Source organism: Poecilia latipinna, unplaced genomic scaffold (assembly GCF_001443285.1).
Source record: "Poecilia latipinna isolate Pla-1442-1.1 unplaced genomic scaffold, P_latipinna-1.0 Scaffold2123, whole genome shotgun sequence".
NCBI classification, from domain to species: domain Eukaryota; kingdom Metazoa; phylum Chordata; class Actinopteri; order Cyprinodontiformes; family Poeciliidae; genus Poecilia; species Poecilia latipinna.
The window spans coordinates 1-109,799 of NW_015114739.1; the positions used below are offsets into that span (position 1 = coordinate 1).

A 109,799-nucleotide genomic window follows, 5' to 3' on the forward strand; every position below is an offset into this window, starting at 1 on the left:
ACCAAGTCACGGGTCTAACATCTAAAGCAGCAACCACCGACAGCTGTAAGAAAGCAGCATATTCCGAGGTAAAGATGGAGCAGAAAGTGATAAGGTGAAGACACAAGTTGTAGAGTCTTTAAATGACAAAAACTTTAAACATATGTCAGAAATAACAAAAAATGTTCACCAGAAAGCTGAAAAAGATTGCAGTACGGTCTAGCTCTCTGGAAGCTAATTTTAAACACGACATATAGCTAACACTGCATCGCATCACTGTGAGATTTGGTTGAAAAATATCCTGAAGCAGCTGGAAAACGGGTTTTGAGAAAATAAATGTAAAGACATCAAAGTAAGACTGAAATAAAGCTCAAACTTTACAAAAATATGCAGCAACTAAAAGTTTCCTACGTTAAAGTAGCTACTTTAGCTAAACGAGTAGCTAGCGTAGAATGTTTTCATTCCACTTTAGCTACTCTCAACATTTTCATTATGAAATCCATGCTTTTCCAGACTCGCCAGTTCTGGGTATTTTTCAGCATTTTTTTTTTTTTTTTTTTCATCGCGCGGTTGCGCTAAACGTATCAACACTAAACCTGTTTGAGTAGTTCTCTCGTCTTATCTGTAGTTTACAGAAAGGAATACATATTTTTAGTCTGTGCTGTAGATTTACTCTTCTGTAACAGCTGCACCAAATTAGATCACCTGTATTTATAAACCTTTTAACTCTGGGATATTTTAAATAAGTATGGAGATAGGTCAAAGAAAAGTTTGTGAATATTTGAACCTTTATTTTGTTTGTAATATTAAATCATAGGAAATTCAACTATGGCTGGACAATGGTCCGTTTGGTGTTGCCTTGTCACAAGAAAGTTGTGGATTTGAATTCATATGAGCAGGTATAAAAAATGGACGGCCATAGTTACTTCACTGCTTTATTTGGCAGTTTAGACTTAATTCAAGAATCACAGATCCCTTCAAAGTTGTCAAGAGAATAAACAGGAAGCAAAATGGCAAAGTTGTTTTTCATTTACTGGTCTGCATTTAGTCAGTAAGTTAAAAGAAAGACAAAAACAAAATAGTGATAGTGAAAATCTTAAAATCAATGTGTGTCAAATTAATCAAAATTAACGTGAAAACAGACTTTTGCGCTTTAGAAAATAGAAGGAGGAAGAGATACTGGAAGAACAAAAAATAAATACATTTCCATCCCATTTTTATTTATCCCGCCGACAAAAAGCAACTTGAAAACTTTTTCTGACTGCCTCGGAAACCTATAACACACACAATGTCCAAAACTCTGATTTGAAAACGGAAAAGCAGTGTGAAGCCCAACTTCCACATGGTGGCGCTCGCGTCGCATGTTTTGGTTTGTGGGAACTACCACTAAGAGAAGACACGTTCTGAAGGCAGCTGAGGTCATCTCACTGCTCTGCAGCTCGAGTGACAAGATTTTGTTGTGATTAGGAAGAGAAGAAAAAAAACTAACACGCATCTCAGAGAGCCACGATGGGAGGGACCTCGTGATGGAGGGACCTTTTGATTTTCCACGCTTACTTTTAAAACTAGACCACTCGCAAAAAAAGAGAAAGAAATTAAGATGAATGGAGACTTGTCATCATTAAATATCAAGCTACCCCAACCAGGGAGGATTTCTTTCCACTGAGGTAGACTTAATGGCCGTCTCTCAACAGGGTTAGATCTCCACTTTTTTACGGGTGTGAAAAGCGACTGTTATGCACAATAGTCGGCTTTTTAAGAAGTAAAACTTACTCATAATATCATTTCCTCCGAAAGCCTTTAGAATCAGGTCCCAGCCTGTAATCTAAGACGTGCTATTGATTTACAGAGACTGTGCAGCTTTATGGGTTATGTAAGTGTTATGTAAGAGGTGTGCTGAGGAGTTGTCAGGGCGGCTGGCTGCAACACGTTGAAGCCAAACAGGCGGTCAAACACAGACTCCACAGAAGGACCAAAAGCTTTATTATTACTTTAATATATATATTTATATCAATAATACTTTATATACAAAATATGTACAGCCTTTTGTTACAATGTCAAAATAAAACAAATTAAAGTACCTCTTTCTATACAAAACTAGATGTTTTTGGGAACTTTACATTCAAGCTCTCTTGCTAAAGACAAACATCGAATTTGTTTGCAACTCCAGTCATCATGGTGTTTGGGTTAAATGAGCGAAGAAGGCGGGAACAGGAGCTTCAGATGCACGTCTACAAACTTGCTGCCTCATCCTTCCTGCGGCAGCTACACACACACACGCACACACACAGAAAAAACACTCTGCGGGTCTTGTATCAAAAATAGAGATGTACAAAGAGAAAAGCAAAACCAAAACGTTACTTCACAGGAGCTCCATCTCGATGCGATTTTTAAAAAAAACGTAATCAAATAAAAATAGCCGTGAGTCACAGATTAGGTTTTAGAAGCCCGCTTCGACAGATTAGGTGACGCACCTGGTACGGACTACGGCGGGCCAACACCCTGAATTCTCTGAACTTCATGAATTCCTGCATTTGTTTTCAGTGGCGGCACAAACAGACATGAAAGAAGTTAGGCCTGGGAGGTCAGGACCCAGACATACTGGTTCTTTTTCTTTTTTTGGTTAAAATGGCTTGTTGCTGTCCCCGGGGGTGGCAAACACTGGGGTAGGTCCTGACATTTGCTGATCTACAGCAGCATTCACAGGAGATTTTATTGTTAATATTTTCTTCTTTATACATCTTTACATTCATTACAGGGGTGGTGAACAACAACACAGGTCCAAATTGATTTGGGACAAGAAATAAAAGGAGGAATATGGGGTACATTCTGGGGTTTCCTCTGACATTCATCATTTCTGGAGTCCAAAAAACGTATAAACTTTGAAATCTCTTGTGCGCTCTTTAAGATGGCCGTCTTCACAGTGTTGAAGGGGTTGTACAGAGTCTTTAATATGAGCCTCAAAAATAGTCAGAGGGTCAATGTCTGACAGTGTTGACCTTAAAGGGTTCTGCTCTGAGGGGACAAGTTACCAAGGAGGGTCAACACTGTACCCTCTGGTTCAACATTCAGTGGGGCAAAGCTGATGGGTGAACCGTCTGCTCAGTCTTTGGTTTCCAAGTTCAAAGGAGAGACCTGCCTTAAAGCTTTGTGGAGAGTGGGGGAATCCATTGGGATGCGGTAGGCCACCGGAGACCCCGCCCTTGGAGACATCAACAGAGACGAGGGCAACGGCTCCGAGGGCAGGCCTGGGTACATGATGGGCATGCCGCCAGGGTACCAACATTTTTCCAGCATCGGGAGATATGCCGCGGCTGCCGCTGTTGATGGGGGGATGAGGTAGAAAGGGAGGCAAAAAGGGGGCTGGTTGGGGGAGACGTTTACATAACTGCCAGGAGCTCCCGCTGGGTGAAAGGAGAGCATCTCATCCTCCGAGTCCACTCTTAACCTCTTTGCCCGGGGCTGGTCGCCTTCCTGCTTGACGACACCGACAATCCGCTCCGACGCGGGAGGCTTTGCCTCACCCTCCCTCTCATTGTTTTCCGACCACTGGGCTTTAGACTTGTCGTGTTCTCCCCCGTAGCCGCTGTCAGTGTCCGTATCACTGCCACTCTGCTCCCCCGTCCCATGGTGGCAAGTCCGTTGGATGACCGGGACGCAGTTCCTAGCCGGGGCCTCGGGCAACGCCGACGGCTGCCTGACTGGCCTCTTTGCCTCGTCAGACTCTCGGGCGGAGGACCTGTTGGGTTGAGGGCTGCTTTCATTGTGGAGAACTTCAGCCGCCACCTTCTGGATGTGACTGATGACGTGTGAGGGGGTCAGATCCCTGCTGGTCTCTTGACTCGCCAGATAATGGAGGACTTCTCTGGCACAGAGGTGAAAGCCAGAGCGGAACATTTCCTCACTGGTCTCAGCACCATCTCCCACGTTATCACCTGAATGAACACAATCAAAATGAAACTCAATTTCTTTAAGACCTTAGCTTTTAAAAAAACACACTTGTCCTTCAGATTCTCAAAGAGAAGCTACTTGTTAATGATCCCAACTGAAGGCATGGCCACTAGAAATCCAACTTACCGATCTGCAGGTCTTTCTGGAGCGCCACTATTTTCTGCTGTTGCTGCTCCAGGACGGCGCTCAGAGTTTTCACATGCTTCAGCGTGAGTTCCAGCACCACGGCTTTCTCCAGATGACCCAGCGTCTAAAACAGGAAGACCTTCGATAAGCATGTTGATCTTCCTTATGTAACACATTCTGCAGCTGAACAGAGGGCTAGCGGCCAACACTGGGGGGAAACTACGCAAACTATGCACACAAGGATGATTCTTTACAAGATTAAATATTAAACTCTACAAAATGCTAATCAGGAATTGAAACTGTAGTTAAAATTTTAAAACATAATTTTTAAATGTAGCTCATTCTACAGCTTTTGAAAAAAGACAAAAAAAAAAATTTAACCAACATTTGACGCAACCAATTGTATTTCAGTCTCTCAGACTAAAAAAAATACATTACTCACTGTAAGCTTAAGATGTTCTGGCAACAGGTCCTTCAACTGGGCAATGCATTCATTTATTCTGTCCCGTCTTTTCTTTTCGATCAGTCTGTGTGGCAACTTGTAAGTCTCCTGGACAAAGTTAAAATGTTGTCAGTAACATTTAAGATCCAGAAATCAAACTGAATAAATGCATAAATTATTATAATTTTTTTCCATTTTGAAATGAAATTTACCTTGCATTCATCCCTGCCCTTCATACCCCTCCTGCTTTTGCACATATAAATAGGATATTCTAGTCTGTAAAAGGAAAGAAATTAAAATTATATTTGAGATTTAAGGGTTTCATAGAGCACAACAGAAGGTTTAGGTTTTTAAAACGCATCGTATATTTACCGGCGCATGTCAGGTATATCCATTGATGCGTGTTTCGGAACATAAGGAGGTGGTTGCGCACTTGTAATCCGCTCCATGTCGCTTTATTGACGGGCGAAAAAAATAACCTGAAAAGCGCTCGCTCCTTAACAAAAAAAAAAAAAGAAAAAAGAAAGAAATAGAAAGAGAGGGCGAAAAAAGTCAAGAATAACAAAAAACGAAAAAGAAGTAGCACGCCTCCTCCGGTGTGATCCTGCTGTAGGCTGAAGCTGGTCGCAGTTTAGAGTGCTGTCACTCTAAGGTCGGGGCTCGTTAGTATGCCGAGGAAAGCTCCACGCCCCGCGCGATGTGTGAGAGCTGGGTGGGTTGGTGACTACGTGTTAAATAAACCCTGTGACTGCAGGCACGTCTCTCTCTCTCCCTGAGAGAGAAACTGCCTCTCCTCCGTCACATGAGCCTCACGTGTTGGACGGCGATTTCAACTCCTCACCCTCCCAGCAACCCCCACCCCCTCCCCGCTTCGTGCCGCCAGGAGGGGCCGGGGATGGCAAGCCATTTTTATATTTAATCAACAGACGCACCCATTTGTAGTTGGTAATAATGTTCAGTTAGATACAATGTACCGAGTTCACGAGCAGCAGATGAGATTTTAAATATTTATATTTTTTGTCTTTTCACGAATAAAATGGTCCACAAACTGTCTTAAATAATCTCTAATCAGTGCTGAATGCTAAAGTCGAGATCTAACAAGTTTGTATTGTGTGTTGTTTTTTTTCTTAAGAGAATGAGAATACTTCCTGTTTTAGCATAATCAATATTCGCTTTAAATTATCTATGTTCAGAGTAGAGTTATGTTCAGGTCTGACCCTTTGGATTTTAAACAAGAGTTGCACAAATGTCGTCTCTGTTTCCTTATCATCAATAATGGTTCAATGGTTGACAGTTAGCTAGTCTAGATACTGCAATGCTTACAAATTATGTCACTGCTCATTGTTTTTTTTTTTTTTTTTTTTTTTATCAAGAAAAAAATATTTTTAACTTTTATATCCAGAGTTAGAAATATTATTTTTTGACAAAACAATAATGAGAGAATGCTCATGCAGATTTTACAATGGCCATTCACTATTTGCAATTTTAGATAAGATATCTCCAAGTCAAAATTAAAATGCATGCCATACAATATTGCATCATTTCTGGTACAAAATACAATTTTATCATATTAGTTAAGATATATTAAAATCCTCAAGTTGAGGTGTAGAAATTTTAAAGCCAGACATTGTTTACCAGTAATTTAACAAAATATTTGAAAAATACATTACAAAAATAAAATGCAACTCTTCCGCCTTCATTAAATGTAAAACGGATTGCTATAGCCCCACCTCTTTCAGTAGTACTCCGGGCTGAGTCCCGTGGAGCACCATGCTCCTCCGGCTGAGCTGCGCGGCTGAGCTTTTTCTTTCTCTGTTTTTTTTTTTCTATCTCTCTCTCTCAGAGCCTCGGCGTGTTTACATCAACAGAAAGTAGACCAACAGTTCCCCCGCCGACATGAGGTGAAACATTACCCCCAAAATTGCGGATATGCCGCTGTTTATGTTACACGTTCAGACATGGGGTTAGGACATAAAGCCAATGCAGCCTCACCAGATGCACAGCTAACTAAAGAACAGCGGGTTATTATAAATATAGCACCATTATCAGCGTGGTGATGGGCTCGTGAGCTTATTGTGCTGTGTACAACAGAAACAGACAAAGTAAGCAAAGTACAACGTTAATCGTTTTATTGTTGCGAAAAAACGCAGTCTAAGTTAAATATAATAAGCACAAAATAACTTAACTATTTTTCATAAAATAGGGATTTATGTAAAAATAATAATATAAAATAAACATTTTAGTGGCAGAAAGTGCTATGAGACTGGAACGCTTTTTAATGATATGGTGGCTACCACAGAAATCACTTTGGTTTTTCTGGAGACAACCAAAGTGTCACGCGTGTAATTTCATACCGTACCCGATTGTTGCTTGGCACGTGCACCTGCGGCAGGATGACACGGTGGCTGCAGTTTGTTGTTGCTGCGTTTTTTCCTTTTTTTTTTTTCAGAGCCGCCGCTGTGTTGATTAAATCAGCCCGTCACGTTGAGCTCCTCATGGACTAGGCACACAGGATCCCTTGCCGCTGACGTCAGGCTCGCAGAAAACCGAGAGTGGCCGACTGGTCAGTCGGTTCCACTCGCCGACATCCCGAAGCAGACTGGCTATATTTAGAAAGGGCTTCAAAACATTGGAGTCAGCCGAGTTGCAAGCGGGGGAGCGGGAAATGGGCAACAAATTCAGCAGCTTTTTCTGATAATCGTCAGAGGAGGGCAGGAAATGTTTCAGACGGATATATTCAAGCTTTTGTTAATATTACCAGGGCAACGCAGGCTCACATTTTACCTCACTAAATAGTGAATTTTACTACTCATTCACTAAGAACACTATATATACTTAAAAAATGTAAGCATTTTTTTGCTCCTACGACGACATATAATAAACATCTATACATGCTACATCTATAATAAAGTAGCATTTAATGCTAATCTGATTTTTAGACTTAAAATGTGGAATAAATACCTACTTAATTTAGAAGGTTTTTTTAAGTGCTTCTAGCTCATAATATAGCTATGATTGATATATAACATATTAAAGCATATGCTCAAAATAACTGAATATTTACCCTGTAGTCTGTGTGTTTAGTTCATGATGTGAGACAAAAATACCCCCCCCCCCCCTCCAGAAATTATTGTTTATATCTGTATACTTACAATGACATATTTACAATATGAGTCCCAACTAGATGCAAATTGACAACTGGTGGTCATTCATATATTTTGTATAACCATATTCTATATATTACCTTTAAAGTATGGTGATATGCACACTTTAAATTTTTTAAATGTCTACTAAGGTGACCAGTAACAAAAATTTATCAATACGTCACCTCCCAACCCCCCAAAGAAAAAATATCACAAATTGTTGCATTCAACAATCTGTACATGAGACGAAAAAAAGACAGCACAATTAAAGGATAATTACAATTTTAATAAATAATTCTACCTCTATGTACAAATTGACAATGTTTTGCTTTGTTTACCCTTAACATTTTGTGACAGTGATATTTTTTTGTCCACCTTAATTTTCTATACAAAAGCAAAGTTAAAGCAACAAACTTTATATACACAAAGTCGTCCCTCGTCGAAAACAAAAGGTACATTCCTAACATGGAAAGAACTAAAAACTTCAATCTAAAAGATCAGTTCCCGCAGAAGCAGCAGCCACATGTCAGAGTACACCAGTGGTAATTATTACTGTAGAAACTACATGACTCCTGAGCAGCCCTCTAACAGCATACACACGTTTTAGATGGCTGTTTGTAACCCAGTTAAATCATAAAGCTACTCCCCCATAAAATAACAACACAAATATTTGACCACATAATGGAAGTAATCTATTTGTTTATATTGCTCTCACACAATATCCTATCTACCGAGTGTAGAAGCCACTCAAAACTGTATGCACATTTTGACAAACTAAAAGAAAAGTAATATTATGAAGCCCAACTTATTATTATTATTATTATTATATCTGAGTTAATGTGTAAATACAGATGAATAACAGCTTATTTATCTAGAGACAAAGAACAGGCTAAACCATTCCCAGGTGGATTTAAATTAAGTTTTAAAACTTAAATCTACACACCATTTGGTTGCATATTTAAGTTAATATATTGCACAACGTACAAAAGAATAACAATAAATACTGCTCAGTGTGTTAGGAGTATAAATACAAAATTTTTTTTAAATAAATAAAAAAACCCAACAACAATTCTATCATGTTTCCAATTAAACCTTTAAGGGCCGTTTGTTGAGAAATCCAAATTCTTTCTTCAGAAAAAAAGAAAAAAAAAGAAAAAAAAAACATTTGGCACAGATTGAACAGAACAGAATGAGGTGGGTGTGTGTTACTGTCTGGAGTAACACTTTGCGTGGGGTAGAGCTACAAATCGCCTTATAGCTATCTATGTTACAACGTTTCCCTACCGTTTGTAAGGTACTTTCACACTCACTGCTGCATACATTATCGTGAAACCTTGGTTCCAGGACCCGACGGCTTCCTTTCCAGACACCGAGCGGCTCCCCGGACTCCGTCGGCAGTCGGACCCTACGCAGGCTGCTGGGGGTTGACGTTCAAGTGCTGAGGGTGTCCCAGCAGGCCAATCCGCTGCTTCTGCTTCCTCTGCTCTGTCATCTGAAGATCAGAGAGATGAGGGGGGTTTTTTTGTTTTGTTTTTTTTGCTAGGTCACTTTTGCTAGTATGATCATCATCTTCAGCTCGAGCTTCCCTGAACTACCGTCGTTGACGATACGGTTTTCCGTACCACTTTGCAGAAACTAACATCTGCGGCACACAAATGCAATGCGCAGTGCAACTGAAACTGATTCTTCTGAAATCTTGCCAGCTTCGTCATCCACCCTGCCGGCTTGTCTGACGACAGCAGCACAATACGAGCGACTGATACTGAAACCGAGTTGATTAGAATTTCAGAGATCAAGCAAAGCCTGACTCATAACACCAGTGGTAACCTTTGCAGCAGCTGGAATCAGAAGGACCTTTGTGCTCAGAAATAACTTTAATTAACATAACGTTGTGAAATACGGCACAGCACTGAAACACAATGGTATAATAGTGAAAAGACAAAGTGGTCCTGCAATGAGTGTTTCAAAGGATATGGCTCTGCTTAGGAAAGGAATGGCTTGAGGTCCTCAAGGCTCATAAAGTGGATAGTTTAGCTCAGCTAACAGAGGAGAAGCCTTAATATTATGCTTAAGTCAATTTTCCTTGGCATTACTCAATAAAGTTGAAGTTTTTTTTTTTTAAATGCCAAGTTTTGTATATGTCAGAAGTTAAAGTTAAATGTCAGCAAGCTACAGTTTTTAAAAATAATGGAATGAAAGTAGTACACAAATTAATGGAGAATTACTCAACAATTTCCCTCATTGTTGTGATGGTACTTCTGCAGTTCTGACATGGATATTGACTCACTTTACACTTACAAAGCTGTGAAAAAGTATTTGCACCTTTACAGACTTCTTCCGTTTTTTTTTCTCACACCTAATGTTTCAGATCTTCAGACAAACTTAATATCAAAGATTAGACTCGGAGAATACAAAAAAGCAGATTTTTAATGGTTTAATTGAAAGAGCTACATAACTTTCATAACCCGTACTGTTACAGATACTGAGTCATAGTGTCCTCTAAGCACCTGCCAACAGATCTGAAGGTTAGCCAGGAAAAAAAAAATAAAAAAAAAACGCAAATGGGGTTAATAGGCAAATGCCACCTTCTGACACAATTCCTGACGAACCACTCATTCAGGAATTTATAAAGGAAAGATGAACAAGATCTTAAGAACTAGAGAAATCATTTGCTCCACCTAAGATCAATGATGACAATTCTTCAACGAGAAAGTGACAGAGTAAGAGTGGCATTGATTGGAGGGTTCCAAGGCCAACGCTATGGACCAAAAGGTCATAGCGTCAAGTCACCGAAAAGTAACTTGATGATCCCCAAGACCTTTGGGGATATATTCTGTGCACTGATGACACAATAGTGGAACTTTTTGGAAAAGTGTGCATCTTGTTCCATCTGGAGTAAAACTAACAGCATTTCAGAAGAGGAACATCATACCAACTGTGACAGTAGTGTGATGGTTGGAGTCTACTTCATAAACTAGGGAACCTAGGGAGTGTGTTCAGCCATCAGCATATGTTAGCATATATATATATATATATATATATATATATATGCTTTTTGAATATTTATGGTTTGTTTGGGCAGCTACGACTATGCAGTATACACCCTTGAGTCCATGCCAAATTTCCCCTGGAGTACAACAAAGTACATTCTATTCTAAAAATGTGGAGTATTCAGTCAAATCTGGACTTAAATCTGATTGAGATGGTGTAACACGACCTTTGGCTGTGACTGAATTGGAACAATTCTACGAATAAAGTTGGGCCAAAATTCCTCCACAGCTATGTAAAAACTCATTGACTTTTATGGCAAACATGATGGCAACTGTTGGCGCTATGTGTGCGACAACTACAGCTAAGGCCAGGAATGTTAGCCCCCCTGAAGAAATCACACAAAACTCTTTATATTTCCAGGAAAAGACACAAAAACACTTTTTTTTTTTTTACGGGTTAAAAAAAAAAAAAAAAAAAAAAAAAGACTCCACAAACTTTGATATGTGTATTTTACTGATGTGATGAAAATAAGAAAACTGAAAAGGCCCTTTTGACATTCAATAGTCAATCGTGTGGCCTCTCTGTCTTATAAATGACTTCACCTTCTTCCTGTAGTTCTTCTTCTCTTGGCACATGACTCTTGAGGTAGACGGGGCAACTTTTCATGGCAAGTCATTGCAGCTCGTCTAGATTCCGTGGTCTTTGAGCATAAACACTGACCATCACAAATTGAGAACTGGGATCTCTGAGGGATCCTCCAGGACCCTGGTCTCCATGTCCCTCAAAAGGTTTGTGACTGACTAGAAGGTATACTTTGGGTCATTATCTTGTCTTGTTGAAAGACCCAGCGACGGCCAAAAAAGAGACTTGCGGCAAGTTTCTCCAAAATATTCTCCAGAATGTTTTCATGGTACGATCAACCCAGTGCCTGGAGCAGCAAAATGGCCCCACAACCTGATGCCACTATATTTTTCAGTGGGAACTGTGTTTTTAGGATTGGAAAACACAGAAAAATATATGTGTGTCTAAAGAACTCAAGTTTAGTCTCCTCAGACCAAACACTCCCAAAATAAGTCATAATTTTTCAGATATTCCCGGCTAAACTTTAGTCAGTCGCCGATTTATGTTTTCGCATCCACCTGAATAATATGTAGTTGCGCCCCTGCGTTGACCTCATAGTCCTCCACAATGAAAAGCTCTCCCAACCGTCTTCCTTGACACTTCAACTCCAGTAGAGGCCAGCTGAGCTACAACAATCCTCGTTGACATCTCTAATAACTTCTCTCTCCAAAGTTTTGAAAATTTTGCGCCCAGTTTTGCTTGCAACTCTTGCTGCTCTGCAATAATTCATCGTAGTGCCTTCTAGACACCGTGAAACATTTGGAAATGGCAGCATAGCCTTCACTGTGACAATAAACATCTGCTATCCTCTTTCTGAAGTTTAGACTTTTTTTTTTGGCAAAAAACTAAAAAAAAGTTAGTCACTTTACCTAAGTTTTTAGATAAAGTTTTTTTTTTTATTATTTAAAATCTCTACCTGAACATTTTAGGTGAAGACTGGCTTTAAACTTTACCTAAGTTTTAAAACCAAACCTTAGGTAACTAACCTGTACATTTAATGTGTAAATAAATGGAATTCAAGTCTTCTCTTTAGAAAATTAAGTCATTCTCAGCACAGAAATAAATCAATCCGAGGTGAAATGTGACCAATGTTTGTGTGTCCTTCGCAGCTTTTAGCAACACGATAATCATTTCCCCCTGTCTGGGTCAAAATGTCTCAGAAACATTCACTTCCTCATAGATGGTTCTCATTTCAAGGGTAAGTACAATTTTACAATTCTGTTTACTAGAAGCAGCAGATTGCAGCAATTGTGCAACCACAGTCCTGTTTATATGCAGACTCAGCAAAACGTTTTTTCTCTGTCGAAGAACAACGTGAATACAAAGTATATAGTATTGAAGATTTAAGAGTTCCTTACCATCACAAGCAGAGAGAACAGTTTGGAACAGCAACTTAGATAGAACAATAGATTCAATTTAACTCCAAAATATTCTTTAAATTGCTAAAAAAACAAAAACAAAAACAAAAAAAAAACAGCTAAGTTGTTGGGAATTAAAACAAAATGAGATTGAAAAGCTCACAAGCTGTGCTGCAAACTATGACTCACTGGCATTTACTAAGCTCTGAAAAGGGCAGCAAGTTGCAACAAACTAAGAGCAACATGAGGTGTCTGAGTTTGTCAGTAAAGATGTCTCACTTCTCATGTTTTCCCCGTGACGGAGCGACTGAGACCGCTTCGTTTTCCCCCCCCACCAACCTGCTCTTTGAGCTCGGTGAGCTGGCCCGACAGGTTGGTCACCAGCTTCATGGTGGACTCCAGCTTCTCCTGCAGGTTTCGGATCTCATTCTGCTCCCCGTCAGCGTCACTGCTCACCAGAGACATGGCCCGCATCCGAGGAAACCAGTCCAAGTTGTGCTCCTGGTTAGTACAAAAAAAAAAAAAAAAAAAAAAAAAATGAAAAACACAGCATGGTTAGTACTGCACCAGAACTAGAAAACATCATCTTTGTGGGATTTTCTGTCCCCCTTCCTGTGTGTGTTATGTTTTCTAGGAAGTAACATCTTTCATGTTATAATTCGATTCATCGAATAAGTCAAAGTAGGTTCTGCTGAACGATTTTGTTTGTCCCGTTTGATTTGGACCCGTCTTCTCAGACTCGGTTTAATTGCTTTTGACTGTGTGCAGTGATTTCAATCATGATGGGACTTTCCGTATTAGAATCACATGGGATACTTAGACATTCTTGAAATCACTCAAAACAGGCAGTTCACTGAGGGGTGATGTGTTCGTTTTTTTTTTCTTTCCTTTTACTTTTCTTCCAACACACAAAATAAAGTCTGATACGCTTACAATAGACTGTAGAGCCGGGATTTCCTCATTCATGCAGCACTGAGATTAACACAAAACACTCAAGCGTTCTTATCAGCCAGAGTGAAAACTGTCAGATAATGAGCCGCTTCGGCGTGCTTCGAAATCTAGAGCTGCAGTTTCTGGGTAGCGAGAGCCGAGCTGCAGCTGTAAAAGGTGATGGCCCTTTTTTTTTTTTTTTTTTTTTTTTTTGAAGACGTGTGAAGGCTTAGAATATGACTTTCCAAAATACAGACTGGTGTGAAGTTTACTCAGAAGAGACTACGGTGTGTCGTGAGTGAGACCTTTGACATCACTTCTGGCACACAAGTGTAAGCAAAAACCACAAAGCATGTTAGCTTTATTATTTGTTTAAGAAAATTATATTTATTTTCTAGAAAAAATATTTTACGTTTCCAAATGAAAAGGTGAAGTTTAATTTGGAGAAACCTGGCTTGTAAAGGATTTAGTTTATACAGTTGCAGTTTAAAAAATGGAATCAAGTCGATGAGTGAAAAGTTTTTGTTTTTTTTCAGTTATTAAATCCAAAAGTTAGTCATATAGTACATATACTATATGCATTACACACAGTACTAACATTACAACCATTTACATGTGTTGGCTTTAACTACTTAAACTTGCACAACTGAAAAAACACAGTTTTTCATAAAATTAGTTTGTCACATTCATTTTATTTGTTTATTTCATTCATTTACAGTTTAAAATTAACATGACATGTTGGCAAAAAAGTTTTTAATGAAAACCTTTCAAAGTACCAGTAAACAAATACTCAAAGGCTGCAGTTATCCCTACTTCCTGCGCAAGTTTTACGCCTACTTTCACTCAACTTTCCATTGATCTGTGTAGATAAAGCCCTCTGTACAGCCAGCAACTTCAGTAGTAAACATTTTTCCTTGTCTCACACTGTGTAGGGTGTCACTGACTTTCTGCAGAACAACCATTAAGTTAGAAGTGTTTCCCCACAATTGTGTGGCTCACAGCACAGCACTTCTGCTTTTTTCTTATTAGCTTTAATACTTTTTTGAGAAACCAAAATTTAAATTTCTTGAAATACATACACCACTGTCTGTGTGATAAATTCAGTTAAGCGGCACAATTATTCATACCACTGGCAGATTGTCAAAGGTCATTTGACTGGAAGTCACTTCATTGTGTTTGGAAGAAACCAGCCAGAGTTCATCCTTGAATCTGTGGACGGAGCTAAAGATTACCAAGAGGTTTCCCAGAAGAGTTGGGGCTCATTACAGACAAGCAACACAGAAACACAAAGAAAGCTCGTCAATTAGTATGAGTTGGATTGCTGATATGATAATGAAGATTTTCCCCTTGAATAAAGAGAAAGGTAGAAATAATTTAAATTATTTTTTAAAATAAAATGTACGTAAAAACCAGGGGTAAAAAAAAAAAATCAATAGTTCCTTCACATAGTCTTATTTTCTTTTTAATATATGCCAGTCTATTCATGGTAGAAAAAAAAAAAAAAAAAAAAAAAAAAAACGGTTTAAATTTAAATCTGCAAGAGTCATGAATACATTTGCACTGTAAGTGTAAAATAAATATTTTGAATTGAAGTGCAAAATTAAATTACATATTCAATGTTGCTTTAATTTATTGAAATTTCTCCTGGATTTATTTCAGAATGAATCCCAAATTAACATAAATGTAATAATTATTACTGCTAGGAAAAATTTAACACAATTTCCAGTCAGGAAGATAATTTATGAGGTGATTTCTGTACTTTTGAAGTTGCATTATTTCTAAATGAAATTATAATAAACAAAAATAAAAGAAAACACATGTGACCAACAGCCACTACTCTAATATTGTTGCACTTGTATACATTTTTTCACACTTCTATTTCCTCATGACACTTGAAACTTACTACTCTTAAAAGTAGGCAAATTGTGTGAAAACACTTATTTTTATTTCCTCATACACAAAAACACGTCTCACCTTCACAAATCCCCAGTCAGAAAAGCACGAAGGTGCGTGGACCCAGGGAGAAGACTCAGCGTACAGCTGCTGTGGTCACTGGGTTGGAACAGTGCAGAGCAAAACAAAGCGGCTGAAAAAGTCCCTAGGTTTCAGTGGTTGATTTGGAGACAGCGGGGCAAGTGAGGTGGCCGTGCTTACCACAAACCAGCCCTGGGTCAGACGGCAGGCAGAGGGGAATCACACAACACTAAGATAATGAATAGCTCGCAGTCATTCTGAAAGAACGAGAGGACGACTGCGATAATGTTCCACTTCCTGAATGCAAAGAGACAGAGGTTGTGTTTACCTACTTGGCCTGCACCCCACCCATTCAGCACGCGGAAGAGTACGGGATGGCCGAGTCCGTCGTCGCCACTTTTGATAAGTAAATTAAATAAGGAAAATAATTTAGAAGTAATTCATAAAAATTAAGTGAAACTCGTCGTGTTTTTCTGTAGTAAGAAAAAAAAACCTCTGGTTTTTAGAGAACATTTATTCTCTTTTACTCAAATAAGAAAACAGATGAAAGTTAAGCCCTAAATTATTTCACTTTATCAGTACTCATCGATAAACATTAGCAGCCTAGTAGTAATGACTTGACTCACAGTCCCACTCTAACCCACTAACCCACTCAACTAACTTCTGTCTTTAGCTCTGAACCTACAGCTGTCTGAATACGAGACCACTGAAGAATTAAAGGTGGGTGTGTTGAATAGAGCAGTGGAAACACTGGATGACTTGTTTCTCCCATTAAGCAGTCACCTTCACATGCTAAAGCCCACCAGCAACCACAGCTGACATGGTGGATAGCTAGCTGGCCCGCTACCTAGCTAGCTGAGACACCCATGTTTAACCATGTCACGTTATTGCACTGTCAACACTTTGAGGTATTTTATGTGTTTCTGTCTCATGCAGATAATAAAGCTTTTGGTTAGTTTTATCAGTTGTACTGTACCTGATTTAAAAATAAATGCCCTTTTAAAGAATTTTGCTTGAGAGGTTTGATATTTTGGAGACTACTGTGATGAAAGTAGGATTTGGTGCTTAAATTGGACAAAGCTTCAAATGATTAGCTTTTCAAACTGCTTTTTTTTGCCAAGTTTTGCCAAGAATCCTAATATGCAGTTAGAGTTGAGTAACTTTAGGTGCAGCAGTATAAAAAGAGCATCTCCTTCAAAGTACCTGACAACAAATTTGTGCCTCAAAATTTTTATTTTATATGCAGCCGCCAACTTTGTAAATGTTTTGGCAGCATCATAGGATTCAAAAGGTACAGGTGAAGCTGGAGGGATATAAAATCCCCTTAGTGAAGAGGAGAGGGCTTGTGATGTGTGCAACTATGGTTTTAGATTCCCCCCTCAACTCTTTCTAACCTTTAGTCAGTAGTTTTCCAGGGTTCCTGAAGGTCTTATTCTTATCTAATCATCAAATCAGAGAAACGGTATCTAAAAGTCCCATTTTAAGAAACAAGAAAAGAAGAAATCCAACAAAGACTTGACACAGAATCAGAGAAAGACAGGACCCTTCAGTTCTACTTTGTGACCAGATTCAGACCTAACAACTACCCTGCTGATGCCAAAATACCTGTTTTTTTTGTCACTCAGACTTGTCGTCCTCCTGATTTATCTTTAAAAAAAAAACAGGAAAAAACAAAAAAGAAACAAAGGGTGTTAGAGACATGCTGCTAGTAAAACAAGGAGGTCAAAATTTTCAATTTACATTTGGTTCTTTGCCAGGTTGTCTGTTAAACTCAACAATTCAGTAACTATTCATTACTGAATAACTAAGTAATAAATAGTTACTTAGTTATTCAGTAACTATTCATTACTGAGTAAGTAATGATAGTTACTTAGTTATTCATAAGTAACTATTCTTATTCATAAATAAGTAAATAAATAACTTACTTATGAATAGCTATTCATAAGTAATGAATAGCTATTCATAAGTAATGAATAGCTATTCATAAGTAATTAATTCATTATAAATAACTATTCATTACTTATGAATAACTATTCATTACTTATGAATAACTTAAGTAAGAGTTTAAGAGACTTCACAAACAAAGGTAACACTTTATTTGAAGGGGGTGAATAAGACTGTCATGACACTTTCATAAACATGACATAACACCTGTTATGAACATGAATAAGCCTTCATGAATATTTATGACTGTCATAAAGCATCATTTGGTAAATTATGACACTTTTAATACAAAGTTGTCATTATTCAAAATGTCTTTGTTATGACAACTTGACATTAACCAAGAAATCATTACTGTTTAAACTTTACCTTTAATAACATAAAGTTACTTAATTTTTAAAGTACAATCAGTAATACTTTTATAACAAATTTATATCAGTAATGATTTCTTAGTTAATGTCAAGTTGTCATAATAAAGACATTTTGAATAATGTCAACTTTGTATTAAAAGTGTCATAATTTACCGAATGATGCTTTATGACAACAGTCATAAATATTCATGAAGACTTATTCATGTTCATGACAGGTGTTATGTCATGTTTATGACAGTGTCATGTCAGTCTTATTCACCCCCCTTCAAATAAAGTGTTACCCAAACAAAAACCTCTAAAAGTGATCAAAGATTAGAACAAGGGTGGCAAAAGCAAATAAATCTATGAAAGATTTTCAGAAAGAAAGAAGAACTATTACCATAATCACAACTACTTTAAAATGTTACACAACAGCCTGTGAGCTTGGGAGAAAAACTGACTCTATAAAAAGATGGATGGATTCATGATTCTTTTTCACAAATAACATTTATACTTTTTTAACACTACTAAAGACTCCTTCACATTTTCCCATTTAAATCTAAATGCATGTGAAATACCTGAACCTTACCAGATCAGATTATATAACATCACATAAACCTGAGATGCTGGTTATAAGCTAGCTCCCCCAGGACAGATTATAACAATGAGATTAGTTGCCATACTTACGCAGATGATGCACAGCTTTTACATTACAATGTCACCAGGTGACCACAGACCCATTCAAGCACGGAGCAGACACGAGGAACAAATCAGTGCATGGGTGTGCCGTAAATTTCTTCTTGAATAGAAATAAAACTGGAGTTATTATCTTTGGACCTAAAGAGGAACAATCGACACGGCTAGAAACTACCAATCAGGGCAGAAATCTGGGTGTAGTGATGGACTCAAACCTGAACCTTTGGAACATTTCTATAATTAAAGGAATAGTTTCCAAACAAGATCTAGATCCATGGGTTCGTCTTTAGTTGCATTGATTACTGCAATAAGTGTTTTCACAAGTCTGCCTAAAACAAAAAGCAAAAGAACGCTGCTTCTCAAATTCTCACTAAAATCAGGGACATAGAGCACATGACCCCAGTCCTAAAGTCCTCCCACTGGCTCTCTTTAACTCAGAGAACAGACTTTAAAATACTGTTCGTTTATAATTCACTGACTTGTTTAGTATCAAAAGATTTGTTGCTGTTGTATTAACCTTCATGACTGGCTGAAGTTGTCTTTGATTAATACTTGAAAATTGACTAATTCTGGTCTGAATCACAACTTTATTACTTCTCTTTATTCTGCCACTGTAATGTAATGTCTCATTTTTATTTGCTTTGTTTGCTAATTGAATGTTTCCATCATGTAAAGCAGTTTGAACTGTCTTGTTTCTGAAATGTGCTTCTTAACTCAAATAAACTGTACCGTTTTAAACCCATTTAAAAACCTGGATGGGTTTTTATTGGACTATTTCCTAAATGTGCTTCCCTTTAGTCACAGAATGATGATGCAAAAACTTAAAAGGATAGCAGACCAGAATACAAGCCGTGTTCATTTCTCAGAGCAACTTCTCCTCTTGTGAGCTCATAGTGGTTTGTATGTGGTGGTAAACTGTCAGGAAACTGCAAACAGACAAGAGCCAAAACCTTTGGTGAGAGGAGAATGTTCTTCACTTGGCTTGCTTATGCAAAAACTTCGCATCGATTCAAATCCTCTTTTAGATTGTGACTGGGGCTTCTTTTCAAGACTGTGGAGTGTCATGAAATTCACTTTCTTGTGCTGGTGAATGCCAAAGAGGGAAGCAAACCGAGCAAATACACAGATCTTGATATGTGTAAGTTCAGTTGATGAACTGTTGTTTTTAAACAGTCATTACATGTCTAAGAGTTAATACAGTTATGTCGAAAATTTGTCATACCCTGGCAGGTTTTGGCTTAAAGTAGGGCTGTCAATCGATTAAAAAAATGTCATCAAATTAATCACCCTCTGGCACAGTGATTAATTGTGATTAATCACTGTGATTAATCGTGATTAATCACTGTGATTAATCACTGTACCCAACTTTGTAAGCTTGAAATATAAATATGCACGCAGTTGTGGTTCTTGCACAAATGCTGTCCTCCTTCTGGCGCACCCCAACAATTAAAATGCGAACAATTATTAATTATCAGATTTTTTATTGCATCAGAAAGCAGGTAATGTAGTCTCCCAGCACTTATTCCACTACACATGTATTCAAGTAGTACCCAAACTTGTTCAGGGTACAACTGACAGATAAGATACATTTTATTTTGTAGTTCTTTGGTGCCCTACCCATTTCTGATGACGCTCTGGGCCCATGTTGCCCATAATTGTCCATATCTGTTTCACAATTGAGACCTCTGTGCGAAAGACATCACCATCTATTTTCTTTTAAGTTAACTTAATTGGCAATATTTTTTTTTTATTGGGTAAAAGTTAATTTATTGAAATATGAAGGTGTGTCCACAATGGTTATAAAACATGAGATTTCTTGATATGAAAAATGGTATATTTACTTAGGCGTCAATCTCACCTGTGTCCCATCAAATTGGTGTCAATATATGACTTTGTCTAGTTAATAGGTGTAAGTTAAGTATTACTGTTTGAGACTCTTATTTTGAAGGATGAGAGGAAGTGGATCTTTTTATAGCTTACTGTGTTTAATGAAGACTGTTTGAAGCTGCATGAAGTTCCAAAAACATCTTTGAAGCTTCCAACACTTTTAAACTGATTATATGGTCGAATTTGTCTTTAACAAAAAAAAAAAAAAGAAGTTATTCAGAAACAATTCATAGACACTGTTAGATCACCACTACTGGCTAACAGTTTGCATTTCCTAAATCAAAAGTGATTTTATGAATCTGAACTGCACTTGCTCATCTCTAACCCAAAATCTAATATTATTCAAATGATCTTAATTAATAACTTAACAGCATAATAATTCAACAGTGCATTTTTGTTCTCACTAGAGAAAAACACAACATAAGGACTGGTGAAACCTACACTTATAGAGATTCTTTAAAACACGGTTTTCTGATTTGTGAAAGCTTTACTTTTTTTAAAGAAAACAGAAAAAAATGGAAATTCTTAATTTTCCCAAAAGTACTGCAAGAAATATTTTCACAAACCCAAAGTTGTTCATCGTTTTGTCTCATGAATGAACATATCACTTCAACCACTAGCCTCCATTTAAATAAGATGTGACATGGCAAAGGAGGGATATTACAGAAATATATTTTTAAATTCCCTATACCAAAAGGTTAACTTATCCACTTCAGAATCAGTTTTTGCCATTTTCCTCCCACCAGTTCTTCATAAATAATACAAAAACAGTGCATGCCTGTTGCAGTCATTTTGAGTTGCATATTTTACACGAATTATTAACTGTATATCCTTAAAACTTCCTTTCGTATTTTCACTAAAAACCATTTAGTTCAAGCTAAATGCCAAATTTTTAACCAAATTATGTGCTGCTTCGGTTTGGGACATGCACCCAAACCAAAATCTGTCAATTCAATCAATTTTTCTGATAAAAATGCATTTTTTTTTTTCATTTTTTGAAGTGTTTTTAGAGGTCTAACACAAAACTAAAACATTCTAAACTATGACAAAGGTCATTAATGCCTTCTGAAATCTGCTTGAGTTGACGCCCCTCCTTTGCTTCCCACTCAAAAAAAGAAAAAGAAAAAAAATCATCATGTTTGACGATTTTGTCACCTGCAGTTCAACTGTCTTTCCATTTCCAGTGTTTATAAATGAAAGCGCTTCCAGTAAACTGATAAGTGCAGGCACAAATTAAGACTCTACAACACGCAGGTTCAATGGAAATGACGGAAGTACATTTTTCATTATTAAAACCGCACGAGCCGTCGCTGAGAAACAGGATGCTGTGTGGTTAAAACAGCAACAGAAAACGTCACAGTCATGCCACAGAGACACCTGACGCAGCCCACTCACCCTGCACATATTCAAATATGTCCAAAACAAAACAAAACCAAAAAAAAAAACCTCATAAATTACAAGTCCGAAAAAAGGGGAAAAAAAGGAACAAGCCTGATTGTTTTCCCCTTTTTTCTTTCACCATTAAAAACAGGAAGATTTTCCACTTTATTTTTATGACCAGACATTGGGAAGCACCTCAAAAGAGCAGAGGCGTCTTTCGGTGTCAGACAAAATAAGAATTAGAGCAATGAGTGTGAACCATGCATCATCTTTTTACATCTTAGATGTGACACTTCACCCAGAGCCCTCCATCATTGACGTCAGTCCCAGTCATTGTTAGAGTAGTTTGCCTTGTACACCCCCTTCTGTTTTATCGCTTCTTCCACCTTACAGTCACATCAAAAAAAACGAAACGCGGTGGGAGAGAGGCTGTACAGATTGAAAAAGGCTGCCTTGTCTAACACATTTCTGGTGAATGTGATTATTATACCGATAGGAATGGATGTACTCTAAAATAACAAAAGCATCTTTTTTATTAATATTTCCTCGCATATTAAATGCAAATTTTTCTTTTAACCAGATTAAGGTTTTTGTTTGTCTTTTAAAATATTAAATATACTTTTTTTGTTTTTTTTGTGGGGTTAGGGGTGTGGCAGTTTATTGCATGATTTATTGTTGCGTAGGGGGACATAAAAGTCTTCTGGAAAGTTTTTGCAGAACATGCCAAATGCCTAGCTAATGTGGTTATGCATGTAGCCATTCAGGATGTGGGCTACTCCCAACACTTCCTTTGATTAAAGTTAGCCATAGTGCTAAGCGTTAATACAAAGTTGTGTTTTGATCATTTTATATCAAGCTCATTGTTTTTGCAGAAAGCACAGAAATCCTCGACAAAAACATCTACCAATTCTGAGAAGTAGGTGGAAAATGTGTTTTGGCATTAAAAAAAATTTCATTTTATATTATATATCTGTGTTCAAAGGCATAACCCATTGACAATTGTGACAAAGTGGCTTAAATGGTTAATATCCAGTAGATGTCCTGATCCCACCTCCCTAGAAAAATCTGTGGGCAGAATGAAAAGATGTGTGTGAGGTAGACAGCCACACACACCTGACTCATTTACTCCAGTTCAGCCATGAGGAACGGGCCAGACGTCCAGCAAGCCATAGTAAGACTCTTATGGAAGGATTCCCAAAACACTTCACCCAACTCATACCGTTAAACCGCAGCGCAACTAAGGACATGCGCGTAAATTCAGACTTTGGAGACAATATTAATAAAACTGGTGCAACGACTGCAGTTTTCTGGCCGATCTCCGAATACCAATCTTTAAAAAGTCTGACCTGCCGATTCAGATTTTGGCTGATATAGATTTTGTTCCTGGTAAATGTAGCAAGAAAGCTGCTGAGCTGGCAACAGTGGGGTGACTATTGTTAACTGGAAATGTGCGGAAATGACCTGGTGGGCGGGGCTAACAGTCAAACCTCTCTAACGGGAGAACAGAAGAGGACAGTGGATGATTTTCAGACCTTCGTTGAGATAAATAAGATCGGCTTCACAAGTAAATATCAGCCGATCACTGGCCTCCCAAAATTAAGGAAATTGGGGGAGATGTACTGGTGCACACCAAATTAATAATAATAGGAACAATAATAATAATTATTATTATTATAATTCAGGCAAGTTGCAAAAATCAACAAAATAAAAAATTTGCTAGTATTAGATTTATTTACCAAGTAAAACCAAAAGTAATGCTTTTAAAGACAAAAAAGACAAAACAGTGTCTTTGTATAGTGAATGTTTATCTGCTTTCTACTACAGAGCTAAAAAAAATATAACAAGAAATTAATAGGAAACCATCATCTCTAAAGCTCAAGAGTGTGATTTTAGACATTTTAATTTGAATACCAAGATGTTATTCAAACATTCAAAGCAGATTACATGTTCATGTGTGCACTCTGTGTTTCATTTTGTTTCTATCTTCAAACCACCCAGATAAACTTAGTAAAGTTGTTTTTTCTAAGGAGGTCTTGCAGCAGTAGAGCTGAAACCGTTAACTGGGTGGGTTAAACCGTTCATCTAGAGACATTTTACTTATTGATATCTGCAGTAGTTGGAAGTAGAATTTTTTTATTTTTTTCACTTATTTAACAGAAAAAAAAGAGTATTTAACTAAAATACTTCAGAATCTCTCTCAGCAGTTTCTTCAAACAAAATATGGGCTTATTAATAAAAATATAAAGCACATGTTCAATGCAGTTCTGGTTCTCATTCCTCTACACAGGAAACCTAAACCCAAATGAATGAAAATGACATCTGTGCCAACAGAATGAGCCCACTTATGATTTTAGAATAAATGAAAGATAAAAGTTGCAGGTCATTTCTTAAAAGCTGCTTTCAGACAAGATGATGAAACAGCAGCGCAGCAAACAGCTGAGTTGGACCTGAGACTGAGCGCTGAGGAAGAACGGGTCACCTGACAGATCAACGGGTCTTCTCTGCTAAGCCCCAAAGACGCTCTTCAAAACGCATGCTTGACAATCCGAGTTTGGCTCAACATGGTGCAGAGTTAATGAGAGGGAAGTGATGGTGGTGGTGGTGGTGGTGGTGGGGGTAGGGGGGGCAGGGTATCCTGAAATCAGGTGGTTCCTCACAAGACTGCAGCAGATCAAGAGAAAAAGGGGAAGAGAGTGGGCTAAATCTAATAAGAAACCGTCAGAAGCTGACAGCAGCGCGAGTGCGTCAATGAAGCAACCACTTCACAAAGTGGGGCTTTCCTTTGGCAGTTGAAATGTTTTCTAAAGGTTTACGACTCGGTTGCGACAATCAAAATGAATCTTTCTTGGTTCTTACTCTTAAGGGCAAAGTTCCACCGTCGTCTATTTTTATTGTTTGAAGATGTGAGACGCTGTGACTTTAAAGATACACGATGCAAAAAAAACAAGCATACAACGACTCGTCACAAGCACAAGGTTATTGTTGCATTTTAGCGGGATTTTGTTGGGGTGTTGTTGAGAAAGGAATACATCCAATGGAAAATAACACCTGAAAATAAAATACCAGGGATTACACATTATTGTTAGAATTATCATCATCATTATCAGTATTATTATTACTTTTATAGTTTATCAAAATGATCTGTTTATGGAACAAATCTGTGGAACAGTCAAATGAAACCAAAGAGAAAAGATCTATTTTTACTTTTAAGAAATAAATAAAATATAATATTCATTTTAGGTATAATGAATTGTATTGACTCAGAGTGCCGTATCATTACAAAGATAATGTCTTTTATATTATTATTATTATTATTATTGTCTTTATACCCACACTGCTTATTTTGTGCTTAAACGTGTATCCATACAGGTGGTTGCTCATGGTAAAGTAAATTGACTTGAGGGTTTTTAAGATTTTTTTTTTTCTCCAAGCTACTCCTTTTCATTTAAAACTTTGGTTTATGTTAACATGTGATATGTTCAATTTAATCTGTAAATGAAAGAAATGAAAAAAATTAAAAATAAATAAGGCAAACAATGATCGATAAGTTTTTTTTTTGCCAAAACTGGGAATGTATTAAAAAAAGTTTTGATTACTCCTCGAATAATAATTAAAAATAAAAGAATTCCAAGACTTTGCAAATAAATCTGAAAAATGTTTGTGACTGGAGATGAAGGTTCTCAATTAATTCTACAATTTACCTTACAAAAAAACAAAACAAAACAAAACAAAAAAAAAACAAATGAATGGTTTTTGTGTGGAAGACCTTGTTTGTGCAGGACATCATCCTTACCCGGATCATCTCAGCCACGTAGCTTTCAGGCCCTGTGAACTCCGTGGAGTCCTTCACCTTCACCAGGACGATGAAGAACAAGTAGTGCCACATGTTGTGCTCCACCTTGATGTGTTCTTCAAAAGTAACTGTCTTATTGTCGAACTTATCTCTCTCCAGACCTAAAAAGGAAAGAATGCAAGACCACCACCCACACACACACACACACACACACACACACACACACACCCAAAATAAACATTACACACGCTTCTTCTCAATTCTTGGGAAAAAAAGGTGTACAAATACGCCTTATTAGAGGATGACATAATTGTGCTTGTGACCTAAATGGGGGCGACTGAGAAAATAAGAGGAAACAGGGTGATGCGGGGAATGAACACGAAAAACGTCAGAGGTGACAAAGGCTTTTTTTTGTTTTTTATGTTTTCTGTTATAATAAATCCCAGTAATCCACTCGTGTTCTTGCAATCCTTTTACAAAACAAAAAAAGAAAAAAAAAAAAGAAGTCTTCACATTGTCGCCCAGCCCAAGGAGCAGGGATTATTCACTACAAAGTGTCAACAAGTGACTGTCTGGGCCAGTGACTGCAGCGTGTGTACAGTTGAACGTGGTCAAGCCTCATATGGCAACAGGAAGAAACACTCCTCCTCCACAGCAGCACCTTCCGTGACTAAACATTCATTCTGGGAAGAGGAGGCGTTGGGTATTTTTTTTTACAGAGAAAAAACAGCCCCCATTTTGCAAGCAGCCCTGATGTGAATCTGCTGCAGAGCAGTGGCACGCTCACACTCAGGGCAGACTCAGGGCAGACCACTTGCATGGCTTGTATTAATTTTGACTGAGAGCCATAAAGCTTACACCTGCCGCTCGACTAAAGCTTCATGCAACACGTCGGGTATCGATTGCAACTTTGACGTAACTGGAACTGAAAGACATCAGTTTGTTTTTTTTTTGTTGTTGTTTTGCAGCAATTACAACTTTTGCATGGCAATGATTGTAAAAAGAGACAAAATAAAAAGAGGCAGCAATAAAACCCTTAAACCACCAAAAGTAAAGTCTGGTCAGAGAACTGGCTGCAGAAACAAAAACAAGGGAAACCCAACATTTATTTTCCAATTAGACTGATTTTTTTTAAACTTAATTTACCCACCACAAATGAAACATGTCGTCTTTAGGATTTCCTCTTTCTTCTGCTTTTCGCTCCTCAAGTCGGCAAACGTATCGATGATGACACCAAAGATGAGGTTGAGGACAATGATGATGACCATAAAGAAGAAAAGCAGGTCGTAGATTACTCTGGCTGCAAACAAGGGTTCCTGAGGGAGACGGGGAAGAAAACAAGTGAAGCACCATGAGCTTTGAGCTGATTTCACTCTCAGTGGAAATATTCTGTCAGTTTTTACAATGAATTTCCATTAAATTTTAGAAAGTATGCAGAACAAAGGCCCAGGTGGTGGAAACTGAAAAAAGGAGAGTGTTGTGGGATTTTTAGGGAGGAGTTGAAACATGTTCTTGGTCAGGAGTTGCTTCCAGATGACTGGACAGCTACAGCTAATCTGATAAGGGAGACAGGTGGGAGGATAGCTGGTGTGTCATCTGGACGGAATAAAGTAGAGAAGGAGATGTGGTGGGGGAATGGAAAAGTCCAGAAGCTTATACATATACTAAAAGTAAACGTGGCAAAGGTCAAACAAAGGGCGTATGAAGATAGGTTGGACAATAAGAAGGGAGAGAATGAATTGTATCTATCTGCTGAGGTAGAGAGATAGAGATAGAAAGAAGTGCAGTAGGTGAGGGTGATTAAGGGTGGGAATGGAAACGTACTGACCAGTACTTTGATGACTGAGGAAAATGAGAGAAAATGTAGAGTAGAAGTAGATAAGATTAGTAAGGTTGACATGAGGAAAGTTTGAAGAGGATGAGGAGGGGAAAGGAAGTTGGTCCTAATGACACACTGGTGAGGTATGGAAGTGTCTAGGAGAGATGGAGGTAGAGTTTTTAACTTGGTTGTTCCACAAGATCTTGAAGAGTGAGAAGATGCCTGTGGAAAGGCGTATATATATATATATATATATATATATATATATATATATATATAAAAATATATTTTGTTAGAAACTGCTTCAAGTTTATTTTAAATTGAATGAACACAGATGGAAAAAGGTGAGGCAGAAAGTTAGATATGAAACAAAGGCATAAAAATAGAGGAAAGGAAGAAGAAAGATCATACAAGATAACACCGAGACAAGAAGTCTGCTTCTACAACTGTTGAAAGAGAGCGAAAAAAAACTGAGAACTGAGAAACCAGTGATAAATGTATGCATATACACTGCTTGGCCAAAAAAGAAAAAGAAAAAAAGTTGCGACAGAAAAAAAAAAGACTCACACTAATATTTTGTTGGACTGCCTTTAACTTTGATTATATAGCACATTTGCTGTGGCATTGCTTTGAAAAGCTTTGAAATATCACAAGATTCATTTTTATCTACTGTTGCATCCAACCACTGTGTCCCCACTGGAACGTGTATCCATAAACTACCTCTGGGTGGAATAGGATTAGGAATAAATCATGAATGAAATGAACACAGGAGACTGACAGAAGGCTCTATCTGCATGAGACTGCACCCTTAAAGCTTCATACTGCACCTATAAAATGTGCATATTTATTAAAACTGTCGCCATGTTGAGGCAGTTTTATATGAGACAGCTGATCCGTTTAAAAAATGCATAAGATAAAATCGAGGTCTTTTTTTTTATCATGGAAAAAAAAATATCTCATCTAAGTTTATCTAAGTTTGAGTTCACTCCCTCATTCTTTACGTTAGACTGAAGATCTAAGGCATTCTGTGATAGAGCACAAGCCTGTCTTCCTCCCTCATGAGATAATTTTATTGTCATTTTTGGAATGCAGGATGTTACAAGAGTCTTCACTGCGGCCGCTTTGACCTTTCAGCGGCGCGCTCAGACAGAGCTTCTTTATGCAGAGGGCAGTCCTTACAGCATTTCTGAGGAAATACACTAGTCAATGTGCTCTTAATGGGTCAGATTTATTACATGCTTTTTGAAGATGGGTAAAATTAACAGCTTGACGGTCTTGTTAGTTCATAAATGCAACTTTTAAGACCTCTCTCTTTTCTCCAATTACTTTAATTAAATTCAACTTAATTCAATCTGGCTGCGAGGCGGGAAAACGGGCAAGAATTCATGTCATGTGTGCTGTGTGCTGCCGTTTTCTGTTTGAAAAGAAAGCAATGTGACAAAAAAAAGAGCTAACAAAATACACATTTGTGCTTCCAAGTAAACCTTTATTTGATCACGATCTCATAAGCTTCCACATGATTTCTTTGTTGCCATGTTTGTTTACTCTGTACCTCTTTGGATGGCTTGCGCAGGACATCCCCAACACCTCCTCCACTCCGCAGGCCGTGACTCAGTACTGTGACAATGCACATGAGTAAGGAGTCACATGTTCGCTCCTTGTCCTCAATCACCACCGACGGCTGGACAGCAACAGCAGCTACGAAGAGAAAGAAAATGTTACGTTTTCAGATACCCGCCGTCTGCGGCTAAATGCCAAAGTTGCTCTGCTGGAGGAGAGACATTGTTTTTATCGATGAATCTCTAAAACACAGATAGGGTTACGGTCATTTTGAGCAGAGCTGAAGCCAAACTGGATTCATTAATCTGATATGTGAACAATTCTCTAGCTTTGACCCACGGATAACTGCAGATTTCTCTCAAAGTATAAGCCAAGCCAACCAAACATTACATAAGTGTGTGAAAAAGTTGCAACTGGTTTCACGATTTTGAAACAGACCAAAATGACTGCAAAGAGGATTTTATACAGTCTTTAGCGTCTTGAATGGGAGATTAGCTCAGATAGCATATTAAAAGAACATTCTTTGAATATATTCAGACCTCTCTGTCACTATTCAGTGCACCTGCACTGAAGAGTGTTGACCTACCAGCAGGTGAAAAAATGTAAAATTTCTGAGGTTACAACTGCTTCGTCCCATCACAGAAGATAAAGCTAAAGATCAGCTCATTCCAGTTAAGAGTTTCTGAGTAGACACTTTTACTCACGTCACTGTAATTAAGTACAATTTGTCTGTCTGTACTTTGTTCTTTTTGAAGAAGTTAAAAAACCTAAGCTTTTACTTTAGTATGTTTTGAGTAAAGTATTTTACTCAATTACATTTGAAATCATATCCATTGAGTAATTTTATTATAATTATTTAAATCAGGCCTGTATGCAATCATGGCACTGGGTTGATCATGTCCGCTGCTGCTTTAGCGGTGGTGTGTTGAAAAGCAGCACAATGACTGTAACCAGTAGGTGACTTGGCCGTTGCTTGGACTCTATTTTGCTTTGAGTTCAAAACTAAGCTAATCGGAACTGCTTCATGTCAGTCTTTTGTTTTATATTACATAAACATAAAGATAGATTATGCTATGTTCTTGAGCATAAAGTCACAACAGTCCTCCACTGGCTGTTTCCCCGCCCTTGTTTTTTTCTTTCCAGAGACGCATCCTGGCACAACACGTCAATGCTCTCGGTCGGTAATGTTTAAAAGATAGAAAGTAGAAAGAGTGAGAGAAGCACAGAGAAGTAAAAGAGGGAAATTCTGGAAACAGATGCAGCTAAATGAGCAAAAATCTTTAAATTTTTTCTCAAAAACAAGCTCGCGGTTAGTAAAGTCATACGACAACAATGACATGGGTAAGACAAACCACTGTCCAATCCTTTCAATGAGCTGTGTGGCGATGTGGCATATAACAACGTTGCCTAATTAATATATTTTTATGACTTGACGCTGCATAACTTTGTTGAAGTCAGAAATAATGGATCACTAATTCCGTACTTTTAGAGCTGGCTTGGTAAAGAAGCTGTGAGAACTTTAAGTATAGGATTTTCTCCAATTAGCGACAAAAACTATCCCATACTTGAACAGTGATGAAGGGTTTTGGAAGCTTAGGCGAGGTCAGGGGCCAAGCAATTTGGGGATTGGATATGGCTGACTGATCGGTTTTAAGCTGCTGAATGTGTTCATGATTGAATGGTGGTTTTTCCCATCAAGATTAGTCGCTTCCAAAGACTTATTGTTTGGAGTTGGAGGCTTTCTGTGCCATCACTGGATGGATCCTTCAATCCACTTGTACCTGATAGTTTTTAATCCTTGACCTTTTCACCTCAGGCCCGAGTATCGGCTCTTAGGCTCGTCGACCCCTCTCCCGCAGCAAGAGGGGTCCAAACCCCCCGACATTTCACCAGGTGGGCTCAGTCCGACTAAATCTCGTGATTTGTTCAGCTGTGCTGATCTTGGTGACTCAGGAAAACGCAGAGCCGTCTTAAAACAAACATACAAGCCAGAAGCAGAGTTGCACACCAACAGCCTGGAATCTCATGCATGCACCAACATGTGGCTTCAGACCTAACAGAAGCCTTGAACCTCAACATCCTCCCTCCAACATGTTCATACTTCCACTCTTCACTTTTGTCAACGTACCATCCATGACGGCTTCTGTCGAGCAGTTTTCTCCATTTTCCTTCTGGCACGCTCCACCCGAGAAGAACTCTCCAATCATGCTGGCTCCATGTTCTGCTCAGCAAAAGAACATGCAGCATTATGCACATGCACAAAGAGTCACACGCATATATATTTGCACAATGCATTGCAGAAGTACTGAGGTCCCTTAATTGTTTTTTTTTTTCTTTGTTTTTTTTTGTCATTTTGTCACATTCCAACCACAAACTGTGATATATTTTATTTTGGTTGAAGTGATAGACCTCAACTTCACAGTTCTACAAGTAGTTCTTAATGTGAAGTGATAGGAAAACGATACAAGGTGTTAAAGAAAAATCTGAATAGTGTAATGACAGGTTGGTACCAAAGTCAATCATTCATAGATCAACCTTCTGCTGCAGAAGACCTGCCACAGATTAAGATCAGGACTATGAGCAAAGCATTATAACATGCCAATGTGCGTCATTCTACACTAATACCTCGTTGCTTTGAGTGTGTATTTAGTCTTTTTTCTTCCAATATAACAAAGCCCTTAGGGGCTCTGTCAGCTGGACATTGTTTTATGCCCTAAACATTCATTAACATTCACTCTATATTTAACCTGTCTGCTGTGTTCCTTGGGCTTCGTGATGCTGCTTTGTTCTCTAACAAACATCTGAGGTTTTCACAGAACAGCTGAATTTATACTGAGATGAAATTATCTACAGATGTAATGGTCAGGTGACTTCTAAAGGCGATCCACTGGACCGGATTTCACCAGAATCAAAAGGGGGAAGTCCAACTTTTAGATTTCTTCTGAAAAATCTAAATAAAACCAAATATTAGGTACCTTCCTTTTCATAGTCACAAACTACTTTATATTGGTATATCACATAAAATCCCACAAACATTGAAGTTTGTGGTTGAAAAAGAAATTTTGATCGTACATCTTGTTCATACTGATATTTTTCATTTAAGGCGTTTTGATAACGATGAAAATCCATGAGTACTTGGGTCAAGAAGGGCAAGAAACACTTTTATGCCTCCGGTGGAAAGAGAGGCAGCCAATACTTTAACATACCAAGAGTTTTGTTGGGTATCCTGTCAACGGCCAAAATGAAGTCGTCCTTGAAGAAGATGTATCCCACAATCGAGAAGAGGTAGACGAGGATGAGGGCCAACACGGCCGTCAGAACTATGGAGCGCCCGTTCCGAGTGACGCTCTTTATCACGTTCAGTAAGGTTTCTTCTCGGTAAACAAGATCGAAGAGCTGAAAAAGATAAACGTTTACAGATGAGTGTATGGCATCTTTGAGAAACACACACACATATAAAGGGAGACTCTTTTTGTTTCCTTCACTTGTCTTTAGCACCATTATTATTATTGAGCTGATGTGATTTTCGTGTGCCACCAAATACCAGCAAGCTGTAGAAGAAGACGTGGACAAAGACCCCCAGCGAGCAGATAATCAGGTAGAGCAGGTGGTACAGGAACTCCACGTCCATGATCATGGCCTTGTATCCGCGCGTGAAGGTTCCTCGGTTCCCAACGAAGCTCATTAGGAAGATCACCTTGTTACACAGCTGGGAAAACCAACAAACGCCTCTTGTAACTCAAAAAAACGGATGAATCGCAACCAGGCAACATCCGCTTTCGTAAAGATGTTGATGCAGACTTACGTTAAACCCGCCCAGCAGGAGCAGCGTGGGCTCCAGGCCCACTGAGAAGATCAGGCGCAGGATGGTGGATGCAATCAGCGCCCTGATGCCATGAGGCTGAGGCAACACGATGACGATGGCCAGCGACACCAGCATGGCCATCCATAACAGAGCAGACAGGTGGGGCTCGAGGGTCCCTGAAGGAAAAAACAAAAGGATTTGATTTGGGAAAGGCAGAAAAAAATAAAGTCAGTTCACTTAAAGTCACAGCTGTTATTACAAATACTTGTTTTTTTTCCCCTCACTTAAACAGATGGTGACCATTTCTTCTCTTACAGCTAAATACATCCCACATTATTATAGATAAAATATTGCCAAAAGTTCTAACAAAGCAATGAATACAATGATAAAGATTAAATAAAACAGATGATAATAAGGGCAGAACTGAGTTCCAGCGTTTATTAAAATCTGGAAGAATTTGTCATTTCCTCCATCAGATAAATGTCCCAAACTTTTCAGAGCCGAGTGTTACGTGGAAGGCCAGGTCTGACACAATAACAAACATAAATTGCCCCAGAAATCACTGCAATATGTAATATTGTTGTTTAATATAATATTGCCCCCTTTCAAAGTTTATTTTGTAAAGAATGCTGAACACTGGGACTGCAAGGTGTTTGAAATATCCAAAATAAAAACACAACCAAGAAATGAAATAAAAATATATGTATGCAACCAAAACCATAAATAAAATGGATTATGACTTTTCTGTAAACAAAACTGCGCTTATAAAAATATTAATCATGGTTTTCTGTTTTTTATTTACTTTTAAAAATCTGTTGTGACAGCAATACGAACAAATGCCATTCATGTTCTTTTTGCAATTTATTTTAAAGGACAAAAGGACAAGAACAAAGTTAATCAGTCAACAGATGATGGAAATATTCATTCATAGACTTCAGGACTCTTGTTCTTCAAGTGCTTATCCAGTCATTCAGTATGTATTACGTATAATAATTGGCAGTTTATCTATTTGGAAAGTTATATAGGAAATAAAAAATAAAATAAAATATAGAAATACTCTTAATGGGAAAAAAAACATAGGAAGGTTTTTTAATTGATTTGCTGCTACAGTAAATTACATTAATAATGAATAACATGAACAACATCCAACTCCTACCCATACCTTTTTATTGCCCACATATTTTTTTTCTTTAAAATTCATTCTCCACATGGTGCGTGGAGCTTCATTATCGCACGAGTCCTGATCAGTATGCAGCTGACAGACTGGGTGGCTTTGTTAATGGGATTCCCATTCCTCACAAAGCACACATTACAAAAGGAGATTAGTCACATTCTTTTTTGTCTAAGGCACCAAGTGGACCTCCCTAATTGTCTCCTGCGTCTACAACGCTCGTCAGCTATGCGTTACATAACCCTCCGCTGGATAAAAATAGACGCTGTAGCAGCCAAAGTTATCAGGGACGGTTCTAGGTACGGCTTTGTTGCGTTGGAGCTCAAAACGCTCGATACAGACAGAGTAACACACCATCCAAGGCTGCTCATCTCCATTTTTGCTTTTGAAGGATCTTCAGACATGGGCTATAACTCCACACCAGCACCTTCCACAATCTCTCCAAAGCCTCTTTCATCAAACACTTTGCCGTCACCATGCGTCTTCTCAAGAAGATGGAGTCACAGCCGACTCGTGTGAGGCCAAGCTCCAGTTTGTTTGATCAGTCAGTCGCAGGATTTAGAAGCGTAAACAAGGATTAAGGAGAGTTATACAATCAAATCTGAAGCATTTGCTCGGCCAGAGGAATTGCTACACCTAGATCCTCCTCTATTCATTTTTTTTTTAAAGGGACGGTATGTGAAGACTTCCAACACTGATTTTATTGTGTAGTGATGACGTATAAGCGTCCTGTTCTCCCACACTTTTCATTTAATCACAACCCACAATGGTTACAGAAACCACAAAACACCTATGTTAATTATCAGCAGAGAGCCAAGCATGATAATAGGACAAGACTTGTGTTAGTTGAGTAGACTTGACTTGAGTAGGCACAGTGTTCCCACAATTATAGGGATTCTTTATTACTTATTAAATAAAAAAAAATCTAAATGAACAAGTGTTGAAATTAAGGATGTCAGTAAATTGTAGAACATTTAACCACCCACTTCCCTCAGTTTCCCTTTCTAGATCAGTATCTGAGTCTCCATTGGTCGTAAAATTGCACAAATTGAGAATTAAATAAATAAATGAATTGGTTAATGGAAACACGCCAATTTAAAAAAAAAAAAAAAAAAAAAAAGCTCACAATTTTTGATAAAACATTTTTGCGTTAGGATGAGGTGGTTTCTTGGCATTAGTGATTTTTTTTTTTTTAACAACCAAGCGGTGCGACACACCGTCTTGAGTCAAGACTTTATAGTACCACTTTAAACTGAAAGGTTTTTGGGATTTGTATTTCTTCATTAAAGGCCAGATCTTATCTAAGTCATTCTAACAAGCTGAATATGCTTTGATCTAAACCATTTCATTTGAACTCTTAATGTATGTTAAGAGTTAGCCCTATCGAGATTTTTAAATCTTTTCTCAAGACCTATATTTTCTTCTTTTGCGTTTGATTCAAACAGAGTGTGAGTTTCTTCTATCAAGTTTATTTATGTAGCACATTTAAACATTAATTGAATTGTACAGCACTTTGGTCGACGTATGTTTTTATGCGCTATATATTTCCCCAAGTCTTTTGCTGCCACCAACAAAAACCTTGCAGCAAACAGCAACCTAACCGTGCTTTAGCTTCTCCACAACTACGTTGTTCTCCAATAAACTTTTAACCTTTGTTATTAGTCTTCTACTTTTGTTGATCTTTCACATGAAATATCAATAAAACACTTCAAGGTTTGCAAGAAAGTTATCTTTACCTTACATATTGAAAGCAGATTATTCTCCTCTGTTCTGTCTGAGTTTAAGGTAGAAAAGGTTTAAAAATAAACTGCAGCTAAATTTGAAAAAAACTAATTGTTTTCTTCATAACTGAGAAAATGCAATTGAAGCGACAATTTTTCTCACCTAAACCATTTTAGTAGGTTTATGCTGTATTACTGATATGCAATAATAATCATGATTTTCCTAGAACAGAAACAGCTCAGACTCGTGTTTTATCACAGTGGGGTTGTTACAGGTTACTCACACTGGTTAAACTGCTGGTGCAACTGCAACAGGAAATGTTTCAGACATGGAGCTGTGTTTAGATACCCGCACAAGAAGTCTTCACCAGATCAATATAATAAAAGTTTAGCAACACTGAAACGCACTGACCTTTGCTCTAAACTTGTACTTTTTTTGGTCTCTGTACAGTGAAAAGCTTGGGGTTTTGCTATGTTTGCATCTGCACCGCCACATTTATGCAGCACTCCTTATTAATAGTTACCTTCACAACAGAACTGCGTTAAAAAAAGAGGTTTTCTATATTAAGTTTGTTTATAAAGTGTTTAGATTTGTAGCTGACAGAGTCCAAGCTTCAAACCATGTGATGATGTGTCTAAATTTATGCCATTTTAAGAAACTATTTTAATTTTGTACGAAATGTATGACCCCCATGCAAATTTTCGGTAAAGTGTAAAGTTTGTTTATCTGAGAAATCATCAAAAATAAATGCCACAACACAATTTGGGGAGATTTTTTTTGTCTTGTGTTCATTTTCAAGTCAGTCTATTAACTTTGGTTTTAATACTTGATATAACTAGCCACAAATTGAGGCCACCATCAGTTAGCAGATACAGCTTTTGTCCTAGATTGACTCGGAGCTCTCAGAAGATCCTTTAAAACTGAAAACCACATGAGGTTTCTAAAGCTAAGCAAAACAATCTTTGGCTTTTTCTTTTTCTGGTCTATTCTCTGTAACTGAGGAAGTACAAACAAAAGGGGACCTCGCCATTTGACCCCAGCCAGAACAATCGAAAGTTTATGCAAACAATGTGCGTCTTCTCTTTGCTTTCAAACAAAAGAGGCCCTAATGACTGGCGGCTTTTCACATCTCCACAAGCGCCGTCCTCGAAGAGGGCCAGAGGGGGGGGGGCGGAGAAAAAAAAAAAAAGAGGAGAGACCAGAAAAAAGGAAAACTGAAACTACGTGTAAAAACATGCTCGGATCTGTCACTTACTCCCGTTGTTTGTGAAGAATTGCCTGTCGTGCAGAACTGCCAGCACTCAGACGACTCCGTTTCACTTAAAATACTTTTGCTGAAGTAATCTGCTGGACCTCATGACCTGCGAGACAACTTAAATCTATTTTTCAAAGCAGTGAGACATAACCTAGGAGACTAGAGGTAATAATAGCGTAGGAGCAAAGTCAATTATCTAGTCTATCTCTGCGTACGTGGCGTTTGGTCTGCATTGCGTATGAGGTTTAACTTTTCAAACAGAGGAGGCTGTATTGTGTCATCTGGCCAGATAATAACACTTAACCTGAAATATCAAAATATGACTCATTATTTCAAAAGCAGTGCTTCTTTATAAAGTGCTCTGGTCGTCCATTTTCCTGAAAAACATTGAAGGAGTATGGCTTCTTTGTAAAAGTATGTATTGTATTTGGCAAAATTATGTTTTTCTGATTTCTGTTCACAGCAGAATCCTCAGACAGGCTTTGTAGAGCCGGTCAAAGATTATCTGGGGCCTTGATCTGACTTTGATTTGGGGTCCCACTTGCAGTAAGACACAAACTTTAACCCTAAAATCTCTCTTGAATTGCTTGATTTTTTAAAATGTGTTTTGTTTAAAGCCCCTTGTTTCACTATTTGTTTGAAAGCCAACACCATTTTCCGAACTTGTATAATGAACTAGTTTACATAGCCAACCAAATAGCTTTTCGCAGATTATCTGACTCATGTTAAACCGTCACGACATTGTGACAGTTTTAACAAATATGTATAAAAATATACTTTTTTAAAATAAAAGTTACATATTGCATCATTAAGCAGCAGGAACATGTATACCGCTGGAAACAGGTTAAGTGAAATATCAAGATTCTTGAAATAAGCTAGCAGTCTGACATCCATGTCTTCTGACTGGAGAACATGCTCATCACTTCATTGCCTGTGGTAAAGCTAGAGAAGTGTGAAGCTGCACCCAAACCACAAGCATTCAGGAGCATAGACGGCTCTGTAAAAGTCTAAGAATTTGATACAATGCACATGTATCACCGTCATGAGTTACACAAACATCAAATGAAATGTCAAACTTAAAAAAGTCCATCTAAGCATCACCTGCCATGGTACTGATGGTATAAACCCCATGGGAGCTGCTTGAAAAACTCACATCTTGTCAGTGTTCTGCTCCACCTCTGACCTCAGCAGTTATTGCTTGTGCCATTTCAAGTTCCTGTGTTGTAATCTAGTTGTCACACTCATTGTGTTAACCACAGGGTATTGAAGAGATGCTTGCAGATCACAAGCAGTGCTTTGAGAAACAATCTGTTGTTCTCCATAGAAGAGAAGTTGATGAGATAGAAATAAAAAGCAGCCTTGTGGTGTAAGCATCTTGATGTGTAACCTCGCTCGGCCGATGGCCGTAAATGGCCCAATCACACAAAAAGCAAAGAACACCGCTTCAAAGCTGCATTCAAATATATCATCATCAAAAGGCTACATGTTGTAGGAGCTACATCAATGAAAACATAAAAATCTGTTCAATACATTACAACAAAGAGATTTTGATGAATATCTTTTGTTCTTAAGGTTTTATTGACCATGTAATCAATTCTTTGATGACAATTCTAGTTGCACACTGAACATGCACTTCTAGAAGGCGACTGGACTTTTCTAGTTGCTTGAAGACGTTTCAACTCTCCACCAGAAGGTTCTAAACATTGGCTGGAAGTAATAAGCTTATAACCTGTAATCAGAACAATCACTTTTAGGGCCATTAAGATCTGTTGTGGGGCATGTGGGATATGCACTTCACTGGCCCCTCCCTCTACTCAGCTCAATATCTGGGTCATAATTGCCTGACAACGCAAAACATGAACCTAACGACAACTTGTTTTGGTCACATGTCCCAAGCTGTGATTTGGAGTAAAACTGCCTCATGGAACAAGTCAGGGCTGCAGAGTAGGTGTTAGCAAGATGAGATCTGAGGCCACATCCTCTGTTTTTTTGGTGGTTTTTCATATTTAACATAGTTAGCTTCTTTCACACCTCTCAAGCCACCTGCATTCTGTTTTGTGAAGATTGACAACATTTGTATGAAGGCTGCAAAGGCTTGTGTTCCTCGTCCTCGAACCACTGATTCTTGACTCGAAGAGTTTGCTCTTTGGTTTTGGGTCATCCCTTATTACTATTTATTTTCTCCAACGCAGAGGTCTGAATGTTCCTCATTGCACTAGCCTGTATATACCAGACCTCTGACTTTGTGTTTGGGTGTTTTATCACTGGGAGCAACCAGTGCTGATGATGCCTGGACAATATGCATCTAATGTTGAAATGAAGATGGTTCCAGTAATCGTAAAGTTTCATTGCCATGTTCTCATACATCTGCACCACTCCTAAGGTGTTCTTCCCAATAACACTATTAGGGTCACTCTTCCAATTCCAACTAAAATTTATAAATTACTTCCAACCATTTCCCAACTAACTGAGAATAGACACCAACAAAAGGCCATCTACTTCAACTGACATGCCAACCAAGTATACCAATGATCAGAGAAATGGCCCATGGTAACTCTGGAGGAGCTGAGGGTAACTATTGCTCGTCAACTCCATCAATCTGGCTTTAATGGGGAAAAAAGTGGCCAGAAGACAGTCATAAAAAGTCCTGTTGGTGGTTTGCCACAAACCATGTAGGGGTCGTTGCTTTTCTGCAACAAGAATTGAGAATTCAGCAAAGGGTTCACCTTCAACCGGGACATAAACCTCAATAAAACAATGAAGTTTTAAATATTCAGTAAAACAATGAAGTTTGTGAGGTATCAGCACTTCTCCATGACAGCGTCTGGTGTTAATAAAGCGAAAATTGACTGACCTCCACGGACACCTTCCAGAGGGTAAAAGAAGGCCACCAGGAGGTTCATGAGTACGGCCAGGTTGAAGGAGATGCTGCTCCAGAAGGACATGTTCCTGGAGCACCAGTAAAGGATGGGCTGAGCTGAAATAGATTTTCACAATTTTGAGTAATTTCATCAATAGAAAACACAGCAGCATGTAAACATCCTCAACAAAGTACAACTTACTTAATAAAATTGCCAATAAGATTTAATGTTTATACCCGAACAGGAGTGCTCCTCACCCTAACCTCAAGAGTCAAAATGTACAACCTGAACTGCAATTCTTCTATTTTCTAAACCTCAAATATTAACCCAAACAAAACAACCTGAACTTTAGGAAATTCAGCCTGGAACACAACCAGATGGCATGATGACATTTTGCACCAAAGTGGATTTTAGTCACAACATATACGCTGCTCTTGGTCAGGAGATCAGTATCGTGGGCCAACGTTATTTTGGGCCCAGCTTTTCTGCAGAAAAGCAGAACTGGCAGCTGAAAGCTCTATATTCATGTCAAGTGGTTTGCACCAGCGGAAAGAGCACAAACTCCTGGTGTGCTGATTCACTCGCAGAGGAAACAGAAGGTGGCTTCTCACATGTTTTCACACTGCAGACCAGCAACACTCCTACATGCCTGACCATGGGACAAGCCAGAACATGTTTCTCAATACAGAGAGCAGTGTAAACAAAGCGTCGTCTGAGAACCAAATCAGTCAGAGGTCAACAGGAACATGTCCCGACCTGAAAACGAAACCTATTTTTTTTGGTTTGTTTTCATTATGTCCTTTCTGCTCTGGTTTAGTTTTTATATGTAGCTTTACACTGAAACGTTAAATACGCTGCTTTGACTTGTCTCCAGACTCAGTGACAATTAGTGGTTCTGATCGCTCCAACTGGCAAGAACAGGAAGGAGGTCACAAGATTCCCATTAAACGGAGCACACTCAAAGGACCCAGATAAGCCAAATCCTGTCAGAAAGGCCATTTGCTTTCAGGTGACCATGAAAGAGGAGAAAACACTCAGACACTTATCTAATAGTATCAACCCTAGATACTACATGTAAAACCCAAAGCTGAGTACAGTAGTGTGTTAACTGTCCACTGCAACTTAACATTCACTAACTTGTTACGGGTTCAACGATTCTTAATACATCATGTTTAGCTTGAATTTGTTTAATATTCATTACAGTTTAATAAAAAACACAACATGTCCATATTAACTCGATAAAGGTTTACTTGGCTTTTCCTGTTGCATCCCTCCAGGATTCATGATAAAAGGAGTTCATCTCTTTTATATATGGACAAATAAAATTTGATTGATTGATTAACTATGACAAATTTCATTCAATTTTGAATTTTGTCAAAAAAAAAAAAAACAACAACAAAAACAACACCACCAACAAAAAAAAAACAGGAAGGACTGCATCACAACCTCCAATCAATAATCTCTGACTGGACATTTATTCAGTTGTGGTATTTGTGGGGAAACAAATCATTAAAAGGGAAAACATTATTGCAAATAGGACATATATTTACTTTGTTAGATATCTAAATGTTGTAATCTTATGAAAATTAGCTTAAATGTATAAAAATGTTGTGTAGTTTCATATTCATTCATTCTTAAGCAGCAGCGTCAAGATTGAGCCTGAAAGTATTGGATTGGGTCACTTTTTTATTTTTGTGAAAAGATTGAGTTTTTGTAAGTTATTTTCTCATCTTTTATATATATATATATATATATATATATATATATATATATATATATATATCCTCTGAGTGAGCGATAACAGCTAAAGAGTGCTCACTTCTTGAAGAAGTTTTAAGCACTACCTCGACTTTCATTGACATATGACCCAATATCATCAATGACTATGGAAATGTTTGTTTTCTTCACACAACCATCTTTTAATATTTTACAGGACAAAACCAATGTTCCAGACTCTTTAAGCAGTGCATAAAAGAGAAAAAAAAAATCCCTGTCCATGGCTGCTTCTCTTTAACTCAGTGGAACTGTCTGTTTCGCTATTAATCACGTTTCATTTTTGTTTCATCTAAATCTTATTTCCTTCAAATGATTTCTTACATGTTGAACTGCTTTCCAAGATGTTCAAATCATTTCTTTTTACAATGTTTTCATTGTTTTTTATTTTTTCCCTTTGAAATTCAGACCAAGCAGACTGACTGTTGTCTCAAAAGATTGTTTAAAACCTTTAAAACCATTTCTTTATTTATAAATTGCGGCTTTTTTTTGTTTGCACATTTCCCCTTATCTAACAACAAATAAACAACAAACCATCAATTCTTTGCAAGCCCTTTTAACCAAACAATGATTTGACTATTTACACTTTTGCAGTACTGTTTCAGGAAAGATTTGGAAGGTTTTCTTTCTTTCTTTTTTTATCAGAATTGATCAATTGTCCTCATGTTAGAATTTCTAAATAAAAACCACAAAATGTTTTAGATTTTTGCAATTTTTACATCTGTTTTGTTATGGCATAAACAGCTGGAAATAAATTGTTTCACAGAAATTATTTATTACAGTGTTTTTAACAAAGTACACTAAAATAACAGAAGTGATTAATATTTTCATAAGGATTTTAACTGATCAACTGTTTTTAAGTTTTTAATTTTTCCTCCCCTGATGCCAAAGTCAGTGAATTCAGAAAAAAGCTTTTAGAAATGTTTTAATTTGTTTTTTTGCACCTGTATGATTCAATATTTTATGAGTATCAGCAGATCTAGAATTTATTAGGCTATAATCACTTTTGTTTACTTTTTAGCTTGTGATTTATCTACAGTGTTTTTGTCATTTCCAAAAATAAGCTATAATTCAAGTGCCTGTGATGTGATCATCTGAGTGTCAAGGAAGAACAAAATGTTTTGGGAAATCCAGTCAGGTCACAAGTTTAAAGAAAAAAAAATCCCCAAGTATTCAAAAAATCTTGTTCATGCTTTTTTTATTTTATTTCCCATAACAGCCTGGAGAGATGCACAAGGAAGGAGTACAAACTATGCAGTAGGATATAAAAAAGGTAGAGGAGAAAAACGCACAGGGTACGGTGTTTGTGTTACCAGTGGCCTCTTGAGTACCTCGCAGCTTCTTCTGCCAGTTCATCTCATTGAAGAGATCCTCAGAACGCAGGAAAAAGTCATTGATCTTGCTGCCCTGCTCGTCCCGCTCCGTGGTGTAATACACTCGCAGTTTGGACTCTTGTGTGAGGAACTCGCAGATGTTGGGGACTGGAAACACTATCTGCTCCATGGTGCGATCCAGACGAACGATCTGAATACAACCACCACAATTAGCTTCATGCATCAATTAAGTCTAAGCTCTTTTGACTGGGTGTTCGATACAGTCTTTTGCTGCATTGGAAAAACATTGGAACTCTGCAAAGAAAAAAAACCCCACTGACAACTTAAGCACAAATCGGTGTTAACAATCTGCATTCCTTCTGCTTACGAGGCTGCACCGGGAAATGAGCGAGCATGCCAAAGGTATTTGGCATCCCGCTGTGATGAAACCTAATAACTGTGCAAAAAAATTACAACAAACACCCTTTTACGACACGCCTCGGGTGATCTCTTTACCAAAACGCGGCAGTATCTTTTCAGTCTCTTAGGAAACCTTAAAAGACTGCCAGAGATGACAGCAGCAAATATATAAAACTCCACTACAAGCAGCTCTGCCTGGCCGAGGCACGGCGGCTAAACGGCTGACCTCGATCTGAGCCGTGTGTTTGGCGTAGAACTCCAGCGCCTCGTCGCCCTCTCCGTACGTCCCCCCAGGCTTCAGCATGGCCTGCAGCTCCTTGTTGTGACGCGCCAACTGAAACAGACCAGACACAGATAATTAGCACTTCCATTATTTGTGAAGTCCTCAGAAAGGTGTAGCTGCCGTTTATTCAAAGGCGTTGCACTAAGAATGGCTGTTTGTTTGAGTTATGTTCAATGACAGTCTACGTCAAGAAGCTTTGTAAAGAATATGGGCAGGGTTCCGGCTTTATTAAGAAGATGTCGTAAACTTGATGAAGCTCGTAGTCTCAGCTTGAATATTGTCAAGTAATATGGGCAAATGTGAAAAGGAAAGACTAAGGGAGTTTTCACACCCGATAGTCCAGTAGACTATCGGGTCTATTGGGGACTAAAATTGCAACATTTGCTAGACTTTCAGCTGGTGGCGCTCGTTTTCACACTGCACTTTGTCGAAGGATCCAAACTAAGTGAAATACCTGTTCACCTTCTTGCCTGTGGTGGCGTTGCACCAAGAACTACTGAAGGAATCAACATGCGACGAAGATACTGAGCGCCACTTCTTTCTTTACAAAATGTAAACAAAAAATAAAGTAGTGTCAGAGTTTAGTGGCTGTAGGACTTCCTTTTGTCTCTGACAAAAGACCACGAGTCGTTTTATCCCTTTAGTTATGGACTCTATTATTTTGGCTCTATAGACCCAGAATGCTTTGCGCTATTGTCCGCCACCTGCTTTTGGAGCGGCCTCCGGTCCGCATCCATCTATACGTGTTTCTTAATCGGTCATAGGAAATGACACAGTGAAAAAGTCACTTAAATTTGTTGGCTGTATGTGAATTCGGAGGGGATGGGTTCTCCTTTGGAGGCTTACTTGATGTGCCAGAATGTAGATATTGTGTCCCACGTTCCGCGGAGACGCAGAATGTTCCTCCTCTCCATCTTCGCCCTCCTCGGGCTCCTCCACCTCTATTTCACCCTGCATGTAGGCTTTTTTGATAACTTCCACCTGCAAGGCCCCGCAAGGTCAGAAGAACACGAAATGAACATTAATCATCAAATTAATGTTTGATGATTTTATGTGCGGCGTATGCTCACCAGCTCTTTGGGCCTCATGTTGTACAGAATCCTCTCGGCGTTCTCGCTGTCATGCCGACTCTCCATAATTGCAAGCAGCAGCTTAGAGGCATTGTTCTGTGGAAGAAATTAGTGGATGAAAAAGTAGTAGACATCTTTACAAATTTTTCATGTGCTAGTATTGTATGGAGCCAGTTCTGCAAGAGGTATTATTGGTATGTTTTACTATTTTACAATACAGGCAACTTTTCCTGAAGACCTTACAACAAAAGCCAAGTAAGATGTTGTAAAATGTTTAACTGAAGATAAAGATGCTATCACACCTTTTCCTGTCCTGATGCATGTGTTGACGTGTTGGAAAACAGGTTTCATCATAAATACAAGATGAAATAAAGTTAAATTTTTTGAGTGCGTGTGTTGCTTGGTATGCAAAGGTGTGAAACGGACAGTGTTTTACCACATTCTGCCACGTTATTTTTCTTTTTATAACCGGTTGCTTTGTCATTTGTTTTTTATTTTTACCAGACTCTGAGTCTATGGGATTCCCCCAAGTGGTTAAATAACTATTTGGTGAATTGATCAAAAAGCAGATCAAACTAATGTCCGATGGAACCTTTTCAAGAATTCAGATTGAAGAAGTGAATTATCTTCATTAGCGCAGACAAAGGATCTTCATAGCAAAGCATGAGATTAATGTTTTTATTGCTATAGCATTTCAGTCGTGCTTGTGGTATTTATCACGTGCTAGACGTGCAAAAACAGTCTGTGGCTATCAAATTACATATTGTCGCCTTCCTAAAAGAATGGCCTAAGTAATTTTAGGCCATTCTTTTAGGAAGGCGACAATATGCTAAATTATAGACGAATAAGAGGACCATCATGATCAATAATCAATTTTAACTAGCAAATGTTTGTACAGGAGTATAAGAATCTAAGTTTAATCACTGATTTATTTAGTTATGATACTGTATGGAAATACTAATACACTTACTTTGCACACTTTCCAAAATTTTCTATACACCCTTTTGGATTCAACCCCAGTTGCTCCAAGACAAACACAGTGATGTATAACTTTTGAGCTGACATTGCACAATTTTTGTTATTAGACACATTTTCTTTATTTGTCACCTTCTCTGCTAGAGCAATACATATTTCTGTGCAACTGAACAAAAATGACTCTTATTTTCTTTTCTGGCATATGTGCTGCATGTAGAAACTAGACATGCAGCACATATGCTGCATGTCAGGAAATAAAGAAATAAACTAGCAAATCACAAATCCCCTTTGTTGAAAACCATTGAATTGACCAAAAATCACTCACTTTGAGCTCCAGAACCAGGTCCATCCTCTTCTTACCCAGTGGGTTGATGTCGTTGAGAATGAGAGCAATGATGATATCGATGCCATTGCACTCATGAGTGGCTATGCAGTTCTGGAAAGCAAAAGAAAATTAGTTTTTTTTTTTTTTTTGGTTTTACAAATTACACAGATGTTTCCAATCTAAAACCATTTAAACATTATACATCACACATGAACTTGAAGCAGGGTTGGCCTAGTGGGGGTTTTGGGTTGCACATTTCATCTAAGCAAACCACAACAGTTCTAAAAGATCACCATCTACGAAGCAGATCAAACCAGAGAGGAGCTGTCTGAAGATAATGAAGATAATGTCTGAAGATAATGTCTGAAGATAATGAACAATGCATATGACAATGACCAATGGAAGGGGCGGGGGTTCAAGTTTGGTCTGCAGTTACAGGACCAACGCAAGCTGCAGTCATTGACTCCACCATTAAGTTCTCAGAGTACTGAATTATTACAGAGCAAAATGTGAGGGTCTATATGTGCTACTACAACACAAAGTCCAGATCTCAACTCAAAGGAAATGCTGTGTCAGGAAAGCTTTGCATAACCTCAAAGTGAAGCAGGGTTCTAAACAAAAGTATTTCAAAATGTTTGCATGGTTGCACTGCAAAGAAAAAAAAACAAATTCCTCTGCTTGGAATTTTCTCAAAGTCTTGATTTTATATTCCCTAATAATTTCTATGGGCTTAAGAGTCATGAGGACAGCTGTGAAAGGGGTAACGCTGAACATCAAACCACAGTGGTGTGGTTGGGCTGTGAAGTCTCATCACCTTTTGGGAGTAAGTAGTTTGTGAGATGAGTTTTAACCCGTCTTTATTCCAGAGAGACACGATGTACCAACCACTGAACAGTACAACCTTTTGCTTCCTCTCCCAAAAAGTTTAATAAAAACACATCCACGTTGTCATTCTTTAAATATTTTCACTAAGGAAAAGAAAATAGAAAAACAAATACTATAAAAAAGATTTTTTAAAAAATCAGAAATACTGAAGATAGGTTGTTTTTAGGGTGTTGTCACACCTGACAGAGACTGTTCGATTGGTGACCACAACTGTGACATTTATCACATTTTCAGATGGCGTGGTTCTCTTTCACACTGTACCATGTCAAATGAACAAAACCCTTTGAAAAACCTGATTACTCCCCTTGACTGTGAGGATGGTGCACCAACAATCACTGAAGGAAACGACACAAAATCCCCCGAAGAAGACACTGAGAAACCAGACCAGAGTTCACTTCAACAAACCGAGACCAAGGTTTTTAGGTGGACCCGTTGCTTTTTTGGTCCGCATCAGAGGTAGATGGCATTCATGCCTTCCCAAACAAACCAGACTTTCTAAGCTAGCAGACTAGGGTTAAATTAAAGTGGACTAAACATGGCTGGTGTGAATGCAGCCTTAACTAATTTTAATGTCACTATTACAAATCAATAAGTAAGGGCATAAAAAGGATTTGCAGTAAAAATAAATTGTGGGGAACGTAGAAAACATGTGGAGGAAGATCTTCTGGCCATATGAGACTAAAGTGAACCTTTTATCGCCTATATGCCGAACACTATGCTTGAAGTACTGCACATCACACCAACGTCACAATGAAACATGACGGTGGCAGCAGCATACAAGTAAACTAGTCAGAATTGGTGGAAGATGGATGGAGGTAAATACAGAAAAATCCAGAGGAACTTTCAACTAAACAAAGGCCACAAGCAGGAAGTCAAATATGGATAACTTCTAATTGTACTCAGAAGTTACAAAGGCACATTTAGGTTTATTTCTGCATGGTTTTAATAACATTCAGGGAATATTCATTTAGCCAGAAGAATGAACAAGATATTTAAGTGTTCCCTCATGTGAGCCTAAGGACTCACATGACTTGAAGCAGGTCAATGACCAACCTGACCCCAACCACTTTTACGTCCTTTTGCTTCTTTCGAATATTCATGGTTTGTAGCAAACAAATCATTCGTTTCGGCATAGTCGCTTTCATTCAAGACTGAAATACTGCTGGTGACAGCGTTATGCAGCCAAACACAGTATCTCAGTGTTTTCCTTGTTACAGGATTTAAATGGAGAGCCGTTTTTAGTTTGGCAATCCCCTTTCCAGCAACATCTAGAGGAACTGAAATCACTTCATGCGGCCACTGGCTTTACTCAGTCACCAGGTTCACACTTGACCAGAATGTTATGACAGAGCTACTTGAAAACAACCAATCATAACTACATTTTGGCAATCGTCCCTTAAAATAATAATAAAGATACACCTAGAACTTAATACAAATGGTAAGTATTACAATGTTGACGTCAAAGCGTGATTCTTCTTGTATGAGCAGTGTTCAGAGGAGATTCATCACCTGGTTCTCATGACACGGGCCCTGGCAGTACTCCGTCAGGCTCTCCACAGTCTGGTTGATCAGTCCGACATTCTTCTCGTTGATGTAGAGTCCCAGCAGCCCCAGACCTCCGGTGGTGCTGCCACAGATGCAGTCCAGGAACTGAAGAGTCTCACACACCAGATTGTAGTTGTTTTTGTTGTTCTGATTGCGCAAGAAGTTCTGGAGAATGACAAGAAAAAGTGGGAAAATATTAATAGGTTAATTCTCTCTACAGCAGTGCATATGGAAATGACCTCAAGTAAGGTTTGTGTCCTTATGAGAGTAAATATAAAACAATATCATGAAAAATAATTTATACCTCTTTAGTTTTTAAATAAGATTTTCTCACATGACCACACATTTCAGCGCAGGATTTTATGTAAAACTAAAACATAACAAGAACATAATAACTGAGAATCATTACAATTTTTCTTTCAAAAATTGTAATGTGTATTTACGTACAGGTCCCTTAGATTATTGTTTAAAATATTTTAAGTATTTACTCATTAATCTTTGCTATTGACTACTTTCAAGTGTCCTGAAATAACAAACTTTAAGACCTGCGATGAATGTATTTAAGACTAACTTTACTGTCCACTCTTAAGACTCTTTAAGATACATTTTTATTCATTGGCTTTTAACACACAATTTGCTCTTACTTACGCTATTGCATTTAACTGTTTCTATTGTTGTCTTTTGTTCTTTCCATGTTGTGAATGTTTATTATCTGTACAGCACTTTGTCACAGCTACTTTTTTATACAAGTGCTTGGCAAACTTTACAAAAGTGAAAAATATGCATCGTTTTCCTTATACTTTTCAGCTATGCACTTATTTGTGTTGGTCTATCTCAATGTGAGATTTAAATCATAGACATTTAAATTTGGGAGTTTAAAGTGACACAAAATTCAATAGTTTAAATGGTTTACATACTTTTCTAAAACACTGTTTTACAAAAGGATGTTTTAATATCTTACACCTTTTGGGAGGAGACGGCGGGTGATACAGGGTCATCCAGACACCAGGTTTTAAAAATACCCGTCCCAGTTTAGAGAGTAAACAGAATCTGTGCGTGAAGGAAGTGTTCTGTCTGGGCTGCAGGAGCTTACAAATACGCACCATCATAGTGAAACCAGACCAAGACATTAAAGATATGGAAACAGCAGCATCAGGAAGTTCTGCAACCGGTAACTATTTTCAACACGGTTTCGTTTCTGTATAACCGAGTGCGATGATTGAGATTCAAAGCGGCAGGGTAAGGAAGGCCTGCTGTCGACTCATGAGAGGTCGGGGGAACCGTTTACGCACGCCAACGTCCCCCGCAGACTCAGAACGATAAACGCCGGCTGACCTGCAGGTCTCTGTTGTGGTTCTCGCAGAGCAGCTGCATGAGGCGTAGGATGGGCTGCATGATGGTGATGATGACACTCATCTCGCCTTCGTCTTGGCTCTTGTCGGTGGTCGGAACGGGGGCGCCGTCGGCGGCGGCCGCCTGGTGCTCCTCGGCCTCCGCCTCGCGACGGTAGGTGGCGTAGGCCTTCTTGGTGACGGCGGAGGCCTCCACCAGCTGCTCCTTCACCTCCTCGGTCACCATCGCAACCACCGGCACGTCTTTCACTAACCAAAATTATAGAAAAGTGAGTCAAATAGAGACAATAATGGAAATGAGATTCTTCATTTGACAAGCAGTACGGTATTCATAAAACAACCTAAATATTGCCACACTGTACTCCTGCTGTACTAAGATCTGCCTCATTATTGCTCCATTTTGTAGTATTAGAGCAACATTAAACATATATTTACAGATGAGGGAGTCAAATGAAATAAAGTGCAAAACTGACAATTGTTTTTGCATTAGGAATTCACATTTGAGTTTTAGAGCCAATGTTTCCTTCTATAGCCTCTTCTAGTCCTAATCTGATGATATTTCAGACTCCTTACAGTTTCCTCACCTTTCTTCCGTGTTGGCATATCTTTGTCTGGCGGTTCCTCGTCCTTCTTCTTGCTCCCCAGGTCACTGGTGTTGACCGTCACAGTGGCTTTAATCTCCTGCTGTGCCAGCTTCATGCGCTCATAAAACACCTTGAAGAATTTTTCTGATTTGTTGTCTCCAGTTAAACGATTATAAAAGGACCTCTGGGAGAACAAGAGAGGCAGAGAAAAAAGGCGTTTTAAAAAAAAAAAAGCTTAGTTAGCTTAGTTTCCCTGCACAATAATTACTACCTCTAAATAAGGACATCAGTGGGATTCAACATTACGTTAATTCTCCTTGTTTTGAGAATTACAAACAAAAAGATAGATATGATATGAACAGTTCTTCTCTAAATGAGGTCTGAAATTTGAAGAGCTATCTAGCAGCTGAAAAAGTGAAATTCTTTGAAGCTACTATTTAGCATTACAGTGCTAAATATTAGCTTTGTATATTACTTTTGAAGCTAATATTTAGCACCGCGATGCTTAAAAAGTGTGGGCTTTAAACTTCACACATATTAGACTATTTCAGCAGCATTGTGGATGACAGTGACTGATAAGATACAAAAGATTTATAGCTGTGTAATTATTATGTCTAGCTAACTGTTTGCAGCTACCAATGCTAAAGCTAATATTTGCTTTGCAGCTGCGTATTAGCTTTCAATTAAAAAGTTGTTTCACCATGGTTTTGGTTTTAGGACATCATTTGGTTATCTCTAGAAAAATCCATTTCTTTTTTGTCAAACCACAAATTGATTATACAGATATTATACAAATTGATATACAGATTTTCTAAAACACTTCTTAGATTTACTTTGTTTATTTAGTTTGTGAAACACACAGAAGGGAGGCATTTTCAGTGCTTTATTGGCACCTTGGAATTAGAAAAACCACATTTTATATGGACTAGTTAAGCCTAAAGACAATTTTTAACAAAAACTTTGCTGAGGATTTACTAAGTATTTATCTACTTCATAAACCTTCGAAGGCAGAGCCATTGTATTGCAACACAGCTTCCTGCCACAAGCTGTTAGAATGATAAACCTGTGCCAAGTTTTGGTACAATATCACTGCAATTATGCACTGATTCACCTGATTTGTGCTTTTATCCTTTTGTATGTTATGTGTTTGCTTTACAATGAATTGACAATAGGTGGATTTGATTTCAATTCATCTATAAACACTGGCCTAATTGACTACAATGAAACATAATACTACTTATCCTTTACATCATTAATGACTTATTCTTTATATACAAAATACAACAACTTAATGCCAACTATTACACCCAGCAGTGTGTTATGCAGGACTTGAAATAATCCTGTTTATTAAAACAATATTTCTGTTTGACATCCTTTAAAGTGACAATATCCAGTTCTACTTAATTTTAAAGAGTTCCAATGAGGCTCTTTAGTCAGATTAAAAGTATATTTAAAAATTACCATTTTTGACATAAAACATGCTTTTCATTTGTCCAACATTTCTGTATTAAAAATGAATGTTATTAGTAAGTCCGTCGCTATAAGCAATTAATTCCAAGATAAATTAAAATGAGTTTGATCATTTCCATTCTGATGATTTATTTATGATACATTTTATTTATGACTTGGTTGTGTGCGTGTGTGTTTTTTTTTTTAATTCCTATTTCTGTATAGTTTTTGGTTGTTGTCTTTTATTTTGGATATTTGAAATATTTTCCAGTTCCAGTCATAAAAGTTCTTTACAAAATTAAAGCTTATTGTCAACTGAGAGGGTGATGTTGCATTATAATACCATCATAAATACACAGTGTTACTTGAAAATGGTCTCAAAACAACTATACTGTTATTAATCGCAACTATTACCAGGGCAATTTATTGTCAAGCAAATTGCGTTAACATGGCAGGCCTAGTTATTGGTCTGATGTAATACTTTCATCATTAATGTTGTGTTTTCATTAGCTATAAACAGAAAATCATCATAATTAACAGAAGTAAAGGTTTGAACACACTGGTCTCCAACCAATCCACACAGTGTGCTTCACTTAATGAGTTGAGTTACTGGATAATATTCCACTTCACTGAATACAACTTCCCTTGTTATTTCTTGCAGATGACTGTTTTTATTGTCTTATTGCTTCTGTGGCAAAGCTGTGAGTCAGTTGTTTGGTTAGACACAGTTACATAAGAGTCATTTCACAGGAAAACAAGCTTAGCACTCCTCCTCGCTCACCTGACCTGACATTACCCTGTGCGCCCTTTGAACCCTTGGCCAGCGACGTATTTGTGGCATGTTGCGGACAATGCTGGGTGTCAACGTCTCTGAGTCGCTCTCCCCATCGATAGCGGAACCCAAGACGAGATCTGGGATTAGCCTGCAACCAACTACTAACGGCTTCTCAGGCGTGCAACCACTCCCACAACTCGTCCACGTGCTGCCCATGCACATACCTCAAAAGCGAGCACGCTTTGAACACGAGGCTAGCAGCTTCAAACACAAACTGGGCTAGACCCTAATGGACGTTTCGCAGATGTAATTACTTGGGTAAGTGGGGAAAGTTGGCCGGAGAAATGAGAGGGAATCAAATGTTCTACACTTAGTGTGAGTACACACACTGTAATCTTGTGCGACAGCGTTGTACGTTTTATTTTTTTCTGCAACCCACTCGTCTGTTCTGCCCCATTTTCCTTGCAACAATCCCACCCCCATCCTCTTCCCCCTTTACGTAAGACATGTAATCAGCTGAGTGGTTACAGTGAGGGCACACAGCACCTCAGCTCTAAACACTGTTACATCAGCCCACAGAGGGCGAGCTGAGGAGGGCCAGATGCAGGGGAGAGAGAGACAGAGAGAGAGGAAAACCCTGCCCTACTTTCATTGCCAGAATGGCACGAAGGGAACGTGTGGTGTGAGAGGAAAAGAGTCCGAAAGTAGGAAGGGAGTTGGGGCCCGGGGTTCATGTAAGCAGGACTTATCACGTAGAGATACTGGGGCAGTTTGGAAAGCCTGTTGCATAAGACTCTTTCCAGGTCCAGCCTAACTAAATTACTTGTCTGAGATAGGGGAAATGTCTAAACAATGAAAACCACAGCTGAAGTATCATATCTGCGCAGGGAATCTCTGATAACAGCAAACAGGGCCGGCCATTGAGCGCAGACATGCGGCGTGGGCATGGCAAGTCCCAAGGAAAACGAATCCCCTTCATATGTTAAAATGTTTTTCTCCTCTTCCTTTATGCAACCATTTTCTCTTCTTGCTTGTTCCTGGAACATTTAGTGATAGCGATCTAATTAACAAGCAGGCTTTTTTTTTTTTTTCTTATGGAGGGAAAACTCAGAAGAACAGAAAAATAACAGCTCCAGGACTCGGCGTATTAAAAACAGAACTCATGACCGTGTCCATAAAAACTCAATTTCTTCGCCAATGTGAAGGCATTCATTCTGCCAACACTTGGCAGTCGTATTCTGCCCCCTGGGCAAAAGGAATGGCGTACGGATTTTGTATCGGGGCCCTGTTTGCTCCGATTCCGGGTGGATATCAAACCTCATTTGTTTTTAACCAAAGTGAATCTGCTGATGACGATCACCGCCTGGTAAGACCAGCAGAAGCTTGCTCAGACTGGTCTAATTTGCTTATGAAGTTGCAGTTCAAGGACGGATTTACAAATTGATTTTACCGTTGGCATGAATTTATACACAAGAAAGGACTGCCTTGCTTATATCCGTAAAACAACCACGTTGTTGAAAAAATTAATTTATTTAAATGCAAGTTCAGTTTCACAGTTTTTTTCTGTCCAATGGTTAAAGAGCCGAGCAAAAGTATTCATACTGCATTAACTTTTATGTGACAAACACAAACCTCAAAGTCTTTTTTGAGGGGATTTTATATCGGAAGACCAAAACAAATTTACAGACGGATTCAATTCAAATTTAAAAATCCTTGAATGCACATCTACATTTCATATTGGATGCAATAATATAAAAATTTGGGCCAATATCAAAATCAGATATTGGTGTCATATTAGATGACTGATATTTATCGACATTGTATATATTAGATATATTTCACCAACTGTGACACCTGGGGAAAAAATACACCACAGCTACATCATCACCACAGCTACTTAATCTACCCACAATCCTGTGCTGCATCGCTATCACATGACCAAACAAAAACCACATGACCAACGTTCTCCTCTATCCCCATGAAACAAAACCGCAACAAGATGCAAATAAATATCGGTTGTTAATATTAATATCCCGTTTTTATTTATCGGGCCGATACTGATATGTTAAAAAAAATTACTAGCATTGGCCACTACAGATATCAGTGCCGATATATTACGGAGTCCTACAAATTAGTAGGGGCGGAAGTAAAACAGTCACTGTATATGAACAATAAAAATGTAAACATTTTGTACAACTGAAAAAAGGAGCATGTGCTTTTATTTAGCCACCTTTGCAGCTCCTCCAGAGTTATCCGCATCAGCAGAGATCCACCAGTTTGTCTATGGGAAGAGTGTTAGTCCCGCACTCTAGAAAACTATGAGTCACTTCAGAGTGGCAAGAAGAAACACAGGGCAATTGCGCCATACACCCTGTAAAAAGACTTAACAAGACACGGGTTCACCTTGAAGCAGCACAACAACCCTGATCATACACTCAGAGCTACAACAATAATTTAGATCCACCTTCACAGCACCGAATTATCAAATATGTTGAAAACCTGCACAGAGTAAAGTTACCAATTCCTTTCCTGTATAGCACATCAAGACATCATGTGACAGAAAATGAACAAATTCAAAAGAAAAGGCCCCCGCTTCCAATGTGATTAACTTCTCTAGACAATGTGTTCAGCACGTGCGTCTCCCTAGTGCCTGTTGAGTCATTCTTAAAATAAGCTGTCAGTCAGCCAATTAGCCTGAGCTTTCTCCACAGGGAAGATTAACCCTCTTTGTGTATCACTACAGAGCCATTAAGGCCGCTGGGAGCTGTGCAGCTCCTGCTGTTGCCGGTCATGTAAGCTCAGACCGACTCGCCACTCTCTCTCCTAATCTACGGGATCAACATGGGAGGCACAGCGGGGACCTTCTCTCTGATTATTTAGTGCGTCTACTTTCCTCTCCGCTTCCTGTCAGATGCCACTCTGGCTCCTGGCCTCAACACGAGCCAGTTATGTAAGGCCTGTTTATACCATCAGCTATCTGGTTTTATCCGCCTCGGCAGCCCGACACCTCAGTGAGTGACAAAGCCATCTCTGTTCCTATTGGGTAGCAAAGCTTGGATACTCTGCCACCGCCCAGCTGCCCATCCACTGAGATCTACTCCTTGAAGCGGTCACAAGACAGTCACATATTACCCATCGTTTAACGCGTCTTCTCAGAAATATGTACAGGCAACTAGCCAATCAAACTCAGGGAAGTATCAAGTAACAAGTATAAAGTGAACACAACCAGTTGCCCAGAAATAAGCAAACTTCCTTAAAGTGTGACATCTGAAAAAGAGCGATCTTAGGATGTGTTGTGGCAAAAGGAGAGCTGGGATGTTGACGGTATTGATGCCTGGAAACTCACTTAGCAAAATCTTTTTAAAGCTTTCCAAGAGGTGGCCGAGCCGTGAACTTGAACCGATCAGAGGGGGAGGGGGATCAGTCTGGGAAGGGGTAGCTGCGTGCCACAACAAGCCTCTCGAGTAACATTGGCGACACCTGTTTGCTCCTATGAGTTTCAGGGATCTCAAGCAGTGAGAAAGTGTTGAAAAGATGTTCTTAATGCAACGAGGAGCGGAGATGATATACTTCATTAGTCTAATAACAGAAACAGGCTCTCATGAAATAAGCTCATACCTACACAGTGTAGGTACATGCTTGTATGGATCTTTAGGAATGGTAATGGAATTTGATAAGGAGCGTTTAATAATAGAGTGTGTACCGTGTTTTGTTTTTTTGTCGTTATAATTGAGACTTTACCTTTATAATGTGATCTGATTATTTGGAAAGTCTTAATCAGTAATTCAGATTTTATCTCAGTCGTTCTTCAAATAGGGAAGACAAGAGAACAGGCGTTTCCTGTAAAGTGTCTTCCATGCTTTACCTGGAGCTGACACACGGACACGTGGCTGCAGGATGTTCATATACACAAACACACCTTTCACACTCCCCACAGACCACCTGGCTTCAGTATGCGGAAAGCCCTAAAGAATACAAGAGTGCCACACCTTTCTGCAGACGGCCTTCTCCATGGACAATGGCTTTACAATTTCTAAGAGCTTTTAGCCATTTAGCGATCTTTGTAGGAATTTTGTGAAGAATCTTACAAGTGTACGTAATTTCTCACCGTGTCTGATAAACGATTGCCCCTAAAAAGCATTTATGTCACCTGCAGATACAAAAAAAATGGTTAGTTGGAAGAGAAACGATTTTCACTAAGTGCCGACGTCAACGGCAGCCAGTTTCAACCCTTTGAATGAAGTACGGAAGACCCGTCAGGCAGACAAAAGTCAGGAACGGAAACCCTGTAGCTCAGAGAAGAGACGTTAATGTAGTTTGGCTCTAAGCCAATCAGTGATTTATAAACCAGCAGAAGTATTTGAAAGAGCCGTTGTTGCATCAACTTTGCAGATGCCACAGGTCTTCTGGTTCTGGTCTGCTGTGCATCCCCAAACCAGAACCAAAGAATGCAGATGCATGGTTCAGTTTCTATGTTCTACTAATCTGAAAACTGCAAAACTGCTGAAACACTGAGTTGCTTTAAATCAAGCCCAAAAAGCAACCTGTTTAGAGCTGCCTTTGAGTAGCAATGAGTGGAAAAGTAATCATTATATTTGATCTGTATCTGCTGAATCAGTTTGATGATGGCATTTGACAAAATATAACATTCATGGCTTGTTTCATCATTGATTTCCCTCGGAAGCGCCGGTCAAAGCAGCTGGGGCGGGAGAGGGAAGTCTGGGCCTCTGCCCAGGCTGCTGCCTCTACGATCCGACCACAGGTAAGTGGAAGGTAACGGACGGATGGAGGTAGAGTTGCATATCATCAAGAAAATTGCAATATTATTGCTGAAATATCACAATGCTGACATCTGTTCAAATGATTCCACATTTTCCTTTCTTCTTCATTTTTTTGTCCCCACAATTAAGGTAAAGGGTTTGTTCAAGGTAAATGAAATATAGCAGCTTTGATGGTTATGTCATTGCTTTATGAAGTTTATTTTGTTTTGTGCTTCTTCATCGACCATTTGAAACATTTTTGCAGCATGTTCTAACCACAGGAACAAAGATGAAGAAACCATAGCAACCAGTTGTAATAAACAGCGTTTTGTACGAATATTAAATGTGGATACTTTTGAAATTGTGATACATTTCAATTATGAAATACAGAAAAAACAAGTGACAGATTGTCAGGCGAATAAAATCAAAGAAGAATGAATAAATCAAGAGCCGAGTTGCTTGTTTTCTTCTTGAGGAGTGGTTTTAATCAACAGCTAATGATGTCATTTGTTGCTAAATACTTGGCGGATGCATTTCAGATGCTCGTTATCCTCATTTTAACAGTTTAGTCTCAAGTTATAGATGTTAGTCGCTGCCATTTCCTTCCAGCGATAAAAGCTAATTACACGTACCCTACAAATCACAACATTATGAGGAGCAGCGCTCGCTAACGGCCCATCTTTCATGTTGATTCTCAGCAGCTTTCACAAATTCCTTTGAAGAATGGCCCCCGAGACGCTTTCTTCCTGTCTCAGCGTGATTTTTTTGTTTTTCGGTGAGAACTGCAGCGGCGACGCGCTTGGCTGAAATCAATCCGTCACCCCTCCGAAGCAAACAACCGGAGCAGAGTTGGCAAGTGGGTGTGAAGTGGGCGGAGCATCACGAGCGGCGCTCCATTATTGCCAAACATGCTGCTGAAACTCTCCGGTTCTGTGATTCTAACACATTTTGTTACAGGATGTGGTGGCGTGAGCGGTTGACTTCTTAAAGGCTGAAGGGTGGTGGGGCGGGGGAGGGGTCTTCGTCTTTGGCATCAAACTGTTTAATGAAACTGTCTTCTTTTTTTTTTTTTTCTTCCTGCCTCGCCTTCAATTTCTCACTGTCTGAACGCTGGCCTTGTTCACATGAGTTGGTTTTTAAGTGCGCCACAATCTCTGCACACCTGTGAAGTAAATAATTTGGCTGCTTCCCTGTAACTCATCTGGGTTGGACGCACAAAATCCAGTTAGTCAGGTTCCAGTGACATGCCTTCAACCTTTACCGGTTAAATCCCAGCTGGTCACATTTCACAAGCTCAATTCTGGCTCGTTTCAACCTGAACTCAAGCTCTCACTTAAGCTTTTTTTTTTTTTTTTTACATGTACTCTGTCGGTGTGTAACAGAGATAGATTACATCATTGTTTTATTAGTGTTTATTGTGTTTTCTGCTTCTTAATAAAATCGACCATTTGAAGCATCTGTGCAGCATGTTCTACACACAGGAACAAAGACGAGGAAGAAACCGTAGCAATCAGTTGTCATAAATAGAGTTTTGTTTTGTTTTTTCCATTCAGGCAACAATGGGCCCCTCTGTCCTGAAAGCGGGGCATGCAACCAGTTGTTGTGCAAGACAGGAAAATGTGATGGATCTGCTGATACATGGAGTTTTTATTTTACTCTGGATTACAGATAATATTTATACAAAGCTCGATTGTAGCACGATGTTGTTCAAGAAAATATCAGTTAATTTCATGCACACACAACTTTGGTACATTTTTTTCAGTTAAACAAAACGCTGAACTTTTCTGCAAGACATCCTGTAATATACATGCAAATCATTTGTGGGTAATTATTTTTGATAGTCAAATCATTGATTCAAATAAAACCTTCCTTGATAATGTACTGTGCACATTTAGAAAATTTTCATATTGTTGAAGACCAATAAAGAAACTTTTTTTATTTTACATCAGAAATGTACTAAAATAGCATGCCATGTGCTGCACAGAAAATTAGGTCTTTTGCATCAAATTCTGATTTGTGGCCAGGCTGGTTTTGCTGAGCTCAGCATTCAGCTAATCTCCTCTCTCGCTTCTTCTCCTCACAATACCTCATAGATTCCTCGTCTATGAGGTCAGATCAGAGTTTGTTGAGAAGTCTAATAGTGATTTAATGGTCAATAAAGGAGGAATTTGTGCTTTAGGAAAATGTGGTCAGGTCCCACATCATGCTGCAAAATGACTTCAGGATCATAAAGCTCATCAGCAGTGAGCCGTTAAGCTGGGCAATGTGGCTTAAAAATAAAAATCTCCAATTTTAAATTGATTCCTCCCTCCCCCCTTGTTTTCTTTTCTAATGAAAGATATTACAGAACATTTTAAATATCTTATTGTCCCTCTGAGGGTTCTGTTCAATCACTCCTTCTAGGACTTGCATGACAGACTAATAGGATGAGGCTATATGAATTTTATGACTACATGACTACGTTATATAGTCAAAATGATCAGAAATAAAGTGCAATTCTACCAATAGAACATTTTAAGAGAAAAAAATGGTTTTAACAAGAAAAAAGGCTTCTATAGAGTTACCAAGATCTGACATAACCAGCTCAGTCTGAGTGGTTTTCTTTGAAACAGACTCAGTCGTTTGCTTAATCGATCCAAAGTCGTGCTACCGATAATAATTTGATGCTGATGTGTCAAAAAATTAAATACTTCCCTTTTTGTAAAACTGATGCCAAAGAACGACACTCGACATTCCTCAATAACTTTTTTGTTACTTTTCGTGTGGAAGCATCTGTAAAATTGCAACTTTATTTTTATAATATTACAACTATATTCTCATAACATTATGACTTTATTTTTGTAATTAACAATTAAATAAATTGTAGCCTGGTGTTAATATTCTGCAATAGATAAAAGAAGCTGTAAATGGAAGAAGTGGTAAAGCATGCTTGTCAAACAAGATGGCGGCTCTGTGCGTGCTGACATCACTCTGGCCTGTTAAAACACAAGAAGTGCATTGATGGGGGCGGAAAAGAGGAAAAAAAAAAAAAATCAGCATTTTCCAAAAATGAAAACTTCAAAAACCAAAATTTCAGCAAATTTCTGGATTAAAAACCCTTTTTGATCATCCATCATTTTGGAAAAAATCTAACTTTTTGTAGAAACAATAATAGACTTTAAATAGCTGCTATAAACAAAATGAGAAATAGAAATAAAGAGTTTTAATTTGAGATTTAAATGAGTAAAGTACTTTTTTGATGATATTATAATTTCTTGAGCTGCATGTGGCAACACCAAATTCTAATATACAACTTCGCTCCAAAATACAGTAAAGAGCTGCTGCTGTTGTATTGAGGTTCCAGATCACTCAGGTCTTCTGGTTCTGGTTCTGCTGTGCATCAGGAGAACCAAACATGGAGAAGCAGCATTCAGCTTCCTATACTCTACTACTCAGGAACAAACTTCCAGAAAACTGCAAAACTGCTGAAACACTGAGCTCCTTTAAATCAGGGCTAAAAGCCCACCTGCTTAGATTAGCAGTAACTAGAATATTGATCAACATATTTAATCATATTGATGATTTTGATGATGGCACTGAACAAAATCATGTTTATTGTCATAATTGGTAAATTTTTTATGATGTAAAGCAAATTTGAACTGACTTGTTGCTGAAAAAAAAAGATAAAATGACAGTCAAGTCCTAAAGTTTCACAGAAGCAAGTCAAAGATCAGGCTGCAAGAAGTGATGTTTTCTCAAGTCGCACCACAGAACCTACTGAAACCAAGTCTGTGGGTTGGATCTTTCACTGCCCTCTTCCCATCAGCAAAGCATGACCCAGTTAAGATTCTGGCAGGAATGCCAGGCGGCCCGAGGCGCTGGGCATCACTCTTCCAGGCAGCGCTGCAGCTTATGTAACTGGGAGTCAAGCCAGCGTACACCTAAGAAAGTCAGGCCCCGTCAGGTAACAGCAACATGCAAATGGAGAGCGTATTATGCAAGATAGCCGGCAACATCACACACACTGCACAAAACCACAAACCAAAATGCCTTGATAGATGGTTTTACGAGCAGCACACAAACACGCACATGAAGCATGCACAGACACACCGGTGCAGGCCAGCAGTACACCCTGCGACGCTGAAATAATTTTATTGCAAACAGTGGCTCTCTTGTCCTGAAAACTTCCGTCTGCCTAACTCCCAGAGAGTTAGGGTTGCCTTGGTAACCCCTGGTGAGCCGCGGGGAAGCAATGATGCGTTTGTCTGCACAGCTTGGAACTTTCCCAGAAATCTCGTGTTCATGCTTTTGACTTCTTTTTTTTCCTCCACCACAAAACAAAATATGAATAAAAAAACAAAACAAAACAAGTCAAGGTACTTTCCTACACCTGGCTGTAGATTGACCACAATATTTCCTGAACCTGAAAGGTGTGCGCAGCAACATATCTGAGTTCAGATTCTAATCATGCCTTACCAACTGGAATGCTTCGAGGAGTCATGTAATCAAAACACACGAACACACACACACACACACACACAAATGCTTAACCCCGACTGAAATGTCACACCCACAGAGAGTACGCATGAACTCAGTAACCTGCGCTCACCTGGATGACTGTGTTTCCACCCTCCAGCAGTGCGATGGCCAGCAGGATGCTCTCCTGGAAGATGCGGTCACTGGTGGCGTTCATGATGAGGTCGATCACCAGGTCGGAGGCTCCTTCTTTGTCAAGGTGGCACTGGACCTCGGCCAGACTCAGCTCCCCTCGACCCCCGATGCCGGCGCTCACCACTGGAGGCGAAGAAGTCAAACTTATCAGAATCCACATCTCAACATCGCTCTATTAACCCTTCAACAAAGTTTTTACCAAAAATGCACTGAAAAGTAGCTCATATAATGAGCTCAGCAGTGTTTGCCAATTGCAGCTGGCTAGTCTGAAGGAGCCGAGTGGTGGTGCTAGGTTTTGGATGCCTGGTTGGTTGCCAATGGAGATAAAATGGTTTTTCAAACATGCATTAAAAACATTTTGTCGAACATTTTTTGAAAACGTACATACAGTGGCAGTTTTTTTATATGGGCAGTTGCCCAGGGTGGCATCAGAAATGGATGGGGCACCCAAGAAGGAAAAAAATAAATACATTAGATGTCCACTAAAAGAGTTTGCAACTAGTGGAATGCATGTGTAGTGGAGTAAGTTTCACTTATTTGCTTTTGAGTACTGGTCAGCATTGCCCGTTTCTGCTATAACAAAAACAAAAAACAAACAATTGCTTGCATTGGTGGGGGTGCAGAAGAATTAAGGTCTTGCCAAGGGCAGCATTCCTCCAAGAACCACAACTGAGTACATATTTATATTTTACACTGACACAGTCAGACATACTGATCAATCTTGATTAATTACTAGAGTGTCATTAATCTGATGACATTTTTTAATTGATTGACTTGTTTACACATAATCTTAAGGGAGTGGCACATATTGACATTCATTAGCTCTGAGTCAATTCTTATTTTGGACTATGTTTCAATAAGCTCTGCACATGTAGAGACTGAATTTTTATGTAATTTGTCTCCCATTTATCTTTGAAAAATTGGGTAAAGTCCCATCAAATGTGATGAACAGCATCTCTGACTAGATGGACTGCCCTGTATTTCATCTTTAGCCATCATCCCATCAGCGCTGACCACCCTCCTTATCCCATCTTTGCTGAAGTGAAGCTTTTCCACAGCATGATTCTGCCACCACCGGAATTCACAGCGAGAAAATAAACTTGCCCCTCGGTCTTCATGATGCCGTTTCTTCACTTATGTTCGCCAACAAACCTCTGAGACGTTCCCAAAATGTCTGCATATTATATATGAAGAGTTGTTAAATTGAAAAGAGGAGGCTAAGAAATGGATCTTTGGATTTCCATTTTTAAACTCCTTTTTTTTAACCATTCATCATCTTTCTCAATCTTATCATGCACTAGTTTATGTTGGCAAAATCCAAATAAAATAGGTTTATTTGGATTTTATATGTTAGCCAAAAATCTGGTCAATAATACTTTACGTTCTAGTAAGATTAGATCAACTTGGAAAAACCACCAACCCTCACTAAGTCGACTTTAGCGTGTGATCAATTTGCAACTGTTGACTTATATGTATTGTAGTACGGTTAGTCCATATGAATGTTTGTATTTTTTTTCTCTTTCATTATAGTCTTCTGTTTTATGCTGTGTGACATTCTGTTGTGTGTGTGTGTTTTCTTTTTTTTTAAGTTTCCTAAACAGGAAACTTAAAAAAAGTTTTGAAAATGACAATATGTTCTCAATCAACTTATCTGGTTAAATAAAATGGAAACATTTACACCAGTGGTTGTAATGTGACAAAACGGGGAAAAAGTTCATGAAGTGTGAATATTCTCGCAAGGCACTAAAAGTAAGAAACGAAACAAAAGTTAAAAGAACGGAATAACCAGATAAATGCACGATCAAAACAAATAAGGCAACATGTGGTCCCTTTATTAGAGGAGGTTGCAATTAAATGATCTATTTGGAGTGGAGGTTTACAGACTGACTCATGCGCTCAGACGCCACACACAAACCACAAAACTACAAGTGCCTTTAATCCACGGAGGTATTTTAATTCCCGCTGCTGCCGCCATCCGACGCACGCAGCGGAGGGAGGAACCGGTGACATAACGGCACCCATCAGAGCCATCTCTGGCTGGGTAGGCGGGCTGAATCAACAACGCGTCCCGTTCTGCACAGCGCTTGGAACGCCGGTCTCCTGGCAACGACACGGCCAGCGTCGGGCCAAGGAGAGAGCCTTGGGAAGGCTTAAAAGGAGCGCAAGGTCACTGGTGTGAATTAGGTCCTCTGTTTTCTCTGTGTGTTACAGACGAAATGATGCAATATGAGCCATTTTATTCGAGGTAAGCCTAACCACAGAAGGATGACTGGACGGCAGTTTCCCCCTGCGTTTGTGTTCTGTTTATTCATCTGAGAATCTGATTTGTGAAGAAAATGTGTGATGTTGATCGGCAGACTCGACCCACAGTCTGTTCCCTGCTACCCACTGGAAAGAGTCAGCATTATCTGTATCTTTTCTGTGTAATCTGTGTAACCGACAGTCGTTTCCGACATGAAACGACTCAAAACAACTCTTTGATGTCAAATTTACAATTAATTTCCTTCTCAAATTTACTCAGGGAAAGCCAGTTTTGAAGCACAAACACTCAACTGCAACAACTGTCATAGTGCAAAAAAATAAAATAAAATAAAATAGGTAGCTTATAAGAAACTCAATTGATATATCTTTAAAATATCACTTCCATACTCATATCAATGCATTACAAAGACCAAGACTTGCATTGCACTTTTAAATGATAAAGGAATTGGAACATCTTGACTAAACTTCCCCTTCTAGTGAGCTCTTTGAGATTTTGCACGTTTCACTTTTGCTAATCAAATCGCGCATTGGACTGCCTAAAAAAAAAAAAAATCTCTTTATACAACATCCATATTATGGCTTCAGATCTGGAAGACAAAAGAAAACTCATCTGTTCTAGAAATATCTACGTATTGATTGAAAACTTCCTTAGTTGCAGTACATGCTGTCGCATCACACAGTTTATCAGTTTCCCCCCACCCCCATAATGTTTAACTCACATGTGGGTGATTTTCCTTGAGCTCCGGGTGTGAGTGGGCCGTTGCTGTAGGATGTGAGGCTCTCTCTCCTCTGACCGGGTTTAATGTTGCCATAGTACCGGTTGACCAAAATTAGACGCAAAGCCTCACCCTGTTGGAGAAACTCGGCATTAGGGTGAAAAAAAAGAAAGAAAGAAAAAAAACATTCTGTTGAAGCAATTTAACTCCAGTCCAACTTATTGCAACAATGTGGCAACAAATTTAACTAAAAATCCCACAAGACAAAACTATTAAAAACAAATGGCTACACAGAAAACAACTTTTTTTTTTGGATTGCATGAGCAATATGTAGATTTTTGTCATTACTGATCAACACTACTCTTCAGATGATCAATGTGAAGAAGGATCTGAGTCAACTGACTCCATTTTTATATGGTTCCTTTTAGATTTTGTAGCTGTAAAACATTTTTATATCCATCTGTTAAGTAAACATGCTCAAATCTTCCATATGATCCAATTTAATTGTACATTATCTTATGAAAACTTTCTATTATACTGTCTATTTTTGAAAACATCACAATTTGGGCTGGTTGACTCCTACAAAGTTAGGAAAATAAGCAAAAAAAATGGAAGTATGTCATCTTGTCTTGAAAAGCTAGCCAAGAGTTAGCCTCAGATATCATAGCATGCATCCTCAAGTTTTTTTTTTAATTTGTATTTGCTGGCGTCACAGCTAACTTGAGTGATTTTCCATTTTCTTCCCACTGCCACCTGAATAGCCTTTATTTGACTGAATAAAGCTATAAACTTAGCCTTCACCTTGACCTTGCAGTTAGCTGGAAGCTAACCTCAAGCTAGAAGCTAACATCGAGGCGAATGTGGAACTGGGGGTTGAGAAATTGTTAAGTGTCGGTAAGTCAATAAGACTTAATTAGATGATAACTTGTAGGCTTGAGAGAAAGTAAAATAGTCGTTTTAGTAAACATCTACACCGTATATGGCTATTTTGGAGAAGAGATAACCACCTTCTTAGCACATGAAGAAATTACAATATTTTAAACGACAAACTTGTAGAGATGAGACCACAATGAGGCCTCTTTCCCCCCCCACAGCTCTTTCCTGGATCGGTGGAGAACACAGTAGCACGGTGGCAGCATTGAAGGATTCTTTGTAAAACCACCGCGTTTATCGGTAAAAAAGATTGAGAACCGCAGGTGATGTCCTCTCCCGCTGATCTGCCTCACATGTTGCATTCAACAGAAGTGTCAGCGGAGTGAATGGGCGCCATGCTGTGGAAGCAGCGTGACCGTGAGCGCTTCGCAACAGTTAGTCAGCTGCTGTCGCATGGCAAAAACAGGGATGGGAGTCTTGGACCAGACCACGGCAAAACACTTTACCTACCCTCCTCTGGTCCTCCACTTGCTTCAGTGGCTGGTTGGGATCAAGCTCCTTAAAGGTGTTGTGAGTAAGCAGAAAGCATTGAAATAAGAAAAAAGTAAATAAAAGAAAAGTTTGGAAAACTGGAGGGATTGGGGGGCAAATAATTAAGAGAACAAAACAGGTGGGTTAATCCTGTGCAAATTAGTTACTTTACAAGCATGCAGGAAACGGGGTGCAGATTCGATCATGCAGTTAAGAGGGAAGTGGTTGTGTCAGGGAAGATGTGAGGTTGAGTCAAACTCATGCGAGGTTTCATGCAAGGGAGGACAGCTATTCAGTCTAAAAGCAAGCAGCACCTGCAATATTTTTAACGGGGGCAGTTTGTGGTTCATCCTGTGACACACAAACATTAAAAATATCACACCGTCCAATCTCAAAATTTTTACTCATGAAAAGCTCAGCACAATCTCATGCCCACAGCACGACGTGGGGCAATTTGTCGCACTTCCATCGCCCTCCCCCCCAAACATTAGAAACTGATACAGTAGCAAGATAAAAGTATTTACATGACAGAATGCCAAGCTGCCCTGAGGGGAGTAAACATAAAACAAGATAAAATGTGCAGGTGATCCGAGTTACTCACACGCACGGTTGCAACAGTTTGGCATGAAAAATACCTCATTCATGCTTCCAAACCCCAGCTGTACTGGCATGAAACTGGAGTTTGGCCAAACACCAAAGACCCGGGGTGACTCGGGCGGAGTCGTAGAGGTGGATGGGGGCAATTCAAAGACAAAACGCACGAGAATGGGCAGGGATTCTTATCTGCCTAGATGAAGAGATGTGAAACACCAAGCACGAATGTGGCGGGATGGAACCGGTATATCACGAATGACCCGAATCGTCAGGCAACATCATCTTTAAAAACACACCTCTGCAGGGACTTCGGGTTCAGGCGGAGGTGCCAGCTGATTGGAGATAAAAGGATGATGTTAGTTAAGGCGGGAAGGGGTTAATTTTCTTGTGTTGTTCTTGCCTTCAACGTGCATCGCCCTCTTTAAAAAAACAAAACAAACCCTCATCATAATATATCTATACAGGTCTACCGGATTTCTATAATCCACTAACATGCACGACTGGACTTAATGTGCATGGCTTGGAGCAAAGGGTGGAAGAGAACATTGCATCGTTTTCACGGCTTTACTGATGAGAAAACAGATGAGAAGCAGCATTGACCTGTTGCGGCAAGAAAGCAGAAGCTCTGTGAATTGAGGGTGGGGGGGAATGCTTTGTCTTCTCTTTTGCATCGACTTTGGTTACGGTGCAACACGGTAGTGTGCGTTTAGTGACCCGGTTCCCTTTTAACCTCCTGCCCATCCCAAACAATGACACTGCAAAGTATTAGCAAAACACACGATATGCATGCAATCTGCACCAATTTATGCACTGATGTGTTGCTCTTGTACAGATACAGCAAAAACGTAAGAAGGAACAATTTGCAAAGTGGTGGCAAAAGAAGGTGAGATGAAACTAGAGCTTTGATGATAGCAAAAATATAAAAAAAAATTTAAAAAAACCCCAGAGAAAATAACCACAGATAACCTCGCCTATCATGTTCAGAACGTGCAAAACCGAGTTACACAAGTCGTCTAATTTTAAACATCTCCAGATATATTCAGCAAAAAAAAAAAAAAACAAACAAAAAAAAAAAAAACAAACCACAGGAAAAGGGAAGAATTAAAAACATCAACTTATAATTTTGGGCTTTGCTTTCAACTGAATGCAAACAAAAAAAAAGAGAAGAAAGATCATAACATTATTGCATTCAGGGGTGGACGATATGGACTTGAAGTTTTATCACGATATTTTGTGGTATCATCACGATAACGATAAAAGTTACGATAACTATTCATTACTTCTTTTTAGATGACTGTATTGCTGCAATAGTGTGTCGCAGCAATCATCGACACACAGACACAAATGCTGCTCTTGGAAAACATTCCCATTTTTAATGCGCGTCTTGAGGACATGAAGTGTGATTTGTATCACTGAACTGCACACACCAATTGCATTTAATTGTATTTTCGAACTTATTTATATTTTTTTATGCTCACGTTGATCAGAGAAAATAAATAGTGAAACTAGCAATCCTGACAATATGGACAGTTCTGGAAGCTTTTTAACATCTGTTGGACTTTATCACGATAATAATAAATCAAAATTTTTATCATAAGAAATGTATCATGATACATGATAACTGTTACAATAAATGCTCACCCCTAATTGGATTACATTATTATTATTAATTAAAATCTGGAAATAAAGAAAGCCGCTGGGAAAAGTAATAATAAAAAAAAACTTTAAAGCCCCTTAATAGTTATTTAAACTGAAATTAATTTAGCACCTAACAGATACAGTTGCACAAACGACACTCTTCGGTGTGGAATTTGTTACCGACAGAAGAACAAAGCAAATTTCAGAAAAAGTTCAAAAGGTGTAAGAATCTTTTAGAGAGGAAATCATTTTCAAGAGACACGTCCGGCTGTTGTTTCAGGTGCCGTCAACAGGAAGTGGGACTTTACGCTAAATTGAAGTTTAGCGTATTAGAGGTAGGTTGCTCCTCTTCATGTGTTCATATTTCATCACATTTTGCAAGATTGCAAAAATGTTCCACTTATGCTACAAGTGATGCATACAGAGACTGAGTTTTTAGTTACGCAAACTGTGCTAACTGTGCTAACTGTGCTGAGCGCAAAGCTAATAAACAGCTTAAAATGTCAACCCGAGTCATTTTGTCTTTGCTTTGAAACATGTTTTACTGTGGAGCTGTGCAACGATGATTGCTCGCTCTCACACAATCTGTTCTGTCCTGCCTCTGGTTCAAATGTAAATAACAATGGATAAGAGAAAGGAGTCTGTGCATTTTCAATAAATTAATAAGATATTAAGAAAATCTAACCCCCGAAAAAGTAAAGCTACTTTGAATGAATGTATAGAATGTTACATAGCACATAACTAGATTCTGAAGTGTGCAAAAAGGGAAAAAAAGAAGTGTTTTATTTTATTTTTTTAAGAGTAAAGGAAATGTATTTTCATTCTTTCAAGTGGATTTTGTTTCTACGGAGAAATCATTCCCATTACCTTGACTGCAATTGTACATTTTCAGTGATGCAAAGAGAGCACTCTAACTTTTGTTTTTTTTTTTTTATTAAATCATCTTTTTAAACATATATTTATTTATTCAAGAGAAAAAGGAACCTGCTATAATCAAAGTCAGAAATTTACAAAATTAATGAAGGGTGCAACTCTAATTTAAAGAAACACACTGACTGACACTGGCTCTTTTTCTAGTTACATGAGGGGGACATTTCAATCACAAATAAGATCAGAATTAGTTTACATACACACATGCACACACACAAACTTGGGGGCTGGGTATGTGGAAAAGTAAACATTGAGAACCCAGTTGTGCCACTTAATGGTGATTAATTGTGCAACTGGACAGGAATTTCCCTGCATGAAGTCTTCTTTAGCGTCAACAATCATTTCCACAGAAACAATTTCATGCATCGTGCAAGTGACTGAAGGCACATTCAGACTCTGTCAGCGTGATCGAGTTTAATGCCTTCTCCAATTTTGTCGTGCGGATGTTCATCGTTTGAGTAATCCGGCCCCTTTTACTCGGCCAAAATTGCATCTGCGACACTTTTAGCTATAAAAACAAAAAAGATGCTTCATCATTTTGACTTGACCTCCTTAGATTCTTAGCATCATATCCACTCATGTTTCCTGCTGACTCTAAATTGTCTCAAAAGTAGTGGTGGGGAAAAAAAAAGTGATGCAAAGAATCACAGCGGCAAAAACAGCTGACAAAAAAAGATGTTTGAATCTCTTGAAGGGGCCAAAAATAGCAATTTTTCTCCTTTTTGAAACATGAAAGCCTTCAGCAATAAAATGTTAAAGTAAGGAAAAAAATAATTCTGCAATCTTCAAGCATCAAGTATCTACTGATCAAGTGTAGTAAATCCTCGCCTCTGTAGTAGTAGTTTAAATCAAGGTTCAACATCCTACATCTGCAGCCCTTTTAATACTTTTCATGACACAGAATCCCACATTACTGATAAGTTTAAATTCCAGAGATAAAAACGGGGGAAACCTAGATTAAAATATTGTTGCCACTTGTGCAACTTCTGCTTGAGAGCTGGATTGAGGCTAAGATGTGAGCAGCCTCAGGTTAAGGAAACTACGACCAGGGCTTCACGTTGTAGTGAAACATCTAGAGCTCCCCCCATTGACTGAAAGGAAAAACTGCTGCCCAAAACTTAAGAATTGCCTGCAAGCAGAAAAGTTAAAAACTCAGTACATTAGGAAAAAGGTAGAACTTTTGAACATAAATTTAAAGACTGAAGAACCTGTAGCTGAATTAAAGAGATGAGAACACTTTAAAAGTGAAAAAAAAAAAAAAAAAATTAAATTCACATTGAAAAATCTGAGTCTAAATTGTGCTAAGAAAAATAAATGGGAATGTAAAAACAAGGAACACACACAAGCATAATCAACTTTACAACCTTGGCGTGAAGCCCAAACATGTTCATTAAAAGAACAGAAAAATAAATCAGGATGGTTTTACGTGGTTTCTCCCTGGCTAAGATGTCATCATGTTATTGCAGGAAAAATTAAATGCAACCTGAGGGGGAAAAAAAAATCATAATTACTCTGCCTCATCCAATTCATCCAGCATTCTGGCTGAATATGCAAAATCTGGTGCATGGACTGGGCAAGAGGCTACAAGAAGCGTGAGGCAGACAGTCAGACAGTAGTGAAACTAACAGCTGCACTCATTCCTGGGGTTCTTGGCTTGATGTTTGGGTTTGGGAGGGGCCTAAGCTCGTGTGTGTGTCTGTGTTTGTGTGCGTGTGTATATGTGTGTGGTGTGGTCGGTCAGAGAGCAGCATCGGGTTAAACACTTGTGTTACGCAACAGGTACAGGGATGGTGTAACTTGTAGTTAGCGCAGGATGAGAGCAAGAAAGCATGAGTAAACTCTTGAGTTACCGCTAATGGGCAGAGAGTTGCCAAAACAAAGCGCTGCTCTGGGAGATAAACCTTTTTTTTTTTTTTTGGAAAGTGGGGATTTCCAACACTTCTGCACCAAACAGCCAGTAACAGGGAGGAAAAGGAAGCAGGGAGAGCAAAACAGCAGCAACATGGTAGAGAAACTGAGAGCATGCCGCTTCCTGCAACTCTGGAAAGACCCTTTCCAATAAATACGCTCCATTTCCACGTCTTCGACGAGTCCCTCGTACTCAGCACTCTCTTGTATTGTTTTTTTTTTTCACTTCTCAATGTTTTGAGGTGGTTTTAACAGGTTCTGCACGGAGTTACACAAATTCTACCGCTCTGACGGAGTGTTCTTTCAGTTTTGATGCATTTAACGAATTCGGGAGAAACCAGTTGGTGGCTTGAGATTATGCAGCCTTTGCCGTCAGCAGCATGAGCAGAGCATCCACTTCGATCCAATTTCTAGAGCTGCCGTTTGTGCCAACGTCTAGGAGGCAGACACACTTTGAATTAATGATACATTACGTTTTCTATATTTTTCTGTATATTTGTGCAGAAAAACATGTGGGCGTAAACGCGAGGAAACAAAGCACATTTTGTGAAACGAGCTGTGAAGAGTGTCTGTCACTCTTGATGTGCACCTGGTTCGCTTAGTGTGTGTTCAGTGTGAAGATGGATGTAGATGAATTACTGCTTCAGCACAGGGTACGTTACTTTTAGGTGCTCCCTTTTCATTTTTTTCATAATATTTCATCATGTACGACTGTCCATAGAGGTCAAATAATTAGAAAAGATTATGAAGTTGAGAAATTTGTGCCTGGAAGATAACTAAGAAAAAAATATATATATGTATGAGTACTAAAAAAAAAAAGACTGACATGGGGTTAAATGTGCTCAATGGAAGATTAATTTGAATCCTACAAGGAAATATTACAACTGGCTGATGAGTAAAGAAATGTTTTTGATTTTAATGTCTGTTAAACTACAGCAACTGCTTAAATGGACCAATGGGAAAACTTTCAATATTCTCCAAAAAGTATTGAGCATATTTCACAAGCATAAAAAACACTAATCACTGTTGATCATATCGCACATTCAAATATGCCAAGTAGCTACACATGTGCAAGCAGGACAGACAAACATATTGGATCGTTTGAACTAGAAAATGTCGATAATATACTATATATAATATATATATATATATATATATATATATATATATATATATTGTATAATACTAATATACAAGCAACTCTTAATAATGTAAGCAAACACGGAACAAGGAGGGATGAACTAATGAACTAAGCGGCTGACACTGTCGCAGATGGGATTGCGAAGCTCAAAAAGCCTAAAGGGCGATAATGTCTATTTTGTTAGTGGGAGACAGATCAATGAACGTCACAATAGTAAGTAAAATGATCAACCTCAGCCACATCCATTTCATCATCAAAGGCAATCAGCTGCAAGAGAGAAAGTATAGGAGGCAGACAGTTAGTAGAGCTTGTTAGTGAGTTGAAGCTCCCGTCACAAATGTGCACATGGAAAGCTTTTTAACAACAAAAACATACGGAGACTTCCGCATTTATAGGCACCTGTGGCGAAAATGTGTAAAAACAAAAAAATCCTTAAAATGTATATTTTTAAAAAAATAACTTTAGTTTGAACCAATTTATCCAATAAACCTGATTTTAATGAAAGAATAAACATTCTCTATTAAACGTACTTTTCTTGTGAGTTTGATCTTATGCTTCTACAATAAAACACAAATATTTAAAGGCTTTTCACACATCGTAACCACGGCCACCAATAAGTGCAGAAGGCACTTAAACATGTCATGTTAGTAGATGATATTAGCTCATCTACGACTAATTAACTTAGAAAAAGACTGAGGAAATAATTGTTCTAGCAGAGTTTTTACAAATATTTTGGGCACGCTGAAAAACACAGCATCTTACCTAGTAGTTTTGGTCAAGTTTCTAGTGCAAATATATAACACTTGAAATAAGACAAAAATAACTTACTGAAAAGTTCAGCAAGAAACAGGAGCTTGTTTTAAGTCAATAAATCCTCAATATTGATGGAAAAGTACTTGTTCCATTGGGAAACATGAGGAAAATGTCTTGTTATAAGTCAAATAATCTATAATAATCATAATGTTAATGGAACAAGATCTTGTTCATCAATATTAAGGAATTAGTGACTTAAAAACAAGTTTAAGTCTTATTGTACTTAAACTTGTGAATTAGTTTTGTCTTATATGAAGTGTACCAAAATATTTGGACAAGAAAGCAGATGGAAATTACTTAGTAAGATTTTGTGTTTTTGCAGCTTGAGATTTTCTTCAGGGGTCTGAAATAAGTGATAATATATTATGATAATAATCTAAAATAAAATTTTATTCTTCATTTAAGCCAAATGGCTAAATAAATCCCAAACCAGGAGATCAGATTCATGTTTCTGCATTAAAAGTCACAATATAAAGTGACTGTGTTTTTTCAAGACTGTGTTGATCATAGCTGACAAACTGGTTGCATCGTCAGTTTTGTCACCTCATAAATCTACCTGACATAATTAGCTTGCATCATCTGTGCAATGAGAACAACCTGATTCCCTGCAGTCGGTCCACAAATATGGAGAAACTGGAGACTTTGTGCAAAATAAAGTGATCAAAATGAGAACATCAAAATGTCTATTACGTAATTAAACTTTTAGTGTCTATCCTACACAAAATAGAAAACCTAATAAAAGTGATTATTAAAAAGTTGCCAAATGAACCTACAAAGTAAATTCAGAACCAGTGACGGATCTCTAAATCCTATTTTTATGTACTTAATATAAGAACATAGTATGTACTTAGTATTTTTATGTACTTAGTATCATAACTTAGTATAAAATTAGTTTGAGTTAGAACAGAAATCTTCAGCAGCAAATGAATGATATATGAACCAAGCATGTTGTTAATAATGTTAATAATGCGAATGCTTTCTGTCCAGCACAAGTTATTTTTGTAGGATGTAAACCATTTTTAGTGCAAATTTATCCCATCAACTGCCATAAAAAATATTCAAACTACAAAGTTAGAATAATATCCAAACAGCAGCAGAGACTTTTCTGTACAAGTTAATAAAATAATTTCTGTGCAGTAGTCAAGCTCTTGGTGGAACAAAAATGGAAAGAAGTCATATCCGTTAGTCTTATTTTAACGTTTTAGTTAACCGACAGAACAGAAACGACACTCGGCGTACCTTCACCCCGTAGCCCCGATCTTTCGTCATCATTTCCCTGAGCGTCTGCAGGACTTTGATGCACAGACGCTCCTCATTCTCTTCCAGGAGCTGCTTGGTGTGTTTGATCAGCCTGGTTACAGAGCGGGTGAAACAATCAGAAACATTTTGACATTGTGTGACCTGGAGTGTCCAGCTATAAACCAACGACAAGCAAATGAAGCAACATTCATTGGAAACAAAGTAAGAGACCAAATCAATGGTTTAAAACATTATTTGAAAAAGGAAATTTGTATATGATGATGTCAACATCAGCAAGAGGAGAACACGTAGCAATGGAAGAGTAGTTTTATACCGCTGAGCAAATCACAAATAAAAATAATTATGTTTTTAAAGGCTTAAGCACATGTGTCAAACTCGAGGCCCACTGTAGCTTTTATATGGCCCTCTACTTTAGTGGGACTTGTTAAAAGAACCTTTAAAAACCAGCTGTGTGCTTAAATATTATTTTATCAATTGCTGTGTTTCTGTTACAGATGTGCACAAAACAATATTCCACATTTCCATTAAATAAGAAACACTGTTAAAATCTATTCATTCACACGATAAGTCATTAAAACATATGCCACGCTATCATACTCCTACCACTTTCTGTCACCTTTTTCATGCTCCAGTGTCAACATCCGGTTGTTGATCACGTGACTCACGTGTGACGCAAAAACAAAAGTGTTTCCATTTCAGTTTTGCAAAATAAATCAATTCCAACACGGCCTAAAAAACCCCCCACCTCATTCTGGAAGCAAAACTTTCAATCATTAAACAAAAATTGCAGCGTTTCCATTAAGCAAATTTATTTTTGAAATGTCAAATTGCAGTTATATGGTCATTGGAAACGCAGCTAGTTAAATCAAAGCCGTTTTTATCAGCTGTCAAATTATATGAATGTGAGATGAGGTTCAATATTATTTGATTTGAAGAAATACTAAGCAAATGCGTTTGTCAATTAAAGCCAGGGAGTTGGCTTTGCTTTACTTTAAATGTCTTTTTTATTTAAAGACTTTCCTCTTCATTAACATACTAAAATGGCTTCTCTAGTAATTGATGCACTTTCATAACATGACTAACATCAAGTGTCTTCTGTTCCAGTTGATGAAAACTGGGCCAAACATTAAATGCCATACAGGCTGAGCCACAACAGTACCGTTTATGCTAATTAGCTAAACAGTTCTTGGAAAATCCTTCGTTTGGTCCAAAATGTCAGGCTGAGTCCCGACTGGTACCGCTGAAAGAAAATCCATTTTTTTCTCCCTGTGAAGTTCAGACTCTAATTCTAAATCCTTCTAATCGCATGCAAAGCTCTTAATGGCCAAGCTTAGACTCGCATGAAGCCGTTTATTGTTCTCCATACAAGAATCCTTCACTCCGACAATCCCGCCCAATGATTTCATCCTGGAGTTTCTAGCAGTGGAATCAGAGGAGCAGCTTTTGGCTTCAGGATCCTCTCCCACCAAACTGGCAACCTGTTTTGGTTTGATGGCAAATACATCCTCGAAAGAAAGTTTTATTTCAACAAATTTCCTGTTCAGATTTTTATAAAAATTTCAAAATGTCAGGTAATATTTGTGGCTCTAATGCTGTTTTATTTCACAGCAGGGGACAAAAAAGGCTCTTTGGATTAGATGGTTAAAGTTAATTAACATCTTAATTTCCTAACATCCTGAGAAAGGACGTTAGGAAATTAAACTGAATAAATACAATTTGCATAGTTGGATTTCTTAACATTTCTTTAAGAGAAAAATCAGCAACTTTTTGAGTTGGTCACTTAGAAAAAATAAGGACAACCTACAATCATCCAGTTATTGTGGGATGTTGTGCAACAAGCTGGTGCAGTTGGACAAATGACAAAAATACAAACATTACATAATCTAAGCTGAATTACTCTTCAGTTTATTGTTGTATACAGCTATGACTCAGTCTTAGCAAGCTGCATTGCTTCCCCATGAAAACCATTTCATTGATAAAATAAAATCAGAACTACTGTAGATAAAACCGTTCAACGCAGCAAAACAAAAACATTCAAAATGTGCTGAACGGACAACTTCCATCAGAACTCGAGGCTCACTTTGATATGAATCCTCCGCTTTCACACTTCTTGCGAGCGTCCGTGTTCTCGGGGAAGAGCAGCTCGGGGCGATGGAGGACGTCCACCAGGACGGAGAGCTCGGCTTGGACCAGCGGCCTGAGTCGGTCCTCCAGAGCAGAAACGATGTCCTGCAGAGCGTGGCCGTAATGCCACAAGAGGAAAGTTATCGAAAAGGAACCTACAGTAAATTAAACAAAAATATCTAAAGATTTAGCGTCATGGCGACTTTTTTTTATTTTTTAGCTAAATTCTAATTGTTAAGGTTTTACATTTAAGGAAAACTCTTCTTACATGTAACGTATGGCAAGTTACTAAATCTGGTTTTTGACACTATATGTAAAGTTTAAAATGCACACCTTTCAATGTTTTCTCCAAAGCACTCCTGGTGTTTCCATAGTTTATTGTGATGTCAGCACGCAAAAGGGCGGCCATCTTGCTTAACAAGCCTGTTTTACAGCTCCTATTTATTTGGACTTTGAATTCAGGTCAATTCTGTGATGGAATATCAAGGCCGGGCTAACACTGTTATATTATGTGAGTAAAGTTATAATAGAAGAATGAAGTAATTCTATGATTACGCCAACACAAAAAACTAAATTTAATTGAAGAGTGTTGAGCATGTTGTGATGTTATACTTTGGTATCTGATTTACAGATAACACTTCGTAGAAATAATTCACCTTTTAACACATCAGTGCCAAATTATTAAATATTATCAGCAGCTGGACTTTGAAACGAAGGAGTGTTTGGAGAAAGAATCAGTTGGACTGAGCTGGTCCTGTCAGACCTGCAATTCTGAGGCAGCTTTTTTTCCTCATTAAAAACAACTTTTTCGTAATTTTACGACATTCTTTTCAGGTTCAATTGCATCTATTCTTTTAGTTTAGACGCAGAATTCTCGCAAATTCTCATTTACGAGAATTTACTATATTCTCGTAAATGAACAAAAGCCCTAATACGCCGTCGTACAAGTGACAGACGGAATGATTGAAATAAAAAACTTTTTAAAATATTTCCTCATTCGTAATTTTTTATTTTTTTTATTTTTTTTTAAGAAAAGGCAATGAGAAAAACAAAGAACGATTAAAAATGGAAATCGGATCTGGTATAGAAAAACTAAAACTTACATCAGATTTTATTTCCAAGCCAGATGGCCCAGGTTAATAACTAGGGTCTTTTTTTATTTACGACAGATTATGTGCAGTTAAATAAAATAATACAATCTATCCTATTTATTTTTTAAAAATCTATAAATTGATGAAAGACAGATAAATTGATTAAAAAAATACAAATACAATTTAGTTGACCTTTTGAACCAAATGCTTCAAAGAATTAAATAAATACATTTCATATGTATACAAATGACTTTGGTAACAACTAAACTGCAAGATAACATTTTAATTTACATGGAGCCTACAAAAGCAAAAACTTTAATGTTTTATCATTCTAACTGCAGGTTTAGGTCATTATTAAACAAACCATCTGATTAGGATGTAAGAAAACCCAAAAAACTAAATGTGCAGCTGGGAAATGACAGAAGGGAGAAGCATTAAGTGAGGACAATTAAAACCAGAGGAAATGTACTGCCTGGGAGGAGGTCGGTGACTAACCAGAGTCTGCTTTGAGCACCGTAACAGAACCGTTCAGAGCTCCTGTCACGATAGGGTCTGTTTGCTTTATCAGGAAAAGAATGAATGCCTCAGCCAAACAGTTTCCTGTGTCAGTCCCGGATAACAGCTGATCTCATTCAGGGAGGTCACTGACTGTGTTGTGTTTGTTTTTTTTGCACATTTCCAGTGAATTTTTGAGTCATGCTTTGCAAGTAATTGGGTGTAACAACTTTTCCCATCACTGAAAGACCTATTTTTATGGCTGACTTGCAAGGCTACTTCTACAGAACCGTCTAGGAGACGGAGTTACAAAACGCATGACGCCACTCCTGGGAAGTACCAAGCGTCAACGATCTCACTGAAGTCTTAATTATTTGCAGGTGGCCCAGACAGACTACTCAACAGGAACCATGTCTGTTGGCTGAGATTTTTTTCTACTATGTTTGAGCTCCAGACTCAAGCAGAGGCGGAAACACATTGCTGTTTTTCCCCTAAATGGACTAGATTAGGCTAAATAGCAAAGATAAAATAGTCAAGAAAAATATGACTTTGGTTCTCAAAAGTATCCACATGATAAGGCCATATTTTGTGAATTAAAATGTTGAGACCACATTAAATTATATCCAAAATTTTATATCTGTAAAACAAACAAAAAAAACTTTTTAAAAAGTACATTAAGCTGATGGAAAAATACTTTCTCAAAACATATTTTCATTTAATTTTAGTTTTCATTCTTCTTTAAAATCATCATCCCACATTTTGACTGGGTATTAAATCCCAACTTTGACAAATAATAATAGTAATAATAATAACTAATAACAATAATGATACTAATAATAATAATAATAATAATAATAATAATAATAAAACATCCGGTAACACTTTATTTGAAGGGGGGTGAATAAGACTGTCATGACACTTTCATAAACATGACATAACACCTGTCATGAACATGAATAAGCCTTCATGAATATTAATGACTGTTGTAGTAAAAAGTCATTCGGTAAATTATGACACTTTTAATACAAAGTTGACATTATTCAAAAAGTCTTTGTTATGACAACTTGACATTAACCAAGAAATCATTACTGTTTAAACTTTACCTTTAATAACATAAAGTTACCTAATTTTTAAAGTGAAATCATTAATACTTTTATAACAAATTTGTATCAGTAATGATTTCTTGGTTAATGTCAAGTTGTTAACATGTATGGAGACAATTTGTAGAACCACCATATGATCAGTACCAGAGGGGGAAAGGCAGAATGTGCATGTAAATGAATCACATTGGTTTTAGTTTTGTTTTGATTTCACCACTGCCACTAGGCATGTGCATATTTAACTAATGAATTAATGGCTTGATCTTTGGTTGTTGTTTTTTTTTAGGTTTTATTGGCTCTAGTGGCCTTTATTTGAGGGTGGTTGGACGGGAAATTGGGTCATCAGAGAGGGGGAAGGCATGCGACAAAGGTCAAGTCATCAGGTGGGGAATTGAACCTGTGATGTCGAGGACTAATGCCTCCTTACGTGGGTTGTGCTTTACCCTTTACACCACACCAGCCCGGATGGCTTGAAAATAAAACTAATTTAAATTAAAAAAATGTAGACTAAAAAAAGAAAAAAAAAGTCCACAAGATTCAAAATATTGCATTTCCCCACCCTCACATTTAGTGCCACTGTTGTTTTCAAGTTGCCTTTATGTTATTAATTTATTTATTCTTTTTGGTTTCCATTGTGTCATTTTCTCTGAGCTGTCAGATCATTTCTGACAGCTCAGACATGAGCATTTGCATTTTGGACATTTCAGGTCCAAAATGCAAACTCTGCTACCAACCTGGAGCTTTTCAATGATGTTCCTGTAGTCTTTAGAGGCGCACAGGCTGGACTCTCGCCTGGACGTGTTCTTAGCCGACTGCTTCCAGTTGAGGAGCGTCTTCTGCACGACGTTGTTTGGCTTGACGAACAAGTTGTTCACCTGACTGTCGAGGTCCACCGGGATGGCAATCGCTCTGCTCTTGGCTGGGAAAGGCAGATCGACGCGGCGACTTTAACGAGGCTCACCCAGAGGGGGGCGTGAACCTCGTCGAGTTTAGCTACTCACCCACGTCTGAAAGCACCTTGATGCACCCTTCCACCGAGTGCTTCTGGGCAGGGTTCAGCCAGTTGCAGTGGTAGACCCTGAACACTCCCTGCAGCAGCTGGACAAACACTGGCTGACGAGTCTGAAAGGCAAGGATGAAATCGAATCATGTAGGAAATCAACGCAAGGACAGAATGTGAACAGGACACTCATGGATCCAAGCAGGAAGAATAAAAGTATCATCTACTACAAGTTTTCGTACCGCTGGAACTTTACATCACTACCACAAGATGTCGTTTGGTTTTACTGACATTTTACACAATGGATCAATACAAGGTAATAAATAGTTGTGAAGTGGAAGGAAAATAACAGTTTTATATACATACATAAAAGTCTAAAAAAAGTGTGGTATGTATTTGCCAACCCCCTTTATGCTGAACACCCTAAATAAAATTCAGTGTATTCAGAAGTCACCTGTTTAGTTCAGCTGTGTCTAATTTATGCTTTGGACCTTCCACAATAACTCTTAGTTAACTGTGGCTACAAAATGAGAAGAAATAGCTAATGTCTTAAATACAGATATAACAAATGCAGGTTTTTAACAGTTGCCCCCCCCCTTACAATATTTGTATAAAATTTCTACAAAAGAATGACACTTTCAGATTTGTTTTTCTTGTCATTAGGTGAGAATATGAGCTTGTTTTATTTTACATCTTTTTCTATTTGAAAATGTTAAGTTTATCTTTATTTGAGATCCAAAAATAGAGATAAAATTTGGGTTCTTTAAAAATGACAGTAGATGTTCTAAAGTTGATATTTATCTAAATTTCTAAGATATCTTTATTCAAAAAGTCATGTGGCATTTGTGGCCTATTTCTTTTTTTTTTTTTTTTAAGTTGGCTCTGGTCTAGATGAAACTATGTGTTAAATTGATCTAGTCAAAGCCCACGTCTAAATCCAAATCTGTTCCAAGACTTAAAATGTCACAACAAGTTTTATCTTTAGATTTGAAGACTTGTAGGACAAATTTCATTGAAAGTTGGTTCCAAAAAGTAAACATCACTGCACTTTCCATATTGTTATTTGTAAAAAAAAAAAAAAAAAAAAGGAATTGTATAAACCATGTACTTCCTTCCGCTTCACGGTTATGGCCTACTTTATGTTGGTGTAAAACCACAATAAAATGTTGCGGTTGTAATGAAACAATGTGAAAAGGTTTTAGGGACCATGAGTAGTTTTTTGTTAAAGATGCACCGATCCACATTTTTCACTTCTGATACCGATATCTGAGGTCTCGCATTGGCTGATACCGATCCGATACAGAAAAGCAGCACTGAATTGACTAAAAACATTTGTTTCTTATTTTTAAATGCAGATGTTAATATGCTTGATTGACATTTTATTTGATAACTCTGCACTTTTATATCACACTTAAACACAGCAACAGCTTCACAAGTTTAGTCAAACATGTAAAAACAACAGCTTTAATTTTTTCAGTCAGTGTAATTAGGAGTAGAGCAGCTAATGTGAAATAAATAAAGTGAAACTGACAAAAACAATAGATTAAATACGTCAGTCAAACATGTAAAAATAAAGTGCAACAAACCTTCTTTCAAATGGTTCAGAAAGTGCAATTAGGATTTTTAAATATAATGTAAAATTCATAATAAAGTATGATGTCACTCGGAGCACAAAGCATAGAATTAGACTGAATAGATTGGTTATCGGTGACAATGTGCCCAATCTACTTTTTTTTTTTTAAATATCAGGACTGATGCAGATATTAATACTGGATTGGTGCATCTCATTTTTTTATCCACAGCCCACGAGAGGTCCTGTTTGGATGAACTCAAAACATTTCAGGTCCACCAGGCCAGCTGTTGATAATCACACGCTTACCTAACACAACACGTACAACAGACGCCTACCGACAGCACAAACGGTATCTATCTGCCAGCTGCCCAACAGCACAATAAATACCTCCGTTATCTTTCCAAGAATGGCTGCCTGTCAGGAGAAAAAGGTTGCTGCTGTGTCAACGTGCATCACTAAACCTCTGCTCTGAGTTTTATAAGGGTACACTTCCAGACTCATAGATTAAACATCAGGATATCCCATAGGGACAAAAGCATTTCACACACATACACACACCCACACACAGTTTCAGGGGATTTTTAAGTCTATGATTCTCAGGAAAACTCAGGAGGGCTCCAGACATGTATTACCATGAGGTCACCACACAGCAGCAACATTTCATATACAGTACACACCACATCCCACAACAACCTCGAGTTACACATTCAGATCTGGGAAGACGTCTATGTGCTGACAAAGCAGTGAAAAGTTGAAACTACAGCGGATGACTCGCAGCATTCAGAGCCAGTGACTCAGCAACACACCCAGAAAGTTGGGAGTGGAGGAGGGGGATGGAGACGATGGTGGGAAGTTATCACTACTTACATACATGTGGCGAGCCATCTGTGTAAAGGGAAAAAAGTCAGCTTGAATGAAATAGAGCACACGTGATGTGGGTCAATTTTAAAGCTGCAGATTGCAACTTTTATTAAAAAAATATATATCTTTTTACATATTTGTTGAAACTGTCACTATATTGTAACAGTGTGGTAGGAGACAGATAAAATGTGGAAAAATATGCCTTCACCCAGCGCTAACAAGAAACAACCAATCACAACGAGGAGGAGGAGGGTCTTAGCCCTGTCAATCACTCTCCATGTAGTGCTGCTCACTCCCTTTTGCGACCTCCCCATGCTCTCTGCTACAGTAGCAATCAGAGCTTGCCGTGAATGGTAAGGCTTGTTAGCATAGCCACCGATGATGGCGGATAAACGGTTTCCTGTAACAATAAGTTGTTTCTCTGCCATTAGCAAGTACACAAAATTGATTGACAGCACTAAGAACCCCCCCCTGGCTTTGATTGGTTGTACTTCTTCAGATGGCAACAGTAGCTCAAGGAGGATCTTTTCACATTTTATCTGTCTCATAACATACTGTCACAACCTGGTGATGGTTTTAATAAACATGTAAAAAAAAACAATATAAAAGTCACATAAAGCAGCTTTAAGGAGATTTTCTTTGACTGTATGCAACAACCTAAGAAACACACCTGTAAGCCTGCTCGTGTTATGTAAATCAAAAATCAGTGGTGTTGGCTTTCACTACCTGCAGGCTGGTGCTCTGGTCAGAGAAAGGAGAGCTGAAGAAACACGTGACGATGCTCATGACGGTCTCGGTTACGTAACGCTCCAGGATTGTATCCGCATGCTTCCTGTCACTGGTGTTGTTGCAAACCTAAGAAAGCACAGAGGAGAGAGATTAGCGTGAGGCAAGGCAACGGGACCCAACTTCCTGGATGTAGGAGACGGTTAACAAACGTGCACCGATTGCTTCGCGGACTTAAAAAAAATCTCCTGGAAGTTCATTCTCACTGTTCCAACAATGTCACATAGGTTCTGGCTCACCCTGCAAATGTCCACCAAGAAGTTCTCAAACAGCTTCCACATGTGGTTGGATGTGTAAATCTCTTTCATCTCCACCTCGGTGTCCACGTAGCAGTGGTTTAAGAAGTTGATATAAGCAATCTTCACCTTTCAAGATAAATCAAAGACTTTTATAAAGAAAATGAAGAAAAAGATATCTATAAAGCAAGAGATTGCTGAAAGCAATACCATACAGATATATAATTACTTTTCATCACATGTTCAGATATGACTCATCCCTAAAAGCACATTATTTAGCGGCCTAATTATTAAATGCTTGATGGAAAAAAAAACTGCATATTTAGAGGGGAATAAAATACGCCTACAGCTCTTCATTTATACAAATAAAATTAAAAAAAAGTTTTTGGGGTATGTTACTGCGCAAGAAAGAAACTTTAGGGGAATTTGATAAACTTAATCTTTTTATGTAAGTGAATTGGCGGGCAAAGTCATCAGAACGTGTGGTTATAGTGTACGTCAAGTGCGGTTGTAAAAAAAAAAAAAAAACAACACATTAGTGGTCGCTAACAGGAAAGAAAACCAGTCACAACGGCCCTGCGAAGAAGCAAGACGTAGAGGAGCCTTCAGAAAGTTGTTTCAGTTGCCTGTGTTGTGGTTTTACTTTCGCAGCAGTGAGAATTAGCCTTTTTAATTCTCAAGAAGATGAAAAAGAAGCTCAGTTTCATCGTTCAAAATGTTCTGAATGTCAACTGAATCATGTGTTTCTCCTCCTTCTAATGCACTTGAACTCTTCCGAAACAATTATCATAAACTGTAGTAAAAAAAAAAAAAAAAAAAAAAAAAAAAAATAGGAAAAAAGAATTTTGTAAAAATATTTCTACAAAAAGCAAGTGACTCCAGACACAACCTACATGTAAGAGGGTCAGACATTAAAGTGCAGGGATTTTGGCAGCATTTGAGCCTTGAAGATTCTCTTATTATAGCCGGGAAGATGTAGAGTAAAGTTCATAGGTTAAGAAACAAACAGGCATTATGCACAAGAGAAAAAGCATGAGAGTTGCACTGAAAATCTGGCAATTTTCAGGTTAACCCACCAATGGGGGACTCAAGAATCTGTTCTTTTTCCATTCCATAAAAGCACCATGCATAATCACTCACAACAACACTCTTCAGTGCTGAAGGAAAGAAACTCAGTGAGCTGTTTTCACTATTACTAAAGTGTTCAACGTTAAATAAGAGAACCCGCCAAGCTGTTGTTAAAGGAAACTGCATTTTCTATGCTACGTCTAAGCATCATTCAGGCTACTAATAAAATGGAGTGAACCTTCCAGTGATTCCATTTGAAAATATTCAGAAAACTTTCACAAAAAGAAACAGTTTTTGGCAGATTTGACGCAAAAAACAGCAGAAATTGCACTTCCTTTTCGCACCGAACAGTATGCCGCTCACAGACAACCTCTTCTAATCATACCTCACTGCTACAAACACAGCAGGTACTAATGTCACAGTGAACAGTGAGCCTCTAAACTGAAAATGAATCGTGAATCCTCTCAAGTTCCCCATACAGTTAAGAACCAAACCAGACGTTGTAAACTAAAGTCAGTAAATAATGCAGGTTGTCTGTTTTGGGTCGTTTTATCATCAGGTCTTTAAGCTAATTTCCGGCTGACACCACTGAAAACTTCAGCTTATAGCAGGAAGATTGAATCAGTTGTTTCATCTTGTTCAGCTTTCAATCTCAATCTGATGAGCAACATTCTGGGATTTGGAAACATAGGCAGGCTTCTATTAATCTCTCAGTAAAAGGTAAAAACCTACGTTCTTGAGGAAACACACAGAGACCGTTTACTGTAATGCTAACCACAAAAAACTGTAATTATCGATTTCAGATGTTCTACAAACTTAACCACTTTCACATACCATGTGACGTTGCCCCTGTTCTCAAAGTAAATTAGTAATAATGGCTCACAAAAACATATTTTCAACGCTGTTAAACGTAGGGCTTAAAGAGAAACTGGAACTCTTTATCAGTAGGTCAAACTTTTACAAAATCTGGAAACCACAATTAGACTTTGCATTTCTAATTGGAATACGGCCAGATTAACTAAACTGATTACAAATCTTTTCCCTCACACCTCTGGGATGCAGTCTTCGTGGGTGACAACCCGCACTATGTCATCCAAGGGCAACAAGGAGTTGCACTTTATCTCGGTGTAGACGTTCTTTCCCTCAGTGCAGACGGCCAGCAGCTCCACCAGGTGGATGTGATACATCAGAGGGCTGTTCTCGTCCAGCCGCTCCCGCTCCGACCGCATCATCTGGACGAGGGTCTGGAAGGACGCACGGTCGTTGTAGAAGACCAGGACGTCTTCGCCAGAGTTCACCAGCTGGGTAGAAGAACGGAATGATGGTTGAGATTCCACATCAAATCACCACCTGGGTAGCATTGCTTTTGTTGCTGATTACTTCTTTTTTATGGTTTAAAGGTCAAATTACTGATAATTAGTGTGGTATTTACACATATTTCTAATGTATACTAGTTAAATAAGTTATGGCAACACCCTGAAAGGGTCAAACTAATCAGAGCAGATTAAAAAGTAGAGGTGCACCAATCTGATGTTCATATCTGCATTGGTCCTGATATTGAAAAAATATTCTAGACTGTTCAGTACATTTAAATCTGTGTTTAAACAAAAAGTTTTAAGTCAGTTCAGCTGTTTGTCTGTACTGCATCGGCCAATACTAAACCTCAGATCTCTTCATCGGATGTAAAAAAAGTGGATCGGTGCATCCCTTGCCTGCATTCTTGCCTGTTTTTCTTGTATGTTTCAGAGCCAAAGGCAATTTTCCACTCCAGTAGACCGAAGAAATGTATTCAATTCAAAATCAAATGAATTTATTTAATTCATTTGTTTATCTTTTTATGTGAGTGAATTGGCGGGCAGTCATCAGAACGTGTGGTTATAGTGTACGTCAAGTGTGGTTGTAAAAAAAACAACAAAAAACATATTAGTGGTTGCTAACAGGAAAGACCACTTTCCTGTTAGTGGTCGTTCACTAACAGGAAAGGGAAAGACCTAACTTTCCTGTTAAAGACCTAGAAATGAAAGATGCAAACAACTAGATTGCATCGTCAAATGCAATCTAGTTGTTGCTAGATAAAATAAAAAACAAGAAAAATCTATATTGACTCGATTTCCACAGACTTACCTCTGCCATGACAATGTCCTGACACTTCTTTATGAACTTGTTGTCAGCTTTAACAATTGTCTGAAGAAATTTAAGGTACTGGACGTGTCGCCCGTGTGTCTCAGTGCAGTGGACAAAGTGCTGAACGACACGCTCGTTGATTTCATTGCACAGCTGTGAATTATTCATGAAGATGTGCTGCATGGTGACAGCCTCAAGGATCTATGAGAACGAAGAGAAGGGTGGAAAAAAAGAAAAGAAATCAGCTTTCCCAGAATGCTTCATGTGTAAAATGCAACTTTCAGACGACACTCACTCCTGGGTTGAGGAATAAGTTGATGTGCTTGTGGAGAAGAGTCTGGTTTTGCTGGTTCCCAGCGCAGAAATTCTGCAGAAATTCATGAGCCAATTTCATGATGTCCTGCATTCGAACATCTTCACCCTGCAGTCAAAACGAAAAACTTTATTAGTTACTAAAAACGAAAAGGAGGTGGAGGCAGACTGAGTAAAAAATATGCAAATCTTTCAAGATCCCGCTATGAGTATGCATGTAATTCACTGCAGAGTTAAGACTTTTGAACCTTCTCGTAGGGGATCTGCAGCAGCTCCAGCACCACGCTGTGAGCTCCCATGTTCCTCAGCAGCCGTTGCTGCTGTTTCTTGCTCTTCTTCCCTGAGATGCCCTCCTGGACACACAGTTTACTGAGACGTACAAGGATCTAAGCAAGTTGGAAACAAAGATTAGAATAAAATCCCTTTTAAACTTGTTGATCAAAATACAAAAACTAGTGCACCTCTTTCACAACTCTATAGTTGTAACTGCTGGTGCTTTCTGACTTCTTCTTATCTGAACCAGGAGAATCTCCCTGTATGGAGACAAAAAAAATTACTTTGTCATAGTTTTGGATCCTACTAAGTCTTATAGTTTAATACTGAGGGCATCTGAGGAAATATTAAGGCAACCCTCTTTTTGCTGTCAGACTCTGAAGGGCCATCTCCATCCATCCCATCCTCTCCTTGCCTCTTGTAAACCCAGAGTTCAGATTTCTCCACAATAGACCGCAGCTGGTCCAGATCGGACTTAATCTGCTTGTAGTTCTCGACGTCCTGACTGGTAACAAGCAGCTGAACCTATAAATAAAGGAAGTTAATTTTGGATAAAATAACATATGGATTAAAATGAAGAATATTTGGTTGTTAACATCTTGCTGAGTAGCTGTTCGGTTGATGTACTATTACTGTGAATTGTTGTATGATTGCTGTCAGTAATAATGATGTATGTGTAGTTAGATGTGATGTGTCATGACTTAAAAACCAACTCAAATAAATATAAGGACTGTCAGAAGGTTTGTGGTTGAAAAGGTTTCTGTGTTTGAGCCAGAGTTTAACTTTGTGTTCAGTTTCAGCTAGCTTAGCAACAGTGCTAATGCTAAAAGATTGCTAGCAAGCCGTTTGTTAACATTGAGGCAGTTGTTGTTAGTTAACATTTAGCATCTCATTGGGCTAAAGGTTTACATGCTTTATTCACAAATTAGCTCTTATTTATCTCTTTTTAACATGAACCACTAACCAGATGTTGAAATTGATACTAATAATTTTTGTTATTTGATTAATCACATTTTAAAAATTGGTGAGATTTGGATTTATTAAGGCATCTTTAAGAAATTCAGCATACCATTTATTAATTGTCTATTGTTGCTCATCTTTCCAGGGTCATGTTGTTGCCTATATTCAGCAAATATTGGGCACCGATTTATGTATTTCTGTGTAATTCTACTCAGAAATACAATGTGAAATCTAGTCAAATTAATTGTTTGTGTGTTGTTGCCAATCTTAACCCGTTTTAATCAGCAAAAACCAAACTTCTAAAGATATGTTAAACATATTACGGTAACTCAACAGAATGCCCTGGAAATGTATTGTGGGAAGCAAAAAAGTGAAATCTGGTATGGTTTACTTGTTTGAAGGCCATGAGGACTTCCTGCCTCTGGCTGAAGTGTCTGAAGAGCAGGTGAAGCGCTCCGGACACAAGTGGCGGGTAGTCGTGCATCGTCAAATGCAATAGGACCCTCAGAAATGTCCGACCACCGTGATCATCCAGATCTAAAGGAGTGTTTTCCTCGCTTTGGGAAAAACAAAAATAGATAACATTCCCTAAGTTGTGGAAGAACTTTATTTTTATTTATAACATTCTACTGGAGATTTCACACACACAAAAAAGTCTGGAAATACAGAGAATCTGAGTACCTTCCACCAAAGATCCCTTCTGCTTGTTCCTCAATGTTCTCAAAGTCAAGATTTCCTACAGTTCAGAGTTAAGACATTTTTACCAACTCTACAAATTGAAGTGTCAAATAAAATAAAAAAAATCAGCTTTGTTAAGTAATGTGGTTTCATACCAGGCATCTGAGGCGTGATGTTGTTGCCTCCGTTTGCACTGACAGCGTTGTCTCCTTGAGGATTGCTCTCGTCAAACTCACGTTTGAAAATGCAGAGCAGGCATGAAATCCTGTAGTCTAGCCGCACGTTTAGAATGAACTACAGGAAAGAATAAAACGTTGCAGCATGAACTAATGTTTGGTCCTGAACAATTAGGCATTTCACCGACACGTACCTGCAGGATCTCGATAATCTTGAGCTTCGTGTCCATGACCATGATGTCTTCTCTCTCGGGTTCGGTCTGCGTTTTCACCACGTCTCCTTCTGGCTGATGGGTCGGTGTGGCGGGCAGTAAGCCCCCTCCTCGCAGCACTACCTGCGTCATCAACTCGCCCACTCCATGAATAGACTTCATTACGTTACTGCCACCTGAAGAACACGGAGCAACATCCAAACTAAATCAAATAATGACAATCTGAGAAACTGGCTTGGTGTTTCTTTTGTCTTTAATATCTCAGGTGGTAAAACGGGTCAAGTTGGGCTCCAGAAACAAACTGCTTACCTTTGCTTTCATCTCCCTTCTCAATCTTGTTGATGGGGAAAACAGTGCTGACATGAACACAGTCTAAAATGTTGAGTAAGATCTTCGTCAAGCGCAGCAGGTCGCTGAAGTTGTAGAAGCCAAAGTATATGAGGTTTCTGGCCAGATTTACTACCTGCAAATAACAAAGTTTGAACATATTTATTCAGCTCTCATCTACTCACAAACCTCAAAAGAAAAGAATTACCTCAAAGGTGAGCTTGTTTTTCTCCTTGTCAGAGAAGGGAATATTTTGCGACACCACCTCTCGCAGGTAGGTCTCAACGAAATCCATGGTGAGGCTGAAACGCTCCTTGATCTCATCTCTAGTGGTCCCGTCGTTATCATAGCTGTTTAACACGGAGAGAACGTATCAGAGGCGTCTTCGGATGGCGAACGCACAGCAATTAAAAGTACACAGAGGTGACGCTCACTCGTCAATGGCGATTTTAGATGGAATCTCGGACCACAGACGAGCGTATTTGACCGGCGTGACCTGCTCCTGAGGGTCCCGGTCCACGTGCATGTGCAACATCAGGCGGCAGAAAGAGGCCCGCAGGTCAAAGGGCAGGTCTTCGTCAGACATGCAGCGCAGGATCAAATCGACATCAAGCTGACCAGAGATCTTGTTGATGGCCAAATACTGGCGGTCCAGACACATCCGAGCAAAGAGGTTGAGTTGGCACCTGGATGGAGAGACAGGAGTGTTAGCGGCATCAAACCTTGGGAGAGTAATACTAATACAAGAAATGATTTGATACGTTATAGGCATAAAATCTGTATTAATAGTTGTCCTGTTAACAGATTCTGCCACCTGAGTTCTGGATTTACATGACTTTCTTCAAAATTACCAAAATCCTCTTTGCTGATTAAAGTTCTGCTGTAAGTTACCAGGTCATGTCCTGGTAATTAATGCAACTGCGTCATATTCTCCTAATTTTCAAATAATGGACTGAGTTGAAGAGATATTCCAAGTTTGGGATATTGTTTATCCTCTAATGTTTCAACTTCTAGGAGCCTTTAGAGATCACACTGAGTTGGTAAATGACTCCATTTACTAAAGAGGCGACTTCTGAAGGCAAAGTCACTCCACACTTTTCATACGTTTCATTCTACTTCCAAATGATGCATGTCACCTAAAATCCCCAATAACTAATTTGTATTTTGCTGTAACATGATAAAATGTGGAAATTTACATGAAGTGCCATCACTTTTTGAAGGCACTTCTACTGTTTTAATTGTCTTTTCATGCAAGACATCTCACCTGTAGTAGCTGACCACTTCCTGGTCCTCCTTCTGACCCTCCTTTGCATCCTGGGCCAACTCCCGAACGCTCTTACTGCGGACCTCTTTGCAGTTGTCTTTCCAGAACAACCAGACCTCCTCCACCTCTTCTGGCTCTACAGGATCCTCCCCATTTGCCGTCGACTCAATCTCAAACCTGGACAGCACTAATCTGGTGGCAAGTGGAAAAACGTTTGTGTTCTTTTAGTGCTCATGTTTGATCCTCCACTTCTCTCTCTCTCTCTGTCTCTCTCTCTTTAAACGAGTGTCTTACTTAGTTTCAATGAGGATGTCAGCGTTGCTGCTGTCCAGCACTGCATTGCAGATGAGTTCCTGAGTAACTGGGATGGATTTGTGCATGGACACACAGAGATCTGACAAGTAGTCCAGAAATCTGTGAACAGATTATTTTATAAGCATTGGAGAGGCTAAGGCTGCAAAACATGGATTTATTTTATGTATTTTAATTTTAGGGCATATATCTGGAATAAAGTCCATGCATCGTAGATAAATTAAAATTTTCTTAAAGGGGCAGTATAATGCATTTTCCAGACACATAGGATGATTTTATAGCACAGTCAAGTAACTATGTTGCCTTTACTTATAAAAATGCTACGTATATTAAATACGACTTGACTTTGTAATTTAACGCCTTGAAATTGGGCCTCTGTCTCTTTAAGAAACTCCTGCTCTTTCTAATGCTCCGTCTTCAGGAAGCTCAGCAGACACTCAGCTCCACCAGGTGTTTGCCAATTGCTGCTGGCTAGTCTGAAGGAGCTGAGTGGGAGAATGGTGGAGTGAGGGCTTGGATACTGCAGGTCTGAAGAGGAGTTACGTCTCTAAAGCGGGGCTAGGTCCACCCAGCTGGATGGTTGCCAAGGAGATTAAAGGATTTCTCAAAAATGCATTAAAAAAAAAATCAAGGCAAGACTCCAGGTATATTTCATAACATGATGCAAAGCTCAAAAAGATCAATTTTACATAATACTGCCCCTTTAACATCAATCAACATGATTAACACCTGGAAGAATTACAATAACTGGACAGGTTTCCTCGGTTAATATATTTATAGCCAATAATATTCTTTTAGAGACCTTACAAACAAATCCTGGTCACATCAACAGCTTTTATCTCACTCTGTTCATCTGAAAACATCACCTCGGTTCCCGATTCTTCCTCACTAGAGTGACAAAGGTGTCAATCTCAGCAGCGGTGATGTGTTTTTCCAGCAGCTTCCGGTTGTTATGGAGCAGAGCTGTTATCGTGTCTTCTGCCAGAACGTCGTACCCAATCTGCTTCTGCATGAAGCGGAACTGTTTGGCTATATATTCCTGTGAACCGAATAAAAACGGTGTTGCTTATGACAAAAATAACAATAATAATATTCAAGACTGTGAGTTTTTATTGCAGCAGTTTGCAGTTTACCTGGTTCTTCCTGTAATCCTGTTGGGAATGGCGGAGAACTCTGTAACAGAGCCGGCAAATGTGCCTGAACGGAGCGTGGCGCTGATCTCCCAACTCCTCCAGTCGTAGCATGGGACCGTCCCCGCTGTCTGTGAAAGGAGCTTGGAGAAGCTTAAAAATCTGGAAAGAAAACCAATAAGTTGTTGTTTTCAAACAAATGGTATAATCTTATGCCAGTTCATATGAAGTCTACAGAGTTAAAGGCCTACCTGTTTAAGGATGTTCTGCTCTCTCATCAGTTTTTGTCTCTCCCTATTGGGTTTATTGACCATGATCTCCAACACGTCCTGCCCACTGTTGGGGATGTCCACCACAAAGAAAACCAAATCTTCTAGCAGCTTTGTCACAAACCTGGAAAGTGAAGATGAAAGTATTTCACTCGAGCAGATTTTTGTTAAATCACCCTCCCATGTTTATGAATGATACATTTAAATAACACAGTACCAGACATAGTAAGGCGGACTGAGAAGCATACCTCCTTTCATTTTGCGTAATGGTTCCTTTTTCCAGCTTGCCAGCTATAGAAGCTAACACCTTACTAGCATCGTTGGCGAAGTCTAAATCTCGCACTTCTGATGGTGGCACCGGGACTATGGCGAACGCTTCCTTGTCTTCTTTGACGGCCGACGTTCCAATCTGGAAAACGTAGCAAAACGTCCAGCTGTCAAAGCAGACTGATCAACGTTACACTTGGTCAACTGATGGCCGTGGGCAAACCCCGCACCCGCAGCATGACGGGTTTCTCCTCCTCCTTGTCAATTGGGAGGTTGGTACTATGAACCCACGTGTTGGTGCACAAGTGTCGAAGTCTGACGTAGGAACTCCTGAAAGGCAAGAGAGTCGCTTTTAAGAAAAAAAAACAAAACAGAAGGACGACAATTTCAAGTCACCAAAAAAAAAAGAACAATTACAAAGCAGAAGTAACAGATGTTTGTCAAAACTTTTGGCAAAAAGGTGGTATTCATTTGTTTTCAATCTCCAACACATTTCATCTTTCCAGTACACCACAAGAAACACAAAATATTAACAAGTACTCTTGAAATAAGACAAAAACTAACTTAAAAGTAACTTCTCAACAAGATATGGGAGCTTGTTTAAGTCATATTTATTAATATTGATAAGTACTAGTTCCACTGGCAGATTGTTTCCCTTATAACATGGGAAAATGACAGTGGAACCAATAGTTTTTTATTATGTATTTTAAGGAATTGTTAACCTAAAACAAGCTCTTATGTCTTGCTGTAAAGTTACTTGCAAGTTAGTTTTGTCTCATTTCAGGTGTGCTATGATATTTGCACTGGACACTAGGCCAAAAATACTTGATAAGATTTTGTGTTTTAATCTATAACATATTTTATAGGTTATAGATTTGTTTGTGGTTATCCTCCTGGGAGCTGAGCCAAGTATTTTGTAGCCTTCATCAGGTTTTCCTCTAGGATTGTTCAGCATTTAGATACATTTATCCTCCCACCAACTGTGACAAGCTCCCATGTCTTTGCTGGGGATGGTATTTGAAGGCGGCATGTTGTTTTGAAGGCCTAAAACGTCAATTCATGTAACATCTGACCAAAGAATGTTCTTCCACGTGTTTGTGTGTAGGTGGATCGCCACATCTAAAAGCAGAAGTCGTATACTAATTGGGTTGGAACAAACTCTTTCCATTTTCTACTCGAGACATTCAACAATAACGGTCTCCCTTAGATTTCAAAACCTAAATTTAAGCATCATGTTTTTGTGTGAAGGAGACAACTCATAAATTACAGATATAGAGGCCTACAGGTAAATTCTAGATAGCTTTATGAATTGTTGAGAAGTCAATCAAAACAACTCGAAACATGTTACAAGTGTTCGACTACCTCTAAAGCAATGAAATGCAGCACCTGACAATAAAACAAACACCATAAAGAAGCAGCTCTCTGAAACGGTGCCAGGGAAAACAGAGAGGAAAGTGCACAACAACAAGATTTATTGCACAATGTACTGTGATAAAAAGGCACACCCAATAAATAACAAATGGCTATAATAATCAGTCAGTGTCTGTTGCAACCTTATTGCCTCCCCGGTGAACTGTGGTGCATGTGTAGAGATTAGCTAGCGTTGGCTTGTGTGGCCTTATTGCTCCTGTAAACGCGTATTAAACTTCTACGCCAAAGGCTCGCTTCACTGTAACATCACCCGGCCTGCCCCATGTGTGACTGTCTGTGTCATCAGCCTGCCCTCAGGCGCACAACGCAGATAGTAGCCACATTCTTAGCAAAGATTATGTAACTGGCCACCGAGGCTAACGAGCTAACCTTTGTGTGCCAGTTCTGTCAGGCGCTAATTAGCTGGCGTGGCTAAAGTCTGAGAGGCAGGGTTACTTCAGGTTGAAGTGACAGGTAGTCGTGACCAAAAACACACAAAGGGCATGACATTGTAAAGGCTCTAATCACGCTGTGTAACCTCTGTTTTCATCTCACAAGGATAAGTACACCATTGGACTTTCAGAACTAAACATTCATCCCTCATACCATGCAGTCAAAGAGAAGTCGTAAACAAAGCAAAACCTGAACACAGATGACAAGACTGCAGTCAACAAAGGCAGGAACACAGCTTTGCTGTTTAAAGGGGCAGTGCAATATATTTTCCAGGCACATAGAGCCGTTTGATAGCACAGTCAAGTCACTGTGTTTCTATTACAAATATGCAAAATCATTTTTTTAATATTCTGCTAGTGTTAAAAAAACAACAAAAAATCCCACAATTTTGCAATTGTTGTGTTTCCATTAAGTAAGAAACACAATAAAAAACGTTCATGAATAAGCTTGTTCACTTAACAGGTCATTAAAAATCAAGGTGGTGACGGATGTAAACATTTACATGAGATATATTCACATTTCAGCCACGGCACTAGAGCTTATCCATCAGCCATCAGAGGAGACGTTGACATCTTATTGAGGCACTGGAGCGACAAACTCCTTATTTTTGGGAGTGGCTACATATGTATGCGACGTTTTGGGGAAATTGCAGTCAGTAAATTTACAGAAGAGCTGCCAATGTCCAACTTTTGACTGAAACTCAAGTTTTGATCAACTGTACAATGCTGTAAGACCTTTGCTGCTGCATACAAACTGGCGTGATGCCAAAAGAAGTTTTTTCAAATTTGTTGTGCAAATTTATTTTTATAACTCCAGTCGTGCAATTTAAAGTCAATGGGAACTAAGCTTATGCTGCTTTCGGTTGTTATAAATATGCTCTACGTATCACACAAAACGTAAAAGACCTTTGACTTCACAATCTGAAATTGACCTCTGTCTCTTTAAGAAGCTTCTACTCTTTTCAACACGCTGCCTTCAGCATGCTGTCACAAAATGCTTCTCATTAATGTTTCCTAGGAACTTTGAACTGAGAAGTTGTTCATCTGATGAAGTCAGCAGACTCTCAGCTCTGCCAGGTGTTTGCTAAATGCTGCTGCCGCTAGTCTGGAGGAGCTGAGTGGGGAAGGCGTGCTCTGTGAAGTGGAGGCATGCAGATGTGTTTTTGATGAGGGAATAACTTTATGACAAAAAACAAAAAGAAAAGAAAGGTCAATTTTACATAATACCCACCATTTGGACAGTTTCCATTAACTTTGATATATTAAACCTAACAGAAATTCAAGATCAGATGCAGATCAGATTACAAAACATCCCCACTAAATGTGTGTGCAGCTTACATAATATGTGGTTTGTATTCTTGCGTAGAAACATTAATAATTATCTTGATATTTTGAAATCTGGGAATTTTCTCCCTTTCTTGTTTTCATCTAGGCAAGCCTGACACATTTTCTGCTTTGCCTTTATACCGTTCTTGTGTTTAAAAGATCTGCTTTTAGTCAAAAGAGAGTGATCGCACAGTCAGAACAGACACCACATAGCAAAACTGGTCCGTGTCCGCAATTGCCCACTTTTAAACTCAGTACCACAGAAACTAGTTTCAACTGATGCTTTAAATTCCCCCGCCACAAAAACACATGACTCACATGTTTTTCCTCTTTGAAATGTTTTTTGACATCACTGTGGTCTTCATAAAGGGACAGTATTTCATCAACATAGTTGTCATTTGTCAAGGGTTTTTTTTACCCCATACTTTAAGATTCCTTCAGTACTATGTTTTCATTGAAAGTGAATGCGTCGTTGAACTCATAACAAAAAGGTTTGAATTTTCCTTCTTTTTCATTCCTTTATAAAATGATTTTGCTCCGAGTTTAAGCACTTTCAAGTAGCAGATGATTACAGCTGCAAGTCTTTCAGGTTTCCTCTCTACCAGTTTAAAGATTCGCAGTTGGATTTAGGTCTGGATCTTGATTGGGCCAATTTAAGACATGAATATTGATTCATGTCTTAAATTGATTTGATTCTACATATTTGCTGTCTTATGGCAAATTACAAAAGGTCTCGCTCGAATTTTTATACTGCTGTTCCTCAAATACCAAATTTGATTATAACATAATTTCTCACTTATTAAAATCAAGCTTGGCTGTAATGTAAAATGTTTGCAACTAGGGGAGAGCAATAAATAGATTTCCTTTGTTTTTTGAAGATTTAATTTTTAGAAAATATGGAATTGTTCGTCACCAGTGTACTTCTTTGGTTTCCAGAGGGATGTTAACTCACCCAAGAACTATCATGACAAACATGTTTTACATCTTTTTATTTCGACTTTGATTTCAGGTCAGCTCACTCAGGGAAATAAAATAGAATTGTTTTTGCTGTACTTTTTTTTTTCTTTTAGATATTTTCCGTCATTGATATTTCTATAAAGAAAAAAAAAACATGAAGGAAAGAAAATAGATTAAAATCGGAAACTGAAAAAATATGAAATATGAGACTTAATTTTTAAGCCAGGTCGCCCAGTCCTGGTCGTAACACGAGTTTCAGACGGGGGATTTTAGAAGCTCGAACTCATTCACAGTTTGGACCGGGTTTTGTTTATGTGCCGTACCTGGGAACCATCGAATCCCCTCCTCTTAGGGTGGTGGGGTCCAACTCAAAGATGGACGACACCTCCATGCCGTCGGGTACAGGGACCAGGGTGTACATGATTTTCTCCTGTGGAGCGCGGAGGCGGCCTCGCAGAGCCTCGTTATCAGCATCCAGCTAAAAACAAAAATAAAAATACAGTAAAGGACGCCCTGCACACACCTGTAAGGGAGTTAAGAATCAGTGGCAACAATCCTCAACCATAAAGGTAAATAACCATGCTAAGTGAACAAAGGTAAATCATACTGAAACTCTTTAAATTTGATAAGAAGTAATTTCATGTACATTTACAAACATCCTCTGTGTTTTTTAAGCCTTCTACTCTAAGATGATGTTGGAATTTGCTGTATTTGTGCTCTTAAAGAAAACAAAATATATTTTTATTCAATAACTACCAGCACTGCTGAGCATCAACTAAGATGATTACACAGTGACACCTTGTGGTAGTCAGGAGCTACTGACACACACAAAGCAAATGATGAGATTTTCTGCCAAATCTGGATTCGAGTGCAGATTTTAATTTATATGCATATCCACACTGACGCAGCAACCAAACAACATCTATGGATTGTGTGACAATACCTGAAAATTGAAGGGTATAAAGTCCACCACCTAGAGCAACAAAGAAAAACCCAGAACAGATTTTTAAAACGCTCAAGAACGAAGCAGAGGCAAAGCTCCAACAACGAGAGAACATCTGACTTACAGAAGATCGCTGCTCAGCGCTCTCCTCCTCAAAGTCTGGGTTCACCTGGAAAATTCATTTGAAAACATTATCCAATGAATCATTCATTTAAGAATGATGTACTCTTTTTCTTTAAATAAAATATAAATAACTGCAGTTTTGAAATCTCTGCTTCTTGGACATTTCAGAATAGATTTTAAGGTGGTTTTGATGCCCTTTAAGCAGAACTATCTAAAATGTATTGCTTTTTCAAAATTACTGATCACAATAACATTGCAAAGTATTGTAGGAACTACAATTAATATCAGCCAAATGTTGGGCTCTCTACAACAATAACACGTATTTGTTGATGCTAGTTGCTTGTCATAGTAGAACATGTAGACGTTTCTTTGAAAAAACACAGCAGATTCAATCATATGCAGCTTTTCCAATAAAGCCATGCTACTGATATACTTTCTTTTTTGCCAGAAGTTATTTTTGCAAAAATAATCATCACCTCTTTTTTTTGGGCAAAAATAGACTTTGGTAATTATTTTCAGAAGGTGACAAAATACACCTGCTAAAGATTACAGCACAACAACAAAGCACTAAAACACAATACAAACATATAAAAATACAGCACACATTGATCAAATCAACACTTACCAGGATTTTATCATTTTTAAAGGATGTTAGGATTTGTGCATTATATATTTACATGTCCACCTTTAGCATCTCCTCCTCATTAAAAGAACAGTTCAGATATTTCCCACATTATTTCCTTGTTTACATTATTATTTCCATATGTTGTTTTTTATACTTTTTGCTTTCATCTTCCCTAAAATACTTTGTGTTGCTCTTGTTGTCTATGAAAAACTGTCTATAAATTAGAAGTCTCTTGATGTTTAATTATTGCTCCCAGCTCAGAAATTGAATGTTTGTCTATATCAGTATACCGATAAAAAAAAATAGGGTGGGGTTGGGGGTAAATCCACCGACACACACCTCACCCACCTCTGCAGCCAAATAGCAGCCGGTGGCCAAATGCTTAAACCTGAACAGACTGTTCCAATATCCTGCGCCTCCTCTGCATGGGTCATGGTGCACCACCTGGTGATGAGAGAAGAAACAGCAAGTAAAGCCAGCATTGTTTCCGTATCAGGGATCAGCATTTAATTGATCGGGGGACGGATTGTATTTTGGGAATACGTTCCACCAACCTCCACTTCCCACAGTGCTTTGCTGCTGGTGGCCGAAGTCGCCGACTGGCGACCGGTGGTTCGGAGAAAAACGTACTGCTTCTTCCTGTGGTCGTCACAAGTTAGAAACTTTTCTTGCTCTGCGTGGAATAACCGCACGACATCACCCTAAAACAAAACAAGAAAGCCAGTAAGACGTGATCAAGTAAATGTCAATTTTTGCTGTTGTAAACAAAACAAAAAAAACATCAAGTAATGTAAATTGTGTCAGTACCTACCCCTTTGAGTATAGTTTCCAAGTTGTCACTCCATTTCATGAATAGAACAACTTTCCAGCTTGTGTTGCAATTTACAGAATTAACCTGAGGAAAAAAAACACAGAGAAATGCTGTATGAACATTTCAACACATTTATTATTTATTATTATAACAGTCGTACCTCGTTACACCCCGGGTTGTCAACTAGCTGGTGGCTGCTGGCATGGAGAGGCTGTCCTGCATTCACAGGGTTGAGGACGACTTTGTCTCCGATCACCACCTGCAGGAGCATCGCAGATTCACAGAGGAACACCACATTGCTTAGAAGCGAAATATAAACATAGAAAACCTTAAAATATGATAAAAACAAGTGAATCATTTTACAAAAGTGACCTACATTTTATAAATCAAATAAAAACTCTACCAGCTCAGATTTGTTTCTAACTATAGACGCCATTTCTTGAACACTAGGTGGAGCTAGAGTCTCTTTGTGTCTCTTGCCAACAACACATCAAAAAACCTCAAGCTTTAATTTATGACAAATAGTTTTAATAAGCTTTGATTATTTACATGCACCACAAGCTGAACTCAACTTTTCAAAGCGGTGCAAGAATTCATCTTAAAAAGTAACTGTCTTTAAATATTTGATTTCAAAAGTCAAACATTTTGTGCCACAGAGAGTAATCTGCATGTTCTCAAAGAAACAGACTGAGGTCTTACGGTCGATGCCGCTGACCAAGACACTGGTCAGACTGGAAGAGAGGCTGGTGCCTCTTGGTCCTTTTAAAAGGATGAATCAAATGTGGAGGACAAATCTTCCCAAAGGGATTAATTAAGTGGAACTTAATTAGTCATTCAGCCAGCTTAACTCTATCACCTTCCATTAGCCACGATTAGAAACTGCAGCTCGAGCAGGAGAGGTTAGGTTCACGTATGCCTCATTTACCTGAGCCACTCTGACTTCCCTTCAAAAAGCATTATGCAAATGTAGCTTTATATACTTTCTTTAGATTTTATGTAGCAGACCAACACAAAGTGGCATATAACTGGGGAAAGAAATGAAAGTGATGTATAGTTTTTATAATTTAAACCATGAACCCAACCCTAAGTCAACCCTTTGCATGTCTAACCAATAATCACTGCAGTTAAAGATGCAACTATCTTGGAAAATTACTCTACCAATTTTGTACATATTATTCATTTTTATCCCTTTATAATCAAAAACAGCTCAGTTTCCACCTGGATGCCTGCGATTATCAAATTTCAAGTTTTGCTAAACATCCTTGCTTAAACTTCAGTTTCTACTTTGACTAGGTAAGGACTTTATAAGAGGAGTTTTGGGGGAACTGCTGTCTTATATTCAGATATTTTTCAACTACAATGGCTTTTCCAGTATTGGGCTATATTTTGCATATATGTTATTTTCCCATTTGCACCTCAAATGGGAACCTTTGTTCCACATGTTTGCAGTCTCCTCTCTCTGTGTTTTGACCTGCTACAAAGAAAAAGTCTTGTGGTATCTGCCAACAAAGATCTTATGTATCCTTTCCCTTACACTTCATAATTTTGGTCTGTTTTCTGTTGGTCCATCACATCAAATCCCAGTGAAATACATTGAATTTTGTGTTTGTAAGTCAACATGAGCATAACTTCAATGGATCCGAATACTTTAGCTGTATCTACAGCCTGTGGTTTCCTTTTTTTATTTCTTTCAAGCACAGAGGAAATTGGCTGCACTCGAAATGAATGTTCACACTGCGTCTCATTTCCTGCAGTTCTCTCTGGATCAAACCGCAGGTCAGTACATTGGATTATAGCAGCATAGGTATTAAGAGAGATGCAATTAATAGATTTTGTTTTACTGTACGCTGCTAAAACACAAACTCTTACCAAGTGTGTGTGTATTTTTGGTCCAGTTTCTAGGGAAAATATTTTAGTACATTTGAAATAAGACAAAGCTAACTTATAAGTAGCTTTTTAGTAATTATAGAAACTTGTTTTAAGTCAATAATTCTTTAATATAGATTAAAAAGTTCTAGTTCCACTGGCAGATTATTTCACTAAAATGACAATTTTCTCATGTTACAAGCTCCTATATCTTTCTAAAACATTAATTGCAAGTTAGCTTTTTCTTCTTTCAAGTGAACCAAGATATTTGCACAACAAACTGGACAAAAATACTTGGTCAGATTTTGCAGTATATTTAGTAAAACCATGTTCTTCATCTTGATGCCTCTAGAGCCCATCATCGTCCGGCTTTTCATCTGTGCTTGTAAAACACACTGGAAAGGATTTTGAATACACAGTGCTTCTAATCCAACCGGATAGACTCTCTTTCCCGAACAGATTGTTGTTTATCAGCAGTTCGTTGTGCTTGACAAGTTGAACATTTCAAAACAAACGGCGTCGAGCCTGAACTGGAGGCTCAGATGTGGCGAGTGCATGTGACTTCTGTTTTCGAATCCCGTGTAAAGTCTAAAAATACACGCTAGGTTCCTTCTATTGGGCATAATTAACTGGAATCCCACACCCGGCGCTACCCACACTGTCTCCCAGGGATCTCAGCTTGTAGAACGGCTGGATGTAGAACCAGGATCCCTCGTTCCCGGCCGAGTCCAGAGTCACTCTCATGGCATTCTTCTCCAGCAGTGCAGGTAGCCGCTTGTTCACCGTCAGGTATTTATTGCTTTTCAGGTGCAGCAACTGTTGGCACAACAAGGCATACAGTTATAGGAGACGTAACCAATCAGTCTCTCTCTCTGGACCGAGACGTGAAAAATGTTACACAGCTTGAGAAAAATGTGGAAAAACTGGTGCGACGGAGGCCATGGGGACAACTTGAATGAACTTTACAGCAGAGATACTTGATATTGTTTTTTGTTTTTTTTAGGTCATGCAAGACTGCCAATTGATCCAAGGGGTTACTTTGGGAACTTTAGTCACAGCTGGTTTTCTCCTAACAAGCTTCTAAGTGTATGTTTCCCAAGCAGTAATTGAATTATATAAGGTATGTGCAGCTAGGACATCCCACACTATCTCCCTTATGCACATTACACAGCAAGTTTCTCAGATAAACGCACATGAATGCAAAACCTTCATGAGCAATGAGCGAAGGAAAAGACCTTTCAACGGTGACCTTATAGGACTTCTTTGTTCTGCGGCAATTATTTAAAGCTCTTCAGATTAAAAAGCAGAATTATGGTCAGTTTTATCAAGCACTCAGCATGCTCTGAGCATGCAGCACAGCGCCGCAGTCCATTTAAGCAAAGCCCCTTATCTGGTCGGCCGCAGCGCACCTGAATCACATTTCCATACTGGATGACTGTTCCCAGCAGCTTGCGGTTTTCAGACTCATTCTGCTTCTTCTCGAGGTCTGCGGCGTGCTGGAAGGTCACGACAGAGCACATGGATGGAATCACAAACACGCATTGTCGGAAATCGCCTGTGTAGTTACACTGCAATTATGGTTTGCGAGGCTGGAAATAGATCTTACGTGAAGTTTATTGAGCAGGACCGTGTCCGTCGTGCTGTTACCGCCGGGCTTCGCCGCTTTCCAGAACTGTTTCTGTGCCGAGTATCTGTTCATTGGACACAGCTTGAAAAGGCAGTCTAAAAGCACAAACAGAAAGACACATGTTTCATAATTTATCGCAACAGTCTGCACTCATGCCCGGCGTCCTGACCTCGGCAAACGCAGCCAAGTTTGGGGAAAGTGGTACACCGAGACTAAAAATAATCGTTTTCAGAAGCGGAATGGCCTCGACTTGGTCTCACTCACAACAAACTTTAAGGATATGTGGAGATTCACAGACGGGTTCTAATAGCATGAAGAAATGGCAGGAATTTTGTTTCACCAGCAGCAGGTTTGGAGAATAAATATTGGCCATGCAAAAAAAAAAAAAAAAGCTGGACTTATATTAATGGAATATAATCTTCTGAAAATATCAAATCAATTTTATTTTCAGCATCAAGGTAGTTCAAAGTGCTCATAAAAATATCACAGTCGCCAACTATAAAACATGAAATAAACATTACATTTTATCAAATGCCATCAACATCAAATATGTTGATCAAGGCAACTCTAAGCAGGGGGGTTTTTAGCCTTGGCCTAAAGGAAGTCAATGTTTCGGCTGTTTTGCAGTTTGTTCCAGACTTGTACTGCATAGAAGCTGAATGCTATTTAAATAATAAAATAACTTATAGTTCAGTAGGGAAAAAAATTATTTAGTTGATATGATTAAGATGAAAATAAAAGAAAAATCCTTTGTCCATATTGCAAACAGAAAAATGGGAAGCAGCTATTTGTTACTTTTTAAATTAGGGGGATGAACGGATCAGTCGATTTACTTCATTTTAGGAAATCGGTGGTAGGTCGATGCTAACGTGTGAAACTGATTTTATCTACAAACATCTGAAAATCAGCCACTGTTACTTTTCACTCTGGCATGAGAGAGGGCAGCCTGACGGACCCACCCAACCTCATGAAATGATCGATTAAGTCTGGATTGTTTCACAGGTATTGTTCAATGTTTTTCACCAAAAAGAAGAAAGATTGGAACATTAAAAGCGTATGTCACAATACACTATGCGTAACAACACTTGACAGAGTCAGTTATAGTTTTATTTTAGTTCAGTATCAGCAAAAATCAGAATCAGTAGCCCCTGTTATGGCCCAGACATCTTTGTTAAACTGTAAGGACAGATTTTGATGCTGCACAGTGACTGGTGGGATGGAAATAAAGATGCACCAACATCAGCCATGAAACAGAACTGACTCTAAGTTTGGAGGGAGCTGCTGATTCAAGTGGTGGAGGTAATGTTTCCTGTTCATGAGAGAAGATAAAATTTAGCAGGAAACTGGCATATTACATGTTAAAGACAGGCTCAGAGTACTGAGCCACAAAAAACAACAAGCTCTTTTATGTCAACAATTCCTATGCAGACTTGACAAATGATTTACAATTTTTTTCCAAAAAAAAAAGACAAATGACAGAAAAAAGTCTTTAAAAAAAAAATCAATCTTTCAGAGTTAACTTGAATTGAAAGTTGGAGAGGGATAAAAAAGAAGCTTCTATAACATGTTTGTCAAACAAGATGGTAGCTATTTGGTAGGTTGACATTCCGAGCTATGGAAACCCAAATGGAGAAAAAAAATTACAGATTTTTCATAGAATTAAATGTTCAAAAACAGAAAATTGAGTTAATTGATAAAAATCAAGGGCTGTTGCCTTGCAGCAAGAAGGTTCTGGGTTCGATTCCTGGCCTGGGCTCTTTCTGCATGGAGTTTGCATGTTCTCTCTGTGCATGCGTGGGTTTTCTCCGGGTACTCCGACTTCCTCCCACAGTCCAAAAACATGACTGTCAGATAAATTGGTCTCTCTAAATTCTCCCTAGGTAAATTCTCCCAGTGTTGCCCTGCGACAGACTGGCAACCTGTCCAGGATGACCCTGCCTCTCGCCCACTAAGGGACAAGGGTGTAAAGAAAATGGATGGGTGGATGGATAAAAATCAATTTATTGCCCAGCCCTGATGTGCACAACATAAAACAAAAACTCTGACTGAAATGGGGATTCAGTCTCATGGACAGCATGAGCATCTATTTTAAGGAGCAGAGAATATAGAAAGTGCTGGTACAGACTGATAAATATACAAGATACAACTAGAAAAAACTTCCTGAGTTGTAAGATGATAGACTAACTCATCCGTTCAAACATTTACTATGAACTACTGCATTCCAAGTGTCAACTAGAACTCCACTGAGTAATAACAGAGATAAAAATACGCATTTGGGCTACCGTACTCAGAAATGCGGTCAAAGCAAAGAGTGTCAGGGGATTACCCATCATACAGCCTAGAGTGGAGGAAGCAGGGCAGGAAAGAGGAGGGCAAAGACCCAAAAAAAGAAAACGGGGCACTGGGAGAACATTTGTCCGATGCAAATGGGCAATAATGGCTATTAAAAGCAGAAAAATACAGTGGTACCGAACTACTACGGCAGAAAGGTATTTCCTAAAAAGTTAGTTGCAAAATGTAGACATTATCTGCAAAAATCTTCACAACAGACCTACTAAAGATGAACACCTGTAGGACTTTCAACCTCATTGTCCTCAAAAGCTGCGTTTCCATGACTGCAGAATTTGACATTTCAAAAATAAATGTGCTTAATAAAAATAGAAATAAAATAGAAAAAGCAATGGCAGTCCAGTGGTAGATCGACCCCAAAGACACTATTGACCCTTCGCACGTGACGTCACCTCTTCAGACCTCTGCTCGCTCCGCCATGATGAACGTAAAAACAACGTGCTCCTTTAAAGCCTGTCAAAAAGCAGACACTTGTAGCCTAATATCACTTTTATTTAGTTGATTTCACCTTAAAAATGGTCATAGGATGCTGTGTGATCGACAAAGATACAAACCAAACTTGTCATTCATAACTTTTAATGAGGAAAGATATGGCAGCGATGGAAATCAACTGTCAATAATAATGACTGTCAGCCCTCAGTGTAACCGCGGATTTGAAGTGAACGTTTTTTACACCTTTTGCTTACATTCATGTTTCCTTTTTGTTATTGCAACATGCAGTGCAGCAATAACAAAAAGGGGATTTTGAACATGAACTGTTCAATGAATTTTGAAACTTAATCATGTTGTAATTTTCTCATTAGGTATTAGGAAACTTGTGCTTTGCCTTTTGTATCTAATAGGGATCTTTCAAACACAGAGTGAAGAAGCAGAATTACAACATTTTCAATATTCTTTATCTTTTACCATCAACCTGCCAGAGGACTACCAATGAAAATGAGCTCTTGTGGCTAAACCTGGCATATTTACATGGTTGTTTTGATGTGTTCAAGGTAATTAATATGACCTGTCCTTTATAAAATAAATTCAAAAACATTCTGAAATGTGTCACAAGCAGTTATGCTCTCTGCTTGCGATTCAGTCTTCAATTAACATCCCAGTCTGCATGTTCTCAGAGTTCACATTTCTTTCCTTTTCTCGATCTCTGCAATGACACTATGAAACCGTAATATAGTTGCACAGTAACTGTGCTCGTAATGTGGATAGCTTGATTTCATACTCAGTTTATTGTGCACTTTTGAAAATAAATACAACCTGCATCTACAAAATACGAACTGATAATTTCATCCATAAGCTCCTCAAATCAGAGACAAGCTAGATTAAGCACTCGGCTCCCTGCAGAACTGACTTCTTAAATAGCTTACAAGTACTGTTAATACTCCACAAAGAGATTAGGCTCCAGGCCTGTTACAACACTTCTGATTAACTCTGGTGGCTGACACAAGGGGCTTTTTTGTCGACAGATTAACAATTTCTTCACAATGCTGAGGTAAATGGTCTGCTTTTCCGAAAACCAATTTGGCGACAAGGATCAACATTTGCAAAACATGAATTATTATTATAATTATGTGTACTATGATGCAGTAACTAAAGCGTGCAGTAGGTCAACGCGGTGAGAAATTCAGTCAGTGTGCCTCTGCAGTTACAGCAGTGCAGCGATAAACCACACTTTTGAATATTATTTGACTAGCTCAGTTAGAAGCGAGCAGGTCACCTCTCTGCGTCTTTAACTGGGAAGAAGTGGCCTTGTGAAACAGCAACCTGTCGATACAGAAAGGTACTGACTGAGTGACCAGTCCTAACTAATCACTCACAGATGAATCTCCACAAAATGATGGAATCAGAATAATTATGTCAAGTTCCTGAAGTGTTGATAAGACATAACATTTCTTAATGCAACATTTAAACTGACAGTACAAGATGCTAAATAATTTGTGCTTACAAAAGCACAATGAAATGCAAGTGAAACAAAAAATTCCTTAAAATGTCTAATGAACAATAGAGATCAGTGGACATGAACTTAAACGGCAGACGCTATCCAATGAGTTAGAATATTTGTTGTGATGAGACTGGCACCACTTCAAAATAGAAATCGTTTTGCTTGTTGGTCTGATGTAATGTTGTAATCTGAAATGTGTTTTATGAGCTGTAAGCAGAAAATCATATCTAAATGAAATAAAGATCTGAAAACACTCTTGTGTGGCATTACTTTAAACAGTAAGTCATTAGTGAACAGTTACTGAAAAAACTTTTCATTTATATAATAAATATGATTTCGTACTGCTATGAAAAACAAGTTACCTCCTAAACCCAATAAGCATCTCTGGAAATTAGTCTTTTAGGATTCCTCGCCTTTTAAAAAGCTCCACTTTTGTCTTGTCTGTTAAAGTATTTTTCCAAACGTATCAAGCGTGAATGAAGCTCTGTTTCACATCCAAATTTGAAAGATATTACAATTGTTTATTAAATTACACTGTTTAATTTAGTGTCACGTTGTGAGGGTTATGCATTTAGCATGGACACAACTTTAATCAAAACAGTGTTTTGTTTTGGGGTTTTTTGCCTTTCCTTTGATCTGCTGTAAATCACCTTAAATTGTCTTGAAACTTGCCTTCTAAATTTGACAAGGACATTCAAATCACAAGACCATCGACAAGAAGGTAGTAACCTACTTAAAAATAAACAAGTTTTTGTTGTTGTTGTTGTTCTCTGTTTCAACATTATTGACTTCACACTACTCGACTGTGCATCTGTGTTTAGATTTGCTGCCCCATAAAAATAGGTTATCTTCTGATTACCACGTAGCACACCAGGCTAAATTAAGCAGGCAGAGACGATTAGCCTGCTGGGGCGATGACTCCATGCTCACACTTTCTGTTAAACTTTAGTTAGAGAATCTAAAAAAAATGACTGTTGAAAACGTTTTGTTGCAGAATTGGTCAAAATTAGAGCTGAAATCTGGGAAGGATTTGTGTTTCTATCCGATACGCAGGATGAAGCCGTCTCAGTTCCTGGAAAAATCCATGCGAGCTAAAAGCCTTTCTTCCAATGAGGAGCCACTCTGTACTCGTCAGCCACTGAGCAGTAGAAAATAACCGTGTTAGAAACCACAACCAGACCACAATGAACAACTAACTTCCGTAAATTTTAAATGCGAAACATCTAAAGCATCAGAAGAAAATAAGGAAAGCCACATTTAGAGTTCCAGTCTTGAGACCACAGCTTCTATGAGATCAACAGTACACCTAAAGTAAACTTCATTAATGTACCCAAACTTTCTTTTTATTAAATTTAGCTGTCAAAGAGTTCATGAAACAACAAATCATTTCATCAATAAAGCTTTAGCAAATATTCCTCTGTCCAAAGTTCAATGTCTCTTCTTTCCAAACTCATTAACATAAAACATAAATAATGTCTTTATATGATCAGATGCATTGGTTCCTCATCAAACCGCTGCTAAATGAAAAAAGTCCCAGACGAAGCTCAGCTTACAACACTTCCTGTTGGTATATGGCCAATTCATATCAATCACAACTTTACAGGATTTTGTTTGTGAAATCTGGGTTTTCCCAATACAATTAAAGCACTTTGCACAGATTACAATAATGTTTCCAGAAAAAAGGCATTACTGACTGCAGTTAATGCCAGTCTGTCTGTGTCATGTGATCTGCTGTCAGCTGCGCTCAGATATCCACAGAAATCCCCAAGTGTTGAAGAAAGAGCAAAGCACAGCTGAACGTTAGTTATTATGTTTATGACATTCAAACTAAATCAGAAAGTTTTACACAATCAAACCATATTCATCATACCAAGGAGCTAAAAACAAAACACAGTAAACATGCTAATGCTATCCTTGCACTTCATCAAACCACATGAAAGCAAGATGAGACTTCGTTAAAGTCAGTAGATGCACGAGTCGAGATTTTGCCCCAAAGTCCACTTTTTCTATCCTAAGCATATGTATTTTAAAATACAAAAAATATATAATTATGGAGTGAATGAAAAATAATTAGTCAAATCAGTTGCCAAAGAATTTTACATTTAGAGTTATTCAACTTTCACAGATAGTTTTGAAACATTTCTGGTGAATAA

At 38.5% G+C, this 109,799-nt stretch overlaps 2 protein-coding genes across 15 annotated transcripts; both read right to left on the bottom strand.

Moving 5' to 3' along the window:
- Positions 1-2,372: 2,372 nt before the first annotated feature.
- On the bottom strand, positions 2,373-5,737 carry LOC106936352 (class E basic helix-loop-helix protein 40-like). The gene is made up of 5 exons (XM_015017299.1): positions 4,871-5,737; positions 4,711-4,774; positions 4,499-4,606; positions 4,057-4,180; positions 2,373-3,914 (listed from the first exon to the last, which is right to left on the bottom strand). Exons 1-5 carry the CDS (start codon positions 4,945-4,947, stop codon positions 3,082-3,084), a joined length of 1,206 nt encoding a protein of 401 aa, XP_014872785.1. The 5' UTR covers positions 4,948-5,737; the 3' UTR covers positions 2,373-3,081.
- Positions 5,738-7,906: 2,169 nt separating this feature from the next.
- Positions 7,907-103,452, bottom strand: LOC106936350 (inositol 1,4,5-trisphosphate receptor type 1-like). 14 transcript variants are annotated; one of them, XM_015017285.1, is made up of 61 exons: positions 103,338-103,452; positions 103,141-103,227; positions 102,389-102,547; positions 100,026-100,124; positions 99,866-99,949; positions 99,609-99,755; positions 99,403-99,498; positions 98,431-98,475; positions 98,307-98,336; positions 97,687-97,841; positions 93,449-93,548; positions 93,200-93,360; positions 92,934-93,075; positions 92,686-92,844; positions 92,419-92,591; positions 91,535-91,654; positions 91,241-91,432; positions 90,411-90,662; positions 90,185-90,326; positions 89,959-90,112; positions 89,632-89,825; positions 89,417-89,555; positions 89,265-89,319; positions 88,975-89,140; positions 87,981-88,148; positions 87,812-87,883; positions 87,599-87,736; positions 87,334-87,459; positions 87,039-87,239; positions 85,964-86,215; positions 83,850-83,975; positions 83,551-83,679; positions 82,831-82,848; positions 82,351-82,377; positions 80,392-80,512; positions 80,125-80,309; positions 76,661-76,809; positions 74,560-74,671; positions 72,739-72,774; positions 67,187-67,222; positions 66,276-66,323; positions 64,896-65,025; positions 61,853-62,037; positions 50,281-50,464; positions 49,680-49,945; positions 48,309-48,509; positions 45,915-46,025; positions 44,615-44,710; positions 44,391-44,525; positions 43,488-43,595; positions 42,821-43,052; positions 39,749-39,871; positions 32,747-32,922; positions 32,486-32,650; positions 32,148-32,337; positions 31,070-31,162; positions 28,934-29,079; positions 26,713-26,878; positions 25,563-25,723; positions 12,951-13,112; positions 7,907-9,133 (listed from the first exon to the last, which is right to left on the bottom strand). In XM_015017285.1, the coding sequence occupies exons 1-61, from the start codon at positions 103,428-103,430 to the stop codon at positions 9,047-9,049; spliced, it is 8,205 nt and encodes a 2,734-aa protein (XP_014872771.1). In that variant the 5' UTR covers positions 103,431-103,452; the 3' UTR covers positions 7,907-9,046. The 14 variants fall into 14 exon arrangements, with proteins under 14 accessions (XP_014872771.1, XP_014872775.1, XP_014872770.1 ...); XM_015017289.1 differs by having other exon boundaries at positions 42,860-43,052; positions 99,394-99,498; XM_015017284.1 differs by having other exon boundaries at positions 99,394-99,498.
- Positions 103,453-109,799: the final 6,347 nt, after the last annotated feature.

Excerpts from the sequence above, each read along its gene's own strand:
- LOC106936352 (XM_015017299.1), bottom strand. The coding sequence starts at position 4,947 with ATGGAGCGGATTACAAGTGCGCAACCACCTCCTTATGTTCCGAAACAC. Across the intron at positions 4,607-4,710 it reads AGGGCAGGGATGAATGCAAG|GAGACTTACAAGTTGCCACA; the intron begins GTAAATTTCATT and ends AACTTTGTCCAG. Across the intron at positions 4,181-4,498 it reads CAGAACATCTTAAGCTTACA|ACGCTGGGTCATCTGGAGAA; the intron begins GTGAGTAATGTA and ends TTCCTGTTTTAG.
- LOC106936350 (XM_015017284.1), bottom strand. The coding sequence starts at position 103,430 with ATGAACAGATACTCGGCACAGAAACAGTTCTGGAAAGCGGCGAAGCCC. Across the intron at positions 90,113-90,184 it reads AAAACAAGCTCACCTTTGAG|GTAGTAAATCTGGCCAGAAA; the intron begins GTAATTCTTTTC and ends TGTTATTTGCAG. Across the intron at positions 50,465-61,852 it reads GTGGAAACACAGTCATCCAG|AGGTCCTTTTATAATCGTTT; the intron begins GTGAGCGCAGGT and ends TTGTTCTCCCAG.